General features: G+C 41.4%; 1 protein-coding gene across 23 annotated transcripts; it reads right to left on the bottom strand.

Annotated features, from left to right (window-relative positions):
- Positions 1 to 96,390: 96,390 nt before the first annotated feature.
- POSTN (periostin) lies at positions 96,391 to 143,030 on the bottom strand. Of its 23 annotated transcripts, none has more exons than XM_020813467.3 (25): positions 142,577 to 143,030; positions 140,257 to 140,355; positions 135,520 to 135,584; positions 134,602 to 134,759; positions 132,847 to 133,011; positions 131,622 to 131,768; positions 129,186 to 129,327; positions 125,263 to 125,475; positions 123,474 to 123,608; positions 122,182 to 122,330; positions 120,508 to 120,644; positions 118,297 to 118,427; positions 115,154 to 115,284; positions 114,736 to 114,838; positions 113,236 to 113,303; positions 112,551 to 112,596; positions 110,111 to 110,191; positions 106,417 to 106,473; positions 105,465 to 105,560; positions 104,619 to 104,708; positions 103,833 to 103,913; positions 102,964 to 103,044; positions 100,424 to 100,510; positions 98,897 to 98,938; positions 96,391 to 98,076 (listed from the first exon to the last, which is right to left on the bottom strand). In XM_020813467.3, the coding sequence occupies exons 1-25, from the start codon at positions 142,690 to 142,692 to the stop codon at positions 98,006 to 98,008; spliced, it is 2,691 nt and encodes an 896-aa protein (XP_020669126.3). In that variant the 5' UTR covers positions 142,693 to 143,030; the 3' UTR covers positions 96,391 to 98,005. The 23 variants fall into 23 exon arrangements, with proteins under 23 accessions (XP_020669126.3, XP_020669129.3, XP_020669127.3 ...); XM_078386696.1 differs by having other exon boundaries at positions 97,881 to 98,076; positions 100,311 to 100,510; XM_020813470.3 differs by lacking the exon at positions 100,424 to 100,510.
- Positions 143,031 to 144,179: the final 1,149 nt, after the last annotated feature.

Genomic DNA, 144,179 nt, shown 5'->3' with positions numbered 1-144,179 from the left:
GTATTTTGTTTGGACCAAATGGCTACCTTTAATTTCGAAGGATGATGAGGGGACTAGAAACCAAGAACTACAAGGAAAGACAGAAAGAACTGGGTATATTTAGCCTTGAGAAAAGAAGACTGAGGAAAGATATAGTAACATTCTTCAAGTACTTGAAAGGTTGTCATACAGTGGAGGAGTAGATTCTAAATAAATAAATAGCCACCTTAGGTCCTTTCTAAGGAAAAAGGTGGAATAAATATATTTTAAATAAATAAACAAATAAATATGTTCTCAATCATCCCAGAGTGCAGGGCAAATGTTAATGGGCTCAAGGCATAGGAAGCCAGATTTTGTTTCAATATCTGGAAATAAATCTTTTTTTAAAAAATTATTGTATCAAAAACAACAGAAATCAACCAAAACACTTCTACACTGTGTTACACTAATTCATTTCTCTTACTTTTGGGGCTAGGTTCTATTTTTAATATTCTTACATGTCATTCCACCTGCTTTCTCTCCAAAAACACACTGATTCTTCTCCCAGTGTATACCTCCTCCCTTGAATATCAGGAAAAAAAATTATTGACATTTAAGAACAGTACAACAATGGAACCCATTACCTCCGGAGGTAGTGAGTGCTCCATCGCTTGAGGCAGTAAAGAGAAAGGTAGGCAGCCATCTGTCAGATCTACTTTGATTGGGATTCCTGCATTGAGTAGGAGGTTGGACCTGATGGCCTTATACAGTAGGTACTTTCCAAGTCCATTATTCTATGATTCGGTGATACTATAACCTTGCATCTTTCATGTAACACCCTAGGTAAAGGTAAAGGTTCCCCCTGACAATTTTTGTCCAGTCATGTTCGACTCTAGGGGGCGGTGCTCATCCCCGTTTCCAATCCATAGAGCCAGCGTTTGTCCGAAGACAATCTTCCGTGGTCACATGGCCAGTGCGACTTAAACACGGAACACTGTTACCTTCCCACCGAGGTGGTCCCTATTTATCTACTCGCATTTGCATGCTTTCGAACCGCTAGGTTGGCAGGAGCTGGGACAAGCGACGGGCGCTCACTCCGTCGCATGGATTCAATCTTATGACTGCTTGGTCTTCTGACCCTGCAGCACAGGCTTCTGCGGTTTAGCCCACAGCGCCACCACATCCCTAGTGAAACTAAATTTCTTTTTCATGGGGTGGAGGTTTTACTGGAAATGCACAGTAAAGTGTACAGAACCAACCTATATTCTGGGCATTCACATACTTGCAATAAGTATTTTATTTAAAGATCATGTACTCCTGAGAGATGGGGAGGAAAACTGCTAAGAAATCAAATGTTTAAGCCATTAGCTATTCTGCTGGACAAAGACTACATCTGTTTTTCCTTGAGAGAGTACCTGGCAAGACAAACTGCTAGACACTTCAAATCTGTCCAAAAGGAGGATTTTTCCAGCCATGGGCTCAATGCACTCCAGTAGTTAGGACTGTATATCATACAGCTGCCACTTCTTCCTGTGAGTCCCTCCCCCCCCCTTTATACATAATGACAGAATATATGTAATGGTTCTGTGCTGAATAACCAAGACAGCAAAAAATAAGCAGAGTTTTGAAAAAGATTAAGAGGGATACATGGAACAAATCAGAAAGGCAAGCAAAGATTAGTTTGTAAGAGTTGTGGGCAGTTACCATGAAGCTCAGGAAGATTCATCTGTTTCTCTTTACTGCTTCCAAGCTAAACATGCAGAAGCAAATGGAAGCAAATGTAGGCTGTAATCCTGTGGGGAAAAAACCCAGGAGCTCAAGCACTCCAGTATCAGAGTCTCTGATCTACCAAAAATCCTGCTGGGTTTTTGCCAGCATGAAAGAAGCATGGGGAGAACTGTCATTTTCTCTCCCCAATGGTATCTTTTCAATTAGAAGCAAGAAAAACCCTTTACGTCGCAGCCCTAGTACTTGTGTAAATATTATCCAAGACTTGTGGTACACATACAGGTCTTTGGATCAAGTACAGTGGGGTCTTGACTTTAGAACTTAATCCATATTGGAAGGCGGTTCTCAAGTCAAAAAGTTCTCAGGTCAAATCTGCATTTCCCATAGGAATGCATTGAAAACCATTTGATCCGTATCTGCTCTTTTCCGTCCATAGAAACTAATGGGAAGCTGCTATTCCGCCTTCGACCACTAGAGGGGGATATTTTGTTTCTTTTTTTCTTAGGTCAAGAAAGGTTCAGGGAAGGCAGGGAAAATACAGTCCAGGCAGTACCAGGCAGTCTGAAGACTGTCTCCCAATCCACTCTCTAAACGCTGGGAGGAGTGAGGAAGCAGACAGGCACCCTTTTCACTGGCCAACAGTTAACTGAAAGTTCAAATTTTGCACTTTCCCTGCCTCCCACGTGGATTTTTTTCAGTTCTTAACTCAAATCTAAGTATGTAAGTCAAGTCAATATTTTCCTATGAGAGTGGTTCTTAAGTCAAAATGTTCTTAACTCGAGCCGTTCTTAAGTCAAGACCCCACTGTAGATGCACAAGAGGATAATGGGTTGGACTGCTAATTTGGGGCATGTAGGCTAAACAGGGTCATTTAAGGTCAAGTAGAGATCCAGTATGCCATTCAGTGCCATCCTTGCATCCAAGTATGGCATATGCACCTCAAGCAAACCTATTTGGCCCGCCTCTCTTTAGAAAACAATAAAAATAAAGAACACTCCTCTCTTTGGCCCCTCCTTTCTCCTACTCCTCCTGGGAGGAAGCTTTCAATTTAAAAAAAAATCTAAGTGGTATAGTGCATCAGCACTGTTCTAATAGTGTTAAAATAACTTTATCTTCCTTCTTCTATCTCTCCATGGAGGATCAAAGTGTTTTATTTCCCAATACCTTGAAGTGGCTAAGCTGCCTTCTTAACAATATTGGGAGATTGAAAGCGGAAGGAAAATTTAAAAGCACAATCTCCACTTGGTTCAATCTCAGTGATTGCACATGCTGGAAACAAACCAAAATAGAACAAATCTACACACACACACACACACACACACACACACACACACACACACACACACACACACACACACCCTGTAGCCCCTGACAGGGACCCAAAAAGATGTGGGTAAGAATGTTCAGGGATCAGCAGGTTCTCTCTAACAGTTACATTATTTGATTGCCATCTAAAGGAGTGAGCCAGCCCATCCCCGCAACAGACCAAGCAGTGCCCAGCAGATTACACCCAAAGTGCCAATAAATAAACCAAACATACATGTATACTCTATTGATGAGGGTAATATATTTTAAACTGGAAGATATATTCCAGTTCTTCTATAACTGGAAGAACATACCAGGTGACATAGCACTCCCAGTGAGGTTTCCAAGTTCTTGCACTTCTTTTTAGTTCACGAGCCAGGGACCCATAAAGTTCTGTAGAACATGGCCTTAAAATTCCACTGAGAAACTACAACTTGGCCAAAGTACAGTTGCTAGACTGCTAACATCTTTGGAATGGGTACATAAAACACACAACCAATGGGAGAGGTTGTCTGGAGTGTCTATCCCCAAGATCACGTCTATCCCAAAGATCACATCTCCCATTATAAGCCTGCCCAGAGGTTAAGATCACCAGGAGAGACCTTTCTTTTGTCCCCCCCCAAACCCTCACAGGCACACTTGGTAGGGATAAGGGAGAGGGCCTTCTCTGTCACTGCTTCTAGACACTATAATTATGGCATCACCCCAAAATTTGATAGGTAACTGCATCTGCAAGTCTGCACTTTTTCATGTCTAAAATAGACATGGGCACAAACCATGGTTTGGTGGTTTGGCACAATTCAGCATTTCAGCAGCACAGCTGCTCCACGGGCACCCTGGCTCCCCTTGCCCCACCTCTTCCTGTGGGTGCCACTCAGAGGCGGTGCCCAGAGGAGGCAGGGCTGGGTAGGCGCACCACTTCCTCTAAGTGGGTGCCTGCCAGAGGAGGCAAGGCAAGAGAAGCCAGGGTGCCCACAGATCAGCTGAACACCAAACACTGCCAAACTATGGTTTCTGCCCACCTCTAGTCTAAAAGTGATCTAAGTTTTAGGGCCTCGATATCTGACGGAACGCCTCCTCCCACCTAAATCTACTCGTATCACTCAATCTAGCCAGGAGGTGAGGTTGAGTGGCCTAACGCCAAGGGAGGCCCGGAAGGAAAAAATCAAGAAGCCCGGCCTTCTCGGCAGTGGCTCCTCGCCTTTGGAATGGCCTCCCTTCTGAGATTTGTATGGCCCTTTTGCTGGGCATTTTCAAAAGCCAACTGAAAACCTGGCTATTTAGGCAAGCCTTCCCTCCAACCACCTCTTGATTTATTTTGTTTTTTCACCTTGAGTTCTTGTCTATTGGTGCATTACCTTGTTCCTATATTTTAAATTGTTTATTTTATATGTTGTTAGCCACCCAGAGTAGTCAGTTGACTAAATGGGTGGGGTATACATTAGATAGATAGACAGACAGACAGACAGACAGACAGACAGACAGACAGACAGATAGATAGATAGATAGATAGATAGATAGATAGATAGATAGATAGATAGATAGATAGATAGATAGATGGATAGATAGATAGATAGATAGATAGATAGATAGATAGATAGATAGATAGATAGATAGATAGATAGATAGATAGATAGATAGATAGATAGATAGATAGATAGATAGATAGATAGATAGATAGATAGATAGATAGATAGATAGATAGATAGATAGATAGTTTTTGTTTCAGCTACTCCATTCAGCTCAAGGGTGTGTGGAACAGTTCTATGTAAAATACCTTGTTCTCCTAAGAAAGCTTATGTGTGATACAAAAGGTACTCACCACCATTGTCCATCTATAGAGCTTTCGGTTTTCTTTCAAATGTGTTGCTCACCATGACCGTACAGTATACTTCTTCAGCATCTCATGTGCCTCTGTCTTCTTTTTCAGCAGGTCAGTGACACAGTTCCTCAAGAAATCAGCAAAAATATTAAGATATATCTGATATGCCCTACTGATGGGATTTTGAGTGGACCACATAAATCACTGTGTATAACTGTTGCTTCTTCTCTCAGTTCTTTATGAGAATGAGGGTCTAACACTTTCTCTGTGATACAGCTTACACACCTAGTTGTGGCAGTTGCATCACATGGATTGATCTTGATACCTGTAACAAGTTTCTGGTTTTGCAGTTCCAGAATTGCCTTTGGATTTCTGTGTGCAAAACGACAATGCAACAGTTCCACGCTATTGCCATCTGGTCTCTGAGCTTGCACTGTGTTGATCTGCTGCTGCTCATCTTTTAAAAAAAATGTTTTATAAACACTACCAGACTGCATGAAAATACATTTCACTATCTTTTGTTCCTGTGCAGGGTCCATTTTCTAAAGTGTTTAGAAAAATATTTCTCATCTAAAGCAGCTGTACTTCACATTGTTGCTCAGGAGCAAAAAAAAGTGCATTGCTTACAGTAACTTCACTTCTAAATACCTGTCCCTCTAACTTCTCTTTTCAAGGAATCACCATTACCATTTTGAATATTTCCACTGGATTTTTCTTCTAGATTTGTGGATAAATCTTTCTGATGAATACACTGCTTGAATCAATTATCCAGCAATTACACTTCACCATTACTGGACGTGGATGCTTTCTGTTTAACGTTTACAGCCTTTTCTTTTGTTTCTCTGTTAAAATTGGGTTTCAAATATTTACTGCTAGCTCTCTGTTCTTTTGAATTAAATCTTGTAATGCCTCTATTGTTTGAGAAAGCTTTTGTGAATTTACAGCCTGTTGCTATGTGGCCATTCTTCCACAACACTAGTAGTTTCATGGTTGGCTGTGATATTTGTTGCTTCTACTGCCTTTTCTACTTAGCATGTAAGTTGAGCCATTCTCAACCGAAACCTCAGGGAATCCATTTTGTTCTATACATTCTTCCCTCAGACAACATAAGCCCTCCACAAAACCTAGCTGATTACTATATAGCATTGACAAAACAGCATCAACATTTTCACCTGGTGAGGCTGTGAGAAATCCCATTTTCTGTCTATCAGTCAGCTCAAGACTATTTAAATTTAAATTGTCCAACACTCATTAAATCAGAAGTGTGCTTTTCACAATCATGTTTCTGAAAAGTACTTGTAACTATCTGCCTCTTTCTTTGGTCTCTGGGGTCACAGGTCAATTATTAGTTGCCGGTAACTAGTGACTGGTAGACACATCTGACGCACTGGTAGACACAGCTGGGGTCTGGGGAATGCAGCTGGGCCCATAAGCGATTGGGCACAGTATTTATTTATTTATTTATTTATTTATTTATTTATTTATTTATTTATTTATTTTATATCCTGCCTATCTGGTCGGTTAAGACCACTCTAGGCAGCTAACAACATAAAATAGGCAATAAATATATATAAAACAATTTTTACATAATAGAAACATAGAAACATTTGCAGAAGAAGGGAACAGATGATAGGAAGGAAAAGGAGAGGACATCAGGAATTGTCTGGAGGGAAGGCCTGCCGAAACATCCATGTTTTTAATTGATTTTTAAAGATACCCAGCGAGGGAGCTGCAAGAATCTCAGGAGGTATGTTGTTCCAGAGGCGAGGAGCCACTGCCGAGAAGGCCCGATTTCTTGTCTTTTCCTTCCGGGCCTCCCTCGGCGTTAGGCTCCTCAACCTCACCTCCTGGCTCGCACAAGTAACACGGGTAGATCTTGGTGGGAAAATGTGAGAAAATGCTGGTTTAAAAATGAAAAAACAAAATTTCCAAAAAAATCTTCTAGACAGAGACCCACAGAGCAGATTAGTATTTTAAATTCTACGAATCTCACTCACATTCATCATCCCTTAAAGTATAGGTTGTTTCAGTCAGATTCATCTCACATTAGTTTAAGTGGCATAACATAGTTTCAATATAAAAAGTCAGAGACTCTAGTTTAGAAAGAATAAAAGTATCTCTCTTAACATAAAAAAATTCAGGTCAGAATACAAAATAAAATATGTTCATGATGGTGTCTTAACTTGTTGGCTTCATTAGTTTGGTTTACTAATCTTACTGGTTATGTAAATATTCAGCACACTAATATGGCTAACCTGGCTCTAATATTGCTGAACACTATTGTACTAAATGTCCACATGCAACTTTTTATGTATAACTTACTTGAAACTCTGAGTGAGTAAATACTTATCCATATGTTCATCTGATAAGAAACTAATGATATTAATGGACAAGTGGGGAGAACTCTGTGAAAAACAAAGCCAGGAATTAAAATTTTCAATCTTGCAATATTTTACAATATTGATGTTGGTTCCTGAGTGTTTCTATGTGAGTTATTTTTCAGTTGTTTTTCTTTTGGCTGCAGGAGCAACCTAAATCACACACCTGTCCAACCTTAAAGACTCAGCTGGCTTCTGTCAGCTAGGAAAATATTTGCATAAATCATCTGAAGCGAAATCTGATGGAACAAAAGTACAGTACTTGGAAAATGTGAGTTACTGCACAGAACCCTATTCTTACTAAGATAGCTGAGGGACAATCAGTATAATTACTTTCCCACAATCCAGACTGTAATTTATGACTTAGTTTGGAAACATTGTGCTGACCTGGCACCTTATCACTGGAATCAGAGCAACAGATAGTGTGGTTGTATGTGTGTTATGTTTCAGTCAAGTCAGAACCAACCTACAGTGACCTTAATAGGGCTTTCAAAGTAAGTGAGGTTTTATCCGTTCCACTTCTTCTACCTCCTTGAGTTTTCAAGGCCAGGGTCCAAACACAGGTTTTCTGAGTCCCAGTCTGCCACTCTATCCGCAACGCTCTATCCACAACATCACTCTGGATACCTGATGTATCCAGCAGGTTACGCAGTGGCTGGAATACTGTTGGTGGTGCTGTCCTTCCCAGAAGATGATGCTGTCAGCCACAACTGCCCCATGGCTGTTCAGGGCAATAGAAACCTCCCCGGAGACCTCCCCAAGTTTTGAGGGCCCTTAGGGATCTCCTTTGCCCCAAGACAGCCTTTTGGAGCCATGAAACAGGGGGAGAAACAACTTAAATGTGGTGAGACCAGGACCAAGATTTTGGCTCTAAAATGTCTCTCCTCCTGTTCTGCACCTCCTGAAAGCTGCTCCAGAATTAAGGGGATCCCTAGGGATCCCCAAAACCCAGAAAGGTATTGCCCTGAGACAGCTGTGGCTTGTGGCATGATATAAAATGGCACAACAAGATTTCAGCCAATGAGATATAAGAACAGACACGATGGAAACTTGAGGGTTGCCACTGTCTATTGTGTGATCACACCTTTTTCCATGTATCCTGTCCATTAATCCACTTGGTATAAGCACTCATATCTGAGATTGGGAATACAGAAGAAAGGGATTATGTGATCATACTAACAGTGTTCCTCCCTAGACTGATAGAGTGGTCTCTGGGACGGCACTGGCGCATCCTGGGTGATTTCAGTCTGCACGCAGAGTACTTGCCATGTCAAGTGTTACTCAGCCTTTCAAATTAATAACTTGACCTGCTGATGTTAGCATGTGTTTTGTTCAGAACGGAGAGAGAGGCAGTCTGTTTTACGCAGTCTGTTTGCCCCTTTCCCTTTTGCCCTCGTTACTCCTGAGGAAGAGATAAGCTTGCACGTAATGTTGCATCAAAATTGTGCAATGATCACAGATTTTGAAATGCTGTACTAAACACCAATTAAACATTTGTAAACATTACACGCACAATTGAAAACAATGTTGAAAATATTGAAAAATCTCTGAATTTCATAAATATAGCATTTCTGAGACCTCGACGTGTAAGCCTGTTTAGAAAGGAAGGTCTTTGCCTGATGATGGAAGGAGGAGAGGGAGAGGGCCAACCTGACTTCACAGGGCAGCTGACACCAAACCCTCGGAGATTTGGTAATGCTAGCAATTTGTCCTATTGATTATTTTTAACTAGCCCAATGTCTCAAACTATCTCCAGACTTGTTGATATGACTAGTGAATACCAGACCCTCACCTAGCACGGAGCTATGGCCTCGAAAATGTTACAGACAGATGGAAATTCATAGCCAGCCTTTATTTTTGCAGCAATGCAGGACCAGAATCCTCATTTCTCCCTCTCCTTCTCCCTCTCTCTGTCCCGCTGTTTGTTTCTGATCAAAAGAATGGCTATCGGAAACATCCATTTTTGGACAGGGAGTGGTCTCCTGGTCAAAGGAGTGAGACATTGCACAAGCATCGTTTGAATATCGGCTGTTTCTCCCCCTTGTTCCCAAGTGGGACAGGATGAGAAGCAAAGACTTCCAAGATCTGCTCTGTGTCAGCGGGGACAGATGCCAATTCCCTGTTCCTATACTTCTTCCTACCCTTGCCTGGGGGCCTGGGAGTCAAGGAAGCTCTTTATTGTCCTGAAATACTTACCCTTACCCCCCACGTGCCTGAAGAAGGCATGGTAGGCAACCCCAATAGACCATGTTATGCCTGTAAAAAAATAACCTATTAAACTTGCCAACATCTGTCAGGTAGCGTGCCCTCACCCCATGTCCCTGGTGGGCCTGACTGAGGCTTCAGTTGCTGGGTGCCAGGAAGATGCTGACAGGGAGATGGAGGCTCCAAGTGGGAGAGAGGAGCCAGGGGGTGACAAGCTACACTTGGGCAAGAAGGCAGGAGATGGGCCTAGCTGGTGGGATCCTGGTATAGGAAAGGAGGAAGAGGGAAAGGATTCCTCTCCTTTTGTTGAGTCAGAGATAGATGGGTAGAGGGAGGAGAGGAAGAGCTGGACCCCGTGTTCTACATTCCAGGGGAGGAGGACATAGTAATTGTCCAAAAGCCTTGGACTGTGGCCTGGGTCCAGTGGAGGTGGCCAAAGGACAAAGGCATGGAGGCAGAGCACCCTTATTCAGCCTACCACTGACTCCAACACCTTCGCCAACCCTGTGGAGACCGTTGCATGCAACGAGACACCCAAGTTGTACCACAACACAAGGGAGGTGCTTGAATAGGAAGTGCCAGAAAGAGCACCAACTCCAGACTCTAGACAATCTGACCCCAGTGAGTGGAATTGAGAGGTTTGAAAAAAGGACTGGATCAGGTGCAGGGCTAGAGATGCCAATTCAAACCCCCTAGCAAACTGGCAGGACAGGGTATATCTGGCACCTAACCCTTTCTTGTACGCAGTTCCACAACAGTAATAAAATCCAGCATCTCCGGGAGTCTCAACTTCCTGGAAGCCATAGCTGAAGAGGTCCTCCCTGCCACTCTCACTTTGGGTGGGAGAGGCTGCCCTCACAAACCACAATTGCATCTGGCCAACGGTTACCACGATGCAAAATTGTTCCACAGGAGAAGTGCTTATTCCGTCGTAAGAAAGAAGTGGAGAATGATTTAGAAGGGCTACTCCCAAACGTTATGGAGAAATAAGAAATCAGACGAGTTGGGAGACCATCTAGCATCTGACCAAACTTTTATGAAAAGAAGCTGGACTGGCTGCACTCACAAAAACAGCTACCATCTTGCGTTTGGAATTTTTATGTAATGGGCTTCCTTTTGCTATAAAGGGGAGAAAAGCTGTTTCTTCAGTGTTCAGTAACAATTCGCAGAGAGAGAAAAAATGTTACTCATTTCCTATGGACGGTCAGTTATGTCTGGAAATGTCTGTCGGGAAGGGATAATTAACATGCAAAACCTGTTTATTAAAGTGCTGGATGCTTGATGACTTTTCCACCACATAAGTCGAATGGGAACATGTGGCCTGGAAGCGTTCCATACAGTGACCACATGTGGGGCTTGGCTTCACTTGACTTGGCCCAGCCAGTGAGCCAATTCCAACTGTAGAAAGTATTTAGGTCTCACTTATTTCAGGAGGCTATAAAGTCGCATGGAGAGTGTCTCCACAACAGCTATTTCCTCAAGATTAAAGAAAGACTCACTTCTCCCAGATGCTTTGCAGACACAGGGTACGATCAGACATCACAGATGTCTTGAACTTCTGAGTAGGAAGGGTTCCAGAAGAAGGCTCTTGTCCTTCCTCAGAGTAGATTAGCTGGATGGGATAGTCTTCCCAAATAATGGATCTATTCTTGGTTTGCTTGCTTGCTTCCTTTATGCTTTATGTTCTTGCTTCTTTCAAATAGTAGCTGCAACTGCTAATTGCATTTGCACTGCATATCCAGCAAAAACAGAGAAAGAATGGATGACAGACTGCAACCCCATGGTGAACACAGGCCCCCAACAGGCATAATCTTTCTTTAATGAAGTCTGTAATCTGTTTATCCCTACAATAAAACCTATTGCTGAGTCTATGGACCCCATGGTGGAGGGCTTAGCCTTATTACCCTCCTGAGCCTAGGAATGGGTGGTGAGGATCACATTGTCCAATAGTATGTTCATAAGCATGTTTATGAATCAGTTATTCTTAAAATGTTTCAGGTTAACTAAATGCTCACTCAGAGGTATGCCTTACTTTGCTATATTGGAATTGTTCCTAGGTAAGGGAGAATAGTTCTCCTGGAGGAGACTCTTGAGAGTCCCCTGGACTGCAAGGAGAACAAACCTATCCATTCTGAAGAAAATCAACCCCGAATGCTCACTGGAGGGACAGATCCTAAAGCTGAGGCTCCAATACATTGGCCATCTCATGAGAAGAGAAATCTCCCTGGAGAAGACCCTGATGTTGGGAAAGTGTGAAGGCAAGAGGAGAAAGGGACGACAGAGGATGAGATGGTTGGACAATATCATCGAAGCTACCAACACGAATTTGACTAAACTCCAGGAGGCAGTAGAAGACAGGAAGGCCTGGTGTGCTATGGTCCATGGGATCACGAAGAGACAGACATGACTTAATGACTAAAGAACAACAAAAAAGGGAGCATAGGAGTTTAAGACCTCGGAGTTACTAATGAGCTGGGCCATCAAACTCCTATAAAACTGTTCGCTAGATAACAGAAAACAGAGAGACAGGGAACTGAGAATATTTCAGGGGAGGGCAGCATTTCCTTTCAGGGATTAGTTATGGGAGGAATCAAACAGAAGTGCTCAATTCCTAATTCAACTCAGTTTTCTCCCAAAAGATAGTGTATGCTCCTCCAGCCAAATGTGAAGTACAAACGGAGGGGAAAGGATTGCAGCATGAGATTGATAAACAAATAAATGGGTTCAAATCCCCATAGACCACTTCTATTATTTTCTTCATATCATGGAGGATGGGTGAAATACCAGATGACTGGAGAAGAGCCAAAGTTGTCCCCTCTTCAAAAAGGGCAAAAAGGGGAACCAGGGAACTACAGACCAGTCAGCCTGACATCAATCCCAGGGAAAATTCTAGAGCAGATTATAAAGCAATCACTCTGCAAGCACCTTGAAAACAATGCAGTAATAACTAGAAGCCATCATCGATTTGTCAAGAATAAATCCTGCCAGACTAATTTTATCTCATTTTTTGATTGGGTAACCTTCCTGGTATACAGTGGGAATGATGTCGATGTAATATATCTAGATGGTGGGAATGCTGTAGATGTAATATATCTTGCCTTCAGCAAAGACTCTGACAAAGTGCTCCATGATATTCTGAATAGCAAGCTAACTAGGTCTGAGCTTGGTGCTCTTCCAACATTTTTATTAATGACTTGGATGAGGGAATGCAAGAAATCCTTATTAAATTTGCTGATGATACAAAATTGGGTGGAATAGTTAATACCTTGGAAGACAGTAACAAAATTTAAAAAGATCTTGATAGGCTTGAGTACTAAGCTGAAAAAAGCAGAATGAAATTTAAGAGGAATAAGTGCAAAGCTGTACATCTAGCAGGGAAAAACCAAATCCACAGTTACAAGATGGGGAGATACTTGGCTCAGGATTACTACAAGTGAGAAGGATCTTGGAATTGTTGTAGATCAAAAGTTGGATATGAGCCAAAAGTGCAATGTGATTGCATCACTGTGCAAAGAGATTTTAGGATGTGATTTTAGGATGTATTAACAAAAAGAAAATCAAAATGCAAAAATAGGTGATACCTTTATAGACCACTAAAAATCATCATACAATAAATAAGCTTTCATGGATTAAAACACCACTTTATCAGGTTTTTACTAATATGAAGAACTTAAAGTCCCAAACTTAAAGTCTAAACATACACAGCAAGATCGATTTTGCCAGGAACGTTGCTCTTAGATGTTAAGTCCAGCAGTTCTTGACAGGATGGGTTTCACCAGGCTTGTCTCTTAGATGGAAATCAGGAGTCTGCTTGCTGTTTTATGGTTACAGCTTAAGCAGCTATGGAATGAGTATAACAACCCCATTCTCCAAACAAAGAAGCACTTGCCCCACATACTCTGCAAATCCTGTGAGGTACTAGTTCCTCTCTATTCAGCACTGGTTATGCCTCATCTAGACTACTGTGTCCATTTGTGGATGGCACACTTTAAGAAGAATGGCAACAAACTGGAGCAAATTCAGAGAAAGGCAACAGGGGACTGGAAACCAAGCTCTGTGAGGAAAGACTGAAAGAACTGGGCAGGTTTAACTTTGAGAAAAGAAGACCGCCGAGAGATATGATTGCACTTTTCAAATACTTGAAAGGAGGGATAGGACCTGTTCTCAGTCATCCCAGAGTGCAGGACTCTTAAGAATGGGCTGAAGCTACATGAAGCCAGATTTAGACTGAATATCAGGAAAAGTTTCTTAACTGTTAGAGCAGTATGACAATGGAACCAATTACCTCAGGAAGTGGTGAGTGTTCTGACGTTGGAGGCATTCAAGAGAAAATTAAACAGGCATCTGACGGATCTCCTTTAACTTGGATTCTTTGACTGAGCAAGCTGTTGGACTCAATGGTCTTATAGGCCCCTTCCAACTCAATAATGTGTTGCGTTATTTTGAGGGGACAGCACATTTACACTGTTATACAAGCTATATACTCACTGCTTTACGTTGTAGCCAAGTGTCATTTCTTCAGTGTTGTCACATGAAGAGATATATTTTAAAAATTATGAAATGTGAGGGGGTCTACTCACTTCTGCGATATACTGTATGTCAGACTTGTCTGCCTTCTACAGTCTTTCCCCACTACAATACACTGACTCTTTTTCCAAGCACAGACATTAATTGTTCACTGCATGTATTATTGTTCTATAGGAGCAAAAATGTCCTGAGATGTCCTGTTGAAACAAGCCAAAACAAACGGCTCTAGGGAATCCCGCCCTTCTTGTCCCTAAAAGGCTTGTGGAGAGAGCACAGCAAGAAAATATATTAATATTCAAAAGTGATGACATCTCAAGTGTAGCCCTTGTTTATTGAAAAAAACAGCCTTCTGACTTCAGCCTGAGTTTCTTCCAATGAAAGTTTGATATACTGAGACGTTTAGGAGGAGGAACAGAAGTTTTAAAAATACAGACTCCTTGGAAGTTGTACAAAGGCAGATATTTTCATGTGTTCCAGCTAACAATGAATGCAGCAATTGTTTTCCCTTCTGGCATCTTGTATCCATAAAATTTCTCCCATTTCTCCTGCTAACTCAGAAATTCACATTATAATTAATAATGCTATATCTTCAAGTCAGCTCTAACTCGTAATGAACCCTTCCAGAGTTTCGTACTGAATGCACAGAAATGGTTTCCCCTTCCCTTCTTCTTGGGGCATCTTGAGACCATGCAGCTTGCCCAAGGCGACTCAGGCTGGCTGTTCTCCCAGAAGGCACTGAGGGGAATTTAACTCCAGATACCTAACTCACTGGGTTATCCAGCCAGCCCAGTGTCTATATCATTATAGTCCATGACGATCTTTGCTAAGAGGCTCTTTGCAAGAGGGAAGATAAAGCAAATGTCCTGGAAAACCTAAAAGTACAATACCAGCTAGTAAACAGAGGAATAGTGCTAGGATGTATTTATACCTATTTCACGTTTATAATAACCCTGTAATATAATTACTAGGGTACCCAGTGTTGCATAGTAGAGAAAGTCATGGACTAGACCTTGGACACCTGGGTTCAAATTCCCACTTGACCATGGGACCTCACCGGGGGAGTGGAATTGGTAAAACCACCCCTTAAATATCTCATTTACCTTGAAAGCCCTATTAGAGCAAGTTGCGATTTATGTAGTTCTACTAAAGAGGAGTATCTTTAATTCCCTTAATTGCATAATAGAAGGACTAGTAACTTTAGGAGTTAAAGTGAGTAGCAAGTTCCCAAACATACACACCCCAATGCAGTTAACCAGCATAATTTAGCCATTGCTTTTTAGATAAAACGAAAATAGCTCTTTATTCACTGATGCTGTAAGTTGGTTACAGAATTCTTCAATAAAGTACAAAGGCTTCAGAGAATTAGTAGGAAAAAAATGAACAATGAAGAAATAAGATAGTAAAAACAAAATTGTACAGTATCCTCTTAGGCTGCATGGCTGAAATAAAATGGCGGACAAGAGGACAGGAGAAGCTCAGGGAGCATCCTTCCTCTTTAATATCCCAACAGATTCTTTCTAAACAAAAGGCAATAAAACAATTGAAAATAGAGAGGCCATCTTTGCCCACCAAAGTTAGTTAACTGATTGAGAGAGGAGAGAGACATTTCAGCATGTTACTCTTACAAGCACTTCCTCTCAGGAGATCCTACATTCATTTGCATGTTGGATTGTTCATAATTCCAACAAGGACCTCTATAATTCAGTTCTGACTATATATTCCAGTTTTGATGGTACATAACCAACTGTAATTACTAGCATGCATGCTTTAGTAAAAGTGGGGATGCAGAAATAATTTGGAAAGTTTTTATTGCAATTTTAATATTCATACATGATGCCAATAATAATAATAATAATAATAATAATAATAATAAGAAGAAGAAGAAGAAGAAGAAGAAGAAGAAGAAGAAGAAGAAGAAGAAGAAGAGTAGAAGGAGGAGGAGGAGGAGGAGGAAGAAGAAGAAGAAGAAGAAGAAGAAGAAGAAGAAGAAGAAGAAGAAGAAGAAGAGTAGAAGGAGGAGGAGGAGGAGGAGGAGGAAGAAGAAGAAGAAGAAGAAGAAGAAGAAGAAGAAGAAGAAGAAGAAGAAGAAGAAGAAGAAGAAGAAGAAGAAGAAACTGTGTCACACCTCATCTGTGAATGTCCAAAAATTGCACAGATTACAAAGTTAGACAAGTTAGAGTGGCAAAGTTAGTGCACTGGTAATTATGCAAAAAATATAACTTGCCAGCCTCCAAAAACCCATGGGAACATCAGGTAGAGAAAATGTCAGAAAATGAGGAAGTCAAGATCTTGTGGGATTTTCAGATTCAAACGGATAGACACCTTGCACATAATACACCAGACATAGTAGTAATAGAATTAAGAAAGGTCTGGATCATTGACATTTCAATTCAAGGGGATTCCAGAGTTGAAAATAAAGAATTGGAAAAACTAACAAAGTACAGAGACCTGACAATCAAAATATCTCGCCTCTGGACAGAACACACTTCAGTAGTCTCCGTAGTCATTGGGGCTTTGGGAACAAGATCAAGAAATTTCACACAGTACTGTAAGCAGTTGCAGATCTCAGAAATCACACCATCAGAACTACAAAAAAAATGGCAATATTAGGAACAGCATACACACTGCACCAATATTTAACAGATACTTAGGTTTTTGGTTAAAACTTGTACAGTATCTATTATAATACCAGTCAATGTTTTTACAATTTTGACTGTGCCTTGTTTTTTAAATAATAATAATAATAATAATAATAATAATAATAATAATAATAATAATAATAATAATAATAATAATAATAATAATAATAGTAGTAGTAGTAGTAGTAGTAGTAGTAGTAGTTGTTGTTGTTGTTGTTATTATTATTATCATTATCATTATCATTATTATTATTATTATTATTATTATTATTATTATTATTATTATTATTATTATTATTATTATTATTATTATTATTATTATTATTATTATTATTATTATTATTATTATTATTATTATTATTATTATTACTATTATTCCAACATCTAGCAACTTCTTTCAGAGTTTTCTAGGTTTCGAGTACTCAAATGTGATTTGCCTTCCTTCTTCTGGGGGCATTTCTGAGACTGTGTAGCTACATATCCATACTATGTATGGTAAAATCTTTAAGTCAATATTTATGATATACCAAATGTATGTGAGGGTTGTGTTTTTTTTCCCATTTTTATTATTTTCAGATTTTTGGAAATGTCATAAAAGATAAATAAGGTACACTGATAACAGTGGTCAGTAAAACAGAATGTTGGGATGAGGAGAATCATGGCAACTGCTGCTAGGGAAACCGGTTGCTAGGAAATATTGATGGTTGAAAGGAGAGTGGGGGAGGGGACAGAGGAGGCAAAAAATTGGTTTGGGGAAGGTGGAAGATTTCTCTGTCATTTGAGTCTAGGGCTCAGGTGAAGATATGTCAGCAATGAGCGGGAGGGAGGAGGTGGAGACAATCTACTGTAAAACAGCACCTTCCTGTTCTGTAGCAGGTATCAATATGCGGACATGTGAAGAATATGAACTCGATGATGCTGTGTGAGGTATCATGAGAAAATATTGTGAAGTGTAAGGATGGGTCAATGGAGACCAAGACCAAGATCATACACACTTAAGCATTTTCAGTTACCATATACGGGTGTGAAAGCTCGACATTTTAAGAAAGCTGACAGGGAAAAAATTGATGTGTTTGAAATGTGGTGCTGGAGGAGAGGTTTGTGGATATCCTGCATGGCCAGAAAGACAAATATTCCTGGTTTTCATAATTAAATCATTCCATTAATGAAAAGTCTCAAGAGTAGCATTTAACACATATCCGCCTACTGACCACATATTTGTAAATATATAAATTTGCACTGATTTGTACTTCACTAGACACAGTGTCTACTGGAAAGTGTGTATGGCCAAGCACCAGACACTGACTCCTGGTGCACGTGCAACAGAGTGCTTCAGTTTGCAAGGAGAGCATTATAATTGCAACCACAATCTAACAGTCAACGATAAATAAATCTATTTAAAGAGATCAAGATTGCTGAACTCTGAACTGTTACAGGATTAAGTACGTAGGTCATTCATTTAAAAGCCAGGAAAACATGTATCATTTCAAAACTGAGTACACTACAAATGAGTCATACAAAACTCAGGTTTGGCTTCAAAGGCGTTAGCGAGAGCTGTTGCTTGATGGCCAGATAACAAGGTTTCACATTCTCTTTCCTCTGGAATGCGAGGTCTGCTGCAGCCAACAGGACCCTCGGAAAGAAAGGGCACATTCTTTTCCTCTCACTCATTTCTTCTCTCTTATTTTTCAGTGCTATCTGATCCCATCCAAGACTCACAAAGTGTGCTGCTTATATACCACCCCATAGGTGCTTAAAGCTCTCGCTAGGCAGTTTGCCGTTTTTAATTATGCATCCTGCACATTGCTCCACCACCCCCACCCTAGCAAGCTGACCTTGGAAGGATGGATGACTGAGTCAACCCTAAGCTGGCTACCTAAGCCCAGGATCACACTTAGGCCATGACTGAGCAGAGTGTTCACTGCAGTTTCACCAATGCGCCACAAGTGATGCGATGGTCGTATAATGTCTAATGCGGGGACAAAGTCACAATATCATCAGATGGGGAAGTTAGCAAAAGGATATTTAAGAAATATTGTGCAAAAGGATTCTCAAGCATTTTGGCTAGCAGGAAAAGAGCTTTCCCTACAATTAGTGCAGTCGGTGGCAATAAGATATACAATTCATTATTCAAGAACAACTAAAGTGATGAGAAAAATCCCAACAGGGTAGCAACAGCAAGGAGGATTGGTTATAGCAGGTGATGAGAAATATACTTAATGACTTTAGGAGTTTATATAATAGCCTTTCCTTGACCTACCTGTATCACATGATGGATCATTCTTTCCTATTCATGGCTGAAAGAAACACTGATTTTTTTTTTTAAGTACTGTACTTTACTCTTAAGGAAAGGGCCCAGGTCTATTCCTTCCAAAGCCACCTTGTGACATTTTCTAGCAACCTTCCCCAGAATCCCTGGGGAAGGTTGCTAGAAAATGTCAAGTGCAAAATGCTTCACTGAAGTAAATGCACCCTATTTATAAAGCTTATTAAGTACACTGAAATCCTGAACGTGTTTCCTCCAAAGTAAGCTACCCTCAGAAAAGCAGCTATATATAGGAGTGCGAATTTTTTAAGTGTATACCTACATTTTATACACTACATAAAGTGTAAACACACATTTCACTTATTTGAAATGTAATGTTGGAAAAGAGATTTACAGATATGACTTGTCAGAAAGATCAGGAAAGCAAATTAAGTGTGGACCCTCGCTAGAAGCTAAAATAACCAAGCAAAGGGTATTATACTACAGTGACATCATGAGAAGACAAGTTCACTGGAAAAGGCAGCAATGCAGGAAAAAATGCAATGCAGTAGGAAAAGAGGAAGACTGCACATGAGATGGATTGATTCAATAAAGAACGCCACAGTCTTCTGTTTGTAAGAGCTTTTGTTTGATGTTGCACTCAAAGCAAGACCAGGAGCAGAGAGACTGGGATTCAGATTTGGGGAATAAACTATGATACTTTTGCCTGCTTTGGGGATGAGAAACAGAAAAATGTGATTGTTACACACTTCAGAAATCTAGTCCCAGTTGTGTTGGTTGTCTTTTACTAGGTGTTTGCTGTTAGATTCTGCTAAATATTCCAGTTCTGCCAAGTTCAATTTAAAGTCTAAACAGAAACTTGAAATACTGTACTTGCTGTTCTCAGTAAAATTGCAGAGCTAAATGCAGTGGAGATGAACTTTGGAAGGTTCCTGTGACGTGTGCCATGACGTCACCTGCCTGTCTTGGCTAAGGCTGGAGTTTCCTGGCCTATGGCAGGGCAGGAGGTGGGTCTTAAAGGGGTGGAGTTTGTGTATATAAGGGGGGTGTGCAAAGAGGGAAAAGGTTGTTGGGGAATTAGAGAGTGAGAGGGTGAGATATAGGTTAGGTAACTGTGTGTTAAGTAACCAAGAACTGTGCAGGGTTAAGGTCTGATAAATACAGTATGACAAGTGATTCTTTTTCTCAGTAATTTACATTTTATTTCTGTATTCAATAAATCATTATTTTTATTTTTAAATCCATACTAAGTCTGAAGTGTCAGGTTTATGTGTGGTTGGTGGCAGCGAAGTGTGTGTGTGTGTGAAGGATCGTGATCTGTCATCTCTTGTGGTGACGTAGGAGGAGGTGGCAGTCGCGACAAAACTGGTGCCAGCGTGTGGGATACGAGTTGTCCAGTTGCCCAGTTGCCCAGAAAAGCCTTGGCTAGTGTGACCAGAGCAAAAGGATTTCAGTTAGGTGCACCTGAAGTGGGGTGTGGGTAACTCTCTAGGATTTGTCTCCAGGGGGGAGCAGATCTAGTAGAGAGGCACCTAAACTTCAGAGTGAGGGAACTGACTTATGAGCTCTAGAAGGTCCATTTTGTGAGGGAGATTGACCCAAAGTAGGAGGTTGTTGTGACTTGGTCTGAGAGTCCAGAGTTGGGAGAACTCGGAAGGGACAGACAGACCAAGGGCAGCGAAGATTTGGGATTTCTCTAGTGAACTACAGAACCTGAGAGAAGGTGAAGCTGTGGTGGATTTGGAAGTAGAGCCAAGGGCAGAAAATTAAAGTAGCTCTAAATCTGGCAAGAGGCCCAGTGAAGGGGCAGAAGCCATTAGAGACTACAGTAACAAGCCTAGCCATATCTGTGGGTATACCCTGTTGAAGAGTGTCAGACCTTAGCACAGGAAAGGAAAAAGTGACGTTTTAAACAGAGGCTTGAAAATAGAAAAGAGCCTTCTGTGTGATTAAAATGCCTCTCACGCGCAGTCAAATGGCAGAAGTGAGTGAACAAAGAGACCAAGCAATGTCAGACTGGTCTGGGGATGAGTCAAATGGTGAGGGAAGAGTTGCCTCAGTGCAGGAAGAAGCTAATGGTGAACAGTTATCAGAAATTAAGAAAATTCAATTAGCCCAGGCACATGAAGTTCAAATGAGGCAGTTAGAAATAGAAAGGGAAAGGATTGCCCTAGAAAAAGAGGAAAGAGAAAGAGAGAGACAAAGACAATTTGAACTGGAGAGGGAGCGTATGGCTTTTGAACTTAGGAAATTGGAATTACTGAACCAAAACAACAACAACAACAGAGATTCTGATACTGAACCTAGCCAGTTATCAAAATCAGATTTGAAGAAATTTCCTACATATAAACAGGGGGATTGTCCTGAAAACTTCCTTAAAATCTTTGAACGAAGTTGTGCTGATTTTTCTGTGAGGGAAACAGAGAAAATGATAATTTTGAGGTCTCTCCTGAGTGGAAAAATGGCTGATGTGTATGCTGATATGCCAGTTGAGCTCAGTAAAGATTATTCAGAGTTCAAAAAAATGGTTTACAATCGATTTGGCATTAATTCAGAACATCTTAGGCAGAAGTTCAGAAAACTTACTAAAAGATCAGATGAATCTTATACCCAACTTGGTTTTAACTTAGAAAAGTGTCTAGATCGGTGGCTTGAACAGGAGAATGTAAAAACTTTTCAGGAATTGAAAAATGTTGTGGGCCTGGAGCAGTTTTATTCCTTACTCCATGGGGACCTTAAAATTTTAGTTCAAGAACGGAAACCAACTGATGTTAGAAATGCTGCACAAATAGCTGATTTTATTTCTCAAATAAGGGGTCCTAGTTGTTATGAGGGGAGAAGTGTGAGGAAAACATGGGACCCAAAGTTCTCTAAGGAACAAGCGCAGAGACAGACTAAAGTTGGCGGCCATTTTAGTGAAAAGCCCTCAGAACAGGGCCAGCACAGTAAACAAGTTTTGGAGGGAAAAGAGAAACTTGAGAGATTTGATGGGAAAAGCTCATGGGGGGAGAGAATCTGCTTCATTTGCAAAAAGAAAGGCCACATTGCTGCACAATGTTTTAATACAAGGCAAAATAAAGAAATTCCACCTCAGAAAGTTAATGTAAAAGAAGCAAAGGCTGTATTTTGTGTTCAGAATAAACCTCAAGCTTCTTCCATTGAGAGTTCTGTTGCCATGGAAACCCAGGCAGAGGCAGTTAGGAGCTCTGAATTGGATACATTGAAGGAGCTACCTCTCGCTGAAGTTGTCCACTGTTATTACATAGAGACCAATGGTGCTTTATTGGAATCTGCTGGGGACAGGATAAAAGTCTTTGAAAATGACTATACAGCTTTGAGAGACTCTTGTTCTCAAATTTCTATATGCCACTCAGACATAGTACCACAAAGTTGTATGATTGCTGACCAGACTCTATCTGTGAAAGGGATTGGGTCAGAACTAGTTTCACTACCTGTAGCTGATTTGAAAATTGAATATCAAGGTTGGAAGGGATTGTGGAGAGTGGGGGTGTCTTCTGAGATTCCTACCCCTTTTCTTATTGGTAATGACTTAACAAAGCATGTTAAGAGTGCCCTGGTGGTAACACGTGCACAAGCAGTACAAAGTGAAGCCAGTAATGAGACTGACTCTCAAGGGCCAGAGAAATTTGTACCACAACCTGAGGCATTCTCAGTTGAAATACCTCAGAAAAGCCTCTTTGTCAAGGAACAAACAGCAGACCCCACCTTAAAAGACTGTTTTGGAAAGGTGACTGATAAAGAATTATCACCTGAGTGCCCTGAACGTTTTATTATTAAAGGTGGTTTACTTTATAGGGAAAAACTGAATAATATTTCAAAAGGGGGGCCTGAAGTTAAGAGACAGTTGGTGGTGCCTGAGAAATATCGCCCTATGATTCTGGAAAAGGGACATGCAGACATTTTCTCAGCTCATGTGGGGATCAACAAGACCAAACAAAGAATAGCCCAAAACTTTTACTGGCCTGATATGGGTAAACATATTAAGAGTTTCTGTCAAAGATGCCATATTTGTCAGAGACAGGGCTCTAACTGTGATAAAACTAGAGCAAAGCTATGCCCATTACCAGTGATTTCAACTCCTTTTACACATCTAGGGGTGGATATCATAGGTCCATTGCCCAATGCCACTAAGCGGGGGAACAGATTTATCTTAACTATAGAGACCCAGACTGTAGCAGAAGCCTTAGTGAATTACATGAGTAGGATGGGTTTTCCTTCTGAGATGATCACAGATTTAGGAACCTCTCATACAACCAAACTTATGGAAAGGTTAGGCAGGGGGGTCGTTCACATCAATGCCCTGAAGCCTTATTACAGAGAGACCAACCATGTGCTGTTTGCAATAAAAGCGGCTGATAAGGAGGAACATGGGTTGCCCTTCGGGGAAGGGAGGGGCCCACAGAAGTTCAATCCACAAGAAGTGCAGATCAGCCCTGCTCTATCCAGAGAACAGCAGAATAGTTGTGGAATGCTGGTTACAAAACCTCAGGAAGTGTTCTCAGACAAACCTGGTGTTGACAAGGGAGTGCTACCCAGGACTGACACAGGGAATGCTTCTCGGTCTGTAACACCATATAGAGTAAGAGGTTATTACTTTGACAATATTCGCAGAACGCTAGACGAAATGCTGAACGATCAAACTATTGTACACTCATCTAGCGCTTGGTTAGCCCCTGTAGTTTTAGTAGACAAGCCGGATGGCAGTGTCAGGTTCTGTGTGTACTACAGCAAGTTAGATTCAGTAACTAAACCTGATGCTTATCCTATGCCTAGGCTTGATGACCTAAGTAAGATGATTGGAGGTTGCAGAGTAGTATCCTTTTTAGGTCTAACCAAAGAGTGTTTGCAAGGAAGAAGTGATCCTAAGGCCCAAGAGAAAAGCGCATTTGGTAGTCCATTTGGCCTGTTTGAGTTCCGGGTCCTCAGTTTTGGCCTGAGAAACTCACCAGCAACATTTCAAAGGCTCATGGACCATACTCTGAAAGGGCTTAGTGACTTCACAGTAGCTTATATCGATGACATAGGGGTCTTTAGTAACACCTGGCAAGATCACCTACATCATCTAGAATTAGTGCTACAAAGATTGAAAGATGCTGGCTTAACTGTTAAAGCTAGTAAGTGTCAGCTAGGTAACTCAGAGATGAAGTACCTAGGTCACATAGTGGGAGGAGGCCTAATCAAACCTTTAGAGGCCAAGATAGAAGCAATCCTGAATTGGCCCAGACCTACCACTAAAAAGAAAGTGAGATCCTTTTTAGGTCTGGCAGGGTATTACAGAAAGTTTATACCCGGTTTCAGTGAGATTGCTGCACCTTTATCAGACCTGACAAAGAAGCAGAGCAGCAACAGCGTTTCCTGGTCGGAAGAGTGCGAGATGGCGTTTGGACAGCTGAAAGATGCTCTAACCAACCATCCAGTGCTGCATGCTCCTGACTTCAACAGAGAGTTCATCATCTACACAGATGCGTCTAATGCCGGTGTGGGAGCGGTACTGTGCCAACAGGATGACAGCGGAGACCAACATCCAGTGGCGTACCTGAGCAAGAAGTTGCTTCCCAGGGAGAAGAATCTTTCTACCATCGAGAAAGAATGTTTGGCGATCATCTTTGCGATCCGGAAGCTGAAGGCTTACGTCTGGGGTCGACATTTTACCTTGTGCACTGATCACTCACCTCTATCGTGGTTGCGGACTATGAAATCACAGAACAGTAAACTGATGAGGTGGGCGCTTCTTTTGCAGGACTATGATTTCGAGGTTAAGGTGGTCAGAGGGACTATAAACTGTGTGGCTGACGCCTTATCCAGAAGACCGGAAGACGACATCTAAAGAACTTATGGACTCTGTGTATGGTATATGGCAATGTAAAATGTTTGGAAAGTTATGTGTTGGGTTATGATAAATGTTATGCATTGCATGTTTTTATTTACCTGTATGGAGGAAGTGTAAGTATATTTGTAGTTGTGTTAAACTGTGTTGATAAATGTAATGATTGATGTTTGTTGCAGTTGTTTTGGGGAAAAAGCACCTTAGCTTTCCCCCACAAAACAACTTATTAAAGGGGGAAGGTATGTGACGTGTGCCATGACGTCACCTGCCTGTCTTGGCTAAGGCTGGAGTTTCCTGGCCTATGGCAGGGCAGGAGGTGGGTCTTAAAGGGGTGGAGTTTGTGTATATAAGGGGTGTGTGCAAAGAGGGAAAAGGTTGTTGGGGAATTAGAGAGTGAGAGGGTGAGATATAGGTTAGGTAACTGTGTGTTAAGTAACCAAGAACTGTGCAGGGTTAAGGTCTGATAAATACAGTATGACAAGTGATTCTTTTTCTCAGTAATTTACATTTTATTTCTGTATTCAATAAATCATTATTTTTATTTTTAAATCCATACTAAGTCTGAAGTGTCAGGTTTATGTGTGGTTGGTGGCAGCGAAGTGTGTGTGTGTGTGAAGGATCGTGACCTGTCATCTCTTGTGGTGACGTAGGAGGAGGTGGCAGTCGCGACAGTTCCTTTTTATGGTTTATATTTATTTATATTTAATTTATATACCACCCCATTAGTCCCAAGGCACTATTCTGGGCGGCTTACAGACAATTACAAACCAGGACAAACAAACTATGGACACTAAAATGTAACAGAAATAGCAATGACAAATCAAAACCATAAAAGCGAATGGCACCAACAAATTTTCACAATAAAGAGGACCAGATGGGAGGCGCTCAGACAGGGTTGGATTGAAAAGCCTCCCTGAAGTGTTTTTTAAAGCTCAACCCCCATCGCTTTTGTTTTCACTTCATCAGTTTGTTTTGCAGTGTACCTTGTAACTGTTCATATCTATCATGGCAGCGTTTCTCAGTGTTCCCAATTTTGGGGACCATGGGAATCAAAAACAGAGTCTGGGGACTCTGCTGAAGCCTCAGATGATTGGGATCTAACCAGTATCTTAACAAAGATCACCTAAGCAGAGGTCCCCAACCTCTGGTCCGCGGCCCAGTGCTGGTCCGTGGCCTGAGCCAAACCAGGCTGTGGAGACAGACTTCCATGCACTCACCCCCACATAGCTGATTTACGCATGGTGCACACATCTGTGTGATCATCGCACTGTCATTTGTGCATGCACACAAGTCAGCAAGCGTGCATAATCGCTGCATCACTGTTTGTGCACACATGCACACTGATTCACACTCACTTGTTCACACATGCCCATGATCTTGGGGGTGCTCCGCCTTCCCCAGCTGGTCTGCGGGGTGAGAAAGGTTGGGGACCCCTACCATAGGGGATTGGTTTTATGATCCAAATAGGTTTGGCTCATGTGAGAAATCAGTGCAGGGAGCAACTGTTGTTTTTGGATGCTATTATTTGGGAGCTGCTTTGTGAAACCTTCTGGAGGTCTCTTGACCGTCGGACCGGATCTTGATGGAAGTCATTCACGACCATTGTTGTTGAAGAGTACCTAGCATGGTCTCTGGGTCCCTCGGTTGATCAGTTCTGGTGATGCAGGTGAAAATACATATTCTTGGATTTTATTTTATTTATTTTTTGACCATGCTAGGTATAGTGTTTTTGATTATCCAGAGTATTCAGCATCTGCGAGGGGGGCTTGTAACCATTCCCCTGCAGATACAGGGGTCCTACTGTGCTTTCTGAATCAGAAACTTTACTTCTATAGTGTGTTATGCATACCCACACAAATTGCTTTCTTACCCTGTCACCTCATTTCCAGTCCCCTGATCATCCTCAGGGGAGTAGGAATCACCATCCCGGCATGACTACAAAAGAACTCTTCAAAATGTTGAAATAGAGAAAATGCGTAGCATTGTGGGAGAAGAGTGAGCAGAGTGAAAGTCTGAATTAGCCCCAGACCTGCCAGGGAAAAAACGGGGTGGGAGAGAAAAGAAACAGATGAGAATGGGAAATTGTTGAGCATTCTAGAAGAGGAAAATAGTATCATGACAGCTGAGCGGAGAGGAAGACTGGGTCACTGGATGGGTCCATGGGCGGACCTCCAATGTTTAACCCTCCTGATTTGCAGATTCTTTGCCAGCAGAATTCACCATGCCACAATGATAGTTACGTTACATTTGCTACATTCATAGACACCTGAACCACGAGGTGCTCAGAGGCAGCCACTTCCCTCAGGCAGCAGATTTTGCAGTACCAGTGTATTTTTGCAGTCTATCCAAGGCATGGATCCACATCAATTTTAATGCACGGTGATCTCCAAATTATTGTCCATCTCCATTTCCTCAGTTGTGGTACTGGTGTGAGAGTCTGGACTGTAAACTTCTTTGAAGTGGCATATTTTCTCCCCACTTATACTCTGCAGGGAGCTGTCCATGGAGTGCTTATGGTGTTGATGATGAAGATGAGGCTTGCCAGGTCTCAGAGAAAGAGCTGCAGTGCCAGGAAGTGGCTGTGCTTCCCTGAATCTCCAGGCCAGGCAGACAAATGTCAGGAGCAGTGGTGGAAGGGAAGGAAAGAGTCTCCTTTATTGTTACAGGGTGGTCATAGTGTTTGGGTACACAAGTCCAACCCTCTCTGAATGGCACCAGGGATCGCAGGCCTCCTGCATGTGTTGGACACATAATATATTCAGGGAGTCGTATAGGGGACCAACGGTGCCTCTCCCACTCCTTCAGGCTTGCAGACACATTACGTTCCCCCAGTTGAAGAGGCTCATGCCTCTTGTGACAACACAAGCCCCCACACTATGACCTCACAGAGACCCATCCCATGGCATTGGGCCCCAGATATAATGAGGGGATGGGGAAGATGCTCCCATGAAAGCCCCTGACAAACAACACTTCAAAACCATTCCAGAAAAATACTTGTATTGGTTTTTGAAAAGAGGCTAAATGGGTATCCCGGTTCTCAGTGGAGACAGCCTGGCTCAGCTCCAGCAGGATGCCTGCCTTCTGGTCCCTCACCTCACCCTTGGGAAGAGGAAGCTTCTGGCCCTACAAGAGAAAGAGAGAGAAAAACAACAACTAAGGGGCAAGTTCGTCCACTGCCGTCAACCGGCTTCAACCCAGGCATATCTACGAACCAATCTTCTGGCAACATCATCCCGAACGTCCACCTGCCAACATCCACTGGCTTCCACCAGGAATATCCACCCGTTCATCTCTTCCACTCTGCTTCTGAAGCCAGCCCCCGCCAGCTCCCGAATGCTTGGGTCACACACAAACCCTGGCGACATCCCCATGGAATGCCAGCCAGCCCATTCACACACACATTCACACACACACACACACACCAGCCAGGCCCCCCGACACACACACACACACACATTCATTCCACCAGCCATTCACACACAAACACAGGCTTCCATCCACCGATATCCACCAAGCTTCTGCCAGCTGGTTTCAGGGGGCTAACTTCCACCGGCTTCATCCACCAACCTCTGCAGGCCTCCACCTTGCGGCATCAGCCAGCTTCCGCTGGCAGATGCCACCAGCTTCTGTCTGTCAATATCCACCCACTTCCCCCCACGGTCCATTGCTGTTGTCAACCAGCTTCAAGCCACAGATCTCCACCAGCCTCGAGCTGTTAACTCGCAAGCCCACTTAGCAAGTTCAGAAGTTGGGCATAAGGGCTGGGTCCCCTGCAGCCGCTACCGCCACCCTCTCTGCCAGGCTGCCCTCTGGCCACTCGCCTCCCCTCTGGCCTCCTGCCATGCCCAGCAAGCCCCTTTTATCTGCCAGCAGAGAGGTGGGGCCCCTGTGAGGTGACAAAGAATGGGGTTGGGTTCCCAAGGCAGCAGCACCCTCGGGATTGGCTGTCCTGAAGATGATGTCAACAATCCCTCTTATCATGTGATTTACCCACAGAAGCTTGCATCTTATATATTTTGAAATATATATTTTTATTAGTGGCCTATAAAGACTTCCCAGTCCCCCGTGCATGCACTCACCCCCACACAGCTGATTTGCGCATGCTGCATGCACGTGTGTGAGTGCCGCACCATCATTTGTGCATGCGCACAGGTGAGCAAGCATGCATAATCACCGCACCACCATTTGTGCACGCACGCATGCTCATTTGCACTCACTTGTTCTCACATGCCCACGAGCTTGGGGGGGGGTGCCCCACCTTCCCCAGCCAATCCACAGGGTGAAAAAGGTTGGGGACCCCTAACCTAAGGAACCTGATAAATGGCATAAATGAACTCAATAAAAGATGGGTGGAGGCGTTCCGAATGTTATATTCAACCAATGAATGGATTAAGTACTCATACTGTTACTTCGTCCTTTAAAAATCTAAAAAAGATTAATGAATAATCATTTATCAAGCCTGCCTTCCTATAAACACTCTGGGAATAAGCACCATTGACTAGAAGGGACTTATGCTTGTATAAACATGGGTAGCATTGCATTTTAGAAGTGTTACATCCCAGGATTCCAGAGCTCCATCCCATAATATATGGTGAAGCTCTAATGATATATTTCTGATATATTTCTATAGTACTATAATTTTTCAAACCTGGACCTATTGCAAGTTTCTTTCTTTCTTTCTTTCTTTCTTTCTTTCTTTCTTTCTTTCTTTCTTTCTTTCTTTCTTTCTTTCTTTCTTTCTTTCTTTCTTTCTTTCTTTCTTTCTTTCTTTCTTTCTTTCTTTCGTATGCTACCCATCTAGCCAGGCTATTTTGGATGGTTCACAACACAATAAAAAAAAAACAAACATAATTACAAATATAAAATAAATTCAGCATATAAAACATCAATAACCACATAATAAAATATTAGATATTTAAATATCAGGATATGCATGGCAGAAAATTTCCATTTGGGTTCAGCTTCTTTCAGGGACTGGCTCGTTAGCTTTCAGCTTTTGTGTGACCCACTCCTTTCTTGTTTTCCAAAGCAGGCTGTGTTGGGGAGGGGGCTGCGGGGCTGCCTCCATCTGAATACTGTGGAAATTTGCAAGCACATGGCATGAGATGATGCATTAAACCCCAGCCCCACATTCTCCCTCTAACCTACTTTAAACACATCTTAAGAGGATTTTGCCTGGCAAGCTTTGCCATGCATTTTTGAGACATTCATTAACAATTTTCTGCACTACTCACAAGTTACAGGTATGTGCCCGAGGAAGTAGCATTTTATTCCAGAAAAGCTTGCATTGTTTGACTTTCAGTGGTCTAATCAAGGTGTCACATTCTTCTACATTTGTATTGTGTATTCATAGGCTTCTTCTGAATTTGTTGATAAAAAAAAAACATGACGTTTCCATGCTCCCCTAATTTCAGTTAAATTAACCCTTTCAGGAATTTATGAAAGAACCTGAAAGCAAAAGTGAGAGCCTTTTCTCATGATTTTTTTTTCTTTTCCTTTTTTTAAAATAATGGACATTCCATCCCCATGATTCATATTAACTTGCTTATCAGGCATTGTTTGTGTATTTGAGAGAAGACGCTATGTAATGTGACTTGCCATGGACTTCCAGGAAGACAAATAAGTGGGTGTTATATCAAATTAAACTCTCTCTAAAAGGGAAATGATGGAACATAGGCTAATGTACTTCAAACTCACTGGAAAAGATAATCATGCTAGGGAAAGTGATGGCAATAGGAAAGAGGAAAACCTAATACTCAACAGAGGAAGCCATGAGTTTGCAAGGTCTCTGAAGGGCTATTAATGACAGGATCCTTTGGACATCACTAATTCATGGGATTAGCATAAATTGGAAGAAACTTGTGGGCATATATCAATAAATAAAAGGAAGTGTTTTAATTCAGAGCTTAATAAATTCACATATTCCATTGCTACAACATGTGGTGCTGGCCACTACCTTTGTCAGATTTTTAAAAAAATGATCAGGAGAGGAGTGTTCCTAGCGTGTGGTAGATGGGATACAGACTCCCCTCTCCTACAATAGTGAAGAGATGCGCGATCATTGAAAAGCATTATAGGGCTTCTAGATTTTTTTTTAAATGTATTTTACATTCGGTGAATTGCCTTGAATTCCTCACATAGAGAGAAAGATCGTGTATAATTATACGAACAAACAAACAAACAGTGCTTCCTGGCAACCACAATGCTCAAGCTCTACCCCAACCACACCCCTGATCTTCAGCAGTAAGAGAAAGGCCACTTTCCTGAAGGCCTTCAGGATGAACACAAATTATCTTGCATTCATCCAAGCCCCAACTGCTTGCTGCTGTGGAATTTTTTTCTTAGTCCTTTGGGGAAGAAGACAGAATCACAGACATGGAGAGCCTGGAACATGAGCATAATTTGGGTAAGATGCTTGTTCAAAGTGGGCTAAGATTTCCTCCTTCCTGTCTGCAGCAATGTGAGCAAGATCCCGCACCTACGTAGGCACCTTGGCTCCCAGCCCCACTTCCACCCATTTTCTTCTCGGTGAGTCTGTCTGTTCTCTACGGGCTGTGAACTCTCCGGACAGCCAGAGTGACATCTGGCAATGCTGCCCCTGCATGTACCACCCAATGAGAAACAGATGGGTCTCCTTTTAATCTCCCATGCCGGATCCCTCCAACACAACTTTCCATTACATAGCTTTCTCTCAAATTGGACAGTGCACTCTGGGTTATTTTAAAAAAACAAAAACACCTGTTACTTTGTCCAACGCAGCAGCATTTTGCTATGGGGGGAAAATATCTGATTTTAGGCATGTTTGGAAGCATGTTTCCCTGAATGTCCTGGTCAAACTCCAGACTGGATGATTACATTCTATCAACTTCAGATAGCCTCTTGTGGTTTCCGTTGTGCCTGCCATTTTTCACTCACACGTTTATAGCCACTGAGATCCTCTTTCAGGCAGAAGGCGGCAGTGGCATCCCACCCTTGCTGTGAGCAGATCAAGAGGAAAGGAGGGTGGTGAAGAACCATACCCGTAACCATGCAGCAAGCGGTCTCAGGCCCACATTGATTGAGATGAGGTTTCCATCCATTGGACACATTCCGGGATGGTTAAAAATGACAGTGAGTCTTGCGAGTAGACATGGTCTAGAGGGGCGGGGTAAAAATCCAATAAATAAATAAATAAAATAAAACAAATTAATGTACTTGATTAAACTGACAACCTCGTATTAATATGGTTTGGATGAGACTTCTTCTGTAGACATTGTGGTGTTCACCCAGGTCATGAATATTCATATGCTATTTGCATAGACCAATGGGAGTGCTGGTGGGGCAGGGCCACAAGGTATAAGAGACTCAGCAGAAGGAGGAGGTGTTTAGATAGGGTTCTGGAGATAGAGAGTTTGAGGGAGAGTTGAAGAGTTTGGTGTAGTTTTGGAGTTTGGGTGGGAGAGTGGTGGTTGAGGGTGGATAAAGAAGAATGTTTGTTTAAGAGTTAACAACATTGTTTGTTCTGTCAGCACCTGTATCAATAAACAATTTCTATTTGGTTCTTTTAAAATGACATATGACCTGGATATTTATCATTAATAATAGGTATTGTTGATGAAATCAACTGGTGGCAACTGAGGGGCATGTAGTGTGATCTCCTTGGTTTGGTGAAAGAAACAGGGGCCACATGGAATTGTGACAGACATTTATACCAGTTTTGTCCAGGATTATTAAATTGTAACTAAAGTGACTGGGAGTTTTATATTTAAACCTGAACATGGTGTATAAAAGTCTAGTGCAGTTCAGGGCGTATCCCAGAACCTTTCCAAATTAATTAATTACATTATCAATTAAAGCTAAGAAAATGGTCATATTAGCTTCATAGATGAGAGACTTTGTTGGGACTATAAAAGCAAGAAACGCCTTTCATGAAAAATGGTTTAATTATTTGTATTAGTAATTTGTGATACCAATGCCTTTATTGAGCCAGTGCCGTGTAGACTGATGGTCAAGATCCGGGAGAACTGGGCTTGAATCCCTGCTTAGCCGGAAGGGATGGCACTGGTAAAATCATTCCTTAAATATTCCACATAATTTGAAAACCATATTAGGGTCACCATAAGTTGGATATGACTTGATGGCGAATAACATATATGCAGAACAATATTTTGATTTCTCTTTTTCCAATTCAGAAACAAAGGAGGGATGTGTGACACCTTAAAATTTATTGTGACACATTCCTTATTGGAATACCTGTACTCCATTTCTTCTCTGGGATTCTTGCCCACAATAGTAGATATGATAATTGTCTGAACTAAATTCGCCATTCCCATTCGTTTTAGTTCACTGACACCCAGGATGTCAATGTTTATTCTTGCCATCTCCTGTGTGACCACATCCAGCTTCCCAAGGTTCATAGATCTTGCATTCCAGGTTCCTATGCAGTATTTTTCTTTGCAGCATTGGACTTTCCTTTCACTTCCAGGCACGTCCACAGCTGAGCATCCTTTCGGCTTTGGCCCAACCACTTCATTAGATCTGGAGCTACTTGTAATTGCCCTCCGCTCTTCCTCAGTAGCATGTTGGATGCCTTCTGACCTGAGGGGCCCATCTTCCAGCATCATATCTTTTAGCCTTTTGTTTCTGTTCATGGGGTTTTCTTGGCAAAGATATTGGAGTGGCTTGCCAATCCCTGTTCCAGGTGGATTGCATTTAGTCAGAACTCTCCACTGTGATCTGTCCATCTTGGGTGAGCCTGTATGGCATAGCCATTAGCATCTCCGAATTACTCAAGCCCCTTCGCCATGACAAGGCAGCAATCCATGAAGGGGCCACCCCTGATAGCACAGGCCAATTGTGATCTGGCTGGAAATGAACCAGCAACCAATTGATCAGAACAACTGCAAACAAACAAACAAACAAACAACTACCAAGGAAAGAGAGGGAAAGAACAATACTCAACAGAGACACAAGGCTCACTTTGAATTAAAAGGCTAGAAGGAACGATTGATTAGTGCTGGATAGGCAATCACCCCAGCCCAGAAAACTCCCTTCCAGTCACACAAACTACAGACAGCATGTGACATTGCAATAAAATTGCGACATGAGTAACGTTCTGTTCTTCTCCCCAGCCAATGCATCTAGAATGAAGCAGGTGACAGAGACACGTTTCTTTTGCCTTCTGGTTTCTCCTCCCCCAGTTCTAGAAATCTGCTTCCTGGATTCTTGGTGACTTCTAAGAGTAAACATCCTAGAGTTCCGAAAACCCATCCCTAGGAAATGCTATCTGGTCCCCTGAGGTCAAATCTGTTATTTATCTTGCAAATATTTATAAGAAGGCACTTGCATTTATGAGAGCATGTCTCACACCCTGAAAAATTCCTCTCAAAGTGCCTCTAAAATATCTTTAAAAGTAACTTGCAATTACTTGCTAAGTTGCTTTAGCAGTAGTTTTATAACTACTTCTTACATAATTTCTTATCTAAAAAGCAATTAATTGCAGGTAACCACTTTACATGCTAACTACTTATTTCCACTGCTATTCTACTACAAAACCTCTACATTACAATCCTGTTAGATACTGAACAATGTTTGCAGCAGAAATTATATGAAAAAATTTCCTGGAGCTCTGTACCAAGTGGAATAGAGTACCTCATGGTAAAGTACATATTTTTCTCTGACAGAAACTAAAAAAAAAAAAAAAAAAAAAAAAAAAACCAAAATTGAGACATGACTAATATGCTTATTGGACCATTAAAATGTCAGAAATATACAATTTCTCTCCTCTTTCTACAGACGAGTAACTTGTTGCTGGCAGAATCTTCTACAATTTTGCTACTGAACATAATTGTTATTTCACAATGACCATCCTGTCATTAATCTCTTCAGTTGCTTTTAGACACACCCAAATGATATACAGCAGACCCTTAGTTTTGTGTTAGGGGGAAAAAAGCTCCCATCTTATTTCAAAGAGGTGGGAAAGAGGCCCATTTTACCCCAGATTCAGCTGTATGCTCTCTGTCTAAGATTACTCACTGTATTCCCGGTAACATTAGCCAGAGGTTCAGAAATGGTTTGATGTCATTGCTTATGGTGGGAAGAGATAACACATGTTTAGAGAGAGGGGGAAAGACAACAAATGTCAATAAAAGTTTCCAGATTAGTTAGAACTGCTGTAAATTGAATGGAGGGAACACATTGATAAATGAAGTCCTGACGCATTTGGTGCCCCTTTTCCTGATTGAATGATGGATACCATAAATTTAACCTCTGTCATGTTGCCTTTTTTGGCCCTAGAAGGAGTCTATTAAAAAAAACCAGACCAAAAGGAAATGTTGCTGGGGTTACCGCTTCCTCTCAGTTAACACTAAATGCTCTTTTTCCACTTGTGCCTGTTTGATCATAACAATTTCCAAATGGGTAGCTGTGTTTGTTAATCCTAGCAAAAGAAACAAAGGGTCCTTTGACAGCTTGAAGGCCAACAAATTCATCATAGCAGAAACTTACCGTCTTTTTGATAAGCTGCATAACCCAGAATTATAATCAAAACCATCAGGTTGAGGATCTTGTTAGGGATCAAACTGGATGAAGCACTGGAAATGGAAACAGTTTATTGAGTCTTCTCTCTCTAAACATTATTTTTAAAGCTGCTAAGCCCCTGTCCTAAATCAGATTGGAACTATCATGTTGGGAAGGAGACGTTAATTCTTCTGATTCCATTTTTCTCCTCTCTCCCTCCAAAAGTTATTATCTTTCCCATCTAGGAAAACATGCATCTCCATACATTTTCTGCAGTGGGCAAACAGCAGCTTTGGCAAAGTGGGTATAATTTTAAAATGGTGTAAGAAAAAGTGTTAAAACCTCTGCTACCCAGCATAAGGCTTCCAGTTCAATTTACGTACACACAGGCATGGGGCAACTACAACTGACAACTCTGGTAATGACAACAGGCAAACAAATGGGGACTGTTATTTTTTTATTTCATAATCTATAGTTTGCAGAGAAGAAGATCTTGCACAGAAATGAGAAAATAACTTTGAAAATACAATGGCACTGTAAGATTTAGGCTAAAAGATATTCTCTGCTTTCTCTCTCAGAATTTGTTTCCGAGTCCATATCACCATGTCATTTCCCATGTGCATAAATCTGAATGTATTTCTCTGTGCATTTTTCAAGATATGCACATTTCCATGGAGATTTTGGGAAAGGATGCATAGTTATAACGTTAACTCAAGTAGATCCGTGTCGATTTTTCAAATGCATGCATTTTCTGCGGGTTTCAACTGTGTGCATTTTTCAGATGCATTATGTGGAAGATATGCCTGTGAACGTGGAGTGTATGAAGAAAATGAAAAACAAAACAAAGGTTCCTCCAGTAGGGTCTGATTTCTTTGTATGACAATTGACATCATTAAGAGGGCTTCTTGCCCGGTAGAGGAAAGAGCCCCAACACTGAAATATTTCATGGCAGAAATAAGGAGGTAGAAAAAGACCACAAATTGGTCTCTGCAGTAACAGCGCCAAGTAGATCCTTTAAGGTTATCAGAGGTTAAAGTTATTTAAACTGAGTTAAAGTTAATTAAACTATCATTAAATATGTAAAATTATACAGTCAGAGTTTTTGACGGTGTAGGATCACTGCTCTTTCTGGATGCTTGGACCATGCTGAAGCCATTGGTCCCCCTTAACTGTGTAGCCACACTTAGGCTAGGAAACTGAGTTATGAACCAAATGCCCAGGGAAAAGATGTAACATGGACAGCCGGGCTAGCTCCTTGGACGAGCTAGAGAACAGGGTCAACCTCCCAAATTATGCTTTTTACCTGTTTTTAAGACTGTACAGTTGTAGCCTGGTTTTGACTCAAAGACTGGTTTCTATGATTCCTTCTCAGGCACAACATTCATTGGAAACACATTGTGAGGGTTCGGTATTATGTGACTGAAGGTCCTCTCTTTTACCAATAACTTCACCTGACAACGTTTGCGTAGGTAACTGTCGAATATTTATTTTTGTATTAACAAATAAACCATCTTCTTGAACGGACATAAAATCTCTGTCTCTTTCCTCCAACAGGGCGGGCAAGGGGCTTCCATCCTCCTACAATGAAGAGGTTGCCATAACTGGAATTCCAGGGTCCTGGAAGTTCTGGGGATGTCCATTCCTTTAACATTGTGCCCGTTGGTACAGGCAACAAGGGCACGGCCACGTCTCCAAGGAAATCTCCCCCCTTGGGACCCCTCCCTGGTTCCAATGTTTCCCAGACCTTCTCCACTCCTTATCTCCTGAACCCGACATTCGCTTCTCATGCGCCTGTCCTCCTCTACTTTCTCCCTCTCCTCTCTTATCTTCCTTCTCCACTCCCTGGCTTCAGTTTCTCCCCAATAAGATGGTCGGGGGGGGGGGGGATCACTAGTTTCTTCTTTGATCTGCTTCCTCTCTGGGTACTCTCAATCTTTCCCACTTCTGGGTCCATGGATCTTGCATCCAGATCCATTCCCAACCTGGAGGTAATGTCTCTCTCTGCTCTACCGACTCTCCTTCCCCTGCTTTTATCTCCTCCCACTTCTTACTACTCTTTTCTGCCTCTTTCAACTGCTCTTCTCTCCCCCTCATGTCTTGAGCTAATGCCTCCTCTTTAGCCTTGGGTAGAGACTCCTAAGGGACCTTCTCCGGAGTCATTTGGATTCCACATTTCCCTCCACTTTCTGTCTCTTTGATGGGAATGGACGGTGCTCCAGCGAGCGGTGACTGCAACTCGCCTTCTGACTCACACACATCCTCACCAAACAGGTCTTTCCTATTGGGGACAGTAAAGGTGAATTTGAAGAGTCCTTGTTTGGATACAATATTTGTGCTGGAGGTTGAAGATGGGACCTTTTGCCTTCATGACGGGCTTGTTTGGATGGGCATTTGTCCTGCTGTATGGTGTACTGCAGGTGCAGATTGGTTTATTCTTTTTTTTTCTGGCCACCGCATAATGTAATTGCTAGAGTAGACCAAGTTGCCCCCAGGGTGTCCCAACTTCCCAGGCTTTTTGAGCCTGTCAGAGGCTTCTGCTTTCAGTGTGGTTTAGTGCGCTCTAGTTTAATCTATTCCCAGTGTGTGTGAGATCTCTGGGAACAGACCCAAATTGAACCTTGCAGCTGTCAAAGCTGCAAAGGCTCCTTCTGATGTCAATTTCTGGTCTTGTGAAGTGGCTTAATAAATGAGCCACTTGGCAAATTGAACATTTCTGCTCCTCCTCTGTGGAAGGGCAGGGGAAGTAAAATTATTAATTTTGGACTCTGCTTGGCCAATGCTATTGCACTCAATCACTTAGATTAAATTTTATTTTTTTTCTCTTCCCTTCATGTGAAATGCTGATTGAAACTGTGGCTGCTGGCAGATTCTCAGTTGGTACTACACACGAGGCAAAGGAAAAATTAATTTAATCCAAGTGATTCAGTGCATCAAAGATAGCAAGGGGAAAAAAATTAATAACTTTGTTTCCCCTGTCCCTTCATAATGGATATGCCATATGCGAGGATTGCTTCATTCCTCAACCTCAAGGGACCCTATTTGGACCCTGCCAGCCTGCACCAAAAGGGCCAGTGCAGACATGCCCTAATTCACACAAAGCTGCTAGCTTCCTACTATCATCCCCCATCAGTTAGAGTTGCCCCATGGCATGTTGCAGAACTCTGGAACTCAAGTGTGGAAAAGAATACGACTCTTTTTGGAAGAAAGACGCTGAGGAGAGAGTATCACAGCAAGATTGACTTTGCAAGCTTGCAGTCTGTTTGGCGGGAAATGGCACAACTAGAGACCTGTCACAAAACAATTCATTTAGTCCTCTTCTGCCCAAAGGGTCCAAAGTTGAGCCAGGGTAAATGGCCACAATTCAGCAATATTTAGCTAATTTCAGAGGAGGCATCCATTCTACAAAACATGCCTGATTGGTCTTTGGAATTCTGAACATTTTCTTGCTATTGAGGCACCCCCAGGCTTGCCTTGGTACAAATGGCCCATGGCAAATGGTCTGGCTGAAAGAGTTGCACACGTGTTTAGGGAAAAGTCCTGTCCCCCCCCCCCCCCCGATTCCTGAGATTATAGCAATTCCTGGGATTATAGCAAGGGTTAAAGATTCTGCCATTGCCAAAGGGGGTGTTAGTTAGCACTGAGGGAGGCGAGAGAATCCTGTCCCATCTTCTCTCCCACCCACCCCTCTCCTTTTAGAGCCCTTTATGGACTTTGATGTTAGTAGAGTCCCTGTCTGGAGTTTAAGCAAAACTTTGGGAGACAAAAAGCAAAAGTGATAAATGGCTGTGCAATTTGATTTAGCTGACTCTGCCTGGAAGAGATAAATAATCCAACAGTCCAGTCTAGTCACGTGGCTTCTACAAACAGATTTATGCAAATCTTGACTGTGTGCTCTAAAATCCAGAACTGTGACTGGCTTTTTTTTAAAAAAAAGATGGATTGTTGTCCCTTACTGCTTTTTAATGTGTTTTTAGTATTAATTTTAATATATTTGTTTCTTAAAGTTTTTGTTTCATTTTTTTTACAAATTATTCATATACTGTTTTCAGGTTTTAAATGTTGTATTTTCTATTTAATAATCTAAGCCACCTTGGGTCCTTTTTAAGAATAAATGTGGAGTATAAACAAACAAACAAATTGTTCTTGGTACTGTATCATCAGAATATACGGTATCTGGCTTCTAAAAAACCTATTGACTTCCCTCTATTGTACATCTTTATCCAGTAATGTTTTCCAGCCCTTTATAGAGCCTCAGGTTTGAACTAGAACAAGGATTTTTGCTGCATGAGGTAGTTGAATTCGGCAGGAATATTCTGTTTATTACAGTACAGCTTGATACACTTCAGACTTGTTATTTGGACAACTGTCATTTGTCAAGCAGTAGTTTTTAAAAGAATCATTTAGGACTCAGGATCTATATATTAGAAAACAGCAGCTATTTCCAACCCCTTGTCAAACTCAGCAGTATGAGAAGCATGCAGGGTGGTTAGTCCTTGGAGAATGATGTGATCATTTACTGGATCTTGGACTAACATTTCTAGAATTCTACTTTATTAAAAAGGCATCTGTTAACATAAAAGGTAGGGGTAGATGCTGGATTTCCTCTGAAGGAACAGTGAAATCAAGAGAAGCAAAATAGGATATCTCTCCTTCCCATTAAGCTCCCTTTAGTCCCTCAAAATTCATTTCAGAGTACTGGGAAATACCCTGGGGGATGAGTGGGAAGGAGGTCATCTCACAGTGGTGCTAAGGACCAGCATCATCTTCAGTGTAGGCCCAAATCCTAATTTTCCTTCTAGAGGTTGATATCTCTTGTAGGAATCTTAGGAATCTTTCCCAATCTGCCAGCATAAGCTGTGCTGTTCTTGAGATGTAGGACCACACCTGAACAATTTGTAGTGAGAGCCATTTTACACTGGGACTAAATAATAAAGAGTATATTATAAACTCTGGATTCTGGGCAACTTAGATTGAATCTGGGTACGAACCAGAAAAAAATAGTGGTTTGAGATGGTTCATTTTTTGTGGCTAACCATGAACTACGAACCACCACAAACCCTCAGAAAAATAATCCAGTTTGTATGTATGACCCCACCCCACCCCACCTGCTGCTGCCTCTGCCAGAGCGGGAGGTGTTGGGTGATATCTCTGGGCATGCACCTGCTGCCCAGCTGATGGGCGAAGGCAGGCTCAGAGGCCTGAGGCTGCTTCTGAGCATGCACCCGCCTATCAGCTGGGCAACGGGCACAGGCTCAGGGACAGTACCCAGCTCCTGGCAGGGACGTTGGGCCTGCTACCTCAGAGGATGACACCCACAGGGGAGGAGGCAGAGGAAGAGGCAGCAGGAAGAGTTAGGCAACAGGGGCAGTAGGAAGGGGGCGGGCGGGCATCTCCTTTTGCCAAAGCAAGCCAAATGCTAAAGGAGGAAAAAGTTCAGTGTTTCTTTTTTGCTTTGGCAAAATGGGATCACCAAACGACCGGTCGACTTTGTTTTGGTTTGCGGTTCGTTTTGTGCCCATCTCTAATTGTTATCTCACTGATTTCAGAAGCTCTCTTAGCCCTACTTTTGGAATGAAAAAGTGATAAAAATGCTAAAACGATATCAAAATGTAAATAAAATCTTTGTGAAGGTAGAATGAGGGAAAAGGTAAGCAACTCAGTTGTTACATCCTGGAGCTTTGATTTATTACCATGAGGAAAGTTAAGGTCAACCAGCAAAATAAGAGGGGGTTTCAGAACTTCTAACACCAACCTGGAGGCTATCTGATTCTGAACATTTAAAAGAGCTTCCTCTTGTCAATTTGATTCTTTCTCCCTGACTGCCAGCCCCCCCATCTCATTCCAGACCCAACTTACATGGAAATATATTCAACAGAGATCCATCCATGATTGGGACTTAAAGCCTCTGTTCCATCGGCGATGAATGTAACCAAATAAGACAGTAGACCAATTTTTTTTGTCCATAGCCAAGAGCAGTTTGATTGTCCTGATGTGTACATACGTATCCTGCTATCATTCTATCTATATAGGTTTTGTAGCTTGTTTTTTGGTCCCCAGGGTTTGCATCGTAAGATCAAATTCACGCGATGGAGTGAGCTCCCGTCGCTTTGTCCCAGCTCCTCGCCAACCTAGCAGTTAGAAAGCATGTAAAAATGCGAGTAGATAAATAGGTACCACCTCAGTGGGAAGGTAAACAGCATTCCATGTATAGCCGCGGTGGCCACGTGACAACGGAAACTGTCTTCGGACAAACGCTGGCTCTACGGCTTGGAAACGGGGATGAGCCCCACCCCCTAGAGTCGGACACGACTGACTAAAATGTCAAGGGGAACCTTTACCTTTACCTTTACCTCAGCCATAGAAACTCAGTGGAAGAGCGGAAGTAGTAAAACACCTCCTTAAATATCTCACTTATCTTGAAAGCCCTATTAGGGTCCCTGTAAGTCTGTTCTGACTTAACAGCACAAAATATAAATGGCATGTAAAGACAGTTTTGTTTCTTCACAAACTAGGTTGCACTTTACTAATCAGGCGGCAACCCGATACCTTAATTTTTCCTTCATTAATTTTTCCTTCCTTTTTTGTTATTCCTCTCTACCAGAGGTTGGATGTCATCAAGGTCACCCTGTTGTTGTTTTAAATGGGGGCAGCTCTAAACAATAATATTGTATTGTGTCCAGGCCAGTCTCACAGGTTCTTCAGCCAATACATTCTTCAGCTAATAAATACCTTTAAAACAGATAACATCCTTTGATCATCTGCACAGGATTAGCAGCAAATCCATGCCATCTATGACAGAACTGCCAACTCCTCAAAGAAAGTTGTTGCATGAATTCATGCAGATTAATCCTTACACTTGCTGAGCAAATAAAAGGAAACACTTTGGGGTGTGTGTGTGTGTGTGTGTGTGTGTGTGTGTTCTTTGACAGTTATATCCCCGCCCAATGCATTTTACTGGTATTTTGCAGGGAGCTTAATCTCATTGGAAGGGGCTGTTACTGTTGCATATTTATTCCACTTCATCCTGTTGCATTAAAACGAGCTCAGACTTCGATAACGCCTGGCTCAAAATCTCTGCCCTAACTTGTTTGAAAGTAATCATCCTTCACTCCCTCCCTCTCTTGGGAATTCTTATGCCTGAAAATGTCATCCAATCTTCTCCACCCCCAGTTCTAGTTTTTAGCTGACTTTCCTGTTATAGTTAATAGGGAGATACAATATCTGAGCTTTCAAGAGGAAGAGAGATCCAAGTAGATGTTAAGTGGAAAATGTGTTCCTCACATTTAAGGCACTTCCCCTCTCACTGGGATTTTCTCAGAGATATCTGTCTTGGCAATCAGACTTGCAAACTATGTTTGCCTACCCCTTACAGAACAAAGCATGCTAAATGCAAGATAAGGAGGCCACTTGGGGGAGCACTGTTGTTCCCAAAATATTGTGGTAGTCAGAGGGTTTACTTTGGATCCTAGATTGAAAGGGATGTAGCTCCAAAACTGAGGTGATTTATCAGAGCAAATGGGAAACAATCAATTCCTAATCTTTTCTTCTACTTCTAAGGGTGTGTATAATCATTCACATGCAAAAGCTTTCACAAAAGTACTTCACAAATGTCTTTGTAGGGTCTGTGGAAGGGCTGAAACAGTTCCTGAAAATCAAAATAAGAAGATGAAGAAGCATTTGGAATGGAGCTGGGGAAGGAGGACTATTACTTTCATTTGAGAATTCATTTCATGTGGGAATGATGTCTTCTGATAATGTGCCATCATTTTCCGGATGTCAGGATGTCAGCAGCCCATTTCCTGAGACATTCTAGCTGCTCTGCCAACCATACCACTGAGCTGTGGATGTGCTTATAAAACAAAGGCTACGACTGCATGCTCTCGGAAAAAGAAACAGAATGGATCCACAGTGACTTATCTTTAATCTGTAATTAATATTGCATGTCTGAAGATGTGCATAAACATCTTTTTAGAAAATAAAGAAAAGGGGCATGAGGCAGGGTATGACATCCCCTTCATGTGACATTAAGCCCAGCCCCTGACATATCAACAGTGGCAGTGTGTACACCGGATTGTAACAAAGAAAAAGCACCATAATATGTGTGTGTGTGTGTGTGTGTGTGTGTGTGTGTGTGTGTGTGTGTGTGTGTGTGTGTGTGTGTGTGTGTGTGTGTGTGTGTGTGTGTGTGTGTGTGTGTGTGTGTGTGCGTGCTGAAGTCGAGTCATACCTATTTGCTGCTAACCCACTCTCAGTCCACGCTGAGCTGTTCCTTTTTTTTCTTTTCTTTTTTCCTTTTTGCTGGGAATCCTTTCCCATTTTAAAACACTTTCTATTGCTTAAACAAACCACTCACTTTCCCACTGTCTTCTGTCATCATATCACTGGAAATGCTTGGATGTAACTCGGTGTACTCTGAAGATGGAGGCTAGGGTGAACATGAGAGAAAGAGAGAGTCTCAGGTTTCCTCAAGAGTCCTCTGTTTCCTCTGACCAGGGTTGACTTTTCTTTTAACCAGGCTGATATTTCTTACAGCAGATACTCTCTTAACCCTTTCTTGGAAAGAAAATACCTTGGTTTTGTCCTCCTCCTCCTCCTCCTTTTTCATTATTTTTTAAAAACAAAAATAAACAAAAAGCCCCAAAATGCTAAAACAATACATAATGTAACTAAAACCAACCAACCAACCATTCAACCAACCAAAAACAAACAAACGAAACAAAAATAAAAATAAAAAATAGTAATGGGTAACAAATGAACGATAACATTTTGTCAGAATAATTATACTTAATCCAATATCTTTAATTAAAATGGAGTGCTCTCCTTCACTGGGACCAATATGGACACTTTCATTTTTTCAAATTAATATTCCAGAGCCCTTTATTCCCTTCAAGATTGCAATGTTTCTTGTGAAGGTAATAATCCTTTCCCTTTTATCAGTACAAATTTCATAGTCTCTCCATATGTCCTTAAAGATATTCTTGTTTGAAAATCCTTTTTTAATTTTAGTACCACATGTTGCTTATCATTAATAGCTATGTTTCAGATCTCATTAAACAATTCAGATACCTGAAAGTCATATTTTACTTCCCTCCCTTTTTTGTGCTGTTATTAATCTTGCTGTTGTTAATAAAATAGAAATTAATTCTAACTTCAACTCTCCGCATTGGACATTTCCTAAAATAGAAAATAGAACTACTTTAGGACACACTTCCATATTTAACTTTAGTATTCATTTATTTCCTTAAAATCTTGTCCTAATATTTTTGTCAGCAATATCATAAATAAAATATCTTCATTTTAAACAAAGTGATTCCATCAAATCATGATAATTTTAATTTTCTATATTTATCTAATCTATTATTAAAATTATATTTCAATTTATCAAATATTTCTTGTTTTAAATCTTGCATGCTTTTGTAATGTTTATACTTAAATACTTAATAACTTTAGTTACTTTAAAATGGATTTTTCTTGATAATTTTAATCACAGTTAAGTCACATCATCTCTGATTTGTTCCAATTTATATCTAAACTAGAGAGATCCTCAAATTTCTTCAAATGCAATTTTACCTATTCCATAACCTTTTAGGTCTTCTATTATTAATATTGTATCATCTACAAATAAATTCATCTTAGCTTTATCTTTAAAATCTATACTCCTTATTAGTTTGTCTTGCCTAATAACATTCACCAATAGTTTAATCACCAAAGGAAATAATATTGGAGAAAGGGGACATCCTTTTCTAGAACCTTGGTCTAGTGAAACTTGTTCTCTTATATCACCATTCACTAAAATAGATGTGTAATTCTCAGAATACAATTGATGTATTGTACCCTTAAGTCGTTCTCCAAATCCAAGTCTTTCTATCCTTAATGTTGGCCACTCCACTCAATCAAATGCTTAAAAAAAATCCAGTGCAATTATCCCTGCTTTCACTTTATGTTTGGTTATAAACATAACTAATACTATTCTGGTTAAATCTATCATATGTTTCCTTTCTATAAATCCACTTTGGTCTTTCTTAATTTAATTAGTTATAAACATATTCATTCTTTTTGTTAATATTGCAGTAAAAATCTTAGCATCCTGATTTATTAAAGAAATAAGCCTATAGGCACCCAGATCTGTAGGATCTTTATTAGGCTTTAATAGTAATATAATCAATATTTCCAAGAAGATTGGCATTCTTTCCTTCCCTTATTTTATTAAATAATACCTTAAGCTTTAGTATTAGAAACTTTTAAAATATTTTATAACATTCTGGGCCCTGGAGTCTTTCCTACTTTTTATTTTTTAATATCCTATTCTGAGACTGGTTGTTCCATAGTTCCTCTATCAATATCTGAAATTTTGTTCTCTACATTCTTTTCTGTGTAAATTTTAATTTTATCTAAATAAATTTTCCACTTGTATACAGCTTATAAAAATTGTTTTGAAAAACATTCAGTTTATCTTTCACTACATTACATCTTTTTCCATCCCCATCCTTAATCACTTATACTATACTCTTAGCTTTTTAAGTAGCCCTAGCCAACAATTTTGAATTTTTATTATTAAATTCAAAATATTCTCTCTTCAAATATATTAAATTCCTTGGAACTCTTGAAGTATCAGTGCTCTGTAACTCTTTCCTTCTAATTTGTATTTCTGATAAAAAAAATTATATCTGAAATCACTATATATTTTTTCCTTAACTTTATTTCCTCTTTCAACTTTTTTGATGCTGTTCCTTTTTTCTAAGTTATAAGATTCTCTGATGCATACACCCCATATCTTCATCTTCATTAGTTTGAGGATACTCCTGGATTCATCTGTGAGTCTGGATGTCTAAGTTTTGGCTTTGGCCAGGTGTGCCTTTGCACAGTTAAAACTAGTGTGCCAGCTGTGCCTCTTCCTGGAGAGGTCTGATTTGACCATGGTGACACATACCTTATTTATATCCCGGCTGGATTACTGTAACACAGTCTATGTGGAGCTGCCTATAGAAAGTGCTTGGAAACTTTGGTGGGTCCAGAATATCCAGATTGCTAGATGGAGCTGGACAGAGGGATCACACATTCCCCCTGTTATAACAGCTCAGTAGCTTCCAATCCATTTCTGGGCAGAGTTCAAAGTGATAGTTCTAACCTATGAAACCCTAAATGGCTTGGGCCTAGGCTAATTCAGGAACTACATCTCACTTTCTGATACTCCCCAAGTGTTAAAATTGTCAGGAGAAGCCTTACTCTCAGTCCTGCCACCTTCACAGGGTTGGAGTTAAGGTTTTCTGCCACCTTCTGGGTCTTCTCTGTTGCTGCTCCCAGACTCTGTAGTTCCCTCCCACAGGAGGCTAGACTTTACTGTCCTTCCACAAGCAGGCAAAGACCTTTCTTTTCAGGCAAGCTTTCTCTGACGAATGGCTGCTGAGCTGGATTTTTAAATGGATTGTTGTACCTCACTGCGTTGAATGTGTTTTGGTGTTGCTTATGTTTTTCGGTATTATATTCATTGATGTGGTGGCACTGCAGGCTAAACCGCAGAAGCCTGTGCTGCAGGGTCAGAAGATCAGCAGTCATAAGATCGAATCCACGCTACGGAGTGAGCTCCCATTGCTTTGTCCCAGCTCCTCGCCAAACTAGCAGTTCGAAAGCATGTAAAAATGCAAGTAGATAAATAGGTACCATCTCGGTGGGAAGGTAAAACGGCATTCCCTAGTCACGCTGGCCATGTGACAATGGAAACTGTCTTTGGACAGGCGCTGGCTCTATGGCTGGAAAACGGGATGAGCACCACCCCCTAGAGTTGGACACGACTGGACTAAAAATGTCAAGGGGTACCTTTACCTTTTTTTCATTGATCCTTTTAGCACTATATACTCATTGTTAATAACTTACATACTATCTTTTAATTATTGTAAGCTGCCTTGGTTCCTTTTTAAGGAGAAAGGCATGTTGAAAACAAACAAACAAATGTCTGTTTTATCTTTATTATTGATTCAGTTATTTTTATTTTAATAATATTTCCCAAATCTTTTAAATTCAGTGTTAGAATTCTAACTTTTAAAACCATTTTAATTCAAATAAGTGACTCATTATTGGTTTCATATTGTGATATACATAACCAACACAAACATTTCTAACAAAATTTACTCTGAACCCCAACTCACCAACCTCTCCTCCTTCACAGTTGCAATCTCTTCCTCCCTCCTTCCCATCCCCTGGATTCTCTTCTAAGCTCCCAAAATATCAACATATCCCATGCCCCTCATCATCTTTCATACCTCAGCTGTGCAGTTATTTAATATCTTGGGTTTTTTCTCAAGAGGCATTAATGATTTGGCTACACCCACACATTTGTCAGTCACAATTAGGATTGCCTATGATAAATATTGGCTTTCTTGTATTAACAAGGAACTTGGAAATGATTACTTTCAAAGGCAAAATGTGCTCTTCTAACCATTCAGATATTTCAGGAGTCCAAGTCCACACAGGTGCCAACTCACTGTTCTGCCAGTGTCAAGGGGGCACACCAAACTCTTCTTCCATGCCCATCCTCATACCAGAGTGCATACAGTCTTTCCCTTCCTCAACATGTTTTGCCTTCATATCAAAGGATACACCATCTTTCCTCCTTCCATGGGCATAGGTCACAGTCGCCCTTTCTATGAATGTTGAGCCCACATTGTTGATTGTGCACAATACAAGACTTTTCAGGTCCCTGGTGTGGAAACGATTGTACAACATTTTGGAACAACGGTACATAATTTATTTTGGATAAATTGATCTAGGCACTGGGATCCATGGGTGAAAAAGGAAAATGATCAAGGCAAAAAATTTCCAAGTTTGCTGACTAGTGGAAGTCCGATCCAAAATAATACTTTGTCACAATGTCTCTAAAGAGAAGAAAAAGAAAAGAAAAGGAGGAAAGGAAGGTGTGAACATGTGTGATAGGGACTGGAGTAGAAGCTTGCCTTTTGTTAAGAATGTGTATCAATTGATTATATTATGTTCTCATACTTGTTTCTTAGTACAAATCCATATAATGATGTACTTGACAAGATAGAAATTACACACATATATGCACTACACACAGAAATATCAGTTTTCTTTATAGAGGATTACTTTAAAAGTGTGTGTGACATGCATTGAACAGCAAAGGATTATGTATATGAGAAGTAAACCATTGCATAAAAGTTAAATATGATGTCAGTCAAACAAATCATTTTACTGTTGTTTCAGGCAAAAAGGTTTCAGCTGAGAAACCCTAGTTTCCTACTAGCTCAGCAGGAAATTTCAGCATTTTGCTTTGGACTATTGTTGTCTCTGAATGGAGACAAAAAAACCCCACAAGCCATAATATTGTTGTTTCCCATGAATAACGAATTCATTTTTTCCTTGTATCAATAAAACAACATACACAAGAAATAACAACGGCCTACAATGATGAAGCCATTATTTGGTTCGGATGAAGCCGTTCAGTAATTTCAAGCCTCTACCATGGAATTTTGAGGCCTTGTGGTTTGTTCCCTGCGTTTCCAACCCTCCCCTATTTTTTCAGGCATACCTCACTTCAAGAAACCGATGGATTTTGATGAGTCAATATATGACTACATTCAGTGGGATACGGGCATGGGGGTTTGTAGCTTCTCCTTTTATGTACTTGAAATGTTTGTATAATACTGCAGAGAGGTGAACATCTGAAAAACTGTAATTCCTGTTCGTGAGCTGATTTCAAATTGAGCTCTTGGATTTCAGTATCTCCCTCTGGGTGCTGTCCAGGTTGCTGAGGCTGGGTATCGTTAGGGTATATCTCTACCTATATGTTGCTGTATGTGTCTGGAATAGTTGCTGTTGTTTTAAAATTAAGGTCCAGCCAGTCTCTGATTTTACTCATCCAAGAAACCTGTCTTCTATCTCTTCCATATTTACTCTTTATCTTCCCTTCAGTTATGTATTGCAGTACATATTTGGCGTAATGAATTATGTGTCCAGGATATGAGAACTTGCCTTTCTTAATAATCAACTCCATTTCTTTTTGTTTTCTTACCTAATGACAAAAGACTATACTAGGGTAAAAAACAGTTAACCCGCCAACGTCTTTGCCTTTGCTGACAGGACTTGAACTTTGATCATCTTCGTGCACTAAAATTATTTGTATTTCCAGTTTTATATGCTATCCTATAAATCAACTGTTAATCAAAGAGTTAAGGCATATAGCTGTTATAAGTTTAAACTACCAGAAGAAAATGATCAGTGGCATAATGTTTATGTTCAGGGACGTCTCCGCTTTGTGACATTTCCAGAGCAGTCTGTAGACCAGTCAGGTAGTCAGATATTAAGAACAATATGTAATTGGCTTGCTTTTCTCCAATAGAATTTGTTTAGAGATGTGTGCTTCAGCAATCACACTTGGTGATTAAACCCATGCTTTCTTTTCAATGACCAATCACAAAATAAAGCATATTAAATTTAAGTTGTGGGGGTTAGAGAATTAGATCGCCCAAGATGAACATATGTATCTTTTGGAAGCAAATTTTCCAGAAACATAGTACGTGTGTCGTCAAATTTGACCTTAAAAAGCTTAAGAAAAGAAAAGGCAAAATCTGATTTACAATTTATAGTTCTGATTTTAAGTTAAATCGTTGACAATATTTATTGGTAGCATCTTTAGAAATCCATATTTGGTCATGCGTGCAGGACAATCCAGCAACATGAACAGTTTGTTAAACTTGTGACAAGAACGGACATAACATGTAAGAGATGCGCCAAATAACTACAAATTAATTTGTCAACTTCCCGCTTATTCTTCCCACCCCATTACATACCAATTCACAGTTCTCTCCAAGATCCCAGCTAAATCTGTCACCGTTGTGATGTAGCCAACCCTACATTCAAAGCTACATCAACTTTTAGTCCAAAAAACGATCATAATATACTTAGATATAATCTAGTTGGAAATAATCTTTCTAAAACATTTTGCTTCAGTCTTTTGATGGGCATACCTACCAGATTTTAAAAACAGTTTTAGAAAATAGACCAAATTTGGTTACTGTTTCTGTATTCAGTCAAACACACAGCACATCACATTTAACCATGAGGTGTTTTTTTTTGTTTGTTTGCTTTGAACTGAAGAATTGTTTTCTGTTTGGAAATTTACCTGCTTGTTGACATGTAAGAATCAAACTGGATGGGGAGCTAACACCTGGCTATAGAGCTGGAGGTTAGGCATCTAACTCCCTACTGTGCCTTTTAGGAGAAAGAGCCAGCCTGTGTGGCCTTGGGCAAACTGCAAAGTCCCAGAAGAAGGAAATGGTAAACCACTTATGTGTATCCCCTACCTAGAATACTGTAGAAAGCAAGCCCATGATTCAGAACTGATTTCATGGCATGCAGTTATTGTTATTAAGGATATATAAACCACAATGTCGGGGAAAGAAAGCCTGTTAGAGAATCATGGAACAGCGGAGCTGGAAGGGATCTTTGGTTATTTATCTGTCTTTACTGAAGAACAAATTAATGTTTGTTTTTAAAACACCCCTTTTAAATAACAAAGCAAACAATCAACCCCAACCCATACTCGCTTTAGAAAGCAAGCAGAACAGCTTCCCTGAACCAGTTCTGTCTGCTTCTCTGTGGAATCTACCCGCATTGGAATAGAGAGCTGCTATTTAAGCCCATCTCTTAAACACAGGCCCTGCACACTCCTGCCTGGCAAGCTGCTTGTAAGGTTTCTCTGGAAAACACATTCGAGGATCCGCTGTATTCCACCAAAATCTAATTGCATGCACGGGGTGGGGTTAGAAAACAACTTTTCCTCCATAATTGTATATTTTCAATTCTGAGAACAAATAGTACAAGTTGAGACTTCAAGCTTTCAGAGGGAGGTGGATTTGAGAAGGTAGCACTGCAGCACCAGTGATTAATGGCCAAAATACAGTAGAAATGTTGTCCCAAAGCAGCAACATGAACACCATAACTATTAGGTGGCTAGTATTTGTTTGTTTGTTTGTTTGTTTGTTTGTTTGTTTATTATTTATTTATTTATTTATTTATTTATTTATTTATTTATTTATTTATTTATTTATGAGATTTATATACCACCCATCTAGAACGTGTTTACTCTGGGTGGTTTACATATAATATAAAAATAAACTAAGATAAAATGCAGATTAATCCAAGATGGGAAAGGAAAAAAGAAGGGGAGGGGGAGAGAAAAAGAAGAAGAAGAGAAAAGAAAAAGAAGAAAAGGGGAGACAGCTAGGTAATGGCTGTAGGGAAGACTTGCCTGTATAGCCATGTCCTCAAGTTAGTTTTGAAGGCCCTCAGCGAGAAAGCCAAGGGGATCTAAACTGGAAAGTTGTTCCAGAGGCGAGGAGCCACTGCCGAGAAGGCCCGATTTCTGTTTTTTCCCCACCGGGCCTCTCTTGGCGTTAGGCCCCTCAGCTGCCTGGCCTGACCAGAACAGGTGATACGCGTAGAACTGGGTAGAAGAAGGTGCTATAATAATTGTTACGTGCCATCAAGTCAACTCAGACTAATGGCAATCCTTTTTCAGGGTTTTCCAGGTAGGAATACTCCGAAGTGGTTTAGCATTCCCTTTTTCTGGGGGCACCCATGGACTGTGCAACTTGCCCACAGACTGGATCTTCTCCCTGCAGGCACAGCGGAGAATCAAACTCTCAACTCTGGCTCTGCAGCCAGATACCTACATCACTCAGCTATCCTGCCAGCTATAAGGGGGCTAGACAGTATGTAATATAGCAGGTGGTGGAGAAATGTGGTCCTAAGCTCACCCTAATCCATTCATGATCCAGTATCAGCTGGCACAGCAGGAAACCCAATACAGTGGTGCCGCGCTTAACGAGTGCCCCGTTTAATGATGAAACCGCTTAGCAATGAAGAATTTGCGATCGAAAAAGCGATCGCATTGCGATGTTTTAAATAGGAAAACATCGCTTTGCGATGATCGGTAAGCTGTTTCGCTTACTGATTATCGCATAGCGATCTTTTTCCTACAGCTGATCGGTGATTCCAAAATGGCTACCGGAAAAAAAACATGGCCGCCCGCTGTGTTTTGGGATGGATTCCTTGCATACCAGGCAGCGAAAATGGCCGCCGTATGGAGGATTTTCGCTTAAAGGTGAGTTTGTTGCCCATAGGAAGGCATTGAAGGGGTTTCAATGCATTCCTATGGGCTTCTAAAAATCGCTTAGCGATGTTTTCAGTTAGCAGCTATTTTTGCTGCACGGATTAACATCGCTAAGCGAGGCACCATTGTATTAATAATAGATAGTATCGAATCTGGTTTTGTTTCTTCCTTCCTCTACCATGCAGTGACATTGCTACACAATTCCTTAACCATTCACATTTTATCAAACAGAGGAACAGCATGTTGAGTCAGTAAGATTCCACTCTAGCAAATTTGATTATCTCCTGGAGGGAATGAGTGACCGTTGACCACACTTTCTAACCGCCGGGGAAGGGGAGGCAGTGCTTGACTCATTCTAGTAGTCCAGTGGTTCCCAGCCTTGGCTAACCCAGGTGTTCTTGGACTGCAACTCCCAGAAGTCTTCACTACCAGCTGTTATTGCCCGAGGTTTCAGAGACTTGCAGTCCAATAACACCCGGGTTACCCAGGGTTGGAAACTGCTGTAGTAGACCATTCAGTGCTGTCCTGAGCAATTCCATGACAAAGAGTGCATGGCTTTGAGCACACAGATCTACATATATGCATATATCCTCCCTGCTTACATCAGAGAAGGAGCTGATCTGCTGAGGAGAAAAGAGGGTGGAGAAACTTGGCAAAAGGGGAGAGCTGGAAAGAGAGAAAGAGAGAGTCAGAGAGAAAAATAGCAGGTGGGAGGAACATCTCACTGCCAGATGCACCCCACCAAATGACATTTCTTGCAGCCTACTGGGCATTTGTAGGGGGAAAAAAACCAATATCCCTGCCATTCCTGAAATATTAGGTCAGCTGCAAAGTAGGCCTCTAATAACCTGAATTGGTCTGAGGTAAAATTTCCAGCTCACTATGTTCAACAGCCTGGCTTTTAATTGGCACATTGTAAAACGAGATATGACTAAATAGTTTCCCTTTAATTAGACATTCGGTAAACAGTTCAAAAGGTTTTTGAAAATGCTTGGCACAAACAGCATAAAGCTGCTGGATATGACCAATTTTGTGGCAAAGTCTGCCATCTGGAAGATGTAGATTTCCTGTCAGGGCCAATTTGTCAATTTATTCTAATAAGATGCTATTATGGGAGTCTGAGCAGATAAATGGAAATAGCATTCATAGAATTGTAGCATTATGGAATTGTAGGGCTGGGAGGATCCCCAAAGATCATCGGGTCTAATCCTTTGCCAAAGCAGGAAATTCATGACTAAAAGCCTCCAATAATGGAGGGCCCATCAACTTCTGAGGCAGTCCATGCCATAGTCAAACAGCTCTTACTGTCAGAAATAGAGATGGGGATGATCTTGAAAAATGATGAATTGTGTGGTTCGTGGCTTGTGGCTACCCATGAATCATGAACCACCCACAAATCCTTAAAAAATGATCTGGTTTGTGCAGCTGTATCAGGTCGGTTCCTGGCATTTTGAATCATGGATACAGAAGCACAATATCCCACATTTATAAATTAGTGGTTTTTTTGAAGAATTGAATATGATCAATGTTTGCTATTTGTCTGTTTGAATAGTGTAGGGCAGGTGTAGGAAACCATGTGCAGTTGAACTACTGGTCCTGTTGTGGTTCATTATTGGCCAGGTTGGCTGGAGCGGATGAGAACTGGAGTACAGCAACATCTGGAGGGCCCCAGTTCTCCAGCCTTGGATTCAGAAGTCCTGCAAGTGAGAATGGATTCCTGTACACCAGAAACAGCCTTACACTGAGTTAAATCTATGGTCCATCTAGCCCAATATGGCTCAACAGACTGCCTGTGGGCTCCAGGATTTCAGGCAAGAGTATTCTTAGCCTTGCCTGGAGTCTCAGGAGGTCTCACTTGGGACTTTTATCAGCATGCAAAGCAGCTGTTCTGCTCCTGAGCTACTACAGTCCCTGCCCCCCTGCCAATTTACAGGCTCTTAAGCTTTGCTGCTGTGTCATATTAGCTCAGGCTGGGAAGGGCCCAATGGTGTCCTGTGGGCTTGAGATATTGTGTGTTTTGCGCACTGATGAAGTGCAGTGATATTAACAGAGCATATCCATGGCATAAATGGGATGATGCAGGGACATTAATATCGTTCTGCTGCTCCCTGATTAGAAGGAGTCAGTGGCATTGCCATGGAACTGAGATCGAGGACATCCCATTCTATATTTTTGGGAAGATTGTTGTTCTTCCTCAGCTTCAACACTGGGAATATGTAGAATCCCGGGAAAAGGCTGTTGGCCTTTTTGCTAGCAGAAAGTCACAACCAGCTTGCTGGCATGTAACTTTGCTTGCTTTACCCTCTGTTTAACTTCCAAAATGTCCTTTATTTCCTTTAGGAGTGTCTGTTTTGGTCTGTCGTTCTTAGTGGCAGGTTCCGACACAGGTAACAGAAGCTTCTTATTGTATAACTGCATCTCTCACTGGTTAGTGGCTTGATAAGAGGTCTGCAAGAGTGGACGTTTGGAAAAGAGAAGGATGGTGTCCCACCTGGAAATGAAGGGGAAAGACATAGGTGATGGGATTAACTAAGGGCCATAGGTTTGTTAATTGCTTAATCAACCTCAGCCCTGCAGTGGAGCCTTCCCATAGCTGTAGGAAGTATGGCAAGGGTCTAGTTTCCCCTTGGCTTACCTTCTCTGTCCTTCAGATGTGAGCCCCAGACCCAGAGTGTTATTTTAACTATCACCCAACCATGTCTGATTTTCTGGGGAGAGCAGACCGGGTCTGTTTCCCCATCACACCCCATGACTTAAAGGAGGTTGTGTCCCAAATCACAACCCCAGAACCCCATGTTCCAAGACACCCAAATGCTGAATCCACCAAAATGTGCCCCTAGGAGCTCACCACTCTGACCTAGTTTTTTTCCATGTTCCTGCCACAACAATAAAGTATGCACTAAAATTTATTTCTTTTCCCCACCAGAACATTGAATACATCCCTGATACCTTGATGTGGGTCCTAACTTCTGTCCATGAAAATGCAACGTTTGTATTTGATTCTGTGGGAAGAGCTAGAGGTCTCTCAACCTGAGAGAAATGTGGGAAAGGGAAAAGCTACACCTAGTTCTAGGTGCTACAACCATACCACTCAGTCAACTATCTCCCCTAAGCTGTAGAGAATAAGTAGTACAAGGTAAATACCTTGACTAGAGTCACAATCCACTCAGAGCTCAAAAGTGCCAGAACGTGGATAAAATATACCACTGCCACATCTTTACATAACATGACACCTTTATCTGTGGCTAATTTATGAGGTAGTGGAGCACACCTTGGCTATGGAATCACTATACATGCAGCTGAGACATACCCTGACCCCTCATTAGTTGGCCACATTTAGCTGCAGCGAGTTACACAATCTTGCACAAATCGCAATAGGATTCTGGTTGGCGTGATGTGGATATCTTGTGTGGAAGGGGCACCGAATAGACTGCAGCCTGAACACCAGGACGTGTCCATAAGATGGTGCAGTGCTGGTTGTTCTGAGTTGTTCTGGTATTTTTCCCCCCAGATTTGCACATTTTTTGTACTGGCGTCCTCATAGGGGGAGAGTATTTCATGCTGGGTGTCCTGAGGTCCCTTTGATAGTCCTTGTACTGCCATCTCAAAGATTTTTCCATATCTAACTGAACCACTCTCAAAATCTTGAGGACCCAGTTTTCTGGAGTTCACGGAGCTCAACTGCTCAACTGTAAACAAAACAGCAGAGCTGTCATCAAACCAAGCTCGATTTTGCCATACAGTATTTCTAATGCTATCCACACTTTATAACAACTCACATTTTGGATATATAAATTAAGTGAAACTTCAAAAGGATGGGCTTTGGCACTGTGACAACCTTGGTGTCTTCTGTTTCTTAAAAGGCCGTTCTCATATTTTCCTTTAGTGGCAGATCCACTTAGTCATGCTTGCTACACAGAACAGTGTGTGTTTGTGGTGTCATGCAGAAAAAACAGCACAAAAACCAATATAGCATTTCCCATCCAATTGGCCCAGATGTTCCCTATTTGGCATTCTGCACATAATTCTGCTTTTTACAAAGTTGGGTGAAAAAAACGCTGTTGGTTGGCTTTATACATATGGGGAAACCTGAGCTTTCCAGCACCGCCCGCAGCAGTGGAGAAATAAAATACATTTGCTTTTAGTCGGAGACCATTAGGCCATTTTCAGAATGATTGCTAAAGCCACCAAAGCATCATTGTTTCCAGAGTGTTCAGAGATGTGTGGAAGAAAATGCATCACACACACACACACAAAAACACAAAATCAACAGGATGGATTCCTTTTACAGTCATGTTTCCAGCTGATATAACTACCAAGAAACTGCAGCTAAAATGAGCTTGTAACTGTGGAATGGCTCTATACTTCATACCAAAGTTGCTGAGTCACGTCTGAAGGTTTGTCTCCATTCATTTATGAAAATTATATGAGAGTGCTTTTCATGAAAGTTAAGAATATGATGTCGTTGACTGAAATTTAGATGTAATAGTATCGAATACAGGGCTCTTGAAAGCTATAAACCATAAACATCGAACCCATCATGGAACCGTTCCACATAAGGAACTTTTTTTAGGGTTTAACTCTTTTAAAAGTGTTGCTAGCGGTGTTTTAAAATCAAATTGATTTAACACTTCTAAAATATCATTGATAACTTTCCTGCAACATTAGCTAATATTAGTTCTAACATTAGTGTCTACTTTTTCCGTCTATTTAAAAGTCATTCTCTTTACTTAAAATTCACGCCTCCTTCAGTGTTCCTTGAGTCACATTTCAAAAAGAAGTGGCCGAAGTTGTATTTAAGGAAGAAAATGAGGTATATCAATTTATGAAAACAGTACATTGAGTTGATTGCCCACTTGGGGGGGGGGGGGAATCAATACATGGTATCTTTTTAGAGGCTGGAATAAGTTTTCAAGTTAACAGGTTTTTGGTTGATTGTTTTGGCTGTTCCACAAAGACTGTAGAGGTTCACCATGTATAATAATAATAATCGCATGCTGTCAAGTCTATTTTGATTTATGGCAAACCTTTCCAGGGTTTTCTAGGTAGAGAGTGCTTAAAATTGGTTTACCATTTCCTTCTTTTGGGGGTCTCTGAGACTGTGCAGCTTGCTCAAAGCCATACAGGCTGGCTCTTCTCCAGGAGGAACTGTGGAGAATCAAACTCCCAGAGAATCAGGCTCGAGAGCCAGATACCTAAACTACTGAACTATGTTATAAAAAGGTAAAGGTAAAGGTTCTCCTTGACATTTAGTCCAGTTGTGTCCAACTCTAGAGGGCGGTGTTCATCCCCATTTCCAAGCTGTAGAGCCAGCATTTGTCCAAAGACGGTTTCCATGGTCACGTGGCCAAGGGTTACCTTCCCACCGAGATGGTACCTATTTATCTACTTGCATTTGCATGCTTTCGAACTGCTAGGTTGGCAGGAGTTGGGACAAGCGATGGGGGCTCACTCTGTTGCGTGGATTTGATCTTACAATTGCTGGTCTTCTGACCTTGTAGCACAGAGGCTTCTGCGGTTTAACCCACAGTGCCACCACGTCCCGAGCTATATTATACATTAAATAATTTCTACTAATGTATGCAAACATCCTTTTATTTCTCTAATTTTCTAATGAAATGTGTTCATATTAGTATACTGAATATAGGACTTTCGTGTGGAAGATTAAATAAAGGAGCAAATTAGGGTGGTTAAGGGGTGGGAGAATCAGGCCACAAAATATTTTCTTGTTCTTGGCAAATGGCAATGGAAACACACTCCACTTTTCAGATCTCTAGAAAACACCTACAGTGTATGGAAACACCAACATCACGGTATTATCTGGAGATGCACATTCAGATTTGGAAATATTCAGAATTCACTTAATAATACCAAATTACTTTTTTTGGGTACCATGGTAATAACAAAAAAAAATCTTTCCTAAATGCTGCTCTTTCTGAATTTTATGCAGTTACACTACTTCGTGATTTATGCATGTACACTATTTTGTAATGGGTGTAAATGAGGCAAAACCAAGTATTTAGATTAAGAATAGCATACTCTACTACTTCAAAGGAAAATAGAGCCGCTTTCATATGAATCCCGAGCCACTTAAATAATGGATCTGTCAGATGGAGGAGGTCATTACATTCTGGTTTACAGGCCTGGTAGGCCAGGCCACGCTCCAAGCTGCCACTACCCTGCTGCCACAAATATTGAGCTTTGCGGCAGCTTAAAGAAAAAGAAGGATCCCAGGCAAACCAATAAGAGCCCACCTAGGATTCAAATTAAACCAATGGGCTGGTGCGGGTGGCTGGAGGCTGCAGCCAATCAGGACCTGTAGCATGTAGGCTGCTAGGCAGACCAGAGTGGAGGAGTTTTCAGTCTGGCCTTCCAAGCAGTGAACTTAGTAGTAGCGCTGGAGGTTCCCTCTGCTTTCACCATTGGATGTTTGCCCTCCCTCCCTCCTTACCTTTGTGTTAAATGAGCCTTTTGAGTTGGGTGAAGGTCAGTGTGAGGTGTACCACGGTGTGATAGGTGTGGTTTTGAATGTGTATCTCAGTCATTGCTGGTTGCAAGAGGAAAGGCAGTTTGTGGCACATGGGGGAAAATACTAGGTGAAGGAAGATGAACAGTAGCCTTATCCCAAGCTGGAGATTCCCCAGTGGGATCATGGGGGTGAGGTGGGGGCTGGTGGTTGCTATGACACCACCCAAAATTTTGACGGGTTCTGCTACTGGTCTGCAGTCTGGGGGGGGGAGCTATACCCAACCTGATTGGCCAACTCGTTTGTGACTCCAAAAGGGTGATAAAGCAGGCATCGGAAGGCTGGTGAGTCACCTGTCACAGGTATCTAATCCTTCATGCTGCACCTATACTGTTCTTCTACTACCAGTCAAAGCTGTGGTCTGTCATTGATCCATAATCTGTTTAATAAAGTGTTTTAAAGTACAAGCTGGAGTGTTTCTTTGGGTCCAGGTGGGCACACCTTGGGGCTCTCTCACCTGGACCCACAAGGGCGCCTTATTCTTTGAGTTGGGCACAGCCTAGAAGGAACAAAAATCTCTGAAGAGTGATTATCTGGAAGTAATCTCCAGTTTGGGTGGGGAGGGTGTTAAAATCTCATTATCGGGAGATTAATATGCCAGTTTAAGAGTGTGAATGAATCTTCTGGACTCCTTCCTGTGCCAATTTTTTTTTCTGCAGCACAAATTAACAATGGAAAAACAGTCTGGCTTTGTGTAAGGCAGCCATGACTCTGCCTCTTGGCCTGAAACTATATTGGGCCATTTGTCTTTGTTTTTCCATTACAAAGGATTTGCCATATGTTATTCTCCTTGCACATTTAGTGAAACTGAACTTTAAACAGACATGTGAATTCTTGTAGGAGCAATTGTACGATGCTTCCCTCCATGTTCCACCTTGCCAAAATCTGATCAGTGACAGACATTATGTGTGTGTAGACACAGTTGTGATTTCCCATACTTTGTCCTGCTCTTTACCACATGTTTGTTTTCCTGCCTAGAAGCCTAAATGGTCTGGGCTAGGAGACACTTTGAGTAGCAGTTCCTCCCCAACGGCCTGAGGAAAACATGCATCTTGGTTACATCTTCCTTTTGAGCCCCTGCTCTACGTACCACAGCTGTTAACTTTGCTTGGCAATATTGTGAATTTCCATGGGAAATCACAGCCAGCAATCTCACAAAACGGAACTATTCTACCCACACCAAAAAAATAGTAGATGCCCCTGACAGGGGCACAGAAAGGTGCAAGTAGGAATGCTCTGGGGACAATTTGGTTCACTTCAGCGATTACGTTGTGTGATTGCTGAAAAAAGGAGCAAACCAATACATTCCCACAGTCTACCGAACAGTGAGCTAAATGCCCCTCTGGCCGCACCTATAGTAAAAATGGAGGAAAGGAACACTCTTTGTCTGTTTGGGACAGCTGAAACAGCCTAGGCCAGTGACGGAGAACCTTTTTGAGCCTGAGTGCCCAAACTGAAAAGAAAACAAAACTGGTGGGCAGCGGCAGAAGGGGGAATCCCGGGCACAGAGGTGCCTCCAGACCCCACTCTGGATCCGCTTCCAGTTGTCCCAACCCTGCCAGCACCAGTTGCTCTGGATCCTGGCCCACCACCTGCCGGGGGCGCTAGCACCGCGGCTGCAGCTGCCTCCTTAGGTTTGGCTGCCGGGGGTAGTGATGCAGCAGCTTATGGCTCACATGCTCGCAGAGAAGGCTCGGTGTGCCAGCTATGGCACGCGTGCCATAGGTTCGCCATCGCTGGCGTAGGCGATCCACGAGGTTGCCCTTTTTAAAGTCAACTGAGCATCTGCATCTGGCCATAAGTTAAAAACACAGAGAAAAGTCAGTGACATCCGTAGAGATACAAAGAGGGCAAAAGCTGCAAATTAAATTTTACTGATGCTCTTCATTCAGTTTTTTATTTGAAACATTTATTTGTTAACCATTCATTCAAAGAGTGTAGAATGGCAGACATCGGGGAAGAGCACCATCGCAAGAAACGTTACAATTTTGGAAGGGAAAGGGGAATCCTTGAAATAAAGGAAAATGTCTAGTTCTCCATTGGTCCCAGTTGGGGTGGGGGGAAGCACTTTGTTTCAATGTTGTTTGTGTATAATTATTGTATTTTATTTGTTTATCAGTTTGTTGTTCTTTTGTTTCTTACAATATGTTTTCATTTAATAAAATAAAGATAAAAAAAAGAGAATGGCACACAGGCTGATTATATGCTACTGTTGTAGAAGTTCCTGTGAGGTGAGAAATGGAGTTTCTTCAACACAAGCTTCTTTGAGCATATATCCATATTTATCGCTCTGATACTTTTCATTAACACAGAACTGAGCCTCCAGTGATAATTAACACAGGCAGGCACCCATGACTTGATCATAGGACAGAGGCAAGTTGAGAGAATATCAGAAGGGGATTTTTGATTAGTTGAAACATTTGAAGGGGAGCGTGGACTCCTCTGTCACATGTTGGATTTGCACAAACTTTAGCTGGCTCCCAATAATTCTTCCTCATTTTTTGTCATCCTTTAAGGTTTGGTGGGAGAGTGTCTGACTAGTCTAGAGGTAAATGTTTATGCTGATGCTAGCCCACATTTAAAAGTTGGGCAAGTAGGGATGCAAAGCATGATCTAGTTTATCCCTGTGTGGTAGATTCTGTTTTTCTCCTTGTTGGTTCACTGCAAATCCTAGCGTCTCCTTCTCTTATATCCCATTGACAGAAGTAAGAAATACTGGATATTTCTCAACTCAAATTAGCCTTTCAATTTATGTTAGATATTTAGTGCATGTTATGGTTATTGGAAATAAAATCATTTTGTGGCTTACCTGGATATGTTTTTGGAAACATGTTTCTGGACATGTTTTCAGTTGTTGATTCTCTGTCAAACACTGTTGCCACTTTACCATTTAGAGAGGTCTGGCAGATTATCCCTTTCCTGGTGCAAATACTGCTTTGGAGGTGATGCACACAATTGGAAAAGTGTAGGACTGTCTGAAATTTCAGCAAATGAGCCCTCATTTAAGGTCCACCACAGTTCTAAAGTAGATGGCACTGTGTGAATGACCTCCATCCAAGATCATAGCCATGAGTTTTTCCCATTCACAGGGGTTCTTTTCAAGCTTTGAACCAGAAACAAATACCTGGATGAACCAAGAACAAATTGGTTTGAGGCTACCTCCCAAAAAGTTTGGAGTGTGTCAGTCCTGCTCTGTATGACAAATATTCAGATACAGATTAAGTTAGGAAGCACCTTCAGACACCTAGTAGAGGTATTTTATTTTTCAATTTTCAATTGAAAAATTTGGAGTCCTTCCAAATATGAAGAATGCAACTACTCTTTGCACGTTTGGGGTGAGCAATTATTTACCTCATGATCATTGATGCTGCCTTTCCATACTTATCTTGTATGTTTCTTGGATGGCAACAGCCACAGCCTACCTTCATGGCTGTACTCGAGGCCCTTCCACTTTGGCACCATTTGCCAAAGCTTACACTGCCCTGGCATGGCCTTCAAGAACCTGGGCCCTCCTCCATGTCACAATAAAGCAGGTCTTTACGGAGGCAGTATTTGAACACCTAACAAATAAAGAAAACACACATTTATTCTTGAAGTTTTCTTCTGCCGTTGATGGCTATAAATCAACGGGACATCCAAGTTCTCTGGATTCCAGCTGAGGAGCTCATTCCTAAAAAGAGCAATCAAAAGCTTCATTCATTACATGATCTGAGACATCTTCTTGGCTATTAAGTTCTACCAAAATTGTCTCTTGGCAGTGACAGCTACTTGTAAATGCTTTTCTCTTCAAATGGTCACGTGTAAGATTTCGTACAGTTAGAATGTTAGTCAACAAAGCATAAGTAGTGCAAAGCACAACTGTGTCTTTAAGACCACTAGTACCATAAAGCAGGGGTCCCCAACCCCTGATTTGCGGCCCAGTGCCGGACCGTGGGCTTCACAGGACCGGGCTGCAGAGACAGATCTCCCATCCCCCACATGCACGCATGGTGGGTGTGGCGCAGGAGAGGAGACGTGTTTGCGTGCATGTGCACTGCACTCACTTGCAGATGTACCATTTCCATCACACGTGAGCACACCCCACTCACCTACACATGTGCGTGAGCACCCCTGGCCCCCTACGAGCACACCACGCCCTTCTGTGAATGTGCCACGCCCACCCACAACTGGTCTGCGGTCCCAAAAAGTTTGGGGACCAGTGCCATAGAAGGTTCAGATCAAACAAAACAAGTCCTGGGCATGCCCACATTAGGCTGACCAGAGAGAAGAACTGTTCAACCAAACTTCACTACTTTAAAAAAATAATGTTTGAAATGTCATTTTAAAAAAGGACACTAGCATAACACCACATGTCATGTTAATAAGATGTAAAAGCAAAAGGAAGCGAACATTTTGAAGATCCATGATTTGACAAGCAGATTCTACTCTTAAGCGTACCTAATTTAGAGTCAGCAGAAGGTTGGCAAAGACTCAAAAGCAACACATTGATTGGATGTAGGCACAGCCCCATTGCTGATCTGGAAGGAAACGTATAGGGACTGGCTGTTTTCATACCAGTCTCAGGTCATCAGCAGGTACACAAGGCTAGTTGGCTATTACTTGTGTTGGATAGATGGGCTAGTATTTTTGCTATTTTAAGAACAATGTAAAAGCAATGTATGCATTACTTCATGCAGTGCATGAAGACATATGTCATGAGATCCTTCTTTCAGTTAAGTTGTTTGTATGCATACACTCTTTCCCATGCCTACAGTGTATGAGTAAGGATGATGGATGGCAGCAGGTTCTGGCCTCCACTGCCCATGCAATGAAAGGCACATCTGCAGTGTGAATCAAGCTCATACATACATGCTCACAGCCATAGCTCCATGTGGCTGGGAATATTGAAACACAGGGTGAAGACTGTGTGGAAATTGGCTGCCATACACAATCTTCTAAGCACAAAGACCCATTGCAGACAAGGATTTCATTTTAATTTTCTGTTGTTGATTACTGTTCTGTTTTCTGTTGTGAACTGCTCAGAATGGCCTTGGTAGCCAGATGGGTGGTATACAAATCAATCAATCAATCAATCAATCAATCAATCAATCAATCAATCAATCAATCAATCAATCAATCAATCAATCAATCAATCAATCAATCAATCAATCAAATGTAGGTTCCATTGATTCAGTGGGCTTACTCTAGCTGAGACTTACTGCTTGACTTCAGCTGCAGAATCTTTAAGATGCCACAGTATTTTTATTTTTGGCTGGATTCAAGCACTGACATTATTCCAGAGTTTACGATATAACATGTAATTTAGAATGCATATAAGAACTGAAGCGACATTGACTATTAATGATGCCACACTGATAATGTTATTACTGCTACAGACTACATTTTCGAACTTGCCTCTCTGAGATGGAGTAGACTAGTTTCTGGAGGAAACTCAGATGATTAAAGTACAGAAGTAACATCATCTTTGAAACAGATTAGGATGGAAGGTTCTATGTGATCATTTTAGCACAGCATCTGCCACCTGCTTTTAGCATTTGCTCTTTTATCATGTCAAAGTGTAAATGTGCAATTTTCCCTGAATTTCCTGTGAGAGATTCTTGTGAAATCATGAGCTTATTTTACTCTTTGATGCCTTCTCTTCTCAAGTCAACCAGGCAGCAGGAAAAACCAATCAAAGAAAAGGTGGGAAACCCCCCCCCCAAGCAATAAAAAGAGCAAGAAAAGGAAAAGACCTAAGGAGACACAGAGTCAGGCAACTAAGGCATCATAACAAGATGGAGGCAGAGCCCTAGGAGCTTGCTCAGCAGCACACAGTAATCTCATGCTCAGGAATGACTGAAGTGAAAGAGCAGAGCTTTCCTCACTGGTTTTCAAGAACTACAGATTCAACCCCCACTTCCTCCTTCCTGGATATTCTGGTTGGCAGCTGACAGCAGCCTTCCTGACGCTATTGGAAGAACATTTCCTGGTTAAATGGCGGGTCTTACAGGAAGAGGCAGGTCGGAGGCATCACAGACTCCTTGCATGCCACAGGGTTCCTCTTGTTTCAGAGGGCCTTTGAAAATGGCGGTGGCAGGTTGGTTGGTGGCAGCGGTGGGGATGGGTGGCTGCAGCGGGCTCATGGGAACTTGACAATGTGAATTGGACAAATGGGTCTGAGTTGTGAGTCCTTCCAGAAGCCTGAGTTGAGTCCGAGCTAAGTTGCCAGTGCGACTTAAGCTGGACTTGAGAGTGAGTCACGACAATCCCCATCCCTGCTACCATGAAGGCAAAGATCTCCGGCAGCCCTTGTGAGAACTGGCCTTCTTCCAGTGTGGAAGCCACTAGTTGCTGGTGGCTAACTGGGCTCCTAGACTGATTCATTTTGTTGCCTGCTGCCTGAGTGCCAATACCTCCCAGGATATTTTTGATGTGTTCAAAATGCCCCCTCGTTGCTGTCCAGGAGGGCCATTGCTACAGCTGCACCGCCTTTTTTCTTTTAGATGCCATGTGTCCACAAGCTGACAGCGAACACTATAAATCCAACGCATCCAAATGGGTAAGGCCGCCAAGCCACGAAGGACCATCTCCCAGTAGTGGGGTGATCTCAGGTACTCTACCAGTTTACCCCAGTGCAGGTTCTACTAGGGGATCCCTCTCTGCTTCCTCAGGGAATTTAGAAAAGTTGTGAAGAAACCTGGACAGAGGAGGGCTATAACTCTCTTGCCTTAAGAAGCGGCCAAGAGAAGTGGTCGCCAGGTTGAATGGTGATACTCATGAGTCAAGAGCAACCTCTTGTATTACAAGGTGTTGAGAGGGTACCCAGTACCTCACTTCTGGGGTTCTGAGGCCCTAAAGGACTAACTGGACAAAAGGACCAAGAGGCTTAGTCACACTAACAAAATGGCGGCAGCCAAGAGTGGGTGGTCCTGACACATGGTACCTCCCTCTAGGGATAATCCTCCCCCTCTCTGAGCTGCTTACACGTCCTTGCCTTCAACTGAAATAGGGCTGCAAACAGGTCCCATTGATTTCAACTTTTTTTAAGCGCCATGTTGCTGTTTTTCTTCTATTGCTTCCTACTTGACCACCTCAACACAATGTTACGACAATGGCCACAACTTGGTTGCATCTGTGGAGTTACCCCTTGGAGGTTAGTGTCATTCCCCTCCCAAGCTGGGTGTGACTATGCTTCATCTCAAGTCTCCTTAAGAGGATCCCCAACTGTGAGAAGGAGATAAGCACACACGATACCTTTTCCTCCAAACTGGATCCAGCCAAATGCCAAAACATTCCACCAAAGCAGGGACTCAAAAAAGGAAGGATAATGTGCAAACCTGAAGGCTATCCTGCTCTGTGACCTCATTCTCACACCCAGTAAGAACTAAAGGTGGGCAAAGTTCAGACTGAAATGGACTACAGCAGGGCAGTGACGTTCCCTGAGTGAACCACAAAGGAAACTTGGTCTGTCACAAATAAAGCAGACTCCTGATTGGCCAGAGGGCTAGGAGTGAGCACTAGCTCACTGCCTCACTTTGTATGGCACCTCCCTCTGCTCCATGTTATCCCACTCATGGTTGCCAACGTGGGCTGCAGATAGTCCTGGGCGTTTTTACAGTAGAGAGCCAACCAAGATCCACAGGCTTGCAAAAAAAACTTATAGGGAAGGAGAGGGGAGAATCCGCGGCACAAGATCTGCTACTTCACCAATCCTGTTTGATGCAGGCCAGGGCAGAATGTCAGTGGGCATCTTTTTTTAAAAAAGGATTACTTAGGCCATTTTGTGTCCCTCATCACACTGCTTTCAAAGGAACAGAAAATGACAACATTCGTTGCACCTCCCTGCCTTTGACAGTGTGGCTCGTCAACCATTGTGGGTGGCCCCGGCCGTGGAGAAGGCTCTGTGGGGCAAAGGATCTCCCTGCCTGTGCATGGACATCGGATTTCAACCCAAGACTCCCTCCCTTAAGGGAAGAGCCTCTGAAAATTTGTTGGTTTAGTTTCTCAGTTCTGTAGCAGCCCAGAACTGAGTTTTAAAAAAAATGCTTTATCTGCAGCTCGATTAATATACTCAGGATCACAAATACTCTTTATTTGCATATTTCCTTGCTGCAGAAGAGCATTTAGATGTTGTTTGAAAAGGTCTTGGGAGGGTAATATCATGGATGGAAGGGGGGTGAGTTAGGAAAGTAGAAATATTGTGGGGGACTGCAGCAGCCAAGAGGAGCTGGGGGAGCATTTGGAGGAAAGAGATAATTGGCATGTTGCTGCCATATTTTCCATCCCTAGAGGTTTAGGTTGTTGTGAACTGAAAGTTTTAGTGCTTATTTAATCTGCAGCTGTTGGCAGGTTATGGATGCTACTGGAGAACAGGCTGAAATTATAATAACTTTATTCTAAGATTCCGCAAAGCAAAGCAAAGCAAAGCAAAGCAAAGCAAAGCAAAGCAAAGCAAAGCACAGTCCGACCCAATTCTGCTAAATGCAAGTGTAGAATCTGCATGGCCCTTTCATGTTCTTCTGGGCAATTTGCTCTCTTGCCGTTTCTTTCTTTCTTTCTTTCTTTCTTTCTTTCTTTCTTTCTTTCTTTCTTTCTTTCTTTCTTTCTTTCTTTCTTTCTTTCTTTCTTTCTTTCTTTCGTTCTTTCTTTCGTTCTTTCTTTCTTTCTTTCTTTCGTTCTTCTTTTTTTGAAAAATGTTTGTAGTGCTATGTTAGTCAGACAATTCTGTCTGCTATACTCTTTTACTATACCAGCAAGCCCCAAAATTGGGTGTGTGTGTGTCTAACAAACTCAACATATGACTGTTATTTAGCATTTTTAGTAAACAAGAAGGTGCTCCCTGACTACAGTTGCCACATCAGTAGGCTGGGTAGGTTTTAACTAGATTTTAGGCATGCCATGTGCAGTATGCATTTTGACAGTGAGCTGGCTGAGATTTCAACCTGCCATTAAAAAAAGAGAAGCAAGTCTTTACCCTTTGTAATGATAGAAGGCAAAGCATTCCATCATTATTTGAGCTGATTGCTTTGTGCGAAGTGAGTCTTTCAGTGTGTTCAGTAATAAATACTTTGACAGGATCTTATACATTTGAAAAATCAAAGGCTGAAATCCTGTTGCTTAGTGTAGTAACTCACAACTACAGTAGGGCTATTTGAATCACTGTGGATTTGGTGAATCAGTTCCTCTGTAATTTCCATTGATTCAATGAACCTACTCTTCTTACGATGTACTACGCTAAGCAACAGTATTCACCCAATGAGTTCAATTCAATTCTTTTATTACGACCAACAGATCAGACAAAAACCAGTAATGGAACTACTCAACAATGGGAATTACTAAAAACAAATTAAATATACATTGCATATGATTGACTCTTAAAAATTGAAATGCCATAAGATAATCATTATAAAAATTTTAATGGTACCATTTCTTACTGGCAAGCTAATGCTGTTCTGCAAAGGCTGGTTACTTTAATCATTACCAATGGGCAGTGGTCTCCCAGCAGATAGCATATGTATTCATAATCTCTTCCGGGAAAGATTTTCAGAATTGAATGAATAAAAATGTGGTGGAAACCACTATAAAGGGAACAATACATGCCCTACCGTCTCCACCACACCAGCCTCACAAGAGCATAAAGATGCATCGTAAGAAACATTCTTGTATCTCCCTTCCAACAGAACTGAGGGCAATGCTTGCTACTGTAAACACTTTCCTATATTTTGAAATGGTTAAAATATTCAGATGGCTTGCAGGTTAAAAAAAAAAAAGCCTGACCACTGTCTCTAAATTCAGGATAGGCAGTAGCTGCACTTACGTGATGTTGTAAGTCATCATCTGTAATATGCTGGTGTAGTTCCTGTTTTGTTTTGTATATCCCATTGCCAAAATAGCACTTAGAGGAAGTCCAATTTAAATAATTTCTCATCCATTGTTGTTTTCCAACTGGAATGGAACGTATTGATTAAAACTAGGGAAGTCAATGCCACAGGTGGACAACAACAACAAGAACAAGAAAACCACATTTTAAACTAAAATTTTAACTTAAGAATCCATGCCCAAGGCTCTGGGGGTGGAGGGGTCAGCTTTTTGTTTTAAATTCATGCTTTGTTGGTTCATAGGGATGATATTCGTGCTCTTCAACTTTGATGGATCACGAAGCACGACGACTCGCCAAAATGGCGATTCAACCCCATTTCTACTTGTCTCTTCTGTATTTTTTTTATTTGCTTCTAAATTGTTGAAGTTGCTTTCCATCATATCTATCTATCTATTTATTTATTTAATTAATTTATATGCCGCCCACACTACCCAAAGGTTTCTGGGTGGCTTACAACATTTAAAATACAATAAAAATTCAGAACAATTAAAATACAATTAAAATATATATAAAAATTGCCATCGGACCCACAGCTAATACTATTTCATTCTTTAAATTAGGGGTCCCCAACCTTTTTTTCCCCATGGACTGGCTGGGGAAGGTGGGGCACCCCCCAAGATCACGGGCATGTGTGAACTATTGAGTGCGAATAAGCGTGTGTGCACGCACAAATGGTGGTACAGGGATTATGCACACTTGCTTACTCATGCACATGCACAAATGATGGCGCGGCATTCACATGGGCACGCACAGGATGTGCAAATCAGCTGTGCGGGGGTTGGTGCATGCATGGGGGGCGAGAAGTCTGTCTCCACAGCCTGGTTAGGCTCAGGCTGTGGACCAGCAGTAGGCCGTGGACCGGGGGTTGGTGACCACCTCTCCCTATGGATAGAGGGTCCTACTATATGTCACAAAGATGTGAGCCTTGGAGGCATCCAGTTTTCCAAAAGTTCATAGCAAATGTAACATAACGATCATTGTGGCATAGTGCATTCTGCTGGTAAAGAATCTGCAAAGCAGGAGTGCTGACGGCATTGCCAGTTTCTAGAACCAGGCAGGTTTTTATATATATATAAAAAAAGAATGGCACCATTGTGTAGCTGCAAATTCTATTGATTTTATTCTGTAGATTGGTCCTCGCTTCCAGATGCACTCCCTGGCTGATTCCCTTCAACACTTACAGCCTGGTCTCAACTCATCTCAACCACCACAACAATACATAGCATGGTCTCTGGCTCCCTGTAGTGGCCAGTTCAGGTAAATACATTGTGAAAATACTTATTTCTAGGGTTCCCCCCCTTTCAACCGTTTTCAAAATTTCAGACCACAGATAAATGAAAACATGGATACTCATCCAGCAGATACTGGGATCCTACTGTATGCCCAGCCTGAGATAAACCGATGTCTACCCAACTGTCTGCAGTACTTTTGCAGTAATGTGTTCAATGTTGAAAGGGAGACAGAAAGAAAGTACTTTCTATTTAAAGACATTTTAATTGAAATCCTTTTGGCACTTGCATAAGATTTGAGTAACTTGCCATGGCTACCTGCGGCTGATTCATGAAGTGCTGGTTGAACGAATCAGGCATGTGACCCAGACACTCCTTGACACCTTTCAATTAGCCAGGGCAAGTTACTCAAACCTTATGCAAACACCAGTATGCAGGCACCAATAGGATGTTAGAATACGGGTATGTGTTTCAAACACTTAGGTCTTTTTTAAAATGGCTCCTTATGCTATCTTTTTCATGGCAAGGACAAGAAAAAATGTCCAAAAAGAGGCAGAGAGAGAGAGAGAGAGAGAGAGAGAGAGAGAGAGAGAGAGAGAGAGAGAGAGAGAGAGAGAGAGAGAGAGGTAAACTCCTGTGGGTAAACCACATGATAAGAGGGATTGTTGACATCATCTTCAGGGCAGCCAATCCCGAGGGTGCTGCTGCCTTGGGAACCCAACCCCATCCTTTGTCACCTCACAGGGGCCCCACCTCTCTGCTGGCAGATAAAAGGGGCTTACTGGGCAGGGCAGGAGGCCAGAGGGGAGGCCAGTGGCCAGAGGGCAGCCCGGCAGAGAGGGTGGCGGTAGCGGCTGCAGGGTCCCAGCCCTTCTGCCCAAGGCAAGTTCTGAACTTGCTAAGTGGGCTTGTGAGTTAACAGCTCGAGGCTGGCGGAGATCTGTGGCTTGAAGCTGGCTGACGTTGACGATGGACCGGGGGGGGGGAAGTTGGTGGATGTTGGCAGACAGAAGCTGGTAGCATCTGCTCGTCCACTGATGGCAGTGGATGAGCTCGCCCCTTAGCTGTTGTTTCTCTCTCTCTCGTAGGGCCAGAAGCTTCTTCTTCTCCAGGGTGAGGTGAGGGACCAGAAGGCAGGCGTCCTGCTGGAGCTGAGCCGGGCTGTCTCCACTGAGGACTGGGATACCCTTTTAGCCTCTTTTCAAAAACCAATATAAATATTTTTCTGGAATGGTTTTGAAGTGTTGCCTTGTTTGTCAGGGGCTTTCATGGGAGCATCTTCCCCATGCCCTCATTCTATCTGGGGCCCAATGCCGTGGGGATGGGTCTCTGCGAGGTCATAGTGTGGGGCCTTGTGTTGTCACAAGAGATACGAGCCTCTTCAACAGTGGGAGCGTAAATTGTCTGCAGGCATGAAGGAGTGAGAAAGAGACACTGTTGGCCCCCTATACGATTTCCTAAATATGTGTCCAACACATGCAGGAAGCCAGTGAGCCCTGGTGCCTTTCAGAGAGGGTTGGAGTTGTGTACCCAAACACTATGACCACCCCGTAACAATAAACAAGACTCTTTCGTTTCCTTCCACCACTGCTCCTGACATTTGTCTGCCTGGCCTGGAGATTCAGGGAAGCACAGTTACTTATTGGCACTGCAGCTCTTTCTCTGAGACCTGGCAAGCCTCATCTTCATCATCAACATCATGAGCACTCCATGGACAGCTCCCTGCAGAGTACAAGTGGGGAGAAAATATGGCACTTCAAAGGAGTTCACAGTCCAAACTCCCACACCAGTACTACAACTGAGGAAATGGAGATGGGCAATAATTTGGAGATGACCGTACATTAAAATTGATGTGGATCCATGCCTTGGATAGACTGCAAAAATACACTGGTACTGTAAAAATCTGCTGCCTGAGGGAAGTGGCTGCCTCTGAGCACCTAGTGCTTCAGGTATCTATGAATGCAGCAAATGTAATGTAACTATCATTGTGGCATGATGAATTCTGCTGGCAAAGAATCTGCAAAGCAGGAGGGTTAAACATTGGAGGTCCACCCAGTGACCCAGTCTTCCTCTCCACTCAGCTGTCATGATTCTTGTTTTCCTCTTCTAGAATGCCCAACAATTCTCCATTCTCTTCTGTTTCTTTTCTCTCCCACCCCACTTTTCCCCTTGCAGGTCTATTTTGGGGCTAATTCAGACTTTCACTCTGTTCACTCTTCTCCCACAACGCAAGGCATTTTCTCCTCTGAGGATGATCAGGGGACTGGAAATGAAGCCCTGTGAGGAAATACTGAAGAAGCTGAACATGTTTAGCCTTGAGAAAAGGGGAGAGAGGGGAGATGTGGTAGAACTTTTCAAATACAGTGGTGCCTCGTATAACGAGTGCCCCGTTTAACGACAAATCCGCATACCGATGCGGATTTTGCGATCGGAAAAGCGATCGCATAGCGATGTTGCCTATGGGGAAAAATCGCTTTGCGATGTTTTCCCCATAGGCACCATTTTCCCCCAGCTGAGCGGCGGGAGCCTCCCAAGGAGCGCTCCCGCAGCTCAGCTGGGGGAAAATGCCTGCGGTGGCCTTGGAAGGACCCTTCTGAAGGGTCCTTCAGAGGCCACCGCCGGGATTCCCCTTCCCCGCGGTCGGCTTCCCCGGCCATGGTCGGACTGTCAGGAGTCCGACCATGCCTGGGGTAGTCGGCTGCGGGTGGGATCCAAGCCACGGGGAGGGGGTGGAAGGCTCTTCAGCAACTGCCGAGGCTCGGATCCAAGCCTCGGCGGCTGCCGAAGAGCCCATCTATGCCTCCGATCCTCTCCCCACAGCTTGGATCCAAGCCGCGGGGAGGGGGTGGAAGGCATGGCCGGGCTCTTCAGCAACTGCCGAGGCTTGGATCCAAGCCTCGGCGGCTGCCGAAGAGCCCATCCATGCCTCCGATCCTCTCCCCACAGCTTGGATCCAAGCCGCGGGAGGGGGTGGAAGGCATGGCCGGGCTCTTCAGCAACTGCCGAGGCTTGGATCCAAGCCTCGGCGGCTGCCGAAGAGCCCATCCATGCCTCCGATCCTCTCCCCACAGCTTGGATCCAAGCCGCGGGAGGGGGTGGAAGGCATGGCCGGGCTCTTCAGCAACTGCCGAGGCTTGGATCCAAGCCTCGGCGGCTGCCGAAGAGCCCATCCATGCCTCCGATCCTCTCCCCACAGCTTGGATCCAAGCCGCGGGGAGGGGGTGGAAGGCATGGCCGGGCTCTTCAGCAACTGCCGAGGCTTGGATCCAAGCCTCGGCGGCTGCCGAAGAGCCCATCCATGCCTCCGATCCTCTCCCCACAGCTTGGATCCCAGCCATGGGGGGAGGGTCGGAAGCATAGCCGGACTTCAGCCGGCTAAGAGGCCAGCGATCGGGCAGGAGGAGGTGGGAAGTTTCCCCCAACCCCTCCTGAGCGAACGCCGGGTTTTCAGCCGGCTAAGAGGCTGGCGATCGGGCAGGAGGTGGTGGGGGAATCTTCCCACCTCCTCCTGCCTGATAGCCGGCCTCTTAGCCGGCTGAAGTCCAGCTATGCCTCCGATCCTCTCCCCACGGCTTGGATCCAAGCTGCGGGGAGGGGGTGGAAGGCATGGCCGGGCTCTTCGGCAACTGCCGAGGCTCGGATCCAAGCCTCGGTGGCTGCCGAAGAGCCCATCCATGCCTCTGATACTCTCCCCACGGCTTAAAGCCTCCCCGCTCCGCCTACCCCGGCTGTTCTCGGACACCTGGAAGTCCGAGAACGGCTGGGGAAAGCGGCGCGGGGAGGTTTCAAGCATCGGGGACAGTGTGGGGGGGATCGGGAAGGCTTGAAGCCTACCCGCGCCGCTTACCCAGGCCGTTCTCGGACTTCCAGAAGTCCGAAAACGGCCTGGGTAAGCGGCGCGGGTAGGCTTCAAGCCTTCCCGATCCCCCCCACCCTGTCCCCGATGCCGGTAGCCTACCCCAGCCGTTCATCCCACCCGCCGCCGGTTACCCTTGGGTAACCGGCAGCAGGTGGGATCCAAGCCCAGGATGCCTGAAAGGCATTCCAATCCCACCACCCTCCCCCCGCGGCTTGGATCCGAGCCGTGGTGGTTACCCCAGCCATGGCCGGACTCTAGGGAGTCAAGCCATGGCTGAGTTAGCCGCCCTGGGTCAGATCCAAGCCGCGGAGGGAGGGAGAAAACCGGATAATCCATTCCTATTGGAACGGATTAACCGGTTTCCAATGCATTCCTATGGGAAATGGTGCTTCACATAACGATGTTTTCACATAACGATTTTTTTTTGGAACCAATTAACATTGTTATGTGAGGCACCACTGTACTTGAAAATCAGTCATGCAGAGGGGAGGCATGATCTGTTCTTGATCATCCCAGAGAGCAGGACATGTAATCATAGGGTCAAACTACAGGAAGCCAGATTTAGGCTGAATATAAAGAAAAAACTCTTATCTGTTAGAGCACTACAACAATGAAACCAATTACCTTGACAGGTGGTGAGTGCTCCCATATTGGAGGCATTCAAGAGAAAATTGGACAGCCGTGTGTCACATCTGCTTTGATTTGGATTACATCATTGAGCAGGGGGTTGGACCCCATGGCCTTATACACTCGTTCCAACTCAATTATTTTATGATTCTGTGAATTCCACAATCACATGCATCATCTTTTGAGGTGACAGGGAGTACAACATCATTAATGCTTTACTCCAGAGATGTTAACTCTGAATATGTCTATATTATTATTATATTGGCAGGCTTTGGGAATTTCAGCTCCTTATAGTGCATTCTCCTATTTGTGTGAGTAGGTGTGTGAGTTCAGCTGTGACTTGATATCAGCATTTTGGTAAGGAACCAATTTGTATGGGTATGCATAACACACTATAGAAGTAAAGTTTCTGATTCAGAAAGCACAGTAGGACCCCCGTATCTGCAGGGGAATGGTTACAAGCCCCCCTCGCAGATGCTGAGAACTCTGGATAATCATGAACACTATACCTAGCATGGTCAAAAAATCAAATCAAATCCAAGAATATGTATTTTCACCTGCATCACCAGAACTGGTCAACCGAGGGACCCAGAGACCATGCTATGTACTTTTCAACAACAATGGTCGTGAATGACTTCCATCAAGGTCCGGTCCGACGGTCAAGAGACCTCCAGAAGGTTTCACGAAGCAGACCCCAAACAATAGCATCCAAAAACAACAGTTGCTTCCTGCACTGATTTCACACAGGAGCCAAACCTATTTAGATCATAAAACCAATCCCCTATGGTAGGGGTCCCCAACCTTTCTCACTGTGCAGACCAGCTGGGAAAGGCAGGGCACCCCCCAAGATCATGGGCATGTGTGAACGATTGAGTGTGAATGAGTGTGTGCCCACATACAAATGGTGGTGCGGCGATTATGCACGTTTGCTCACTCATGCACATGCACAAATGATGGCACGGTGCTTACATGGGTGCACGCAGCATGTGCAAAGCAGCTGTGCGGGGGTGAGTGCATGTACCGGGGGGGTGGGAAGTCTGTCTCCACGGCCCAGTTAGGCTCAGGCCACGGACCAGCACTGGGTTGCAGACCAGAGGTTGGGGACCTTTGCTTTAAATCACATGCAACCACACCTTTACTTTTAATATAATATATTTTTATAGACCGGTGTTGGTCTTAAGTGGTAAGGAATGCGATACCAGCTAACTCCAATCCTAGCTGCTCAGCCAAGTTACTAAGTGACTAATCCAGAGCCTGGAGCCTTGTTTTCTTTGGCATTGATAACTGGCTTAAACCAAGGTGGTGGTAGTTTAACTGGTATAAAGGGTTTGAGTATTACACTGTTCTTCCTTGAGCAGGTATCCAGGCAGGCACTGATGTATCTGTCTATATACCTGCCAGCTCTTTTTATCTTTCTCTTTTTGTTCTCTTTGAGGGTAAGGGCTAATGGCCTGTCACCCCCCCCCCCTCACCAATGGGAAAGGCTTGAGACGGCTCCCGGGGATGTCACCAGGGACCCCAATACTGAGCACGTCACAAGCTGAGCACACTGTAGCGACCCTGATTGCTTTCTCCTTGCTGGCATCCATTTGGCCCACCAGCAATAATCCCCTTGGCACTCATTCTTTGCCCCCATGTCCTTCTTTACTGCAGGTCTTCACCTCACCACCAGGTCTTTGTTCCGCTGTCGGATCTTAACTCCGTCCTTCCTGGTGCACTGCAGAGGCAGTTTGAGGCTTCCCTGGTCTCGGAGCCTTTTTTTAGAGGCCCTTCAGGTCCGCCAGCCTGCAGCCCTGACTCTCTCAGTCATGTTGGCCAAGATGGACAGCACCATCCAACAACGTGACTGACTCGCAGGGCTCCCTGTGGTGTGCCACATGTTGTTGGCATTTTGGGAGACCTGAAAGATACGAGTGCCTAGCCACTGCTTTGGCTAACACTGGGCCTTCCAGTGATGTGGGTCCCTGTCCTTGTCATCTCAGTCAAGGAAGTGTGTGGAAGGAATGAGCTTTTGCTTGGATTCAGTCATGGTCTGGATGGCTAATCAGTATGGCAAAATTTATTGCTGGTGTGGACTCTATTTTCACGTTTTTCTTTCTTTCTGAAAGGCTTCAGGAAGTGGTAATGGTTTTCTGCCTTTTAAAAGCTGCTCTATAGATTCTTCAGGAGTAGCTGCTTGGTCTAATTAAGACCTCACTGAGAAAGCTAACATAAAGAGACCTACCAGTACTGTTGTAAGTATGTTCACTCACCATACTTTTAAAAGGATTCTGATCGCCTCAGGTAGAAAGTTTCTTCCCATGAAATTACTTGCCCATGTTGTGCTGAAGAGGCTCCAGGTGCTTGCAGATAGAGTCTATCCAGAATCACAATGTGGATTTCGAGCTAATAGATCCACCAGTGACATGGTATTCTCCCTCAGACAGTTGCAGGAGAAATGTAGGGAACAACAACAGCCACTCTTTGTGGCCTTCATAGATCTCACAAAGGCCTTTGATTTGGTTAGCAGGGATGGCCTTTTTAAAATACTTCCCAAGATTGGATGTCCACCTCAACTTGTTAACATCATCAGGTCCTTCCAAGAGGGAATGAAGGGTACTGTAGTTTTTGATGGCTCAAACATCAGATTCCTTTGACATCTGAAGCGGAGTGAAACAGGGCTCTGTCCTCGCACCACCCCTTTTGGGGATCTTTTTTGCTGTCATGCTGAAACATGCCTTTGGAACTGCAACAGAAGGTGTCTATCTCCGGACTAGATCAGATGGAAAGCTCTTTAATCTCTCTAGAGACAAAAGTCCAGCTGAAATACATGCGGGACTTCCTATTTGCCGATGATGCAGCCATTGTTGCCCACTCTGCTGAAGACCTCCAACAACACATGAATCATTTTTGCAAGGCCTGCCAAGACTTTGGACTAACAATCAGCCTGAAGAAAACACAAGTCATGGGCCAGGGCGTGGACTCACCTCCCTCTATTACCATCTCCACATTGTTCATGACTTTGTGTACCTTGCCTCAAGAATCTCTGACACTCTCTCTCTAGATGTCGAGCTGGATAAACGCACTGGCAAAGCAGCTACCATGTTCTCTAGACTCACAAAGAGAGTATGGCTCAATAAGAAGTTGATGGCATATACCAAGATCCAGGTCTATAGAGCCTGTGTTCTGAACACACTCCTGTACTGCAGTGAGTCCTGGACCGTTTGTGCACGACAGGAGAGGAAGCTGAACACATTCTATATGTGTGGCCTCCGACGGATTTTTGGTATCACCTGGCAGGACAAAGTTCTAAATAGAGTACTTCTAGAACGAGCTGGAATTTTTAGCATATATACATTACTGAAACAGCAACGTCTACGTTGGCTTGGGCATGTTGTGAAAATGGCTGATGGTTGGATTCCAAAGGATCTCCTGTATGCAGAATTAGTGCAGGGGAATCGCCCCAGAGGGAGACCACAGCTGCGATACAAGGATGTCTGCAAGTGGGAAGGCCTTAGAAATGGACCTCAACAGATGGGAAACCTTGACATCTGAGTATTCAGCCTGCACGCAGGTAGTGCATCATGAACTCCCCCAATTTGAAGAGACCCTTGTCCAGCAGGCCGAGGAAAAGAGGCAGTCACAAAAGCACCAAAATTAGGAAGCTGGACAGGGGACAGATTGGATTTGTCTTCAGTGTGGAAGGGATTGTCACTCTCGAATTGGCCTCCTCAGACACGTTACTATAGTCTTTTGAGACTGAAGGATGCCTAGCTGAGCAGCTGGAAATCCTAAGAAATACAGGGAAATTGCAAGGGATGTTTATTCAGAAGCTAATTCTCTTTTTTTTTTTCCCAGTAGACCTAAGTCTTTAGCTTGGGACTGCCTTCCATTGCCAATGTACAAAAATCAGATAAAACACAATGTACTCACTGAGTTGGTAAAAATGACTTCAATATTAAAATATTTGCTGTCAGACTAGATTAGAACTTGTTTGGGATAAATTAGCCCTGCTTGCCTGCTCAGTCAGTTTGCCAACAATGAACCTAGATGACAAGTAAATGCACACTGGAGGGACTGTTCCCATTCCCTGTCCTAAGGGACACAGTCTATCACCTACGTCCAATTTGGAGCATTTTTGGAAGGACATATACGGCTACTTGCATTCTTCAGATGTTGCCATGACAAAAGTTAGCAAACGAAATGATGAGAGAGTTTAGACAAGGTGAGGGTGAGGGTGATGGGCAAATAAAAAATAATACTTTGTACAAATGATGAGAGCAAAACAAAGCTGCGGGACAGAACATGTTGCATTTATTAAACCAGGCAATTATTTGCCTTTTCCTCTGTTGGTAGCATCTGTGCCTAGTTTCCTGCAAAATAAAACACCCATACACAGTAACAGCCACATTGAAACAGGATTCCCTCTTTATCTGTCATTCTGATATTTTGTGGAAATAACCAGAATAAAAAATGCTTTCAGAGGAAACTTTCTGCAAGCATGAGGTCTAGCAGGAAGGAAATCATATTCTTGATGTCAATGTGCTACTCAGCTGGTGCCTTTAACATGCCCGGGTGCAAGTGATGCATCTTTAGAATTAAAGAATTCTCTTTAAATCCACTTCAGCTTAAAAAATTCCAGAGGACAGGAATATATTTCAAGTAACTGAATTGGATGGGTTTCATAGACTCAATACCATATATTTCTGGTTATCCTAAGCATTTTTTTCATTCCAGTCACATAAGAGAGAGCTTGTGTTCGTGTGTGTATGTGTACACAAATGTGCATGCTGGAACACACTCAATTTGTTTCTGTTATTTTCAAACAACTGGGAGGCATTAATTAGCAGAGGTTCTAGCCAATCTTTGTTTCCAACACCCATATGGTTTTCTACTAATTCTACTGGAGGACGGACGTCATCTTGGCTATCCTGACTAAACAGTGACTTTGTACTGCCTCCCAAATCAGACTTCAAAGTTATTAAGTTAATCTGCAAATTCTACTGCAATTCACCAAGGGATCTAACCACAGCTCCACCTGCAGCAAATATTTATCAGCATGGACCACTTTCTTCCCTCTCCTTTTTGTTTGCTGACCTTAAGACAGCACAGCAGAGGAATAAAGTTGAGATGGACTCAAGAGAGCAAATGGCCAGGAGTTTGACAGGGCAGGAATAGTAAGGGAAGGGTCTACTGGAGAAAGAGACAAAAGGAAAGGGAGATCAAGTAGACAAAGGCAGAGAGTGATACAGTATATTATTAGGCTTTCCCAGCATCCTTCAAGGTAGAAAAGACAAAGGAAAGGCCACTCCTAGACATACAGAAGAAAGTAAAAAAAGGAACAAGGATCATTGTGGAAAGAGGCACTTCTGTGCTCGTTGTTGTTGTTTAGTCGTTTAGTCGTGCCCGACTCTTCGTGACCCCATGGACCAGAGCACGCCAGGCCCTCCTATCTTCCACTGCCTTCTGGAGTTGTGTCAAATTCATGTTGGTAGCTTCAATGACACTGTCCAACCGTCTCATCCTCTGTCGCCCCCTTCTCCTCTTGCCTTCACACTTTCCCAGCATCAGGGTCTTTTCCAGGGAGTCTTCTCTTCTCATCAGATGGCCAAAGCACAGGAGCCTCAGCTTCTGTGGTGGTGACCTGCAAAGTGTGTGCAATGTTAGTCTTTGTGCCTGAGGGCAACATGACATGTGTAGCAAGTACAGACTGCTTGCCCGGTTGATCTGTTGGAAGAGAAAGTGAGAGAACTAGAGCAGTGAGTGGCTCAGCTTAAGGCTATAAGAGAAGATAAAGAGAACATCGAGAGAACTCTTTAGAAGCAGCAGCAGTCAGAGGAGGCACTGAAATTGGAAGAAAGCAAGACAAAGCTGAGGAGGAGAATGCTGTGGAGAGAGCAAATGTAGCAGAAGAAGCACCGCGGAAAAGAGCCACATTTAGAAACAAAAGAAGAAGATGACACTCTTCACCAACGGAACTGCGAAACTGCTCTAAGATTCTTGGAGTCTGGCAGACAGCATGCAGAGGACAACATGCAGGGGACTCCGTGGGAGGACGTGAAAGAGACTGAAGCTCAGCGGAGGAGAGCCAGTGAACCCACACGCTACGAAAAGAAGAAGAGTCGTTGTAGTAGGAGATTCCCTTCGCCATGTAATTGAAACTGAAACACGTTGGGAAGATCCATGGACCTGCCAAGTGTGCTGTTTCCCTAGAGTACTATACCTCTGGAATATATTGGACAGAGTGTGTGGTGATTTCTGGCATGAAAACTAAAATTGAAGAACTTCTACAGCTACATAGTGGTCCAGACAGAGAGCCATAGAGCAGATGAGTACTATATATTAATTTACAAGTCTCTCTCAGATACACCACCCCGCATGGTGTGGTTAGCTGTCAGTCAGATTTACCTCAACTGGCATACAGTCTCCATATAAACAGTCAGAGACCCTTGATTTAGAAAGAATAACAACACAGCTCTTTTATTTACAAAATCTTCATGTCAGAATACAAACAAAAATGTATTCACTGGTTATATATTATGTATCTTAACTTCCTGGCTTCATTAGCTTGGTTTACTAAGCTTACTGGTTGCATAAACACTCAGAACACCGGCCTATCTCTAACACAGCCAGTATGGCATGTGCTGTTATATTGTTCCTTTTATAGTGGTTTCTACCACATTTTTATTCATTCAGTTTTGCAAAGTTTCCCTGGAAGAGATTATGAATACTACAGCTGTCTGCTGGAAGACCATTTCCCTTTTGGTAACAATTAAAGTAACCAGCTTTTGCGCAGCATCGTTAGCTTGTCAGCAAGAAATGGTACTATTAAAAAATGTATAATGATTATCTTATGACATTTCTATTTTTAAGAGTCAGTCATATACAATGTATATTTGATTTGTTTTCAGTAATTCCCATTTTTGAGTAGTTCATTGCTGATACTAACAGACTCTGACACTGAACCTTGATTAAGGTTAAAAAAAGGAGAGAAAAGGAACTGAGGTAGAGAGGGAAACAATTGGCTACTCTACCCTTGGTCACAGAAAATCACTACAGGAGTAAAACTGGTAAAAACACTCCTTAAATATCTCACTTACTTTGAGATTAAGGTTGCTATAAGTCAGTTCTGACTTGACATTAAAGAACACAACACACACACACACACACACACACACACACACACTTCATCAGTTGTTAAGAAAGTAGTTAAAACAGAATTATTTAAAGCTGCTTTTTATTAGTGATTGTTGCCCGAGATGTTCAAAGTTGTTTTAATTCATTTGTTGATTTAAGATAGGTTTAATTTGTTTGTTTGTTTAAAATGTTTCTATATCACCGGATGTAGTGCCAGGCACTACTCTAGGCAGTTTGCAATAACAACAAAAACAACAACAATCTAGTTTGTGAATCCATCCCACATACCAAAGGCTAAACTAAAAAATCTATTAAAATGCCACTGCTAGAGATCAGCATAAGGAAAATACTGCATAGGAACCTGGAATGTAAGATCTATGAACCTTGGTAAGCTGGATGTGGTTAAACAGGAGATGGCAAGAATCAACATCGACATCCTGGGCGTCGGTGAACTAAAATGGACGGGAATGGGCGAATTCAGTTCAGACGATTATCATATCTACTATTGTGGGCAAGAATCCCAGAGAAGAAATGGAGTAGCCCTTATAGTCAACAAAAAAGTGGGAAAAGCTGTATTGGGATATAATCTCAAAAATGATAGAAAGATTTCAATACAAATCCAAGGCAGACCTTTCAACATCATAGTAATCCAAGTTTATGCATCAACCACTAATACTGAAGAGGCTGAAATTGACCAATTCTAGAAGACTTACAACACCTTCTAGAACTGACACCAAAGAAATATGTTCTTGTCATTATAGGGGCCTGGAATGCTAAAGTAGAGAGTCAAGAGATAGAAGGAACAACAGGAAAGTTTGGCCTTGGAGTTCAAAACAAAGCAGGGCAAAGGCTAATAGAGTTTTGTCAAGAGAACAAGCTGATCATCACAAACACTCTTTTCCAACAACACAAGAGGCAACTCTACACATGGACATCACCAGATGAGCAATACCGAAATCAGATTGATTATATTCTCTGCAGCCAAAGATGGAGAAGCTCTATACAATCAGCAAAAACAAGATCTGGAACCGATTGTGGCTCTGATCATCAGCTTCTCATAGTAAAATTCAAATTTAAACTGAAGAGGGTAGGAAAAAACACTGGGCTAGTCACGTATAATCTAAACCAAATCCCTTATGAATATACAGTGGAAGTGAAGAACAGATTTAAGGAACTCGATTTGGTGGACAGAGTGCCTGAAGAACTATGGATGGAGGCTCGTAACATTGTACAGGAGGCAGCAATAAAAACCATCCCAAAGAAAAGGAAAAATGCAAGAAAGCTAAGTGGCTGTCCAAGGAAGCCTTACAAATAGTAGAGAAGAAAAGTTACAGAAAAATTGAATGCAGATTTCCAAATAGCAAGGAGAGACAAGAGGGCCTTCTTAAATGAACAGTGCAAAGAAATAGAGGAAAATAATAGAAAGCGCAAAAACAGAGATCTGTTCAAGAAAATTGGAGATATTAAAGGAACATTTTGTGCAAAGATTGATATGATAAAGGACAAAAATGGAAGGGACCTAACAGAAGCAGAAGACATCAAGAAAAGGTGGCAAAAATACACAGAGGAATTACACCAGAAAGATCTGGATATTCTGGAGAACCCAGATAGTGTTGTTGCTGACCTTGAGCCAGACATCATGGAGAGTGAAGTCAAGTGGGCCTTCGAAAGCTTGGCTAACAACAAGGCCAGTGGAGGTGATGGCATTCCAGTTGAACTATTTAAAATTTTAAAAAATGATGCTGTTAAGATGCTACACTCAATATGCTAGCAAGTTTGGAAAACTCAACAGTGGCCAGAGGATTTGAAAAGATCAGTTTACATCCCAATCCCAAAGAAGGGCAGTGCCAAAGAATGCTCCAACTACCGAACTATTGCACTCATTTCACACGCTAGCAAGGTTATGCTCAGAATTCTCCAAGACAGGCTTCAGCAGTATGTGGACCAAGAATTCCCAGAAGTACAAGCTGGATTTTGAAGGGGCAGATGAACTAGAGATCAAATTGCTAACATGTGCTGGATTATGGAGAAAGCCAGAGAGTTCCAGAAAAACATCTACTTCTGCTTCATTGATTATGCAAAAGCCTTTGGCTGTGTGGATCACAGCAAACTATGGCAAATTCTTAAAGAAATCTATATGTGGGACAGGAAGCAACAGTTAGAACTGGATATGGAACAACTGATTGGTTCAAAATTGGGAAAGGAGTACAAAAAGGTTGTACAGTGGTGCCTCGCATAACGAGCGCACCATTTAATGATGAATTCGCATAGCGACGCGTTTTTTGCGATCGCTAATGTGATCGCATTGCGATGATCTGAATGGCCGAAAATCGCATTGCGATGATCGGTAAGCGTTTCGCTTACCGATCTTCACATTGCGACTTTTTAAAACAGCTGATCGGCGGTTCCAAAATGGCCACCAGGTGCACAAAATAGCGACCTGCAGCGTTTTCGCGCACTGCCCTCACTTACCAAGGCGGCGAAAATGGCGGCGCTATGGAGGATCTTCGCTCAACTGTGAGTTTTCTCCCCATAGGAATGCATTAAACGCAGTTTAATGCATTCCTATGGGGTTTTGCTTTCCGTTTAGTGACGATTCCGGATAGCGACGTTAATCCTGGAACACATTAACTTCGCTATGCGGGGCACCACTGTATATTGTCCCCAGCTTATTTAACTTATATGCAGAATACATCATGCGAAAGGCTGGAGTGGAGGAATCCCAAGCCGTTTTTATTTTTTATTTTTTATTTTTTGCTGGAAGAAATATCAACAACCTCCAATCTGCAGATGATACGATTCTGATGGCAGAAAGTGAGTAGGAATTAAAGAAGCTCTTAATGAGGGTGAAAGAGGAGAGTGAAAAAAATTGTCTGAAGCTCAACATTAAAAAAAACCAAGATCATGGCCACTGGTCCCATCACCTCTTGGGAAATAGAAGGGGAGGATATGGAGGCAGTGACAGATTTTACTTTCTTGGGCTCCATGATCACTGCAGATGGTGACAGCAGCCACGAAATTAAAAGACGCCTGCTTCTTGGGAGGAAAGCGATGACAAACCTCGACAGCATCTTAAAAAGCAGAGACATCACCTTGCTGACAAAAGTCCGAATAGTCAAAGCTATGGTTTTTCCTGTAGTGATGTATGGAAGTGAGAGCTAGACCATAAAGAAAGCTGACCACTGAAGAATTGATTTTTTTGAATTATGGTGCTGGAGGAGGCTCTTGAGAGTTCCCTGGACTGTAAGATGAACAGACATTCTAAAGGAAATCAATCCTAAGTGCTCACTGGAAGGACAGATCCTGAGCTGAGGCTCCAATACTTTGGCCATCTGTTGAGAAGAGAAGACTCCTTGGAAAAGATGCTGATGTTGGGAAAGTGTGAAGTGGAAAATCAGCCAAGAGGGTGGGGCAGAGAACTCTGTGCTCTTGCTTGTGACTGGGAGATTTGCCGAGGAGGTGGAAAAGAAAGCATGTTGGGCTTGGTGAGTAGTTTGATCAGCTACCGGGGAAGGACAGGGGAGCAGCAGGACCCGTGCTGCTGCTTTTATGAACTGGGATTAACTGGGACAAACCGGTCCATGCTGATCTCTTTTGTTGTTTTCAGTCATTTAGTTATGTCCAACTCTTCTTGACCCCATGGACCACAGCACGCCAGGCCCCCCTGTCTTCCACTGCCTCCCGGAGTTTGGTCAAATTCATGTTGGTAGCTTTGATGAGGAGCCTCGTGGCGCAGTGGTTAAACCACTGTACTGCAGCCAAAACTGTGCTCATGACCTGGGGTTCAATCCCAGGTAGCGGCTCAAGGTTGACTCAGCCTTCTATCCTTCCGAGGTCAGTAAAAGGAGTACCCAGCTCATGGGGGGGGGCAATGTGTAGCCTGCATAATTGTAAACCGCCCAGAGAGTGCTTGAAGCACAATGGGGTGGTATATAAGCAGCATACTTTGCTTTATATAAGCAGCACGCTTTTTGATGACACTGTCCACCCATCTCATCCTCTGTTGTCCCCTTCTCCTCCTGCCTTCACACTATCCATACATCACTAGAGATAAAGCCATAGCTTTGACTATGCAGATTTTTGTCAGCAAGGTGATGTCTCTGCTTTTAAAGATGCTGTTGAGGTTTGTCATCGCTTTCCTCCCAAGAAGCAGGCATCTTTTAATTTTGTGGCTGCTGTCACCATCTGCAGTGATCATGGAGCCCAAGAAAGTAAAATCTGTCACTGCCTCCATATCTTCCCCTTCTATTTGCCATAAGGTGATGGGACCAGTGGCCATGATCTTGGTTTTTTTTTTATGTTGAGCTTCAGACAATTTTTTGCGCTCTCCTCTTTCACCCTCATTAAGAGGTTCTTTAATTCCTCCACACTTTCTGCCATCAGAATCGTATCATCTGCAGATTGGAGGTTGTTGATATTTCTTTCGGCAATCTTAATTCCGGTTTGGGATTCCTCCAGTCTGGCCTTTTGCATGATGTATTCTGCATATAAGTTAAATAACAGACTTCTCTGCCTCACCCTTTTGTCTGAGTGGAAGATCAGCCAAGAGGGTGGGGCAGAAAAGTTGAAGCTGATTCCAGAACTGGAAGATCCGTAGAGGAGTTCCTGGGGTAGCCTCTGGGAGTTTGAGCATTCAGTGGATAAAAGGATGTTAGGCCAAAAGTTTAAACTTTGTTTAACATGCTAGGCCTGGGGAATGGGTTCCAGGTAATAGGATGGCTCAGTAATGTCACAGAACTTGCAGAAATCTCTCAGCATCTGGAAATCTCTCTTTTCCAGCTCCCAGGTCTGGAGAAGAGCAGTTTTAATCCAAGCCACAAAAGTGCTTTGAGTCCTTGGCATGCTTCCCTCCTTTTTGAAGCAAATGTTGTAGGCCCACAAAACTGATACTGAGATCTAGCCAGTCAGGTTCACAAACATCAGGATGGCAACCAAATTCAACTCAAGGCAGCATTAGATGCTGAGACTTGATTTTGGCTGGGGCAGAGTTGGGATGAATCTGAACATTAAGAATCTCAGTGAGTCTCTGCACTCTCTGAAATGTGCAAAGGTTCCTGGTGCAAAGGATGACAGGCTGTGTTGCATTGCACTGGAAAGATCTAGAGATCTGTCAACGCCACCCCAAGGTGCTCTCTCTCCAGTCCTCTTATTCCTCCTGAACTGAAGAGGCTGGAAGCATGATTTAAATAACTAGCCAAGAGTGTACATTTTATCTCTGGAATAGCTTCACTCAGAAAGCAACATAATTCTCTTGGAAAAACAACCATATCTTTGAATGAACAGCAATGGAAGGATATAAATTGTTCAACAAGGAACAAAAAGAATTTTTAAAAGAGGCGAAGTTGCTTTTTATGTCAAAAACACATATTCCTGCATAGAAATACAGAAGGATGAGCTTGGTTGTACCATCGAGAGCCTCTAGATTAAACAGTCTTAAACGACAGTGAAAACCCAGCCAGCCGCAATTTGACCACCCACGGACCTCAGGCCAGCTTGACTATTGGTCCGGTTGTGGCCCAGTTCATCTCGCCCCCAGCGCTGTAATTGCACAATCTGCAACGCTGGGAGTTCAGATGGGCTATAGCGTACCAGAATTTAGACTGGGACTCACCAGAAAACCTGTTATATCTGCACTACCCGCCAGTGCAACCAAATTTCCACCTTATAACATGCCAGCGCCCCCCTTCCAGTGTGGCATAGGCAAAAAATCCCTGCATTCCTATTCAGCCCCAGAGGCGACCAGATAAACTCACACTAGAATATAGGGCAGGTGGGTGGGTGCCAGGAAAGGAAGAGGGTGAGGAGAGGGGGGAAACGTCCTTAAATAACCTAACATTCCCCCCTCTCGCCAACAATGACTCCCGCGAGACTAGAAGTCTCATGTCATTCGGGGAGGGAGGCAAAGGCGAGCCACACTGCTGAAGCCTCCTACTCAGCAGTAGCTCGATCATTTGCATAGGTAAGTTATTCAATGTTATTATTTCATGTTTAGTATATACAGTACAATATTACTGAAGAGCATGAACTCTGCAGATATTTAACTTCTGAACAGAGCAGTGGGATGGCTTCCCTGGCACAATATTCTTGCTTTCTGAGGACCCAGTCTGAATGAAATAGTTATGCCTGGGAAAGAACACGGTTTATTTTTCAGGTACTTATTCTGGTTGTTGTGATCCCTGATAGCTCTTAGCTTTTGCCATTCAGTTGACTCCTCAGTGCTGAAAAACTGGGCGGCGGGTTCAGAAATGTCGGAAATAAATTCTTAACATTTAAACTGGTTCTGACACTTGACACCTTAAAAGACGGTCATAGTACACTTTGCTCAGGAAAACGAATGTTTATTGTGCCCCGTCTTCCTTTTTAGGATGACAAAGAAAAGTTTCTATCTGTGCAGGCAAACTGCTTTCCCGATTTAGAAAGACTGCATGCCAGAAAGATGTATCAGTGGGGCTGTTTATGAAAGAGACCTGAGATTTATTAGGAACCTGAATACCCATTGTGTTCCAAGAGGCACATCAGAGTTCATTTCGAGGTCATAGATGGACTAAACACTTTAGTGATGGAACAGACAGTTTAGGCCCTTTTTAGTCAAAATTATACCTGTGCCACTCCTCTTTTGGGGATTTTGGGATGAGACTTGTCTTGTTTTTCTGAAGTAAAAGAGAGCTGATGTAAATCTGAAAATTATTTCTCAGCTGTGCTTGCCCTTACTTCTGTCAGTTTTCATACTCATATATAAATAAAGTGAGAAGTTGGTCTTCTTGTGGATGGGATTTTTAAATTCCGGGTGACACTAGGGTACATGGATTCAGATTAGTTGTATTTAGAAAAGACCAATTAAGTCAAAGGAACATAAGCTAGTTCAGTAATAACTAATTTATACCCGATTGATTTCAATGGGTATTCTTTTAGGTATAACTAAGTATGGGCACAGGCTTGTCTTTTAAATGTATGGTGCAGATAGGACTCTGACCTTCTTTGTCCTTGAAGCACTCTTTGCTCGTTACAGCATGGCAATAGTAACCCTACTTTATAGTGGGGTGGACAATGGGGGGGGGGGTCTCACCAGGTGCTGTTGGACTGCAATTCCCACCAGTCCCAGCCAGTATAGCCAATTTTAAGGAATGCTGGGAATTGCAGTGCAGTAACATTTAGAAAGCCACGGTTTGCCAACCGCTGCTTTATATATAAGAGAGACTGAAGATGCTCTGAGTTAATATTCCGCAAGCACACAGTTTGCTGATCTACTTTTATGGTTAAGAAGGCTACACATTTGAATCAGCAGCATGGTGTTTCCCAGAACATCAGCTCAGGCCTCCGATTGTGTTTTATTTGGATGCGGTTTGTTATAAGGGCCTCTTCTTGATGTTTTAGCCATTCGTCATGATGAGCTATGGAAAAAGCACTTTATCTATCCCCATGTCTTAATTTATGTTTAAAACTATCTGGTATTTGTCAAGAAATGGGATAGAAATAAATCAAAGAAATAACTTGCTCAGAAAAGAAGCTTATTATAAGCTGGTATCCAGTTCGATCCTGTCTAAATGCATGTTTAAATAATAAACAGACAAGAACAGCCTTTCAACCACAAAACCATCACATTTAGATTGGCTTTCCCAATGAACTCTGCGTTCATTGGTGTTGTTTTGCTTTGCTTTGTTCCTTTTTGGTGTTGGCTCTGTGGGGGAAGTGACAATGATTTCTGCCCAGTTTCAGGTCCTCCCAATGTCCTTGGAATTCTCTCAGCCATCAATATTAAGGGCAGAAGGCGTTAGGTCCTCTTGGCATGAGGTGTCGTCCAAGGTTCATCTGAACATCAGCGTTTTGGCTAAATGAAATCATCATATGGAGCTAAAGGACATTTCAGCGAAGCCTAAAATATGAAATAACCTTTCCCCCCTCCCAATTTGGAGTGAAATTAAGACAAGAAGGGCTGCAGATTGAAAGTCCCAGGTTATATTTCTTTTTAGTCATGAAATCTAGATTGCCTTGGGATAGTTGAGGCCTATCCTAAAACACAGGATAGTTTTAAAAGTAAAATAGGATAACCCCATATTTTTTGCCACGCCAAAACTTTATTCCTGCATCCGTAAGATTTATATTTTGTTGCTTCTAAATCTGTTTTTAGTGATGCTTTTGCCTAACATTTTAAATATATTATTAATTCTTATTTAACCATTGAATAATTTACTGTTTTTAGTTTTTAATACTGTGTTTTTAATGATGTAAGCTGTCTTGTATGTTTTTTTAGGAAAAAGGTAGAGTAAAATATTATAAACAAACAACTGGGATTGCTCTTATGCAGTTTTGTAATTAACATTTTTATTCAAAAGCCACAAGAAAAAGGAAAGCCCGTAAGGCACCTTTTCCTGTTTATAATCATCCATTTGTATAATCGTGATGCTGAAAGGAAAAGTGCATCTGTTACTTTGGTGTAATTTAAAAAAATAAGAGTGCAAATATGTATTTATTTAGGGTTGCCATAAAAAGCCATTTATCCACATCAAAGGCCTTCTCCTAGATTAAAGGGTACAGCTGCATAAGACATGTCCCAAGCGTTTGCTTGCTTAAGATACAATATCTTCCTTGTTCTATCAACAAAAATTCTTCATTTTAGGAAACAGGTCTGCTGTGAACCTGATAATATCATCATTAAAAATCATACTTTTAATACACATTCCAGAGAAAGATGAAGGTCACACTTCTTACTTCTCTTTAGTAAGCATGAATGCAATCCTTATGGCCTCAAGTATAATCCTGCTTTCATTATCCACCTGCATGGATCAACTATGTCCTTGCCAAGAGTTTCAGTAAAGAATTAGTCAACAATCCTGCTTTCAGCAGGATTTCCCCGAATGCTTTCAGAAGAATGGGATGCTAACTGCCTATGATGTACATTATAAAAATTTGCTCTCTGAGTTGATTTGCTGAAACTGGCTACATATTGTAGCCTGTATCATGATCCCTTTGCCCAGAAACACTTTTGTTCTGAGGCCAATGTATTGGAAGACAGGGCAAAACAATCATGCAGACAGACTACATGATTTATGTAGACTTTGGTCTTATGCTGACAATCTTTCTTGAATGTTTACTATCACTCCCACCGTGTTTTTATTAGGGCAGGAATTGTATTGTTGACTAATTCTTTACTGAAACTCTTGGCAAGTAGTTGATCCATGTTGTCTCCCTACTGATATGAACTTCGTTCTGCCCTGTTGAGCACAAAGTCCATTTGGCTGTACAAACTCTCATTGTGCTTCACCTCTGGAGTTGATTAAAGACCACTGGAGGTTTCCATTCTTTGGGGTGGCCTCGGGATTGATTTCCCTACCGGGAGAGCCAGCATTATCCGTTTGTCTTTCCTTTTTTGGTGTGTGTATATTGTTGGGAGGAGGCGGGGAACTTAAGGAGAATTTTTTTTTGTCAACTCAAAGAAAAAGCCAAGCAACACGTGGACGCGGCAAAATGGCTGTTGCGTTCCAGGATTTGTGCATGAGTCTGTGTTTTAAAACCTGTTATTTATTAATGTTAAAGGAATTTCTGAGGAAAATGGCTGGCAAACGTTCTCCACTTGTACTGGACATATTTTTTTAAAGTTGAGCCAAGGTCACGAGGAGGGCAGGTTTAGCAATTTGTAAATACAAAGCAGAAGTAGTTGCAAAGATTGCACCTTTTTTTTAAAAAAAAAGGCAGAACATTTGTCTACAGAGGCCAAGAGCAGAGTTATCATCTCAACAAAAGAAAGCAAATGGAAGCCCCTGAGCATGGCAACATGCCTTTCTTGGGATTACAGTTCCCAGATGTAGTCACAATGTGTAGTCCAAAACAGTAATGTTCCCATGCTCTGGGGATCCCAACAAGCCCATTGGACTGATGTCAAAAATACTGTAGATCAAAGCTCCCAACCTTAAACATTGTGTTGGATCTACTCCACTGCCAAGATTGTCAGATCTGTATACAGTACAGTGCCGTTCACTGCCTCTTAGGTATGTCACTGAAGCTGCTGCTTCACATAACATCAGATTTACTTTAATTTAATCTTGTCTTGGAAATAAATTTAGATAAGTGTGTGTGTGTGTGTGTGTGTGTGTGTGTGTGTGTGTGTGTGTGTGTGTGTGTGTGTGTGTGTGTGTGTGTGTGTGTGTGTGTGTGTGTGTGTGTGTTTAGAACCACTCGCCATAGCAACACAATAAAATTCCTGCGGTAAACGTCATGAAGATCATGGGAAGAAGAAATAGGTGGATAATGGTATCTGCTTTTGGGTATTCTTGATAAACACATCATTTCTGATTCTTTGAATATGTTTTATAACCAGACCTTTGAGCGGCTGGGAGCCATTGGTTCCTATCCCCTTGATGTTTGGTGGGCTGCACCACAGCCTCTCAGTTTTTCACTTCTCCCAGAAACCTTGAGAGAACCATTTGCCATTTAAATGCAACACATGCACCCTGACTAGTCAGAAATAGGAAGTGACACAGGCTGGCCTTTCTGAAAAGGTGACCTTTGGATTAAATGAGTCCTGAAGGCAAAATTACATTTAAATGACGTATTTCATCCCTTGAAGATTCTAGAATGAAATTGGCAGATGATGGTGGGATCATACATTGGGGTCTCAGACACTGAAAGAAAGGCTTCCTGGAAGGGCTCAATTGGCACAAAATAATAAAAAGTGGGAAGTACTGAGCATTTTCTTTCCAGGCTGGCATATTTTGTCTTATCAATGTATTTGATGTTTTAAATCAGCTGAAGTTTCAGGTTGCTTGGTTCTGCATGGGGTAAAAACAGTGCTACTATTAAAAGTAACATAACATGAATACCTTTTGCTCAAATGTTCCCAAACTTGACATAGAGCAAGAGCAGACTTTCTGTTACATCTGTGCCAAACATGGTGCTGCTTTGGCATCCATTTATATACATTTTTTGCTTTGGATATCCCTTTCTTTTTAGTTTACTTACAAAATGCAGACTGCTTCTCCTGCACAGTATTTATGCTCTATGCTTGTTCAGCAATAATAAAAAACAGATAATATTGTGATTGAGGTAGGAATGTAAATCTCACAGCCTCTTGAGTCTCAGAAAGGAAGAGGGGTGAGAGGACACAATTCCCTTTTACACCTTTTAGTGAGTTTTCTCACTTTTTTGACGTTTTGTGGTTTTTTAAGGGGGAAATGTCTCTCTGTGCCAGATTATTGGAATTCCTCTGGAAAAATCACATTTTTGTGCATAACATTCACCCAGAGAAGGCAGAAGAAGGAACACCATGTTGTGTAGGATTCCTGTGTAAAATAGCATCGTTTATGCACTGGATTCAACAAAAAGACTTCAGCATTTGGCAGTTTTCTAAGCAGGAAATGTGAGGGAGGAGCTGAAAAATGAGAACACATAGTTGTTTTCACAGAAAGCTAGGAAATTCTGCGTGTACTGGTGTTACAGAATTTATAGTCTTACATGTCTAATTTTGCATTTTTCTTAAGGTAAATACCTGCATATGCTAAAAAAGCATGCTATATTCTCAAATTAAGTATTCCCTGACCCCTGGTTGATTTCAGGCATCTCAATCATGAGTAAATTAGTCAGTAAACAAGGTGAAATAAAAAGGACAGTGGGCATTCAAAAGGCAAGGCTGTGACCATGAGGTGCCAGAAGAAAATTTCGGTATATAATGTAATGTAATATGAACAATTAAACAATGTCAAAATACTCATTTAGCCTTGGTGATGAACAGGATAAACACAAAGGAGGGGTTTCAAAACCAATCGGGGATATCTTTGTAAAGACAACCCAGGAATAAACAGTTTATCCATTGTGACTGACACTTTACTTATGAAAGTTTCATTGCTTTATCAACCTTTTTATGCTCTCTGAAAACTAGAGAGCCGAATTTATTTGGGTTGCTACCCCTGTTCGTCTCCTAACCTGTAGGTTAAATAAACCAGACTTTTAATTATATTCATATTTGCATGTGTGTGTGGTATATTTCTGTCCCTTTTTCAGGGGTCACAAAAAATTGGACCTGACAGAGGAACTGAACCAGAATTTTTACAACATTGGCACAGTGTTCCTCACTGAGGAATCTCAGAATGGTAAGACTTGAGAAACTATCATGAATGATTAATTTTCTGAATATTGCCCATATTATTAGATTGAGGCAGGATTAGATGTCAATATCAGTATCACAGAACACGATTTTAAGAATAACATACATCTGAAATACCTGAATTTTGAAAGAAGCAATCACTTAGATCTAGCTGCATTCCTCCATGCAGTTTGAAGAAAATGCAAATTCACTTCTGCAGTTAAAGCATAAACCTTCTGCAACCTTCTAGCAGATTTGCCAGCTTGGGGGGAGGGGGGGCAGCCTCAGATCCCCAAGGGCTGTAGGAGAAGTACTGCCACGTATTTCATAAGAGAGTATGGAGGGCTCCGTACTGCTTTTCCTGGGATGCCAGCCAATGGCTCACGATGATTATATAGTAAACTTCATGTACTCTAAACAAGCTAGTCCAATAGGATGATTTTTTAATACTTTCTTTGGAACCACTCTTGACTAACTCTTCCAAGTCCAACGGTTTGTTTGCAGAAACTAGTGGTGAAATCTAAGAGTCCCAAACCCAGAACATGTGTTGTACATTCAGATCCTTCCACTGCATTGAAGAGACTAAAGGCCATCAAGTACTGCCATGACCTCAATCAAGCTTCACAGTGTGCCACCAAGAGCGCAAAGAAACCCAGAGGACTCACTGTCCAATAAGTGGAGCTTCTCCACATGGTTCAAGGTGTTCTTTCTTCTGGGCAAAAGCAAACGTTACAACCAAATGCAGAGAAATTAGCAGCCCATTTTAGATTTAATGTTGACAGCATCCATCAGGACCTGTACTCCTTGTTGGGCTCAGTAGATCTGGTGGAGATGTCCAAAGCTTTGTATAGTCAGGTTATACTGGATGTGGCCTGAGGATGTAGACAAGGCATTTGCATGCTGCAAACTGACATTGACTCCAGATAAGATGGAGGTCTTACTGTTGGGAGGTCTCCCTGACTGGTTAGAGGATGATCTATCTGACTAACTCCCCTGGAAGGATTAGGTATGCAGCCTGTGTGTCCTTCTATACTCAGCTCTTACTATGGAGGCACAAACATCTGCACAAACACCTTCAGGCAATTGCCCAGGTGCACCCCTATCTGGAGAGAAAATGCTTATCTGGAGAGAAAATGCTAAACTGGCCTATGCTTTAGTACTGTAATCTCCAGAAAGACTACTGCAATTCTCTCCATGTAGGGCTGCCCCTGATCAAATGTCTTCAGATCTGGCATGTCTCTACTGGCTTCATTTCTGTGCTCAGTTCAAGGTGCTGATTTACACCTATAAAGCCCTAAGTGGTTTAGGGCCTTGATACCTGCTGGAACATCTCTCCTAGAGAATAGCTACCCATCCAACTTGCTCTTTGCACTTTTTACCATTAAGAATTGTAACACTGAAGGAGGCCAAGAAAGACATCAGTAGAAACCAAACCTTTTTCTCTTCTGGCCTCTCATTTATGGAATAAATTATCACTTGAAGTTCACCAGGCTCCCACCCGCCCAGTTTTTTTAAAAAACTCTTAAAAACAGGACTTTTATTAATGCCCTCCTTTTGATGATTGTGTTTTAAATCTGGTTTATATTGGTGAGCTATGTTGCATTTTTATGGCTTTTAATTTATTGTATTATTTGTATTCATGTGTAGGCTGTCGACCGCCCAGAGAGTGCACATTGTACAAATAAATAATCAACTCCATTTCAGCATATGCCAGTCTTGGGTTGGTTTCATGTGCAAAAATAATCAACCAAGCTGACTCGTGACCTGGCCCCCATGCTTGCCCTAGGCACATCCTTGTTATTTTCCACTGGTCAGGGTTTTTCACAGCATCCCACAAACTGGCAGTAATGGATGACATGGCCTGGCCATGTCACAAGCAAGCCTGTCCTCCTCCCCCATAACCTTGACTTAACTGTGCTTTTATGGGTTACATGGAAACAGAGGAAAGGCTAGACCCATATTTGATTGTCAAGGGATCTTTTGCATGTCATTGTCTTTGCCAAGGAATCCCAGGATACCTGACACATAGCCTCATGTGTTGTAGAGGATTTTGTGATATATTCAAAGTGTATACTCACTCAAGGAAATACCAATCAGATCAGTTTGGCTTCAGCATTCCCCTGTAACTGGGAATGTGCCCTAAAACAAACCTAATACAGTGGTGCCTCGCTTAGCGATTGCTCCGTTGAGCAATGAAATTGCTTAGCAATGGGGTTTTGGCCATCGCCAGAGTGATCGCTTAGCGATGGCCTCTATGGGGAAAAATTACTTTGCGATGATCGTGGGGAGGCGATCATGGCAAAGCGACCCTTTTTGCACAGCTGTTCGGCGGTTCCAAAATGGCTGCCAGAAAAACAAAATGGCCACCCGCTGTTTTGCCTTGCTTTAGAGGCACCGAAAATGGCCACCCCTATGGAGGATCTTCGCATAAGGTCAGTTTTTAAGCCCATAGGAACACATTAAACACGTTTTAATGCATTTCTATGGGCTTTTTAAAATCGTTTAGCGATTAAATTGCTTTGCAACGTTTTTCCTGGAACGGATTAACGTTGCTAAGCAAGGCACCACTGTAACTTTAAATGACTACTAACTGCATGCATAGATTATGACTAGCAAGATGTGTTTCATGGAACCTCATCAGCCATTACTGCTCTCACTGCAAACACAAAGTTCCAGGTTTCTGAGAATAGCCTTTGAAAACCATTAGCATATAAAATGCTTTTCTTCTGTTGCAGCCACAATTTGTATTTTCTCTCATCAGTTATTCATTAGGGGAAAAAACAAACAAACACCAGAGTAATAATTCAGCCATTTTTAATGAATATTTGTTTCAAAATAGAAAAATTAAGGCACATCTTGAATTCTTTTTCAGAAAACATTATGACATTTAAGTGATGACATTTTGTTGCTCCACAAAAATTCTCGCATAGGTGACAAAGAAATATGGCAGAAGCAAATAAACAAGTTATAAAATGGCAATTTACAAACATTACCCATATTAATAATGGAAAACAGCAAAGCATTTTTGATTCAAAAGGTTTGCGATTATATCAAAACTGTTTTTCTTCCCAACAGGAACAATATTTTATCTTAATCTGACTGTCCATTCTGCATTAGAAAATTTAGTAATTCCAAAGGCTAACATGTTACAATTGTTACCACTGTCTTCTATGCATAAATGTTATACTTGAGATATCTGATCAATTTTTAGATTGATCAGATTATTTAATATCATACCTCATGAATAAAACTCACTGAATTCAGTGGGGCTTATATATGTTTGAGCTTTCTATTGAGTTCAATAAACATTCTGCAAATTTCACATCCACAAAATATTATTGGATTTAAACTGATTTAATCCAATGGAAGTGAACTCAAATCCTTCCGATCAGTTGGGTGTAGTTTTTTTTTAAAAAAATGACAATGTATCAAGCAGTCAGAAAAGAATCGGGCAATTATTTCTGTGCTTGTAAAGCAAAATAGTGATTTGTGCACTGTGCTCCTAACAATCGATGATACATGCATGTAATTTAGACTTGGGTTTCATCAGCCAAGTAGGGAATAAAGCATCTTTTTGTTGTAAGCATCTAATCAAAGGCAATCCATGAACTGATTTGATATGTGTGAGTGATTTTTCTGGAATGCTCCCTGATAAGGTATGGGAAAGAAGAATCTACATTCAGCATCTTCACATACACATGGCTGAACATGTGTAGAATTTGAAATTCAATCAACCTCACCCCCTCCTCACAGATACTGCTTCTCTAAACAATGAACCATGGTGAGGATCAAGTGCTCCTTATGTGTAGCAGTGTATTATCTGCAACTGCTAGATGGGAATCAAAGCCTAGTTTAGAATCTTAAGTAACCCGTAAAAAAAATCCACCAACATTCCTGAAAAACCAGCATTTTGAAGTGGTAATTCTTTGAAAACAGAGACCAAATGCACAAGATTCATTGATAAATGTTTCTAAGCAGTAATGAAAACAAAAGTCTGATGTCAATCTCTAGAGAATGCTTTGAATGTTTAAGGTAATGTTGTCTGTGTCACAGTGATATTTAAATATGTCATTAAAACTTAATATTCAGATATTAATGCTTTTGCTCATGTAAAAGTGCTTAGCTTAAATTTCTTAGGTGACATCATTTGTTTTCATTTATTCCCAGATGAGATATAATTTATAATTCTAATTCATAGAAAATGGATACATCCTGAATTAATCTCTCCTCATTAGGCATATTTTCAGAAAGTACTTCCTGTTACATGTACTCCCATGTTATTTTATAGGGTAGTGGGTGCTATGCCCAATTGTTAATGAGAGCATGTGATTTAATACATGTTTTCCCGTGTCAAGCAATCTTTTCCTTGTCACTTGTCCTTCAATCAATATTTTCCTCAGCGCTTCAGTTCTTCAGTTACCTTTCTGTGGATTCTGTTTTTTGGCACCAGGACGGACAAGCCTTGTTCTTCTTCGTGGTGATCCTGTTAAGCCCCCCGCAAAAAAGCATGGATATTATATATCATTTTATAGATCTATTAATTTAAAAATTTTCTTTTACCCTTCATCCAAATGGGTATCAAATGCACCAAAACCAACAGAACTCCATCATTGTCATTATTGTCTTTGTTGTCATCGTTGTCAAAGAATGGATACATTTTTGGGAGAATCTTTCCTCACATTCAAAAAGCTGGCATGGACATCAGCGAAAACACAGCCAGTCCTTCCATCAACATCTAATTAAGATGGAGAATCAGTGACTTTCCAAGCTCTGATTAACACCACCAGTGTTTGTAAATAAAGTGTGTACAGTGGTGCCCCGCATAGCGACGTTAATCCATTCCGGATTAATCATCGCTATGCCGAAACATCGCTAAACGGATTGAAAAAACCCATAGGAACGCATTAAACTTGGTTTAATGCATTCCTATGGGGCCAAAACTCACCGTTCAGCCATTTTTGCGCCCTCGGTAAGCGAGGGCAGGGTGCGAAAACACTTGCAGTGGCCATTTTGGGCACCCGGCGGCCATTTTGGAACCGCCAATCAGCTGTTTTAAAAACCATCGCAATGCAAAGATCGGTAAGCGAAACACTTACCGATCATCGCAATGCAAGTTTTTGCCTATGTAAACATCGCAATGGGATCGCTTTTGTGATCGCAAAAGCGACATCGCTATGCGGATTCGTTGTTAAACAGTGCACTCGTTAAGCGAGGCACCACTGTATATGAAAAAAGTCTTAGCCTGATTTAAATCGGAATATGCTTACTATTTTCAGTTAAGCATAACAAATTCAGAGTCCTACCTTGTGTCCTTCTTGATGTCTGTATTTTTCTTACTGGTGTTTCTATAAATAAATAAATAAATAAATAAATAAATAAATAAATAAATAAATAAATAAATAAATAAATAAATAAATAAATAAAGATGAAAGAAAGAAAGAAAGAAAGAAAGAAAGAAAGAAAGAAAGGTTGCAATCATACTTCATTCATTAAAGCACTTGATAAAGATGGAAACTGTGTCTTCAAAATACAATTTTAATAGATTTAATTTGTTTTAAAATATGTTGATTTTGATAAGAAGTGAAGTAAAGAATGGCGCAACCCGTTGTGGAAATCTACTGTATCAATCCGAAGTGCTTTTGTATAGGATTATTCTGATAAGTTGCATTCCAATTTCTTGAAATCTGTTTTGATTTATAAAATCAAGAAACAGAAATACAAACACACACACTTTTGGATCATGGCACATGTTTGACAGTTCTATGAATCCTGGACACACTTCTAGACTGTTGTCAAGGATAACAGTTAAAACATAATAAATGAAAATGCAGTGAAAGCCCCTGCAGTGAACATGTAACAGCTCAAAACCAAACCAACCAACATATTGTTTCACATATTTCTCAAAACAAAACAAAACAAAAACACCCTGGATACCAACTCTAATTATTCTGCAACACTTATATATTTGAATAAGTGTTTTATATATGTGCAATGAGATCTATAATGCTGAAGTTATGAATATAATATAGTAAAAATGAAACCCGTTAAAATGTAATTTATTATTTTCCTGTAGCTGTAACATACGCCTTGAAGAATTTTTTTTCCAGGTTACCTATATGGAACAAAAGCAATTCGATTAAATTTTCCCTCAGACGTATTCAAAGCTCTCTTCCCTCCACCCCTGACAAACCTGTGTTGACCAGAAAGGCTGGAAGAGAGGGTGTAGCTGCATTTGGCTGAACACATCGCCAGCCTTCCAAGGAACTGGCAGCCTTGACTAGTCACAGTTTCCCCGTCATCCAAAGGACTGTCACCACATTTAGACCAATGCAATTAGAGGCTTCTTTGAGAGCCTTCCATTCTACCCTGGAGAGTTGCGGGGGTGGGGGAATGTTGCCTGTCCCGCCTCCTCAGCTCTCACAGTTTGGCAGTGCTTCAATAAGGTCACATTCTAATGAAGAGAAACACTGGTAAGGGATCCACAGTCCATGCTCTAGGGTCTAGGCAAACAAACAAGAAGGGATGAAATAACAACCTTCTCCTCATTCTTTTTCATTGGGCTTGTATCTGTAACTAAAACTGAAAAAATATTCTGATCATGACTATGAAACTATGAAATCTTTATTGAGGTAACGACTACAGAAATAAGTAACTTCCTTCTGAGGAACAGAATACAGAGATATGCCAAGCTACACAGCAAGTGCATAGGATCCACACCTTCGGATTTTCCCTGGATCTGGCCCTGATTGATTGTCATGCATGTAATTAGACCGCTCCATGGACAACGCATGTTGGATATGAGGCTGGTTCCACGTTACTGCATAACTAACCTTCCAGATGAATTTTCTTTATTTCTGTCTCGATAATCTGTGGCTCTCTTTCAATTACTTTTGTTACCTTGGTGAACTCGGATCCAGCTACGATAAGTATTAAAAACAATCATCAGTTAAGGCATGGATGCTTGATGACAGGATGCTTTTCGAAAGGAAAGTGATTGAGAAGATTTAAAATGTCTCATCCTAGAGGAGTGTGGATAGACACAGCTGCAATCTTTGCATCTTCCTGTGTCTTACGGCAGGACGTTAAGCGCCGCCAATACCTGGGAGGCATCAGAGACTCTTCAAAGAGCATGCAGTTTTGTGGATTTACACTGCAGCCATCTGACAGCACATTTCAGAACTCACAAAGCTTCCTGTACTGCCGAGGGAAAGTAGAAGGATGGTCTTCCATTGGTTTTAGACTGAAACAGGGAAATCTGGACGCTGTTCTAAAAACATTAGTGTGCCGGTACTATCATAACCATAACATCTAAATCATATCTTGGAGTATTTGCTACTGTCAGGTACCAAAACGCAGGTCTCACACAGGGAATGGACTTTAAGGCAAAAACAGGTGAGGAAATAAGGCAACAACAAAAGCAAATGTAACTTCTCAAGTAACTCAGCGACTGAAAGACAGTACTGCACAAAAGCAAGAGTAAGAAAAAAAGAATTAAGTGGAGCAGATAATAGCCTTCTACTGCATTGAGGGATATTTGGCAGTGACTCCAATTACTGTGGCTGGCACACGGCTAGAGATAGAAGTGGTATCGTGTTCATTAATAGCCATTCACCACGCAGTTTATGGCACTGTGCTTAACACCAGCACAACTGACCAACAATTCTGGTCACTAGTTGACTGGATGAAGCTACTTTACTGACCCTGGACCATCCACCCCACTTTTATTCTCACTCTACAGGATCATCCAGGTCTTAGATGGGGCCCTTGATATCCACAATGGTTTTCAATAATGAGGTTCATGGGAGAAGCATGTATTTGACCAAAAAGGGAACTGAGAGTGACATGGGCTGTGCGGACCCTCAAAGCCCCCAAGTGGCATCTGAAACACCTTTATTCATTTCTCAGGTGCCGCTGTGAACCCACTGTCTGTTGAATCCACTTTTCCTTTCCAGCTGTCTACTGAAAGAGATGTTCTTTGTTACATTTTTCTATACAATGATGAGTCTTCTTTTAAAAATAAAATAAAATAGCACTTATTCCCACATCTTTCCTGCCCTCGCTAGCATGCATGAGAGCTCCCGATTAACTACCACACTTACTGTTGTATCAAATAAGGAGGGAATGGGCTCTGTTCTCTCTGGGTCCACATTGTTCTCCTGCTGGAAAGGCCACTGAATTCTCCCTGAGAAGGATTCTGGTCCAATGAAAAGCTAGTGGTCTGCAATCTACTTCCCTCTCTTCCAAATTTGGCACGCGGTTAATTGTAACAGAGGTTTAGGTGATTTGGATTAACTTCAGCAGCACTAAGATTAAAGCATATAACTCCAGGTTTAGGAGTCAGGGTGCTTCAACAGATTTTGCCAAAGTACTTTAATTCTTTTTTTCTTCACTCTTTATGAATGCCAGATCATTTTAATCTATGCAACAAGCAACATTCCAGACTGGTAAATAAAGCTTCATTTCACGGGCATTCCATGTTTAAAACATTACATTCTCGTTTTTCTTTTTCTGGTTATTTTTTTGTTGAAGAGCAAACTGTTAAGATGCAGAACAACATTCTGGACAATACAGTGCACCCATTTCTACAAAATTTTGTTTGATTATGCACAGATACTATTGGCCAGCAAAACTGTCAACCTCATGTGATGATGTCTTTTTCCTACAAGAATGAAGGGTTGGCACTGGGCACAAAGTAGTTTACACTGGTGTAATTACAGTGGCAATCTAAGAGAGGCAATTTTAACAGATAATATAGTAAAGAAAGCATTTTTTTTTCCAGTTTCTTGAAAATGAAAGTTTGTCATATCTCCAAAGTGGCTGCCTCTGTAGTAGTAAATATGTTTCTCTTGATTTACTAACCAAAATGAACTTGCATCCACTTGCTTGGTATAATTATGAGTGCGCTGTATTGTAGCCTTGAAAGTAATTGTAATTTTGAAAGTTCACCGGTGCATAAAATCTGCATAAAATGAAGGATGCTAAACATGCTTTTGTTAACTTATGAGCAATGAATATTCACACTTTATGAATATCAGAAAAGATCTGGACTTTCTTTATACTTAATACTTTGTAATTGTTATTTTTTTATTTGAAATACATATTAAAATATCCATATTAAAAATAAAATGTTCATTGCTCATTTCAAACTGTTTAAAGACTGAATATACCCATACAAATTTATTTTATTTCAATGTAATTACATGGAGCTAAGTCGAATGCCTGAAGGTCAACATTTCAAAGACAATTCTTTGCTTTTGGCACACACACACGCACATATTTTAATTGGATCAGTCTTTAAAAAGTTGAAGAGACTTCCAGGCAGTTCTCAGGCCCCCATTGCAATGAGGTTAGTTGTCTTGCACTCACTAACCTCCCTGGAGGAGTCTTTTGATTTCTTCGTCTTCAAGCAAATGACCATCACCTTCAATGAATTTGGTCACCTTGGTAACCTCTGATAGGACACATATTTATTGCATGACATAGACTTACATGGAACATTGAGAAATTGTAACTGCTGCACATTTAACAAGCAGAATTTCTAATTGCATAAGCCATCTTAAGTAATAAGCACCACACCAAACATCTGGTAGCTTTCATTAAAAGAAAGCAAAGGTCGTGTTGTGTTCCTGGTGTACAATATATATTGTTTGTTTTACTTGAACAAGCATTATAGTATCAGTGAGGTACATGTAGAGTTGAAGTCAGATTCCCTGTTGGTTAATTGCCGCAGATTTTGAATATGCCTTCCAGTAGAGGAAGTTTATCAGTTATGAATGTTGGCAATTCCTGATGAATATTATTAATGTCAGAAAGTGATAAAGATTTCCTCACATTTCAGGCATATCCAAATGAATACTAGCTGTCATATTTAGGTGGCTGTCAACATTCACAAGTGTGTCTCTGGGTTTTCAGATATTCACAAAATTTACCTGAGTGCCAATATTCATACAGCAATGTTTCTGCAAAGCACATTGCAGACATTTATTGTAATAGAGACATATTAACTGTACCTCCTGAAAATCAGTGCTTGGAAATGTGAACCCTGTTAAATCTTGTGCATACTCTTACCATGATCAAATATTCAGAGCTAAACTCTTCCAGACTCTGCAGTACGCAATCTAATATTCTGTTGCATATGTAATAGTCATTTTACATGAGAAACAGCTTAATGCGGCCACAAAAATAATGAGCAAAACTCAATGCAGTCCATAATTTCTCTTTGATGAATTGAATACTAACCTTCTTCAAGCAATTTCTTAAGAGTTTCCTCAGCCTCCGCTCCACCACCTGTGGTGATCTGTGTATATTTCAGTTCAGGACCTGAAGTTCAAAAGATTCAATGAGAGGCATTCGAAACAAGTTCTTAACTTGCAGAATTTCTCCTGCACAGTCTTCCTTATTGTGCTGCAGTTATCATGATATTCCTGTTCTGAGTATGGATAAATGAGAATCATGAAATGAGATCCTGGCCGAAGCCCTGCTGTGCTCAGTGGCATTGAAGGCAGTGATCGGCTTGGCAGCTGGTATGAGAGACCGAGACGCTCTGACAAACAGGACAGTGAGGTTTGTGAAAGGTGAGGGAAAAGGTGTCAGCTGGCACAAAGAAAAGGTATAGTGCTCTGGTTGTCCAAGCAGAATTCACCGCCACATAACTCCCAGAAGCTGATTTACAGAGCTTCATCAGATTGTGTTTTGACCATAGTACAAAGAAACAATTATTTAGAAAACAAACAACAAGAGGCACATGAGATGGCAATGATGAAATGAGGATGGAACCACAGATTTAAAATACAAGAGGGGCACAGGATTTCTCCAGAGTATTTCAGATGGAATAATAAAAGTAATTTCCTTCTGACTAAGGTCAGAATAGGAAGAGCTTTCTTCTGAAGCTGGCAATGAAATTCACATTCCCCAGAATCAGAAGCAATCTCCATAGGAAAAGATTTTAACCTATGAGTGTTCTTCTTTCCTCCCCTTTTGGTATAATATTAGAGTTTAAAACTGCATATTCTTGATGCAATTTACCTTGAATAATTCTTTCTTCGGTCACTTGTTTTTCAGTCACTTCCACAGGATGACCATCAATTATTTTCGTGTATTTTTTAATTATGGGTTCTATAAAAATGTTTTTTTAATGTTAGAGACAGAGTAATGAATAATTCAATGGCTTGTTTTGGTATATCCTCATCATGCAGCCAAGGGTTTTTTTAAATGTTGAAACATGGACCAAGAAATAGAGGTTAGAAATGGTTAGAAACAAGGTTTCCCCTCAATGTTTGCATGAAGAAGAGCATAAATAAGGCCATTTTCACACCCAAGCATGCTAATTTTGCCACAGCCAAATATCGACAATCTCAAACTATGAACATTATTTTAAAATCCAGGATGAGAATATTCAAGGTTTTTAAAAAAACACACGTGTTATACCTTGAGCACATCCGTGTTTGGGTTGTAGTTCTCAACTCTGATGACAATGGTCTCAAGCTTCTCAATGTTTCAGAGGTTGAGATTCTCAGAAACATATTCAATACGTTAAATAAAGGAGTTGGCAAAGCTACTTCCCCCATGTCATCTCATGGCAGTAATTCAGAAAGCAGATTTCAGAACAGTAAGACACCACAAGATTTCAGCATGCAAGAAGGAGCACATTGCATTTGGCTTCTTCTACTGGCATTCATAAGAATGAAAAGCAAAGCAAGGCATTTGAATAATGATATACTGTGGTGAAATACATAATTGATAACACATGCTGAACAAGCAAATCCAGCAGCTAATGGGGTCCCTCTCTTCTGGCTTGAGTTGAAATTAGATCTAGACCTCTTCCTCCAAATCATTCCAGTTAGCAATGTCCAGCCAATAGAACATATTCACCTCCATGAATCACTTTAGTTATTGTTTCGCCTTCCCTGACCAGTTTAAATTCTGGCTCCCCTTCAATCACTTTGGTGACCTTGGTAATAGATGGCACTGCAAAGTATTATTTCAAAAAAGGAAAATGTGTTACAAACATGAGAGTCATGCCATAAATATTGAAAAATGCTGGGGTGACAGTACTTCTAAAAAGCAACATCTAATAGTCAAATTCAGGGATAATTCTATGGGCCTCAATCCAAATACTCCCAACCGGAGTAGATCAATTGAATCAATAGGATTGGCATTAAGTATTCACCTGTCAGTAAGTAACTGGTTGTGTTTGGGGCCAAAAAAATGGATGAAGCCAAGGTTTCTGTGACCAGTATGTTAGTGTTTCATGTGGTACAACACTAGCTTGACACTGAAGTGACAGATGATCTATATGTAGGGTTATTGATAGGGTTGCACTGTGATATACTGGGAACGTTATGGTGCAACCCTATCAATAGTTAGCAAGACCCAGGTGGGCATATTGGGATGAGTTCCATGTCTATTGGGTGCTTTTGTGTTGCTGCCCACTTTGCTCCTGTTTGCTATCCCATTTCTCCTGTTCCTTTGAATTGAACTGAATACACTGGTCCCTTGAAGAGGTGCTACGGTCAGAATGACAACTGCTATTGAAAGAGTATCAGGAAGACGTTCAGGAGGAAGCTTTCCATTCCTCCAGCATAAATAAAGGGTAAGAACGCTTGTCTTGAGAGGTGCTCTAAAATGCCTCCAACAGACTTTGCTGCCTGGCTCTATAATCCGAACACCAATTCCAATGTAACTCAAAAATCTGCATTAAGAACAACATGTTTTGTGAAAACTCTTTATCTCCTCCTTTAAAAAAAAAACAGGTTGTTCTGGTTTATAAACCATCCTTATTGGAAGTCAAATGTTGATATTTATCCTCCCCCATACTACTCACCTTCAATTTCTTTCCGAATGGTGGTGCCACCAACTACTCTTGTTATTGTCTTAACATCTGTCAAAAACAATGATAATAAATATAGTTTTGGAGAATTAGATGGGTTCGGCTTTTAAAAAAACACATTTTACTTGTAACAGACTTTGTAATCAAAATATTGCCTAAGAAATAATTTTAACTGGGTTTGTCTTATTACTCAAGTATAATCTGAACAGCTTCAAACACTTTAGGAACTCACTAAATTGGAGGCGGGGCTTTGTTGCGGTGCTGCCAGCAACTCCAGAGAAGAGCTCTCTGGAAAAAACTGGAACCCTCCGGCCCGGGATCCCCCTTTTGAAATGGGGATCAAAGGAGAGTCTAGAAGAAGTCTCTCTGAAGCAGATGGTGAGCAGCAGAAGGAGAAGAAAGGGAGGCAGACCCAGACTTTTTTCTTCTGAAGAAATCACCGTGCACGGACTGGAGCGGGCGCCATTTTTTGGCACTGAGCCGCGAGGAACCCTTTACCGGGGGAGAGGAGAGCAATCAATATAAACTAATAATATAAAACAAGTAAGTAAGCCGAAGCCTCTGATTTATGAAACAGCCTCATTAAGCTGAAATAAGAATGAAAATATTTGGCTGAAAGAATAAATGCAGCGGCGGGTTTATCTTATCAGTCTGACTCAAAAGCGAAACTAAGCTTCTCCAAGTGAACTCTTAAAACACCAGGCTGATTCTAAAGCTGAGAGTCTGAGATGGAAAAATAAATCTTATGTTTCTGGAGAAGAATCCCAGACAGCAACACCGTCTGACTGGATTTAAGAGACTTCGGTGGATGCAGTGTGGCTGGGATACATTACTCTTTGCCTTCTCTGGACTTTGGGAACTATAAATAATAGAATCTGGTGATTTTCGGGAGAAGGAGCTGACGTGGCCGACTGGACTAAGGAGCATTAAGGGGTTAATGAAGATCACAAGACGAGCTCCAAGGACAATCTACTGGACAGTTTGAGACTTTATGATTGTTGTTTTGTTTGTCGGACTGCAGACCACGTGTGTCTAATAACAGAAGCTTGCTGAACCCAGGAGAAGAAGAAATAACTGTGTCACGGTTCTATTTGATATTGTATTTGCTGGGCTAAAAGTTGATTTTTATATTACAATATTTGGATAAAGATTGGAGGGAGATCTAAGGGGAGGTTTATGATGAGGGGTTTGAATTGTTGATAAAATTGTGGAAACTGTGGAAGGATTTCTAGGGGGTGATTATTGTGGTATTTATACAAACCCCAAAGCCTGAGATGGACCCCAAAAATTCAAAAGAACAAATGGAGACTTGGTCTGTTCAATCCCAAAGTTCTGGAATAGTGGTGCAAGAAATAGAAAAGGAATGGCAGATTAATATACAAAGGCTAATATTAACAGGGTTCCAGCGAGTGAATGCAGGTCTTAGCAAAATAGAAGATTTGATGAAAGGGACGAAAGAGGGGACAGTAGATGCCAAACAAAACTTAAATGAAGTTGTACAAACTTTAGAATCGTCTGTATTAGACATGACACCAGGTAATATGAATGCAGTAGAGAGTTATCCAGTGACCCATGCAGCTTCCAAAATTAAAAAGCATTATGACAAAAATCTTAAGGAGGCAGAGATACTGAAACCAGACAATCTTATGGTGAAAATATGGGAAGTGAAAAAAATGGATATTCTGTCAGATGGGCTGAAAGACTGTTCAATTCAAAAAGAAACTGAACGATGGGATGTATTGTATAAATGGCAGCAGCTACCAGACAATGTTGGAATAACATAGAATAAAATTAAAATTAAATGATAAGGTAAAAGCAGGAGGGTAATCAAACTGTGAAAAAGCAAAAAGTTGATATGTATTAGTAATATGAATTGATTGGATGATGTTATACTTTATGCTCTCCTATCCCCCAAAACCATTTTTCCTTCTCTATCCCCTCTTTCTTTTTGTACCCTTTATCCCTGTTCCTAAATAAATATATAAAAAAGGAAAAAAAAAAAGGAACTCACTAAATTCAGTGGAGTGATTTACAGTACAGTCTACGCAGAAGTAGACGCTTTTGAATTGTGGTGCTGGAGGAGACTCTTGAGAGTCCCCTGAACTGCAAGGAGAACAAACCTATCCATTTTGAGGGAAATCAACCCTGAGTGCTCACTGGAAGGACAGATCCTGAAGCTGAGGCTCCAGTACTTTGGCCATCTCATGAGAAGAGAAGACTCCCTGGAAAAGACCCTGATGTTGGGAAAGTGAAGGCAAGAGGAGAAGGGGACGACAGAGGACGAGATGGCTGGACAATGTCACTGAAGCTACCAACATGAATTTGACCCAACTCCAGGAGGCAGTGGAAAACAGGAGGGCCTGGCATGCTCTGGTCCATGGGGTCACGAAGAGTCGAACATGACTTAATGACTAAACAACAACTCAGAAGTAAAGTGCCCTTGAGTTCTGTGGGGCTTCCTCTGGGGTAAATGAGCAAAGGACTATATCTGGCACTACATACCCAGCTTATTACATGAATTGGCATGTGAAAGTGCTTCATTTTAGGCAAGAACAAAAAGACCAAAACTAACTGCCATATTTTAATGTGAGCTTTTGTAGACAAATCCACTTCCTCAGACAGTCAGTATGTGCCAGGTTTGATGCTTATTTCAACTCTGTTTAAGATCTTCTAGTCACTGGCACACGAGTTATTATTTCACCATTAGCTGTGGGGCAAGTCATCTCAAGTCCCTTGTAATAAAACCGCTACAAACAATTATGGATTTATATACTTCATGCATTCATCTCTCTCTCTCTGGAAATAATTTTGAAAAGACTTCCTTGGAGCTGAAAGGAATACAAAAGCATCCATATGATGTAGCAGGTTTTGTCTTTCAAATCACAAACATAATTGGTTCAGTAGAAAAAAAAAGTTTCAAAAAATTTACAGATGGAGCCTAAATCCAGTTGGCAGCCCCAAATAGAGTAAACACCCTGGCTCAGAGGGAAAGTAGTGAGTGAGTCACCACTGTAGTTGTTCAGTGGGTCTACTCAACTTTGAACTAACAACTGCATTTAGGCCAAATTTGCTTTGATGCAATGTCTCTATTAGACCCACTCTAGACCTGCTGCAGGATTTGTCTGTCTTGCTCCTAGGCAGCAAGACTTCAGTAGAAATCAGTAACAGAAGGATCTCAAGGTAAAACTCTGGTCTCTGTTGGGAATATGTGGCTTCATCCATCACAAAATTTCACATTAAATGAAATGTCAGTAGCATTCTTAATTGAGGTCTTTATTCTCTGGTGCTAGGAGAAGAATCCTGGGGCAACTCATCCTTCCAACATATCATAGCTCTCTGTTGCATATTCCAGTAGTCCCCAACCTTGGGCATCCAGATGTTCTTGGACTACAACTCCCAGAAGCCTTCACCATCACCTCTGCTAGCCAGGATTTCTGGGAATTGAAGTCCAAGAACATCTGGAGGCCCAAGGTTGGGGACCACTGGCATATACTATAGATGTGTCTGAAACATTCTTTTTATTACTGTTTATTCAAATTTTTAATATTGTTTGCTTTAATATTGTCAGTCTCCTTAGGACCACTTAAGGAGAAAGCTGGGGTATAAATATTTTAAATATATAAAATAAAGAATAAATAAACCTTATCTGCTATCATTCATAAGGCTTCTTCATTTTGGCTTCCTTTACCTTCTTTTTTGGTGATTGGCTCAAAGCTGCTTTCAATGACTTTAATCTTGGGATCCACAACCTTAGTAATAATCCGGGTGGCTGAATGAGCACAGAAAACTTGGGTGAGCAAACACGGAGACAATTTCAATGACATTGGCCAACCTGGCCAATCTACTGGGATTTAGTTGGTTAAATTGAAACAACAACAAATTGAGTTAAAGTGATAATGTTTGAAACACTTTTTTAAAAAACTGCAATATGCCCAGTTGCCTGACAACTGACTACCAAGGCACTTTCTCCTCCATGAAACCCTGTTCCTATGAGGAAGAAATAAGAGGCGCCTGCCCCATTAAGAGCCATTGCCTAAGGGTGTTGGAGTGCATTAAGACGATAGCTCCTGGCATTACATCTCCTTCTTCAAATGTATAATGGAGCCAGTGCTCACACAATCAGCACACACACACACACACACAATGGATTTTCACAGAAATAGTAAATTGTCACAAGCTGTGCCAGATGCAATGCAAAGGTGTTTTTGGACTTGAATGGGTAAATAAGCACCATGAATTTTACGAAAGAGCTCCTCTCACTTGCTAATATGGATAGATGCAATTGCCTGCATTTTTGGACCATTCTAGCCGGGAGCTACAGGCACTGTCATAAGAAGCTCCTGCATTTCTAATTTTTCTGCTACACCACCACCTTCTTCACCAATTTTTTAAAACCACTTGAGCCACAGAAGGAGAGGGAAGGGGCAGGCTTGAAGCTTTCCTTCCTCATGAACTTTCCACACTGAGCTGTTTGCCTAACTGGGAATTCAGACGTTTCCCCTGTTTTTAGTGGTTCCTTAACAGTTATCTCTGGGAGCGTGCATAGAATAGCATTTGCCTTTGGCTTGATATGTCCATGAACTTTGATTGATTTATCCTAATGGTGGTGGTGCAACCTTGGACTAATAGCGTCTGACAAAGGAGACACAACCCCGTTTATGTTACATTGAGGCTGAAATTATTTTGCAAGTATTTGTCATAATTATTGTTTATTCCTGATGTTTTTCAAAGTCTTGTGTAAACATTTCTGTTGCCAGTTCAGTGGTTGTGTATCTTTGGATGATAAAATGCAAAAACCTTATCATGCCAAAGTCATCCAGTGATTGCAAACCCACTGATTCTGAACCCCATTTTCCCACATTAAACAAATCCAGTTGTACCTTTAAGAATAAGTATAAAATGTATGGTACATTTAATCATAAAAGGTATGTTTTTATTGAGATATATAAATATGCTATTAAAATTTAAATTCTTAAAAAGAAGTATCAAAAATTTGAAAAAAATTCAGAAATGACTGGATTGAAATCACCCGCACAGTTAACATAGTTGGTAACATATAATGGGTTAAAAATAACACATAATTAGAGGTAAAAGCTGTTTAATGTTGCAGAAAGGTGATCTAGACAGTCATTCTGAGAGCCTGTCTATATGGCATGAAAGGAGCAAGTTGGTTTGGGCTAAACAGGGTTGCTAAGAGGTCCAGCATGCCATTTGGTGTGATCATTGCATCCAAAAGGCATACAGACCTCGAGTAAACCTATTTGGTCCGCAGCCTTTAACTAATAGTTACAGCCACTTCAAGATATTGGCAGATTAATCACTTCCTCGGCTCCATGAAAGAGTAGAGAAAGTGATTTTTTTTTTTAAAAAAAAAGTGTGTACTAGGGCACCAAATTATTCACTGCACTACTTTACAAAAATAAAAAACAAATGGAAAACTTCCACCCCAAAATTTTTCTTTGCTTTTTCACTTAACAGTCCAGTCAAGGGCCTGCCTGCAGCTGAATTGGTCAGGCTCTCATCAAGACCTTTAAAAGAAAAGCAATCAAAAGCTACCAGGAGGAAGCTTTCAATTTGTCTTTTTTTTTTTTTTGTAAAGTAGTGCAGCAAATATTTGTTGCCTTAAAACATTTTACTTTTTCTTCTTCTTCTTCAATTTCATGGAGAGGCCAAGAAAGTGATTCATTTGCCAATATCCTAAAGTGGCTGTCACTTCACATATTGGCAAATTGGAGGAATTAGAGGAAGGCTCATTTTGGTCTGCTTATAGCTATCACATGTGCTGGAAATGGACCAAAACAGAGCCATCCTACCTACACAAAAAGAGCAGAAGCTCTTGACAGGGGCTGTGAATAGGGCCACTCTGGGGGAGAGCTAAGTTGCTCAAGTGTATTTAGGAGCAAACTGTCCCTGCAGCAGGCCATATTTTAGTGAATACATATTGTCCGTTACCTTTATTATAAACTAGAATATTCAAGATATGGACTGGATGAAATAGTTGCAGTGACTTTAAAGTTATATGAGTCCTTATTATCTAAGTGGACCACTGGATTCCCCATGATCACCTCTCAATTGCGCAATAATTTTTTAAAAAATTAATTGCCCCTTTTACTGTCAATAACACTTACTATAAAATGTCAGTGGAATCTCTTTGAATGTGCTACCCCGGACAAACTGCATGAAAAAAAGAGAGAAAGAGTTAAGGCCAGCATATATATAAGAAAGTGATTGAGTGGGTGAACTAGTGATTTACAGTCTATCATGAGGTTTAATTTCCCCCCCCCCTGCATCTTGAATTAAGATAACATTTTTTATTATTTTTCACAAATACCAGGTACAGCCAATCAAAATTATAAAAACATTGACTGATATTACATAACAGATTCAGGTTTTAACCAAAAAACTGAGTAATCGCTAAACATTGACATGTTATACATGCTGTTCCTAATATTGCCCATTTTTGTAGCTCTCTTGATGTTATTTCTGGAATCTGCATATTATTATTATTATTATTATTATTATTATTATTATTATTATTATTATTATTATTATTATTATTATTATTATTATTATTATTATTATTATTATTATTATTATTATTATTATTATTATTATTATTATTATTATTATTATTATTATTAATAATAATAATAATAATAATAATAATAATAATAATAATAATAATAATAATAATAATAATAATAATAATACAAGGCACAGTCATAAAAACATTTTTATTATTATTACTATTACTGTCATCGTCATAGCATCACTATCATAACATCATCTCAAAGTTTCATTCAGTTATCATACCTTAATTTGAATATACTTGATCAGTTTTTTGAGAATTGCTAAGAGCTGATCATTTCCAACAGGTGTATCTAAAATAAAAATAAAATAGTAAGCATTTCAATAATAGTAAATAAATAGCTTTATTTTTATAAAACGCCTTGGGAAAAAAAAAATTCTCATCCTTCTTCACAAAAATAGAGCTTGAAAATTAATTAAATTCATCACTTTTTTCACACCACTGCCAGAAAAAGGCCCTCAAAGTCTAACATTTAACATGAACATTCAAAGTTTGTTAACAGCAATATTAACAAGGGTTTTCTGTAGCAGGAATGATGTCAGTCTACATTATCCCTCTCCAAAGAGAAAAGAGACTAAAGTTCTCTTTACAAATTAAATTCATACCTGGTAGCCTAAGCCAGGCCTCTTGTAAATGCATCTGGATGACAATATTTGGAAATCTTAGTCAATACAACCAAAACCTATAGTATTTCTCTGGGTTTTTAGGAGCCAGAGTTCAAGAGCACTAGGAGCCTCGTGGTTCGGAACCATTCCTCTATAAATCGCCCATCGCCCACTCCCAGAACGTTTTTATCACCCAGCATTGTAATGAGCTGTGCCTGAGAGTACAGGGTGCTTGAGAGGGGAGTTGTGTGCCTCTCCACAGGGTGGTTCAGGGCACTGCTGACCTTTTGGAACACAAGCAGCTGCTGAGGGCATAGTGACCCTATTCCTGTTGCACCCAGATGAACAGAAAAGAAAAAAAAATACTAGCTTCAGTCATCCATGGGTAAGATTTTTAAAAATAATGCTTGTTTCATTTCGTTTGCTGTCAACTGTGGGATGGCAGAGGACTGGATTCAAAATGCAGCCAATTGGTTGTTGGTACGTCAATTCAATATGACAGCGTCAACGATAAAGAGAAAAACCTCTCCTTGTACCAAAAGAGGGTTTGTTGTTTTCTTTCTTTTTTTTTCATATCTATCCGTTAATTATTTTATTTTGTGTTTCACTAGAATAAGCAAATTTGCAGGCACCCATGGTAGGTCTTTCTTTCTAGTGTGCCTTTAGGGGAGGGGCCATGAAAATCATCCCCGCTTCATGTTGCACAAGGGCTGCTGGGTTATGTTTTCTGCCCCCAATGACATTATTATTCAAATCTTATACACAGAAGACAGAAACCAATATATTTTCCCCCCATTTCTGGGACCCTGCAGTTTGACCTGATTTGCAATAGGATCACAGGGTTGCTATGATATCAGCAGCTGCCTGGGATCAGAATAATAGAATCACAGAATAATTGAGTTGAAAGGGACCTAGAAGCCCGTTGAGTCCAATCTCCTACTTGGTGCTGGAATCTAAATCAAAGTAGATCTGACAGGCGGTTGCCTAAATGCCTCCAATATTGGAGCACTCGCTAGCTCCCAAGGTCATTGAATCCATTGTCATACTACTCCAACAGTTAGGAAGTTTTTCCTGATATTCAGTCTAGTCATGAATATGCTGTAATAACTCACAACCCACCTGCAGGATACAGGAGCTTGTCTATTACATGGATCACACCGTTGGTAGCCATGACATCGGATTCTTTTGATTTCAGTTCATTCACCAGAAGAGTGTCGTTTATCTACATATGAAATAATATTGATGAAACGAAGGAACAAAATCTTCATACAGTTGAGTGTCAGGTTTTCAGAATGGCTAGTGTTTTATGGAGTAAAAACCCCATTGATCATGAGGCATATTTGAAAATCTCTGGAAAAGATTTGGAATGAGGTCAAAATGAAAACAGCCAAATTTAATGGAGAGGCTTTACATATTCCGAGGTCTGAGATGCTCCCCAGAATGGGTTGCTCTGTTGCTGACTGGTCATTTGGAAAAGGAGGAGGGAGAAGGCTACAAGCTCAGTAATATTCCTCAAAAGGCTACTCGCATTACTCACCACTTTCAAATACAGTTTTCCACCTTGGATTGTTTTCAGAATATTGGTTACACCGGGTTCAAATCCATTGCCAATAAAAACACCTCGAGTTAAATGATACAACAGAATATTCCGGAGGGCATTTTGATCATCTGAGAAAGATAAGTAGTGAAGATAAGTACTTTGGTCTCCAGGGACATAAGCATTGTGTGATCGGTGATTCACCAACCACAATATCCTGTTTTCCTTCCGCGAATGTTACAAATAACCCTCTTTTTTTACTTTTAACTACCCTAATTTTAGACTCTGGTTTCTTTCCATAGCCAAGAGATCAACTAGAGCCTGAAGTTAGGATCAAGAACATCAAACAAGTTCAGTGTCTCATTCACCCTGCAGATAGCTTTAGAGATCCCCCGAGAATTTTTTTTTTAATAATCTAACCTGGAAGCATGAGTCAAATTTAGGAATGTTTAAAACTGCATGCTCCCAGCTTCAATGCAAGTAGCTTTACTGAAGCCTGAATTCCGAGGTATGAAACGGCTCAGCTGATCCTAAATGGGCTGCAATCAGAGACATCATCACACTGAGAATAAATTCAACCACCGTGCGGCAGATGCTATTGTGCCTCTACTAGAACTCTTTTCCTCATTGCAGCCCACATAACCTAGTAGGGTTAAATGAGAGAACACAGTGCCTAATAGAGACAGGAATGAATTCAGTTGTCCCTGTGTGGGGCGAGCCATTGCTGGGCCAGCGTATGTGTTGTGCAGGCATCGCACCCACCTCCTGTGGGCAACACACGCTTCCCTCCCTGCCTCCCCAGTGCGACTTCTCACTCACCTTTTGAAGTGTCCTCTTCTGTCTTCCGCCTTCTCCCTCAACCAGCCACTCAGATGAGAAGGTGGGGCAGGGATTCCTTCCCTGCTGCCTCCGTGTGTGGCCAGCTGATGGAGAAGGCGGAAGACAAAAGATGATGCTGCAAAAGGTGAGTGGGTAGTTGCACTGGGGAGGCGGGGAGGGAAGTGTCCGTCACCCGAGGAACAGGAGAGCATGCAGGGGAAGGAGGGCACTGTGCCTGCACAACATCTGTGCAATGACAACTTGATTCCTGCACATACCTAGTGCCCAATCATCCCATGGGCTCACTGGCCCTGTCGTGTCTGTGTAATAGAGGGTTGGAAGATGTTCTGCCCTGGATGTGCAATGTGACCAACAGAAAATGGGGAAGGGACTATCCACCCATCTGTTGGGCGTGTGTACGTGAATATGCATACATGTGTGGACAAGCTGGAGCCCAAAGCAGTACCAGGACTATTCATGTTCTGTACCCCCAAACCGATGATGGGTTGGAGCAGGTAGGGTGAAAGAACGGACCTTTCAACTGTGAAATTTCTTTACTACCCTAAAATAAATCTTGTCTCAGAGCCACACCAGATGCATTGCCTACCTCATGCTGTTTCCTGGCCTGGAGGAATTAATGAGTTTCTGACATGACAACATTCCTTAGCTTAGGACCTGATTCTGATAGATGGTGAGATGGGAAGTAAAATGCATCTCTAAATAAAATGCATCTCCAAAGGAAGCTGAAGCTCTAGTCTCTGCATATTCTGTCCTTAACTGTCCTCACCATTAAAGGTATAGATTCAGTAACACCTCAAAGTCTAACCCTAGTGAACAGTGACACAGGTTTTCCAAACCATGATTTGCATTTCGCTAGGTCTTCATGTAATTGACTGTATGTACATTTACAGTCTGCCTAGTGCGCTGAAAAATCCATAGTGAACACTCATTCTCTATTTCCCTTTCTCATTTCTATACACATCCAGACATAGTCTCTTTCTGGTATGGGTTACTGAGTTGAGTATGGTTCACTGAAACGGGTCACAATCAAAAGACAGTTTCCTATCTTCTTGGCTTGTCCCAAGAGATCACACTTCGGGTTAGTGGCCAGAATCCTATTACTTACTCCTGCTGGTATGTATCCCTTGGCATAAATCTCAGTGCTAAACAGATGCTAGCTAAGAAATTGGCATAGGCATTCGGCATTGCACAACAGTTGTGTGGCTTGGCACATGACACCAAATGCTTATGCTGCCTTCTTAATTTGTGGCAGTTCTTCACTGAAATTCACATCAATGGTCTTGCACCAACATAGAGCCAGGGTCTGCCCAACATAACAACATTGACAATCCAATCTCAACCCCAAGATGTGATGGCTCTTGGGAGCTAGGATGAGGGACAAGCCCCTTCTGCTAACAAAAACCCTATTTTGCCAGGCAGTTGGCAGAGACCCCCTTACAAAGCAATCTGCAAGCAGCCAAGCCAAAAAGGAGGAAGAGAAAATTACTCCAGGTCCAAACCTCATCTGGCCCAGGGATGTTGATACAGAATTAAGCCAGGGAAAGGATGGTGGAAAGTCATTTTCAATATGCCATTTTAGTCCATCAGGATTGCATTGTTCCATCACAGAAAGTTACTTCTGAGAACTGCAGCTCTCCACATTTTCCAGCTGACATGGCCAGCTGTAGTTCAAGAAAGAGAAAAATTGTCTAGATCTCAATTGAATGCATTCAGTTTTGCATTTGAACCAGACCTGTGTCTGCTTTGATGCAAGACCCAACCTCAGCTACCTATGAGGAATTTATGGCAATGAAAAGATTCCTTCCTTTTTCTACTACTAAGACTATTGCTTAGAAATGGAAGTGCCCTGGCCAAGATAAATCACATATCAATTGATGCAACATGGAAGAGAAGTACTGCCAAGAGGCCACAGTATTTAAAAATTCTGTCATTTGCATAAAAAGCAATGACAGAATTGCTTGTCCAGGAAGTGTTCCCCTGTATCGGCATGGGCACCTCTGGAAGGCCTGGGTGGTCTGTTTTGCACATCTGGACCCATCATGGCCTCACCGTCCCCTCTCACCAAAACCAGAAGTGGCCAAGAGTTGAGTAACAGTTTATATTTAAAAAAAGCCCTTTAAAAAAATTAAACAAAGCAAGAAGCTTGAGTTCATGTGCCTTGGTTTAAAGGGAAGTTGTACTGAACTACGAGTCGCTACATTTTAATGGAAACAGAAAGACTCAAGGGGATTAAAAACAGGAAACAGGTGCAGGTGGCCCACACGCTTTCCTCTGCCCACCCCTGCCTTTTATGATCTACTTACTAATCAGGGTCTGCTTCTCTTGTTCGGTCAAGCCTTTGAAAGCATCGTTTGTTGGGACAAACAACGTCCAGTCACCGGGTTGGGACAGAACCTCTTCCAAATCTGCAGCTTCTACTAGGCTGAGGAATATGCTGAAAAGAAAAAAAGGGGGATGAAATAATAAGCCACAGTTCAGACTTTGGAAAAAGGCAAGCACTTGAAAGCCTGTTGAAAGCAAATGGCAAAAGAATAAGGAAGAGTCATAGTTTGATGCGGGTGCAGGGAATTCTGTTCTCTGTCTTGCCCTGTCACAGCCTGCCTGAGCACAGGGCATACAAGGGCACTGTCTCGAGTGATGCTTCCTTCCACAAAAGCATGCATATGTGTCCATCCTTAAATAGCCATTCCCTCCACCTAGAGACCTGTGGGATCAACAGGCCCCTGGAGCATGCCCTTGTATGCCCTTCCCTGCACTGTGACAACTCTGTTGAGCTTGCACAAAGCAAAAAGAGCCATAATGTTCTATTTTTCATTTTCTGGTGATGCTCATTCCTTGATGTCTTTTTCCCGATTCAGATGGAGTGCCTGGAGATACTACTACTACTACTACTACTACTACTACTACTACTACTACTACTTCTTCTTCTTCTTCTTCTTCTTCTTCTTCTTCTTCTTCTTCTTCTTCTTCTTCTTCTTCTTCTTCTTCTTCTTCTTCTTCTTCTTCTTCTTCTTCTTCTTCTTCTTCTTCTTCTTCTTCTTTTTGGTCTTTTTTTATCTCTCCCACACACCTATATGTGTGCATGGAGAAATGTTGAACTGCAAGCTTTGGTAACAAGCTCTTCTTGAGTTTTATCTCCCTCTCCTTCCAATATCAAATGTGGGTGCTGGGTGCAATGTGAGTCAAGAAGGGCTCCTTGAGAAGCAAGAAGATTGGACCAGTATGCTTAAGGAATTTGACCCAACTCCGGGAGGCAGTGGAAGACAGGAGGGCCTGGCATACTCCGGTCCATGGGGTCACGAAGAGTCAGACACAACTTAACGACTAAACAGCAAATGCTTAAGGATGGTTATATCAGCATGTGTCAGGATGTTTACAGAAAGAATGCTTTATATCTGTGTAGACATTTATAAGCTTGCACTGTTTGTATTGTAGAGATCCTTCTTCAGAAGCAATTAAGGAAGTGAACATTTGGTGTCAGCCAGTCTCCTCATCTTTCGTCTCATACTCTTTCCCTCTGCAGCAGTAGCTGCAGATGCTGCCCCAGCTAGCTTATGAGATTTCTTGTAGCCTCTAACCATTGCTTTTAGCCTTTTAAAAAAGGGGGGCAAGATTTAAACAGAGTTCTATGACGTATGTTCTGTTCTGTTCAGTTGTTTTTATTTTGTCCATTGGACAGATACATTGAGAGTACCATTTTCCTGTGGTAGAAAAAAAGAGCCCCTTTTCCAGAATCACACTAGAATCTGCACAAGAACTATCAGCACATAAGGATGGATGAATTTTGTCTCTCATGCATTAGCATTCCATTCTCTTTTTTGGTATGCAGTTTCCTTTCATGTATGAATTATGTACATGTTTTGAAAAAAGGACTCCATCAACAACATGCTGGAGAGTGTGAAGTCAGATGTGTGATCATGTTCCAGGACACACATCTGGGAAGTAGAAACTAGCTAAGTCATGCAATGAATTTATGTTGTTTGGGCTTGTTCCTATGCGACAGAAGTCTCACAACGTTTTAAAACTCTGTCTCCATGTGAGTAAAGAATTGCCAGTTAGTTCCATAATATATTAAGCCTGCCTATTCTTCACCCAGCTTTTGAAGTTGACATACTGTCTACAGAGACGTGACAAATATGCCTCACACAAAAACATTCCAATTTTCTGCCCCTTTTGATTGTCTACAAGCAGCATGCAGAAAATTGCTCACTAATGATTTATTGCATGTTGTTTCCCAGTTAAATTACTACTTGACCATTAAAAGAATTATTCAGTTTTTGACTTCTAATGCCTCATGTATTTGATATGTCATTGCCTAAAACTGATGAGAGCAACCGTCCACCCAGGAAATTATGTTTTAAATGTTATACATTTTCACTTCAAAAGTTAAAAAACGGAGTCTTACAATTTCAAATATAATTCTTTATATCTCCAAGTCTCACTGTGTACAACCCAAATTTCATTGCTGTGCAGCTTTACAGAATAGTTTTAATTCAGTTACATTCTCGGCATACCTGAACCGTTTATCTGATCTCAACAGTTCATGCAGAGTTTTCTCTGCTGGTTGGATTATTTCTCTAAAAACATGGATAAATCCATTCCGTCCCTCTTTGCTTCCTCGGACCATACATGAATTCTCAACACACACGGCCTATTAATGAAAAAAGAAAGATCAACAGCATGTGAAAAATACAGTGGAAAAAAATTTGAAACACATTTGAGCAGGCCTCCTCAGGCGTTGTTTTACATCAAATATAATTCATCTAGATTCCTTGCAAAAGATTTGTTTCTAATCTTTACAGGAACAAATTTGTTTAGATATGGCATTTTATCTGAGAGCTGTACAAAACCTTCTTTCAAAATTACACCATTGTATTTTGAGTGAAACAGCATTTTAATGGCTGGATGGAGAGAGGATGAATCCATTACGATCCCTCACTTGTTTGTGTTCACCCAAGGTGTCAAGATGTGGAATTTTGGATGTATAGAGTGTTGAAATAATAAGGGAAATACAGAAGAAAGAGTCTTGAAAATGAAAGTACTTTTGAAATTGAGGCTTGTACAATAGCTTACTATGATCATTTAAAAACAAGTGGCTAGCTTCAGACAAACAATAACAATTCTAATATTTGAACTTGTTTGTAAATGATGCCCAGACATGGGTGAAGGATGCAAGTTTTAGAATTTGTATTCTTTAAAATTATAATATTCTGATTTTCCAGGTTTCTGGGAACCTAGATCCTTTATGTTTCCATCTTTTGTTCCATCAGACCTTGCAAAAATTGTAGTCATTGCCAAAATTTTAGTCATAACAATGACATTATTGTTATTGTGGCAATGTGCTAGATATTAGATTTAAAAACTCTGGAGTTGGTGCAACAACAATTAAAAATCCCATTATTCCCCCCCGCCCCCGAACTCAAGACCCCTAGATCTCCAGGCTGCTGCAAAAGAGGTTGTTTACAAATAAGGGGATGTGTGGACAACTGAAAGAATTACAGATATAGAGAGATAAGACACATGGGCACTCAGGAATCCATCACATCATTGCAACTACACACTACTTTGGGCACCAAACATCCAAGAACAAAGATTATGTAGCACTGCATCAGCTTCGTTTCCAGGTTCCAACAACAATCAGCATGGTTTTCTCTTCATAGATTGAAATTGACCTGGCTGGATGAGTACTCTCTCTCTCTCTCTCTCTCTCTCTCTCTCTCTCTCTCTCTCTCTGTGTGTGTGTGTGTGTGTGTGTGTGTGTGTGTGTGTGTGGTGTGTGTGTATGTGTGTGTGTGTGTGTGTGTGAAATATGTATTTCAGTGAATACAGCTATCTAATTCATTTTTCTAGCAAATGGTGAAGAACCTTCCTCACTGTATATTCTAGAAAATGTATTCTGGGTAGAACACATTTTGCACCAAACATTTACCAGGTTATTATTCAGTCCAAGACCATTAAAAGTGAATTATTAGCCATCTATACCAGGAAGCTAATTGCACTGTGTCCAATAATGGTACAGGCGTGTAGTTTTTCACTTTAAAAAAGCCCTTCTACTATTTTTAATATACCACTTTTTTTAAAAAAGCTGGCATGGTGAGATTACCTGGAGTAATTGTAATTTAAGCAATTTCAGAATGCTGTAATCTTTTGCTACTTCAAAAGTTTTCCGATATTTTAATTTCACTTACTGTGCGATACACAAATACTCGGAGCTTCTTTCCTCCCAGAGTTTCCAAGAATTGTCCATTGTAGAGATCATTCAGGCCAACTTTCACTTTCAAAATGTGATTCTGCAGAATCAGCTTGAGGATCCGCTGGTCCATGGTTAAGGTGTCATCTAACCGTTTGGATAAAGCGTACTAGCTACATTAGGTTTGCTTTTCTGTTATTTTATACAGCAATTTTTATGTTGTACATAATGTATCATCAGAATCATCAGAATCTCCATCACAATGGAGATGCTATTCATCCCTACACACAATCTGTCCAATATGTTATTTGTTAAAACCTAATATTTTTTCTGCATTTTAGCACACAGTTGTTTGACATTAATTACATGATATTGGGGTCTCCAATGTTTTGAGACTCACAAGCAACTTTTGGAATACCAAAATGTTATATAAAGTTATGACAAAGGCAGAAGCAGAGTATGAAGGAGAGGCATTCTTTTTCTTGTCCTCTGTTCCTTTGACAATGATGTTGTCTGTGACTGGTCTCTTTTAAGAAGGCAGTAGCAGGCTGAGTGGTGTGGAGGAAGGGATTCTACTGTTGAACTAATACAGCCTCACTGTCACAGATTGAAATAATCATCTAGGGAAATAGCTGCCAATCTTGTGTAGCCCAGGTGTCCTTGGACTGCAACTCAGCACAGTAGCAGTCCAAGAACACCTGGGTTACCCAAACTTAGGAAACACTAGTCTAGAGCACTTCCAAGCAAAGGTGTCTCATTTTATAATATACACAACTGCATTGTATACCTGGCTGGGTGAGGACTTAGAGTAATGTATACCTATCAAGTGGAAACTATGTTCCACATTGTGATTCAATCTGGGATGTGAGATTTTGATTAAATTCATTCTGAAACACAACCTAAATAAACATGTTACACTTCCTTTTGAGTGAGCTGGTTCTGTCTGGCCAACTCCAAGAGCAAAGAGTTGGTTCTTGGGGATGGCTCTCTGCAGGGAAATCATTAAAAGAGGTCTGACATCCCCTTGTAATGGATGTTCACGGAATTGTTAATTATTTGAACTGCCATTCAGTGTAAAGGTCATGCATTCTTACAGGGTTATCTTCAGGTGTAGATCATAGTTGTAGCCTCAGCATCCTAACCCTACTGAAAGAATTTTGATGCCTCTATACTATTTAACATATACAGCAATTCTAACTTATCTCAAAACCCTCACCCAGAACTTCTAACAAAAGAAAAGAACGCACAACCTCCTGATTCTAATTATAAAAACATTTTTCGCCTGCTTACCAGAGAAAGCCCCATTTAGTGGAGCTAGCAGGGTGTATTCTTCTTCTGGCTTTAAAGATGCAGCCAGACCAACCTGTGACACCAAGTCTTTGAAGGTGGCTTGTTGTGGACCAGCAAGCTCAATTACTTGTTTTGCTGAAATTGAGAAAGCATCAAGGGAGAGATGTTAGCTTTTGCTCCAAAATGATTTACATTACAGAGGCCAAAATCTTCTTGTTTATTTATTTAACTTACATGCCGCCCACAGTACCCAAAGGTCTCTGGGCAGCTTATAACAATATGAATACAATAAAAAGATAAACACAATTAAACACAATTAAAAATACAATGCTCTAAAAATTGCCATCAGGACCCGCAGTTGATATTATTTCAATTAAAAACCTTCAGGAACAGGAAGGTTTTGACATGGCGCCGAAATGTCATCAACGTTGGTGCCAGATGAATCTCCCTCGGGAAGACATTTCATCGTTTTGGGGCAGCTGCCGAAAAGACCCTTTCTCTACAAGCCATCCCTCTTACCTCCTTGAGGGAGAGTAAATCCCTTAGTGTAGTCCCATTGAATCAGTGAGGATTTGGTGTGCATTGAATTATCAGTCAGTCAAATGTTCTACTCCTAGGCAAGGTATTAGAGCATGTGGTGGCTTCTCAGAACCAAGGGTTTCTGGCTGAGGCAGATTATCAAGATCCATTCAGTCTGGTTTAAAGGCTGCTTATGGGACAGAGACTGCTTTGGTTGCCTTGGTGGATAACCTACGTTGTGAAATGGATAGAGGTTTGCATCCCTATTTGTTCTACTGGACCTCTCAGTGGTTTTTGATACCACTGACCATATCTCAAGGCAGCAAAGTCCTACTGTCTAGGATGGAACCTGGAGGCACTGTTTTGCGGTGGCTTCAGTTCTTCCTGGAGGGAAGAGCTCAAAAGGTGATTCTGAGGGACTCCTTTTTGATGCCTTGGGCACTGACCTGTGGCTTCACTTAGGGTCTGTTTGTTCACTAATATATGACTATCTACAAAAGCAAAAAAATAAAATAAAGATTAGGGGCCTCCCCTGCTGAAGTCCTCTGTCAAACCCATTTGTTCTCCCTGTTTCCAGGCTCTGTTTGCTCATTCCTAGAGGTCTGATTCAGTTTTTTTTCCTCTACTGTGCTTTGTTAGGAATAATCAGACAGAACGTTCCTGCTGACACTCCCAAGTGATACTTCTTACTCTCAGACACATCGTCTCAATCTAAATACACGATACGTGAGCAGGCTCAAAATGCCACAGCTGGAGCTGGTTAGAAGGAACACATAACTTTTTTATTACAACAGCTCTGATGGCTGTCTGTCCGTTTCCAGGCACAATTCAAAGTGCTGGTTTTGATTCAAGAAGCCCCTCATAACAATTGGCCAAAGCTATCTGAAAGACATTTCCCTTCCTGGCCTGACTGGATTTTTAAATCACCAAGGCCTTTCTCTCAGTCCCACCACCCTCACAGGTCTGTTTGATGAGGACATGAGAAGGAGGCCTTCTCTATCAGTGGTCCCAAGCTGTGGAACATTTCCCATGGCCGGCCAGCCTGGCCCCTTCTTTGCTGTCTTTCCATAAGCAGGTGAAGACCTTTCTCTCCAGACAGGCTTTTTCTCAGTTGCTTAAGAGAATGGCTGCTGTTTTGTTTTGGTCTTTCCCCTCTTCCAGTTTTTATATTGTTTGTTTTAGTATTGTTAGCTGTCTTGCGTGCTCTTGAGGAGAAAAGGATAATATAAATATTTTAAATAAATGCATGATTATAACTGAAGTAACTCACCAGAGTCAGGAATAAGCACTTCGTCTATGAGATGAATTACACCATTGCTTGTAACAATGTCTTTTCGGTTCACCATTTTGATTCCATTGATTGTCAAGCTTTCGCCATCACAGCCAATTTCAACAGTATTGCCTTCCAAGGTCTCAAAGGCAGCCCCACCTGTGATAGCTTCAGAGCACTGAAGAGTATTCAGAATGTGGAATTTCATCAGAGCTGAAGATAGACGAGAACAAGAATATGCATTGAGTTCTAAACAAATTTAATATTACACAACAAACATTCAGTCTAATACCGAACGAACATTTGCTGCCTGTGACCAAAACTTTTGCCCTGCTCATGGCAGCAGCCCTGTGAAAAAGTGACTACATTTCTATTTTTGCTTTCTGACCCTTCTTCAAATAATATAAAAACTTATGATCAGCCAGCCAGTCAGTAACTGTGAAATCAATTTTGTCCTCAGTTGCCTTCCTCCTCTGAATGTGAAATTCCTTCCCTGTTTAAAATATCCCTGTATTGGTAGGGTGACAAATTGAAAAAGAAAGCTTCCCTCTTTATGTTGCATTTATCTGGTGCCAAGTGGAGTAACTGATCTAGCAGGGCACTGGGATTTCCCTTCCTGGAAGGCTCTTCTCAGCTGGCATGCTGCAAAGCAGGTATCTCAAGAGGAATGACATGGCTGAAGGCGTCCAAAGTTTCTTCCTGCCAATCTTCAGCTGGCACATGATCCTGCTGAGACTGGAATGAATTATAACGACAACTCCACAAAATCTAGTAAGGTTCTTAGGGAAACCACTCTGGCCCTTCTCTATTTTCCATCCATCCATCCATCCATCCATCCATCCATCCATCCATCCATCCATCCAGACCGACCGACCGACCGACCGACCGACCGACCGACCGACCTACCTACCTACCTACCTACCTACCTACCTACCTACCTACCTAACTAACTAACTAACTAACTAACTAACTAACTAACTAACTAACTAACTAACTAACTAACTAACTAACTAACTAACTAACTAACTAACTACCACCTTTCCCCAAACAGGTGACCCAAGATGGCTCACAACAGATTTAAAAACTATACAAAACTATATTAAAATACTGTACAATCAAACACTGAACAGATTAAAACCAGGATTAAAAACAATTTAATTTAAAAAAAACAACAACTATTTTGTCTCTTACTTTGAGATATATTATTATTCCTACTCTACCAAAGAAGGAAACATGGTTGATTTGGGCTAGACTGAGCTCACTTATGGCAGATTCTGAATTTTTCTTCATGGTATGTTGCAAATCCAGCATGTTATACCTGTAGTTCTCACCCTTTCATAGCTCACCAGAGACTCCACCGAAGAACCTGGGTTCCACTATGATAAGCGCAAAAGCCTACTTTTCCAAGAAGAAGAATTGCAGGCTTCTAGGCATTCTGTTATTATACTGATCTTCTCTAACTGTGTCTAATTACAGCATTTGCACAGAACTTCCAGGCATCTGGGAGGGAGGATTTTCTTACTAATACAGATAAGAGGGCTCTCTGTCAGTGGCACTGGACAGAGAGTGAAACTTCTATATATGCTGTGCTAGCAAATTCTCAGCATCTAGCTAAAGAAGACTGGGGGAATCTATGCATAGCTATTTATTCGCTAGGCACTGGTGGAAGCCACTGCAAGTAAGAAATGAGTATGTATCTCCACAAAGTCTATCTGCTTATCCTTCTTCAGCCATCCAGCCTCAACAGCTGTTTATTTACAGTTGCTGAGTAGCCTAATAAAGCAGCAGAATCCAGATATACTGTACTTTGAAAAACTAGTGGGCCAGAGGAGTAGAGGAATTAAAGAACGGCCTTCAAATTTTGCTTTGACGTTGAGTAAAAAAATTAACATAATTGGCACACATTTTAGAGGACTGTGAATCTGGACTACAGTGTTGACCAAAAAGGGCAGAGGGCTTAATTTGAGAAACAGAAGCAATGAGATGGGGGTGGGGGTGGGGAGAATCATTATTTATTATACCAAAGGCACAGAATTTGAGAAATAAATCCTTATTTTGTTCTCACAAGTGAGAATGAAAAATTTAAAATGAGACAATTACAAGAGCTTTTATGCATTTTTTGTGTGTGTTACAGGACTGTTTACTGGAAAATTTGCTCAGATTTTTTTTACATAAAATATGCAACACTCACCCTCCCTTTGCAGCTAATTTTTTTAAAAAATCATTCCATTCTCATGCAGGAGCTACAAACGCCTCAGCAGACAACAATTTCTTGAATGAATATCTTAAAAAGTCGGGAATTCTTTTTATTGTCAAGAATAAGAACGTTTGTAATTGTTACCTTCTTACACAAAACTGTGCAAGGTTTCAGTACATTCAGATCCCTTCCTCATATACACTGGGAAGAATCCTCTTAGCAATTGTGGAGTGGAACCGCCTGGTGGACAGATTCAATGGCTCTAGTGATTTCTGGCTTGCAGCTATGCGAGCTGACAACCGCCTCATTAAAAAAAACAAGATTTTGGCCAGTGCTAGAAAATCAGGCAGAGGAAAGGAGGCAAAGACTTGGCATTTAAATCATGTCTCCATATTGTTGCTTTGGGGAAGAATATCAGTTGGACAATAAAATTAAAAGAAGAAATAAAGAGGACAACAAGGTTGTAGCACCTTAAAGACTAACTGCTATATTTTAACGTGACAAGTCCACTTCCTCGGGTTTACAGTGGGGAAGAAGTATCTGCAAGCCCACACGTGGCTCATCGTGTAACCTGTCTGTATTAGGTTTCACCTACAGCCATCTCTGGGTTTCATCAGTTGGGCAACTGTCTGCATCAACCCCGGCTGCTGCACTGGCACCTCACTGGATAGAGATCCTGCTTTGATCCAATCCTGTCTCTAGCCTCAACATCCTCTGTTGACCCTATTCCTTCTTCATTTTAGTAAAGCTGGTGCAGGAGACCTTCTGCTTATGTAGAGAAAGGAGAGGAGGATCCTAACAGGACCAAACATGCCATTAAACATTTTGGTGTTCTGTCTATCAGGGCCCTTATTTTGAATTGAGCATTTTAAAGCTGTCATGTTGTATGCGTGAGCGCGCCAAGTTAGGACTAGATTATGTCAAGCCCAGGCAGAGAAAGATAATCCTTGGAAGACTTTGATGTTTCTTTCTAGTGATGACTTCCAGACATCCTGTTGCTAAAGCTTAACATGATTCCCTTGACACTCTTTCTTTCTCTTTCCCTTGTAATATGAAGCCAGGGAAGCTCACACTCCTTCACCCTTTATCAGCTGCCCTTTCTTAATAAGAAAGACAGATGTTTGTTGCAACTCATGGATTCTGAAGGGAGTTTCCTTTTATTTTATAGAAAGAAAGTGTTTATATTGCACAAATGTTTGCTACTTGAGCAACACTTAAATACATACTTAAAAGCAAACAAGTTTCATTTACTAGACCTTAGTTCTTGCTCTTATCCTCTGGAGTCATATTACTTACGCTGAGATGTGGTTTAACTGTTTTATCTGTTCAAGGCATTAAAGAGAACACAAGGTACTTCCAAATTATCGGAATGAATAATTTCCCATTTCCAAAAAGAAAACGTTTGTCCTTCCCAGTCAACTGGATTTAATTTTTAACCAAGCACAAGGCTCTCCCTCTGTGGGACAAATATGGGGCCAGAATCCAATAAGGCAGTGGTCCTCAACCTTGGGCCTCCAGATGTTCTTGGACCACAGCTCCCAGAAGCCTTCACCACCACCCCTGCTGGCCAGGATTTCTGGGAGTTGAAGTGCAAGAACATCTGGAGGCCCAAGGTTGGAGACCACTGCAATAAGGGATGTTGGGTTAAAGAGGTAAGAGAAAACCCTAGCCGTGAAATGTATTTTAAAAATCCTTCTAAGAGGCTCCATAAAGTTTCCTGAAGTACCTTCAGAAGCCACCTTGTCACCCATGATCCTTTCTAAGACGCCACGTGGAAGTTTCTCAAAGGCTTCATTGGTCGGAGCAAAGAGGGTGTAATGGCCGGGCTTCCCAAGAGTATCCATCACGCCTGACGCAAAGGCAGCTGCCTGGAAAAGAAACAGGGGTCCTTACTAAGACCATTGCAAGTTTAAAAAAGAGCATTGTTGGTTTTAGAAAAAAAAGAATCTATTTCTTCGTATTAGGAACTAAATATAGAAATATCAGCCCCAAGACCAACTCAGTTCCCATGGTATTCTGTTTTGACTGCTCTTTAAGGAACTGAAAGTACTGAACTGTCTACCAAATAAATTCTGAGTATTTGGGGGGGGGGATAAAGACAACTGTACTGTAAATATTCACCTATAGGAAATATATATACAGTATATATATACTGTATTAAGGAAGCTTCCCTCAATATGATTTGAATAGGAGGCTACTCAACTTTCAGCTGGCAGCCACATATGTGTGTTATGGGGTGCTTGCACTGTTGTAGAAGACACCAATTGAAGTGGCCATCCTTCCCCCATCAGTAAGTACTATAAGAATCTAAAAGTAAGGATAGGTCCCGGTGATGCCACAGAAATGGGCAGGCAATAGTTGAGAGTAGAATTCCCCCTGCCCGCAAGGCTTCATATTGCTGTTGCCTACGCTTAGGCAACAACAAGCTTTGTGAGTTGTAATGCTGATCCTTCATTCCCTGCCTTGCTCCAGATGGATTCGTGGCAAGCCAAAATGCCCAGAGCAAAGGAAGGGGAGATGAAAGAAGGCTAGTGAGTGTAATTTTAAAATAGATATTGCCTTAAACAATATCTATTTGTTTGAAACAATTTTTCCATATGTCTGAATAAGTGGACAGCTCACATTAAAATATAATAGTCTTTAAGGCACCACATGTTTTTGTTTTGTTCTGTTTCTTTGGATTTTGCCTGATAGGAAACAAAATAGTTTGAGATTTTCAGCAAGTATTGTTGGAAGGAAAGAAATACAAAGATCTATTCCTTGAAGAAAACTATTAAGTTAGATCCCTGTCAAGCTTTCAGATGCTAATGAATTAGTTAACACAAATGAACGTGTCAGAAAGCAATTATTTCCCATAATAGTTAGAATTCCTTAAAAGCAAACTCTTTCCCCATTATTCAAAAGTAACTAAAATAACTGTATATTTGTCAAAAAATGTACAAGTCATTGTCTGGTGATACTAACACACCTGACTAGTGAGACTATGCACATCTTGTAATTTTAAAAATAACTTTAAATTCCATTACAGGTAAACAGCAAAGGAAGGAAGATTATTGCTTGTGATACTACAGTTGTAACATATGTAATATAGTCAGGCCTAACCTGTTACATAAAGCAGTTAATTACTAGTAATTCATTATTTACCATGAGTTTTTTGAGCTTTGCCCTTGCTTTGTAGGCTGATTCCCTAGCAGCAGATAGTTTCCCAACTCTAATACCAAATCTGACAACTTTATAATCAATACTAGACACAAGAAATGGGTCCACGTGACATCTTAGTCCACAAGACGTGGACTAAGGAAACCTATACTGAGACGTTTCAATGCCCATTTTCATCATGCTTAAGAAGTTGACGACATGGGTGTTTAGCCCACTGTTTGGCCCACTCTGCAGAGATGGACTATTTCACTCTTAAAGATGGTGATCAGATGATGTCTTTGGTGGAGTGAACAGGCTCAGCCTCCAGAGTGGTCTTATCTGCACCTTTCTGAGCCCTTGCCAGAGGCTTCTACTTGTTTTTGGAGCAGGTAGGATCACTCTGTTTCAACCCATTTCCAGCGTGCGTGACAGCTGAAAACTAATGAAAAGACAGCCGTCTGGCCTTCAAGGACATGTAGCGTTATCAAGATTCTTTTTCTGTAGTATCATACCAATATCTACAAATGCGTTTGCACACAAGGAATACGACACACAAAAAGACTCAGGATGAATAGTACAACTTTCTAAAGCAGTGCTTTTCCAATATGCAGATGAACATTGTTTAATATATACTAGGGGAGGAAAGATTACCTGAAAGTAAGGACAAGCTATACATGCTCTGATTGCACAACTCGTTTTAGACATTTTTCTAGTTAAACTGGACAATCATGCACATTGAACCCATGGAATATTAAAGGAACAGAACAGGGAAATCTACACAGCCCTAGTTCACACTAAACTGGTGTTGAAACAAATAGCTGAGACATCAGCCAAAAATGTTGCATCTCTGAAGGAGCTGTGGGGAACATCGTTTAGCCTGCTGTATGCACTGTCTTCCCACATCACATCAGTTCATTCTGATTTTACCAGGATGCTGTTCCATTCAGACCTATCCTTTCATCTCAGGATACAACTACATCTACGTCCAGGACATTTCCAGTTTTGATGTAAGTGGAAAACTTACTCTCAGAGAAGAGAGGTCATCTTCTGCTTCAATGAAGTCCTCAATGGTATTTCCAACCGGGGTCAGCACACGGTCAATGACATGAACGACACCATTTGTAGCAATCTGGTTGCCATGAATAACTCTGGCACAGTTAACAGTGACGACCTGTTATTTTAACAATGATGCGGGAGAGAGTGTTAAGCACGCTGCTTGCTATATATTTGGCTCCCTAGCTTTTTGTTATGACAACCAGAAGACCGCTCAGGAAGCTTTAAATATTTCTCCATTGGGTTCTTCTTATAACTTGTTTATGAGACATGCACCGACTGTTTTTAAATGTTCTGGGAAGAATCCAGCTAGTACATATTTTGCAATAGGTCTTGTGCTGGCCCCACTTTTCAGTTGCATTTCATCTCATTTTACTGAAAAGCTGATCACAATCATGATTTTTTTTTAAGAGTTGCTTGGTTTGACAGATAGACCTATGGATGGGAATCATGGCCGAAGTGGATATTTGGACCTGGAATAATTTAGCTGGAATCCAGTGGGGCATTTTAACAGCATCAACCATTCCAACGAGTCTTACCTCTGCCAGACCTGTTACAACAAAGGGGAGATCATTTTCAATGCCTAATCTACCTATGCAGAACCATTCCGAATGTCTTTTAGTCACCAGAAAAATCCTTCTTTATTCAGCTAGGCATTCTAAAACAGTTTTTCTTAATATCTTACATATATTAAACTTATTGGCCGAGATTTTGTGTTACCAACCGAGAAACTGTGGCATAAAAAGACAAACCCCCAAACCTGGTATGGAAGGTTTCTGAACCCTCCAGAGCAGAGTTTTGGGGCATGTGAAGGGGCTGGAAGATATATTTTTTAATGGAAAGCAACTGGATTCAATAGAACCCTGGGATCTGGTCTCCTTCTTGTAAGTCAAATTTACCTTCCAGTTGTTTTGAATATACTTACTGCTATTTTGCTGTTTATTAATTTTGTAAATCATCTTTAAATAATTGACAATAGATGGCATTATTATCAGTTATAAATAAATAATGATCTGCAACTTTTTGATGCCGATTTTGATGAAATCTTTGACTGCTATCTGGATCCAACTCGGTGTTTCTAAAAATGAAAGCATGTTTGCAGATCTTTCTAGACACATTTGTGATACAAATCTGAGGTTTAACATACAGAATACCAGATAAGGAAGGGAAAAAAAAACATTTTTGACCACACTTACTCCATTGGGATAATGATTTATATGAAGGTTTTGGTTGTTGTACATAGACACCAGGGTCATGCCATTCCTCAGGTCCTTTGTGAGCATGCGCTTATTGACCATGTGGTTACGAAGCGCATTGTACAGTTCAATGTTCACATTCTCAATCAGGCCACTGTGGATTTCCTGGAGGGAAAGGATTTATTTAGTTCACTCCCCATACACATTATTCCAGTCAATAAAATATCCAACAGATCTCTCTTCTGCAAGTGAAACAATCTCTTCCAAGTTTCTTGACAGCTAATATTCTGTTGGAAAAGTTACTGTGCTTATTTGGCTATCCAGCAAATTCTGTTCTTTAGTCTTTCTTCATTAAAATCCCATATTAAATTGATATTTTATTCTCGTTGCTCAGTTTCTTGGACATTTAGCTTTCTTTCATGATTATTTTGCTTTTAATTCTTTTTTTTCTGCTCTAGGAAAATTTTTCTCTGTATCTAGCCAATCAGCTAATTCTTCTTCTCAAATTCAGATCCAGGAAAGTCATTTTTAAGCATTTGATATTCAATTACAAAGCGTGCCCAACCAGAAAATTATTCCCACTACAGTTTTTCTTTAAGTGACTCACTCTGTTACTTTTACATTGGTTAGTGCTTCTTCATTATTTTTTAGTTCCTTTTCTTTAAAAAAAATCTAAAAAAGTAAGAAGAGACCTAACTTTTCAAGGCAGAAAATGCTTTGAAAATCCATAAGCAAGCATTTGTAGTCCAGAAAAGTAACAAAAACATAACCAGAACTTTTCATTACACGGGGAAAGTAACAATGTCACCAGTTGTTATAAAATTAATATTACCATTCACTCTTTTTATGATCAAAACAAGTAATGTATTACAGGTAATGTCATTACCAATTATTTTCATGCTCTAATTCTTATGCAAAGTCTTTGTACAATGAAAATTCCGTCACATCTACAACTTTGGGTTCCACGTCCCTGCTACTGAATCATGCTGAAAAGGGTCACTATGCTGGGTGTGATCTTTACTGTGGACTTTTAAAGTGACCCTTTCCCCCAAATGTGACCTAGTCCTGATTGCTTCAAACCCCCTAAATAAAATAAAATAAGTGAGCAGCCCTACTGGAAACCAAAAAAAAGTCTGGACTGGGTATAGAGCAAGGTCAGGTTATTTCATCTACTCACTAGCAAATAGAGCAAACCAGACCATGCTGTAGATGCTCAAAAGAATGAGTTGAGTAGACAATTGGATGGCACCCTCCCTTAACTTAGGTGGGCCAGGCTCATCATTGATAGGAGACCAACCGTTTTCTAACGTTACTTGTGTTACAAAATGTACAGCCCATTATTCCTGTACATTTATATTTATATTCTTATTCAAGATGCTACATATATATTTATAAACTTGCTCATATCTTCTTTCCCTTAAGCTTGGAGTAGGAGTCCCTGTTGCGAGCTGTCTTTCTTCAGCTATAATATGTAGGGGACCAGCAGCGGCTGAGTCCAGAATCAAATGTAGGTGTATACCAGTGACCTGGAATCTGGCCACACGGTTGCCTCACTCTGCATGCAGTGTTAGCTCCTCCCTGCTTGACCTATTGGCCACCCTTGAAGTGGAGCCACTCCCTCAGCTTCTTTCTCCTTCATTCACCCTCCCACCCACCCTCTCTCTATGTGTGTTTCCCCATTTCCCCCCTCCTCTCTTCCTTCCTGTCATCCTTCTCTCTCTCTCTCTTTGTCATAACAGTTTACTTTATACTTACACGATCCAAAAGATCCCAGGCTTCATTGCTTGGTGCAAAGAACGTATAAGAGCCAGGTCCTTCAATCTCTTCCCTCAGTTTTGACATGTCGGAATATCGTTGAGTGGAAGTAGCTCCCACAATGCCCAAAGTACCATAGACATGATCTATGGGAGCAACTGGAAGACAGAAGACACAGTCTGTCCGTTCATCTGATTTTTTTTCTTAAACAACACTAACTCCCTTATTGACACATAATTTTGCAGCACTTATTTATGGACTTTGATGAACTGAGTACTCATTGTCTTAGTTTCCAGAGATACTTTCCAATAAACGTTACATGGATGTCTAAACCAATGAATTAAAATGATGCCCAAAGGGAAGGAAGACTTTACTTTAGTTAGGAGGCTATGCCTTTTTTTCTATAAAAGCTATAGAAACTGAAATGTGCTATTTAATTGGTGTATGAATTTCTCCACTCAGGAGCACTGAAAAAAGTTAGTCCATGCCAATTTACATATTATCCTATTCACATGAATGAATCAAACCTATGATGTAAAAAAAAGTGACTACTTCTAACATGTGAATCTTTCTTAAAGGAATGTTACATAACAGCATTAAGCAACAATAATCCAGCTTTCTATTTCTTCTCCACTTTGGAACAAAAGGAGAGAACAAATTAATGTGAACCTCGTGGTGCAGTGGTTAAACTGCTGTACTGCAGCCAAAACTGTGCTCATGACCTAGGGTTCAATCCCAGGTAGCCGGCTCAAGGTTGACTCAGCCTTCTATCCTTCCGAGGTCGGTAAAATGAGTATCCAGCTCTGGCACGGGGGGGCAATGTGTAGCCTGCATCATTAACTTATAAACGGCCCGAGAGTGCTTGAAGCACTATGGGGGATATATAAGCAGCACACTTTGTTTTGCTTTTTCTTGTACCTGCAGGACATCCTCGCATGCCTTCCATCTTCATGTAGCCAGGACAGCATTCATATAAGACAGTTCTAAAGGGTATATCAGCACAAGAAGGTTATATTTTCCCAAATCTTATCATTATAATCTGATACTGTTAATATCCACTTATTAAAAATCCAAATATACATAAAATGGCTGGCAGCTATTTTAAATCTACAATAAAATAAGGAAATAAACACATAGCACATCATAAAACATCAGTGAAAGCAGTTATTTTCCAGTTTAACTAAATATGTGGCTACACTGGCAATTTGATTTGCAGCCTGTATTAAGGTTGAATCCACAGTCAGTGATCATACAGGAGCTGCGGATTGATTCAGGAGTTCAGTGTTCACACTCAGTGTAATATGATTCACATTTCAGCACACAGTCTTCTTTCTTTCCTCTGGTCCCTCCTCTGCCAATCCTTTTATGGTTTGTTCTCAAACCGCTTAGTTTTGAAAGAATTCTACAGTGTTCCAGCAAAGGTGGCAGTGTTCTGAAGTTCTTAATATAGAAATACCACATGCTACAGGAACATCTTTTGTCCCATTTGGGTTGTTTCTGTTTTGTTTGCAATTTTAAAAAAAATTGTCTGGAGGTGATCTAGCGCTAAACTAAAATATAAATGCTAGTGACAAGGCAATAAAGTGATCTAGTGCTAATCTCATATATGTAAAAAAATAATAATAATGGAGGAGAATCAGGGGAAAAGAATATAGAGGCAGTTATCTCTGTGGTCCTGAACATCATGCCCCAACTGCTTAGATTACTGAAATACCAACCCCAGCTTTACAAGAACAAATCAACTGAACACATGGGAAAAGGTCCGTTCAAATCAATCTAGACTGAAAAAACTGGAAGCGGCCAGTAGCAGCAGAGGAAAAAAAAAGCGGGGTTGGGCAAAAAAGTGTTGAACTGTTTCGAATTCACAATAGGATTGTGTGATCAGGAGAAGGAAAAAAAAACATTTTGGAATCAGCCATACTATAATTGCAGCAAATCTCTCTGTATTTGATTGTGTAGTCACAGCCCAAAAGTCAAAAGAGATGATACTGTAAATATGTTGCTGGAAGCAGAGCTTGCTAAAACGCTGAAGGCCATGTGTTTGCCATAGTATGTGCTCACCTCTGTACTCTGCATAATGTCAGCTCTGTTTTTTGAATGGTAGGTAAACAAGGGCTTAATTTGCAAGTCTAGTTGCCCAGTAGACATGTGCATTCATTTTTGTTTGGAGTCTAAATTCCAGAAGTATATATTCCAGGAGAGCCACCTGCCAGATGGACACCTAAATTGTGCTGACCTGGAAGAGGGCTGGGGTCATAGCCTAGGATTGGCTAAGCTCAGACTTAATTTGCTGCAGCAAAAGGAAGTTGCTGTGGGGCAACGAGGTCCAAGCTTGGACTGTCCTGGACCATGAACCCTTCTAACCCGGCCTTCCTCCAGCTCAGCATAATTTAGGTTTATTTCTGGCAGGTGAAACTCCCAGAATTCCTGAACGTTGTCTTAGCTTTAACTGCTAATTCTTGGCTGAATTTATATTCCAACAGAGACATGCAAACCTGGAATCAATTGCAAATTGCATAACATAGGTAAAAGCAATATGAAGAGGAATAGGCACTCATGCTGAGGAGGGAGAAACGATCGTGATTTTTAGAACTTTCGGAACTTTGCAAGATGTGACATAAAAACAACAGCTTTATAATCCACTATGGTGCTCTTCAGAATCAGCAGTGTGGAGAAATGGCCAGGAGGAACAAAACTACAGCCATCTAGTCCACCTAAAAGGGAGGCCACTTGTGATCTGCGTCTTTCCAAAGGGCAAATGGATTCACTTGGGGTTTAGATACTATATTCAACAGCTATACAGTATTATGGCTTTTCTGATCAATGGCAGTCTTCGTGGCAGACCAAAGAAAGTAGTATGCACTTCCCAGCTCTAACATTTGGGACTAAAAGCAGACTGGCCAAGCTCGACAGTGGCTGCTGACTTACGGGAAAAGAAGTGAAAGGCAGAACTGTCAGCAGCGCTGCCTCCCCACCTCCACCCCCCCGTGCTTCATACTACCCAGGAGAAAAAGCAAGAGCAGTTAAAAGGGGAAAAAAAATTACTACAGAAAAGCCGTAATATTTGCCAGAGAGAAACAGCTACAGCTACAATGTTCTTTAAGGATATTTTAGATCATCGTATTCCTTTAAACACACACCACATTTCCTCTGGCAGACACAAGGGATTCATGTCTAGTCAGCAGTTGGCTTCGCTTTTGCCGAGCCATATGTTCCGTCATGGTTCAGTGCAATCAGAACACCAATACGTCACATATACGTGAAGGGCGGGGGATGGTTGAGGAAAGGGAAGGGCTGTTTCCAAGCGGTGGTGGGAATGTGCAATCCATTTGCCCTTTACAAAGATCTCTGGCAAACTACTTGAGGTCCTCGATGGCTGTCTCTTTGAGCCACAGCAGTGCCTGGCTCAATGTCCGCCCTGCACATTCCAACCTTCTTCAACACTAGAGGACACTGAAGCAAAGCACCCCTTCTTGGTGACCCTCTTTGAAAGGAAACAAGCGTTCTAAAAGAGTTAGGGTTCAATCCTGCTGGATCCTTAGGAGGATGAGCGCTCACTTCAGGCTCAGCCTTTTCCCCTAACGAAAGGAGGCAGGAACTGAAGAATAGACAGGAGAACCCTGCACTCATGCTCATCATTCACTCCCAAATCTCACAGTGTATGGGAGCGGGCTCAGATTATTTGACAGGGTGGAAGCCACGCTTTTCACTCACGTCATCACTTCAAACATTCTGTCACTGAAACTCTTGTGGTTTCCGTGGTTGTTGTTGTTGTTTTTTAATTGTTGTTTCCTGGGTGACAAATTTGGCAATTCCATAAGACTTCTATCTATGTAACACACTTCTTCAAGGGGAAAAAAATGATCCTCTACTTTGAGAAGAGTTGTGCTTCGATTGGGCAAAGAGAGAGCATATTTTCCCCTGTGATGTGAAGCCTAATTTAACAGATGAAGGAAAACAGATGGGGAACCTCTTAAGGTGGTGGTGAGCTCTCCAACATGGAAGGCACTCAAGAGAAAGTTAGATAGCCATCTGTCGGATATACTTTGATTTAGATTCCTGCATTGAGAACTAGGTTCAGTTTGATGGCCTTATACGCCCCTTCCAACTCCATTATAAGTCTATGGTTCTAATTACACCAATGAAATATATTTGCATATTTCACTTTTGCTAGGCCTTGAGCTACACAGAGTACTCAAGTAATGAAAATGATACTCAGCCAGCTGTCCAGCATTTCCTACCCACTTTCAGTGGGGTTTTTTTGCAATCATGCGGGTTAGAATCTTGCGTTGTGTGATACTGTATTTTTTTTTTAAATGAAACTGTGGGTGGTTGTGGAACAAAGGAAGGCTAATTGCCTTAGAGAAAGAACAAAGGAGTCGACAGCGGATGTCTGAGCCAGCGGAGCCTACAGGCAACGCCCTGAGAACTCTTTTATGTTGTGAGAGAGATAGATAGGATACTAGTTATCTAATCGTAACCAGGATTGGCTGAAACAACCCTTTGATCTTATGCACTACCTCTAAGCAAAAGGGCAGAATAAGAGGTTACCCTCACCTGCTGGCAGCTGCCGCTTCCTTCCAGGAGTGTATGCACATCATTGAAACAGAATGCATCTACAACCTTTCAGCAGAAGTTTCCCGCGTGAAACAACTGTTAAAATACTTTGTGATGATGGTGTTCTGCTTCAATAGTTTTGGAATGTAGGGCTCATATAGGGCTTGTCTATCTAGATGGACATTATTTCCAGTTCAAACAAAGGCTCCTGTACCTGTTGTCTTTTTCTCCAATGCCACCATCTACCAAAATTCAATCCATAATAGCAGCCCTCTCTAAAGATACATCTTTATTCCTCTATACCAGCACAGAAATCTGGAGCCTAGCAAACCACAGTTGCCTGTGGATCCAGACACCTGGGAGTTGAGGACATACAACCTCTATGACAGATGCTATCCTGTTCTTGGTTAGAATATTTTCTAAACTGTCTTAGAAAGCCTATTCTGTGTTGTGATGTGGGGATTGTTACCCCTGCACTAAAGAGCATATTCTGGGTTATCTAGCTTAAAACAAATTCCTGAGTTACACTTTAAATGTACTAAAATCCATCAGCACATTCCTGAGGTGTAAATACACAAGAGCCAGTGTGGTAAAATGGATAGACTGACAGAGAGGGACTCAGAAGAACAGGGTTCAAATCCCAGGCAACTCACTTGGGGGGGGGAATGGTACTGGTGAAGCCACTCCTTGAGCACTTCACATATCTTGAAAAACCTATTAGGGTTGCCATAAGTCAGAAGCAACTTGACAGCCCATAAAAATGTAATACAAGCACTAATATACAGAGCAGCAAAGAAAAGAGGTACATGAGAGCAGCAGGAAAGCTACATTTATACCCTTTTTGCCAGAGCATGAAAAAAATCAAAGATTGGGATAAGGCTAGTCTCACATATGCAGCCTGTCCATGCTTTGTTATAATTTCCCCTCTAATTTAGTAATCCTAGAATCAGGCAACACATCAGTTCTAAATCTGTGCTGCTCTGGCACACAAGATTTCTATTCTGCCATAGACTTTTGCTGCCTGTGCGCTGCCATTTGAGCACTGCACGACGCAAGGTGGTCATCTGTGCCAGATGTGATGAAAACCAGAGGACTTACGCTTTCTTTCCACAGATCGCTCCTTGGTACCAGTTTCTGCAAGTGCTGAAGTATTTCTTATTGGTCCCCATAACTTGCTGGAGAGCACAGACATTCGGGCTGGAGTGGGGAGAAAAGGGTCAGTGTCTCTTGAGTTAAAATCAGAATCTGCATTTTGCTTGAGACTTATTTTACTGTTCAACTGGTTCCCACAACGAACCCCCCTCCAGATACTAAGTCACATCTGAATAAATAGCCAATTTCTTTTTCCAAATGTAAGTCTGGTAAGACAGAGATTTTATGATGCGGGAACCTCGAGTCTAGGTGATATTGTGCCACCTATAAGATGATGGGTTCAAACAGTCATCTTCAAGTTTGCTAATATTAGCAGTTTGCTAATATTTCAACTGTCATGGCTCCATCCTACAGATCCCTGGGATTTTGTAGTTGAGAATCCTGTGCTAGTGAGTTCTCGAGCACTCCCCAAATTACAGCATTTTGTAGTTTTCTTATCTGTGCTCTCAAACTACCTGTGTCAGGTAGATGTCCTCTTATGTATCCACTCATGTCATGGAAAAAGCTTGCAAGTGGCTAGATCACAGTGCCTCCCCTGTCAGATCATATGAGCCAATACTGCCTCCAGGAGGCAAGCCAGATCTTCACATTCTCTTCTCTTCACAGGTTTGTGCAGGTTTTTGTAGTGTTTCAAACACCTGCAAAACTTATTTGGCCAAGCACAGCAGTGGGATGAAAGAAACCAGTATATGTCTCTATGACAACACCTTCTACAGTCTCAGAAACTATTTTTCCTTCAACCAAAATGTCAGTTGCCTCCAGCAATTCTGCTCTGAGACAGTTCCTGGCATCCTTCTGCTGTCTTGGCATTTTGACATCATTCTCCTGAACATTGTGGGAAAGGAAGGGACTCCTGAGATCCCGCCTTGCCTTCATGCCAGACAGATAAAAAACAAGCAAGCAAGCTAACAAACAAACAAACAAAACCAACAGAGTAACCTTTTGTCTTTAAGTGGACAATGGCTCAAAACATATACCTCTACACAATATAATCTACAGACTGCCTTATTAGAATTGGCAACAGCTTGGAAAGAGGCACAAATAATGCCCTCTTGATCTTGTCGAGTGTCATCTTGCTGTCAGCAAGAGGTACACATTTTGTTTCCTTAGCTTCTCCATGGAAGTTGTAACTCAAGAGGTTGCTTTGATTGCCACTGTTTGCAATGCCATAAGTGCCCCCAAGGAAATAATCCCTTGTAACTGAGGGAAAAAAGGGGATAGAAATGACACAATCTTGTGCAGAAGAACTTCCACTGCCTTGTCGTGCTTCATGTTGTCCTGTTGTTGTACTTTCACACAATAGTGTCATGGGATAATAGAATGGCACTTCAAATTAGGTTTTTTTAAAGCATGAAGTACTCTTTGTTGTTGTTGTTGTTGTTGTTGTTGTTACTACATTTTCTTATATATAGTCAAATTTGTTTACACAGATGTATCATCTTTACCTGGGCAGAATATCTCATGAGCCTTTGAAATGGTGAACTGTTAACCATTTTTATTTCTGCTGCATGGCTACATCTCAATTAAAGTTCCTAACTGAGCGTTCAGAGTTAAGAAGTTAATCAAGGGGCTTCTCACATGGAGAGAGAGAGAGAAAAAAGGAAAAGAAACAAATATTCTATGTCACAGTTTCCTTGGATGTACAACTTATTCCGGGGGGGAAGGGGGCTTAACAAACTGTTTCATACTCATGCTGTTCTAGATCAAAGGAATAACTGATGATAAATCTGAAATGTTCCACCCCCCAAAAGGAACACAAAGAAAACAGGGTTTTGGGACACTGCCCTCTAATTGTCTTCCTTCGAAACTGCCTTCTTCGTTCCAAACTCTGGGGCAAATGAACTCTTTCTTACTCCATGGTGACAAAAGGGTACTCTGGCGCTGCCTAAGAGTCCTTGCATCTCTTCAGACTTCATATGGTCCAGGGCTGAGCCTTGACATCAAAACCAGTTGTTAAGCTGAGCTCTGATGAGCCCTGGCAAATCTTAAACTCTCAAGTGTGGAAAGACAAGTTTTAAACTTTACATGTACAGAAACATAAATGAGCACTCAAGCTATTTTATCCAATGTATCAGCCTTATTCTCCCCCCCCCCTTAAAAGTTTGTTTCAGGAATATAGCAAATATGTTTGAAAGAAGGGCACATTAAAAAAGCATTTATCATGGGAACATTCCATTTCACCCTAAAAAATAGCTTTCACTATAGAAGAATATGTAATTTTAAAACACCAGTTGTTGATACGGAGGAGGTATTAATTCAGACTTACCCTTGATCACGGCCCCTGATCCGACTGTGGCTCAAAATCTTGTCATAAGAAGATTCGCCTAGATGCAAAACTGACAAAAAACAAATGGAGATTGTGGCAACCCAAAGGAGCTCCATCCCTTTGTCTCTCTCTCTCTCTCTCTTTCTCTCTCTTTCTCACTGTGTCGCTCTCCTGACTATTCTGAGAACCGGCAAAGGGCTCGGGAAGGCTCAAAGTTTATATACATGCTCCAGCACAGGGGGAGGGGAAATGCATCAACCTGAGACTTGGAACCACCCTCCCAAGCAACAGGAACATCAGGCTGTTCTAATCAATCCTGCCCGAGTGTGGGATGCAAAGTCCAGTCAATGTGGGAGCTTTTTCCATTTCTCTATGAATCCGTGCGTCTGCAGTATCATGTTTCTAGGGGGCTTCTAACCAGCCCCCCTTACATGACTATTTCAGCAGTCTGCCCACAAGAACCTGGAAGATGATGATTTATCATCAAAAGCTCACTATTTCTTTTATTGTTATTATTATTAATGGTCGATTAAAGGTCTCACCTACTCCTGCATTTGTTTGTATTGTTTCCACAACCATGCAGCCTCATCCTGATTTTTTCCTCAGTAGTCTGCAAAATTGTATTTTGTTAACTATCGCAAGACCTTCTTTATGGTGAAAAAAAATAAAGAGAGAGGACAGACTATATTTCTTGAAGACTTAATTATAATTCTCGTTTCCCACCTGGAAGACCATGTGACCTAATTTTCATAAACAGTAAAGAAGGAAGTAAACCTGTTTCTGGACTCTCTTTGAAGGCCTCATAAACGAACACTCTTCCATTTACGCAAATCTCCTACACAAAGAAAACTAGATGCCAGCATTCTGCTTTTATAGGCTGGTTTTATATGAACAGAAATAATTTTGAATATTTCATCCGCAAGATCTCAAGGGACAACTGTGACAAACCCAGACCTACTGGGATATGTCACACAGTTACACTAAGCTGCCACCAACCATTCCCTATAAGAAGTCACACAGACCAGGGATGGATTTTTAAACAATAAAAGAATAAGGTTTATTTAAATACACACAGGGAAAAATAAACAATCAGGTGAATAACATAAAGTAACGTGGCTTAGTTTCACTCATACAAGCATACAGTTTGGTTCACCCAGAACCCTTAACTTGAAGCACAGACCCTGAACCTATCAGTTCTGGCTAACCAACAGACACCTGAACCTATCAGGTTGGTACTCTGACACACAGTAGTACCCTGTCTGACACACAGACTCCCACAACAGCTTCTTCTTCCCAGCTGCTGCTTCGTCACAACCCAGTGTCTCTCAGCATCTCCCTTTCACCACACAGGCATCACATATTTATACAGTACAGCCCCTCCTCCTGATGTCCCGCCTTCCACTCCCCATAGGATGGAACTTTCCCTCCAAACCCATGACAGACAGGTAACATCAGTGCTGTTATGTAACACCTCCCCTCTTTATAAGTTGTTTTGTAGGGGGAAAGCTAAGGTGCTTTTCACCAAAAAACAACCTTGATAAAACACACAACAACAGTTATACATACCATATTATACTTACTCATACTTACATTCTAAGTTAAA

The sequence above is a fragment of the Pogona vitticeps genome, chromosome 2 (assembly GCF_051106095.1).
Source record: "Pogona vitticeps strain Pit_001003342236 chromosome 2, PviZW2.1, whole genome shotgun sequence".
NCBI classification, from domain to species: Eukaryota; Metazoa; Chordata; class Lepidosauria; order Squamata; family Agamidae; genus Pogona; species Pogona vitticeps.
The sequence above is the reverse complement of the archived record's forward strand: the minus strand, read 5'-3'. Positions and strand labels throughout refer to the sequence as shown.

Bases quoted from the DNA above. Each gene is read 5' to 3' on its own strand.
- POSTN (XM_020813467.3), bottom strand. From the start codon at position 142,692: ATGGAGCTCCTTTGGGTTGCCACAATCTCCATTTGTTTTTTGTCAGTT. The intron at 118,428-120,507 runs GTATGCCGAGAA...TTTTCTTTTCAG, and splicing joins AGATCAGATAAACGGTTCAG to CATATTCCTCAGCCTAGTAG. The intron at 105,561-106,416 runs GTGAGTAGTATG...AATACTTTGCAG, and splicing joins CATTCGGAAAGAAATTGAAG to TGCCATCTATTACCAAGGTC.